Here is a 144,179-nt window from a genome sequence, read left to right as displayed (position 1 = left end):
CACGAGTGTTAATATATCCCCGTTTATTGCAGTAATCTTTACATGTCCCAGAAGAGAAGGCAACCCATTCTCACACCCATTCATGAAATGGAAATTTCACATTTTTGAATGCGCGCATATGCATACACAAAAATCCAAACATAAAAGACTGTTTTGGTGGAGTCGTTTTCCCACCAGTGGACTGTTTTTGTGTCTTCCAGCCTCCTCATCTTGGGTGCGGTGCAAACATTCCCAAATGTTGCATAATTGTAGAATCTCTGAGCAACGGATGCTCAGTCACCTGAGGTCATAGTCAGATGAGGCCTTGTGTCACTCAGACATTGTATTCTATTCTGTATTCTATTTTTTTTCTATTGTGTACCTAAAGATGAAATCCTTTGAGTGCCTTTGTTAATGAATGTGTTTTTTAAACTGAATAATATCATGACCTATTGCTTTGATTGTTGCAGGGTATGACAGTATTGTTCTTGGAATTAAAAGCATGTTCAATGTTTATGCACATTGATTTTCTTTGACAGTGTTATACAACTCTCTAGCCTCTTGAGTGATAGACTTGATTAAAATGATGTACCACTGCTTTCTGTTCTAGTCCCCACTGAATGATGGTAGAACTATGAGGTCATAAATTTTACAGGAGAGCTTTACCAGTGTTACAGGCTTCATTAAAGTCTCACTTTTTGCACTGAAAAACCTTACTGTAGAATACAACTTTGAACTATGTCATCTGATAGCAGTATTTCTTAGTCCCTTCTTTTGCTACAGTTTAATGTTTGAATAATGACTTTCTGGCAAAATGTAACTTCAGGTGTTGTAAATTTTCCCACAAAATATCAGTTAAATTTTCTCATATATTAGCTCTTGAAAAATGTCTACAGCTAAAAGTATGTTTAACTTGTGTGTGCAAAAAAGCAGCATTGTGTCGATTAATTTCTCGTGAAAGAATATAACACAGATGGAGCCTGATACTTTCAAGCAACTCTGTACATAAGCAGCGTCGGCAATGACTATTTATTGTTTTTACTTATGTGTTGTTTTATTTTCAGCAATAAAGGCAAAGTAGTGAAATGAATAATGCTGGAAGGGTATTTTTTATCTTCTTTTTTTTCTATTTATGGGTGGAAAGAAACTGGAGAAAGCATGTGGTGTGGATGTGTGAGATATACTGCAATGTAACATGCTGTGTTGATTTTTGTTGCACATTAGTTACAAAGACAAACTATAATTGGCGTGTTTGTGCATGAGTCTGTATTTTTTACAAATCTGAACTGAAGACAATGAGAAAACATTACGCGCTGTGATAAAATGTGACTCAGTGACCTTGAGTTAAATCAGTAAATGAAAGCCTGTTTCAACCACACAAATAATATGCAACTAAGAAAGATAATTGTTTCCTTCGTGTGCACTTCTGTGCCCATATCGAGGTCACTTAGTCATACCACAGATATGACATGACACTTTGAAAACAAAATGTGCTATCTCTTTGTCCTGAGCTTTTCTCCTACCACACACGCAACCATCTATAGTGTGCGTACAGATTTCCACTGTGTTACTGTATTTCTGCATATCATTGTCGCTCTGCATGTGAATTTCCTGGCACGCCTGTGAGTGCAGGTGTGTGATCGTGTCGGTGTGTGTATTCCCTGAAATGTGATGCTGTTCTAGGCATAAAGCCATCCAGTCAACAGGAGGCCAGTGGGAGGATAGCAAGCATACAAGCTGTCCTGTATTGCTGAAAAAGACTTGTAGTGTTATGATATCCTATACATAAATATTGCTGCTGTCCATCAGGGACAGAACTGACTAAGAAGTTTGAAGGTAATATGGCTCCCATTTACCATGTTGTATCATTTTCAGTAGCTAAAAGTACTTACCAGTTCCTAATGATGCTTACAACGTAGGTACATCATGGGAGTCACAGTTGGCAGTTTATAGCAAAGAATAAACTAATTGTGGGATTTTTTTAATCTCTCCTGGGACATTCTCATACACCAATCTTTATTTTCTGACTAAGTATTTAATTTTCTCTTCTTGTGTTTGCGCCATCATTCAACCTAGCTTTTCTATTTCCATTTCAGTCCCGAATCCAGTTCAAATCCACTATGTAAACATCCATTAATTTTTCTTCAGCTGTGAAGAAAATCATAGTAATGTTTGATTTCCCTTGACCACAACGCAGTGGTCTACACTGCTGATGTGGGTGTTTCATTGTTATTTCTGCCTGTTATGTAATGGATTTCTCACAGTTTCTTCATCACTGATGCAGAATGTCCCTCACTGTATTTTCATACTGTAAAAGACTATAAATAATACCAGATTTTAAGTACATTTAATCCTTATATGCTGTTCAAGTACCAGATTTCAACTTTTAGGTTAAAATGTCATTCTTTTAACCTAAAAGTTGAAATTATGTTTTATTGGACAATGGTGATAAAGTTTAAGGGGAACCTTGACATTGTCATGACGACTGTCTGTGTTTGCCCAGGTTCCTGCAGAGACAGGTACATGGTTTTTGAGGGTTCATGGGAGAATCTCAAAACAGTGAAATAGTAAAATAGCACAGGAGTGACCTGGATATAAGGAACAGATGTTATACAGGGGTCAGAGGCTGTTTTGACACAGACATGAAAGCTGTGCCTGCAGGTGCAAGTGCCTACAATTTATTCTGAGATGTATTCTATGATAACTGAGACGCCGGTGGATCACTGACTTCCTGACGGACAGGAAGCAGCATGTGAGGCTGGGAAAGAATGTCTCGGACTCCCGGACCATCAGCACCGGCTCCCCTCAGGGCTGTGTTCTTTCTCCTCTGCTCTTCTCCCTGTACACCAACTGCTGCACCTCCACCCACCAGTCTGTCAAGCTAATCAAGTTTGCAGATGTCACCACCGTTATTGGACTCATCTCGGACGGGGATGAGTCTGCCTACAGGAGGGAGGTTGAACGTCTGGCGTCCTGGTGCAGCCACAACAACCTGGTGCTGAATGCCCAGAAGACAGTGGAGATTATTGTGGACTTCAGGAAGCACACAGCCCCACTCCCCCCAATCATCCTGACTGACACCCCCATCACCTCTGTGGACTCATTCCGCTTCCTGGGTACCACCATCACCCAGGACCTGAAGTGGGAGCCCACCATCACCTCCGTCATCAAGAAAGCCCAGCAGAGGATGTACTTCCTGAAGCAGCTGAAGAAATTCAACCTGCCAACACGGACGATGATGCAATTCTACACTGCAATCATCGAGTCCATCCTCACCTCCTCCATCACCGTGTGGTACGCTGGAGCCACTATCAGGGACAAACAGAGACTGCAGCGTGTTGTGCGCTCTGCTAAGAAGGTGATTGGCTGCAGACTCCCATCTCTGCAGGACCTGTACACCTCCAGGACACTGGGGCGTGCAGCTCGGATCTCAGCTGACCCTTCTCACCCTGGACACAGTCTGTTAGACCTGCTCCCCTCAGGCAGGAGGCTCCGGTCCATTTGCACCAGAACCTCTCGCCATAAGAACAGTTTCTTCCCCTCTGCTGTCGGACACATGAACAATAACCGTATGACTGTTCCCACCACTAACACATGACCCTACGCTGTGTCACTGCATCATTCCATGTTTGGCACTGATCACCACCTGCACTCATGTATATATCTATCTACTTAGCACTTTTAATTCTTATTCTTATTTTTATTTTCATGTCTATTTTAGCGTAATTTATGACAGTATGTTTGCACTGAAGCACCGCAGCAATTTCCTAATGTGGTAAACCTGCTCAACATTTGGCAATAAAACCCTTTCTGATTCTGATTCTGATTTTGAGAGCTAACTAAAATTAAAACAGATCAAAAGAGGAGTTCAAGGGGGTCATAAATTTATAAATGCACCTGAGCTGCCATTTCAGTCAGTGCAGGAAACACATGTGCAAGGGTTTCCTTCCAGTGCTTTGAATACACAGACTAGTGTGCAATTAGCATGTTTTATGTTTTCTGTTCTGCTAATTATGAGAATTTTTTTTATCATATAGCTGTGAGGGCACTAAAAAAACAGGACAAGTCTATTTTTACATACCAAATACTAGTATTTCAAAACAAATAAAGTCAATCATACTGTGGAAACATGAAATATACACAGTATTGTCTGGGTCCCCCATTGTAGGGGTCCAGCTGTCCTCCTCTGTAGACATGGCAACAGTGAGACATCTTATACTGATGACAAAATGCTAAAACAACAGTTTTATATTTTGAGAAATCAATCCGTATGCCTTTTTAAAATGGTCAATAGAAGTAAATTTGTATCTCATTTCGGTTAAAAATAGAATATAACATAAAATAGCTTGCTTTCTGCATTGCAGCCAAAAACTTTAACTGCATACTTTTGCACAGACATAAGAATTTGTATGTAATAAAAAATAAAAATATATCTATTTTAAATTTTTAGTTTTAGAGGGAAAAGACACGGAAAACATCTGTGTATGCATGTGCATTCACCTAATGTGTGAATAAATGTGCGAATAAACGAGCAAGCCACTGTTTTGTAATTGCAATAACTAACTTTCATTGTTGCATGGAAGCAATATCAACAACTCAGCAAAAACAGTGCACCCAGGAGCAAATTAACCACACATATGGAAGAAACCTTTAAAAAACAAAAATTAAAAACAATTACATTATACAGCTTTGTGCCAAAATATACAGAAGTGAAAAGGAATAAAATCTGCTGTTGCAAGAGAAGCCAATCTCAACAAGTCCAACACACACTGACTGGACGCTTGGCCACAGTGAACACAGAGCACAGGAAGAACATGGCACACCTTTTCCAAGACTAAATAAACAAACAGTAACTGACTTTAAAAGCAACAGAGGCAATCTTTGATTTTGTGTGTAGTTTACCATTTATAGAATCGTATTAAAATAGTTTCTGCGTGTTTTCTCTTATTAGTTATTAGTATTCTTACTCCTAAACCACCTATAGTCGTATTGACGTCTTGAACAACCATTTGAAAAACCTTCAAAGGAAAATATTAACATTTATAAATGAGCCTTTTCATTCTAGAGAGACTATGGCTGTTAAAAATATATTTTAGCAGTTTCTCCCAGGCCTCCTTGTGATTAAACAAAACCACAGACAGTGAAGACTGATAACTCCACCCAACTCTGCTGTGTACACCTTCCCGAGGAGGATCCGTGAATGGGAAACAGCTGTAGAAAAATACCTTTCTTTTAGTTCACTCCTCCTATAGTGTTGTACTTTTCACCGCATCGTGTCGTTGCAGAACAGATGCATCGGATTCTACACTAATACTTTAAATATTAACGAAATACTAGCAAAAATTCAGAAATTATCCTTTATACCAATGACCAAAGTCACTTTAATAAAAGAAAAATCTGTCTGCTTGTGATAAAGTAGCTTATTAGAAGAGAAGAAAAAAATTTAGCTCTGTTTTTTTCTCAGGTCTTCACTCTGAAGAAACTACAGCCTTCTGTACGTGAAAAGTAAACAAACATTGTGGACTTTGGCTTGCAGAGGTTGTGGTTGAGAAGATGGACAAAGAGGAAGTAGGCATATTGTAAGTGCTTGAGGAAGGATGTGAGAAGAGCAACCCACATCAGTGTGTTTGCTACATGTACTCCTTCTTTTTCAAATGGAGTCCTGGTTCTCATACCTGGGCAAGGAGATATCATATATAATATTCCTTTAGCTCTTTCATTTAACATAGTATTGAGTTATAAAGTAAAATTCTGGGTTCCCATCAGAATAGAAAATGCAGCAAAGTGCAACAAATGCACAAAATCATCCTGTAGGATAGTGGTTTTATTTAACCTATTAAATTGTTAAACATTAGTCCTTCCAGAGCAGAGAGGCCAACGTTCCCAGGTATAAGAATTAAGCCTGCATTTGGTTTGGTTTAGTGTTCCATTACAGGTCATTGCGATCAGTCACCGCATGCAAGTACAACATGTATAGTCTGGGCCTCGTGCATGACAGCATGCTACACATTCACCAGACGATCACACTGAGGCGCAGGCGTAGACCACAAACACACATCGCACACACATACAGCACATGCATTCGCACAGTTTTTATACACACACGCAGATCAGATAATATAGAAAGTCGGCTGTACAGTCCAGTGTGAGAGGAATGGCATCGCCTGAATTTACTTTTTTGTTTTGGCTGAGCTATGAATGCAAAGCTGTTGGATTCTTTTGGCTGAGTTAGGAAGTGATCTGAGTGGGTATTTTGGCTCAAAAGTACAAAATGAAAATATGTTTAGATGTGTGCGAGATTTAATGTGCAAATGCTTTTCCAACTGTATCACCTAGAATAATGTTTATATTGGACAATTCTGCAAAACTTTCTATTATTTTTTCCTGTGCCAACCGTAAAAAAACTGCTATAAAATATCAGTTCTTCTAACATCCATGGCTGGAACTTACAGTGTGGTTTAATGTAATATTGTGGTCATAAAATATGATCCCCCCCCCCCCCCCCCCCCCAAGTCAATAACCCAGTCACATTTCCATAAAAGATACTAAAGTCATGACCTTGGCAGACTACATAGGCTTCACACTCAACCGCAACTAAATTCCAACTCCCTAAACTTCCACTTGCCTGCACAGCATACTGCTCCGTGCGCTTGCTACCTGCAGAATCATTCAATATGAACATAAATCCCTGTGTATATGGAGTTGGTATAATCTCTTCAATGGACATCACCAAAGGGCCTGTTGATATAATAATTATTTTAATTTATTTTTTCATTTTTGGTTTGTTTTATTTTTGTTTTCTTGTTTTTTGGAATGTGTATGGTTGTGAGGGGGGCAGAGGTGGGGTGGGGGTATAGCGTGGCATCCTTAGATTTAGTGCATTAGACAAATAAGGCTTCCCTGGAAGGGACTGATGCAGCAACAGGGGCAAAAGGTACAAGTAGGACAATCAGGGCAGACAGCAGCAGCAGCTATATAGAAGAAGCACCCCCCACCTATAAGGGTGGGGGGTGCTTTGGTTGATGCCAAAATCAGTTATAGTGCCATGAATGGATACATTGCACAATCCCTTCAATGTAAAGCACTTTGTATTCTCTTGTTTAAAAGTGTTTTACTCTTAAACATGCTTTGCAGTACATACTAATTATGAAATCCAACCCCTAACCTTGGCTGTAGCTTACTTGTCCTACATGTTAAACCACACTGGCTCATTATCTGATCCAGCTGATTTTCACAAGCTCTTCTGAGTGCACCAGCAATGTAGGTACAATGTGAAGAGTGGGACTTCAGCACAAGCTACATGCTTTAAAAACAAAGTAGGGCCAAATAGTGAGGTTCACTCATACCAGCTTGAGCCTAAGTGGGAGCAGGACCACAGGGAGTGTAGTAAACGCTCCAGTGACAAATCAGAAAAGCGATAGCGGACACCCTTAAGCGAAACAGGAGCTAATAGATCGACAGGCCATGAACAGATTGCTGTTACAAATCCTGACTGAAAACCAATCCTGGCTCTATCACTTGTGGCTTAAAGTGGATGACATGGCCCGATGGATATCAAGCCGAGGGTGAGGTGGCAGCGAGAGGAAGGTAGAGTTGGTTTGGAAGAAGAAAGGAATTGTGGAACCTTATAAAATGCAAAGAAGAAGAAGAAGAAGGAGGAATTGAAGAAAGAAAAGGAAAGGAGGAAGAGGAAGGATTAGATTTCATTTCATTTGGTAAAAAAGAAAGCAAAAAGAACAGATGATCATAAGTCAAAAAACATTCTGAATGAATTTTAAATAAAATCGTAAACTTATCATGCAAAAAAAATCAGGAGAAAACATGACTTTCTTCAGAGTAACCATAGTGGTTACCAGTTAGTATTCAGCTCATTCTCTTTTGCTATCGACTACTCTCTCCTATTTTCCAATATACTGATGAGTTGATTTGTTGCAAGTGAATTCACGCTGAGCTTCATGCTGGGGAAGAGTGGGAAAATATATCTATACATACAGAGTAAAACAATCTGAAGAACACACTTTATACGAACACAAATATAATAACCCATGTAAAGGTGGATTTTGAGTGTACATGCAGTACACCCTCAAATACACACGCAGGCAAAATTAAAGTAGAAAACCGACATAATCAGAAACTCACGTACACATACAGTAGATGAAGGCACTATTGCAAGCAAAGTCCAAGTAATATTTGTGACAGAAAACATCGACACCCTTTCCCACATTCACCTCAGAATCACTTGGGCTAGATGTTTGGGGTCAGGGAAACATTTAAAGCATGAAATAACACTGAGGGTTAACGGTTTTTTATTATTATTTTGAGGGTATGCACAGCACTTTTGCTTTCTGTTGAAAATTCCGAATGAACGGAGAAAACCAGAGCTGTCCACAGGAAGTCATTTGGGCTTGCCGTGCTGTCATCTAACCTTCCTGCCTGTCTGTTAAAACAGGATGGGACATGCTGATTCATCTGCCCCATCTCGTTGCCTTCTCCTCTATTGTATCTCGTAATTCCGAGAAATAAACAGTTAAAAAAATTGCTTAACAGACACTCTCATTTGGTTCAGAGTTCAAAGAGCCACATTGTATTTTATCTCTTGCTACATCTGCACTTTTTCTGTCTGGCCTTTCTTTGTGTGGCATGTGGATTCCAGTAAGTAATAACAAGAAAATGAGTCAAGACACTCACGACCTTGACATCTAAATTTCTGTGGAAGCGGGGGAGCCAGGCACGGTGGAATAAAGTGATAGAAAAGCAGTTCCACTGCCAACAAACAATCTAGCCCAAGAGTTGGACACACAAAAAAACACACATGCTGGCATGAACACGCACACACACACACACACACACACACACACACACACACACACACACACACACACACAGTCATTCGTGCACTCACATATTCTTCCCCACCCATCCCCCAGGCAGCAGACAAGGCAGTACATTCAGGGTAACGCAGAGTCAGTCCCTTAGAAATCCATTGGATCCTCCTCCGCGAGGCCATGATTGGCAATGGTTCTGCCTCCACTTTTCGATGGCATCCCATCATTTTCAGGTTTTGCCACAGGGGGCGAGGTTAGCCCTGATGCCCCGTCTGGCGCACCCCAGGCGTCAGTGGTAGGTGGGTAGAAATCATCTTCGAAGCCGCAGAAGCCTTCGTCAACACCTTGATCGTAGCGCTGGTAGGTGGAAGCATGCACCTCATTCTCTCTGGCTGTGATTTCCAGAGTACTATTCCACATGCCATAGCCAAAGTATATGAGCACACCTACAAGAACAGAACATGTTAATATTTTTCACACATACATAATCCAGTGGATCATATTTATTAGACCTTGGGGCATGATTTTAGTTGCTTAAATAAAAATACAGAAAAAAAGGAAAATCTCCATCAACCTAAAAGCTCTGTTGGACTCTCCTTTTCCTTTCAGCCGTATCCTTTTGGGGGTTGCCACAGCAGATCATTTGCCTCCATCTCACCTTGTCCCTAGAATCATTTTCTGTAACAACAAGCATGTCCTCCTTCACTACAGCCATGAATCTTGTCTTTGGTCTTTCTCCTTTCCTCTTGCCTGGTAGCTTCATCTTCAAAATCCTTTGTCCAGTATACCCACCATGTACTGTGTACATGCCCAAGCTATTTCAGCCTTGCTATTGCGACATGAGCTGTCCCTCTGATGTCCTCATTGTTAATCTTGTCCATCCTGGTCACTCCCAAAGAAAATCTTAGCATCTTCATCCCTGCCACTTTATCTTAGGCTCCTGAAGTTTTGTCAGTGCCACTGTTTACAAACCACATATCAAAGCAGGTCTCACTACCTTCTTGTAAACCTTCCCTTTCACTCTTGCAGCTATAGAGGCAAGTCAAAAATAGGTGCTCAGATAGATACAACTGAGGCAGGAAGGAAAAGGAAAGTTAGATGCCCCAGGTCTTCCACAATAAAACAAACAAGAAGTCACACACAGTCTGTTCTTTATTGGTCACAAAATTTTAATTAAAAAATAGTTATTTTTAATTACTCAGTCGTTACACTAAGTATCAACTGTCATGAGTCATTGCTTACAGTGCAATATTTTGGTTGGCTTTTTGTTTCACTGCTATATTGAGATGGAAGCAGCCAGTTTTCATATAAACCATTGCCAAACATATATACATTACATTCTATAATTATATTGAATTATTTTCATGCATACAACATGGAAATAATTTAGCAACCAACCTGCATAGTGATTAAACACGACAAAACTAAAACAAAAGTCTCATTAAGTTCCTGCTTGTCCTTCTACATGACTGACAGGTGTGGAACTGACTAAATAAAAGCATTATCTTTTCTCTTTCTGTCACGGTCTGGCTGGGGCAGACCGTATGTGTTGCAGAGGAGGACTCAAACGCAGACCAAAACGTAGTGTGGATAAACAAAACAAGCCGTTTATTGAGGCTAGCAATGAGGGTAAAAATAATCGGGCATCGGTGAAAACTAAACAATAACCTAAACTGGGTGAACTAATAACAAAACATGAAAAAGCTTAACCATAGTGAACTGACATGGGTACCTGGGGATGAGACATGGATGAGCAGACGACCTGACAACAAATGACTGAAAGCACACGGACTAAATACACACAGGATGATGAGGGAAGTGGGAACACATGGGGAAACAGCTGGCACACATGAACATAATGACATCACAGTGGGAGAGTAAAACTGAACATGATGAACACAGAACACCAGACCTCTTCACAATAAAACAGGAAACACAGTGAGATATAAACATGACAACCTGGACTGACAACATAAGCCACAGACATAAAATACATGAAAGCAGGGGAGACTTAACATAGTGGAAACACGAGGGGAAAATAACTAGTAACACCTAGGCATGATAATGATAAACTTAGGAAACCTGAAGGCTACATAAACTAAACACAAAACGCTGGGTCAGCAGACCCAGGATCATGACACTTTCCGAATGTTTTAAAGTTAATTTAAAAGCAAACAAATAAAACATCATTTACTTACCCACGAGGCACCAGATTGAAAATCGTATCCAGGTGATTGCAGACAGTTTGAGCATGAGGTAGATATTAACCAGCATGGCTGAAGCAGGTACGAAGGGCACACAGGGTGCCATGTAGGGAAGTCGCTTGGGATTCTCTGGTTGTTGCAGGATGATGATGACTAGTAGGGCAATGATAATGATGAAGACGATCAATAGCAGCAAGGCCCACCAACGACCCTCCCCAATAGTGCTAGCTCCTGAAAGGAAGAAATAATTCATTCAATTCAGTTCAACGCTTTTATTATTTGTTGACCAATCTGTGCCTGAATCATACAAATGTGAGTGTGAGTTTGTTAACTTGTTCTCACCAAAAATTATGAAGGAGCAGAAAGCAAAAATGAAGATGAAGAGCAGCAGAACACACACAGTGACAGTTTTCCCCGTTGCTGGAGTCGGTCTATCCATTTTTCCCGGTAGGCCCAGTCGGATCCTCAAGGTGTAGTAGCGTGGTCCAATCAGCTTCTTTAACCGCCGGGACAGGCCACCTTCTGATTCTTCTGCTTCAATACCAGTAGTCATATCCACTGTACCATAGTTAGGGTGATTGGCCGTGTATGCATTTTTATCTGGTTTGCCAATCAGCATCTCATTGTCACCCAGTGAAGGCAGGTTTTTGGCTCCGCAGGTGTTAGTGGGCGGACCGCCATACTCATCGGCCTCGCTGGTTGGTGAGCAGGCGTCTTTCTCACACTCAGCCAGAACGCCTTCCTTCCTCTTTTCATTCTGCTCCTCAGAGAGAAAGTTCACGAAACCATGGATGTCTCCCTCAGGTTGGTAGCGTAAGAGAAGCACACAGAGACTCACCTGCAAAACACATGTCATTTATAAACAGGAGCTCCATCACAAAACCATTTTTAGTAGTGACATTCCCATTCCACAGGAATTGTGTGGATGTTTTATTTCAAAACAAACAGCTCAATAATTAGTTTTTACAAAAACTGACTGGTTCATAAATCAGTGACTCATTATTATCTTAGTTAACTGCTTACCATCTAACTAGTGTTGTGCAGCCATGGGTAGAAGGTAATCTTTAGAGCCTGATAAACACATGCCCACATGTCTTGTACATACTGGTGACTCTGTTAAGATTTGTTGTCTATGAACACATACAGCTATCCTGTTATCATAGGAAATCATGCACTAGAGAGATTATTTTTCCTAGCAAGGTATCTGTTATTGTGTGCAGTATTTCATAGCTCCTTTAAAGAGCAGTGCTTTTTTGTCAAATCTGAATGTATAGCTACTTAGGAGAAGAAACACCAATCTTTCTGTTTTCAGGCTATAAATTTCTTAGAGTTGAGATGAAAGCTGAGCAACGCATCTTCACTTAGTTCTTATAAAACAATTGTTGCTGGATTATGGATGCCCCCTGGTTACAAAATACTGTGAATTGATCTCTGTAAGGCAGTGTAATACAGTGAGATTGTGGCTTTGTATTGTTCTGCTTAGCAGTTGTTGCTAGTATGTTTGTTTAGACATCCTTAAATACATCTCAAGGGCTTTATCCAGATATATTAAATGCATTCAGTTCAATTCAGTTCAATTCAATTTTATTTATATAGCACCAAATAGCAACAGTTGCCTCAAGGCACTTTATATTGTAAGGTAAAGACAATCAGATGCCCCTCAATGTGGAAGGAAAAACTTCTTTAAAGAAAATTGATCTAAATAATATTGAGAGTAAGCTTCATGATGTACATGTTTCCATTATTATTATCCAACACTCACCAGGGTATAGGCCAAAAGCGTTCCTATGGACATCATCTCTATGAGGTCTCTAAGGCTGACCAGGAGGGACAGCAAGGAAGCCAGAAAGCCTGAAACCACACAGGCTACAACAGGGGTCTCTGTGTAGGAAGACACATGGGCCAGGAACCTATAAAAAAGAGATGAGATGAGACTCATATGCAAACATCATTAAGAATGACATATAAATAAAAATGCAAGTACAGTGTGAACTAACTTAAAGAGCAGGCCATCTCCTGCCATGGCATAGATGACCCTGGGCATGGGGAACAGCGAACCCAAGAGGGATACAGTCAGTCCAGCTATAGAGCCTACCGCCACTATGTACTTTGCGAACATACAACCATGCATGGCAAACATCTCCATCAGTGGTGCATCCTCATCAATTTCATTGTATGGTACCATCAGTGTCAGAATCACAGAAACCTGGAATAAAAAAAACAAACATAGTGTTGATTATTACTAAGAAATCTTTACTGCAGTTCTCACCATAAAATCAAAATCTCATCATGAATCTATTAAAGTACAGAGAAACTTTAATACCAGTGTTAACAAGCAGAAATATTAGATTTTTGCTGCCAGAATTATAGTGTATTAATGCTGCGGGATGATGCTGCAGAAAAGAGACTAATTCGACTTCTTGTGGAGGCTCTTCTCAGAGTAACTCTGTAGAGCCTATAGTCACATCAACATTTAGACCCTAGATACTAAAAAGAGTTGAGCTACATCCTTAGAGCTTAGTTTTGCTTAGCTAATATGCTCAGCACAGAGCATGCTCCATCACATGCAAAGTGGTCATTACTCGTGCCTCACTCAATATGTGTGTCCCTGTGTCTGATGTGTGATATCATGCAGAGCCATCTGTCACAAATGCTGTGCTGCTAATCAGATAGATTTGCATCAACGGATTACAGAAGGGGAGTAATAATAATAAAAAGCACTAACCCCTTACAGAAAGGAAGTTAACATCCATTATTTACTGTATGAAAAGACTGGCTAACACTGTGTGTGAACCAGTCATAAGGGGGTAAAGTAATCTAAAACAAATCTACAACAACATATTTGCTTAGAGCACAAATCCGATCCCAAAATGTATTTTTCAGTGTCCCCTTCAGCTCACAGTCGGCTAAGTTTAGTTGGCAAATTCATATTACCCATCTCCAGAGCAAAGGACTTCCCAGAAAAAATAATCAGCACAATTCTCTCCCCTGCTGCTCATTGCCCCAACCTAAACTGAAGACCACAGTATTGCAAGGCCGTACAAGGATAGATATGTCATCACTAACAGTGAATGAAAAGCTCAGAAACTGACAAACAAGCATAAGTTTGCCTTGCAAACTCTTTGATTTAAATGTACTGCAAAAATCAATGTCACACACACACACACACACACAAAGATGTGACAGGTAATGTGTTTAAGCTGATTTCTGAAGATTGAACAGCAGCAACCACGGGATCCTCACAGCAGCAGAAAAGTTATTCCAAGCAGCCTACAGTGAGTGAGATCAAAGAAAGGTGGAGATTAGAGAGAGGCTGGTGCATAGGAGAGCGATGATGTGGAGGAATAGATGTGACTGTGAAAGAGAGAGACAAGGATTTCAAAAAGAAGCACTCGAGTTTTTGAAGTTGATGCAATCTTTGCCACACAAAATGCTGAAAAACGTCTTATATCTGATAGGCTGCTGTTCCACAGCACCCATAGCAACAACCATCCAGCACACATTATGTAATCAGGAAAGCTGTACGGGCTGTAAAGGTGGAGATCATAGATTAGATATACACCCACAAATTTGAAATACAGCATCTTCATATTTATTCATTCCGTGTATTGGAAACTTGTCAACATTTGGGGGAGAGCAGGCAGCTGAAGCTAAAGCTGAATTTCAGCACATGATAAGTGATCAATATTCTTTAGGTTTATAATTAAATTAAGTCATTTTACAAAATATATCAACGGAAACCACCATAACATGAATGACGCTCTACTTTGTTATACACAAAACTATTAGTGTGAATAACAATAGATTTGTCGATTACTTAACAATAGATATATAAAGAATAGAGTGGTCATGTTTGTTTATGCAATATGTTATAAAGCTAACTCACAGAGACATAGGCAGTGAGGCAGGTGATGAGTGAGGCGGTGATAGCATAGGGGATGGAGGTGTTGGGACTCTTGGCCTCTTCTCCTGTTGTAGCAATGATGTCAAATCCAATAAAGGCATAGAAGCAGGTGGCTGCACCCTGCATCACCTGCAACACAGAGGAAACAGAGCTGATGGATGTCCTAAAGAAAACAACCAAACAGCACAGATACCCTGCTGATGGTAGGGGGGTTTCTGTTTGTTTGTTTGTTATTTATTGTGTGTGTTTATATATACATTCGGATGCATACCCCTGACCAGCCGAAAGGCAGAAATCTCCCCTCGTCCCAGTTCTCCCCATTTACAAAGAACAGGCCAGCGATCATCATGAACACCCACACTATAAGGTTGATGACGTTCAATGCGTTGTTGAAACCAACAGAGTTCTTCACTCCCAAAGCCACTATCACTGTCACCAGCAGTGCTATCAGCAGTGCCAGTAGGTCTGGGTAGGACTGTTCTCCTTTACCTGGAGAGGAAACACGCATGCTTGAATACACAGAAAGACATAAAAGTGCTGTCACCCTGTGGTGCTGAAGATGAATATATCCATTTTCCTGTGTGTTTGGCGTAAAACTGTTTGAGTAAGTGCTTTGTTATTTTTTCAAGAAAATACTAAATTGTCAGAACAAGAACAAGTCCTCTCACAGTTAAGCAGGTTTCTCAGAGAAATGTTTTTCGTTTTCTTATTTTGTCTGATTAACGCCAAATTAAAAAGAAAAGTAGAAAATCCTCACATTATTGGTGCTAGTTCCAAAGCGCTGTCAAATCAGTTTAACTAAATATAGTTTTTTATCAGAAGTACACATAAAGTACAATCATTAATGGGATAAATGTCAATGCAAATTTGGTCTTTTAATAATTTCTCTGAATTTTTCTTTTTCCAGGGTCGAATAATTGTACAACATACATCTAAAATCAAGAACCGGGTTCAACATTTTGAATTCATTTTGGATTTTCTGTAATCCACACAGGGTCAAACATACAACTTCAAATGTACCACTCTTCACCTCAACCCGACACTTTTAGTATCAATCGACAAGCCTCTGGCATAATTCTGGCTGGATATTTAACTACTCTTCTTGGCAGAATTGGTTTCCTGGCACCGGCCCGGCTTTTAAGCATAGCACACACATTTTCAGAAGGGCTGAGACTGGGGCTTTGGGAAGGTCATTCCAGAAGCTTAACATTAGCCTGCTTTATCCATTCCAAAACCAGTTTTGATCTATCTGTTGGAACACCCATTTGTGTCATCTAGCTATTGATCTGAGGTGAAGTTGATGGATTTTGAGGAGAAGCATAAAGAAGCTTCTTCCTTCTGTATCATTCCATCCATTTAGTGCATTGTACCAATACAATAGTGGCAGAGATGCAGAGCATGTTCATAGGTTTGAAAGCCTCATCTTTACTCCTCCAAACATAACTCTTGTCATTGTGGCCAAATAGTTCAATCTTTGTCTCGCCTGACCATCAAACCTTTCTCTATAAGAAATTTAGCTTATCCATGTGGGCAGCTGAAAATTTAAGTTGAGCCTAAAGGTGTCAACTTTGGAAAAGGGTCTTTTCAAGGTCATCACCATTTCAGTCCATGGCGATGTAACTGTTACCCTGGTATTCCAGCAGTTTCCAGTTCATGGCAGGCTTAAGTGGTTAAGGCCTCAGTGGTTCCTGGCTTGCTCCACATGTCTTAACCAATTTTCTCTCATCTGAGGGTGACAGTTTGGACCTTTTTTTCAGACTTTGACAAAGTGGTGGCCCATCTGAATAACTTTACTTATGTACAATTATTTGAAGTGATGATCATGGAATCTGTCACGAAAGATGTTTGACGTACAATTATTCTTACCAAGAGAAAGAACAGTTCAAAGTCTAAAGAGCTAAAAGGAAGGTGACTTGCATTTGTTTTTGTTTTTTAAATGATGTTTCACCTCTCATCTAAGAGATTACTGAGAACCCACATAGACAGAAACTGTTCAAAGTAATCATTAAATGCTCAAACTTTCCACGATATGAAATCATGTCCATGATCACTCTATGTAAACATTTGACCACAACTATTAATCAGAATAAATAATCCCAGACTATTTTGTTGTTTCCAAGAGTTTCAGCCGCTCTCATAGAGTATGTTGGAGTATGTGTAGATAATTATCCAAGGGTATTCCAGTGAATTCATGTGTAATTCACAGGACATTCCCCAATGGTCCAATAAAACACCCAAAGCCATGGTTTAATAAAAAATTGAACTTTCCAACTCTGTTTAATTTCTTGGCAACAGAAAGTTGGAAACACCTTTAGATTTGGCACATCAACTGAGCTATTTTTGTAAGATAAGTCGTCATAGTGAAGTACTGCATTCCTAAATTAGATACACCCCACCCAGTTGACCATTACGGCAACAAATTTTTAGATGCACATGTTCCACAAGAACTCAGCCTGTGTGTATTTGGAAATGAATGAGATATATTTTAGTTAGATTTCACATTTTTTCCCCTTGGGTGTGGAGAAACAATCATTTCTCTCCAACAGGAAAAGGAAACATCAGCTTTCCGTGATCATTTGGAACGGCTGGCCGTGACACTTGTCATGTGATCACTACCATCACTTTTTCAAAGGCTAACAGGAAGCAACTGATGAGGCAGTGTCAGCCAGATAGAAACATAGCTGGCACACACATCAGCTGGAGCATTGCACAAGATAAGCAGGCATCCTCCTCATGGTAAGATTATGGAAAACTGTGTTATATAGAATTCAAGTTGATGTGCCTGCTTTTACTTTCCGTGACAGTATGACTTCCAAGATAAGCTGCATAATATTCTTTGGATGTTCCTGGGAAAAATAAATTGGTATGGTTTGAATGGTTTCTGAGATAATGTAAGCATTTTTATCTTGGTGTTTTTATTAAAATTTGAAAGATGTGTTGTGATTATCAAGGCAATGGGAGATCCTTTGTATGATAGAAATGGCGCTGCGCTTCTATTCCACACTGATAAAGTAAATTATGACTCTTAGGAGCAAGTCGTGTTAGTGTGCAAATACGGAAGCAGAGCAAAGGCTGGATTTATTAAATGTACTTCTCAAAGTCTAAATGTCAAAGTCTGTTCAAGACCTCAAAGAGGAAGTATTTGTCTTAACTACAACTACAGCAAAAGGAACAGAGCTCTGTCTGACCTTCTGAGGAGAGTGGGGAGGGAGAAAAAAGATAACATCTCTCCAAAAGTCACTTGGGTCAATGCATGTTTTTACCATTAAAGCAAACATGTTTGACAGCTGAACCAAAACAACTAACTGTAGCTGATTGCTGATAAGATGTCGATTCTAAATGAATTACCCTGCTTCTTAATGCCTTTAAAAATGTGCCTTCAAGAAAATTATCTCACAGGTGATTTCTAAGAAGCACTTTGGCTTCAGTTCCCTGAAATATTGTAAAGATAACACTGAATAAAGCATTCACAGTAAACCTGCAGTACTTTACACAATACTTGAATGAATTTCAATCCTGAGAAAATTAGAACCAGAGAGAAAATGTATCAAAGCTGTCATAGCACTGCATCTTTGTGCTACTTACCTAAGCCGTTGAGTGTTCCAATGTGTGAAATCATAAAGTTACTGATGGTGTGATTGGCCAGTGAGTCCGCCATGCTGCTGAGAGCTGACGCCCCCGCTGCTGTGCCAATCAGATATTCCAGAATTAAGTTCCAACCGATGAAAAAAGCCACACACTCCCCCACTGTCACATAGCTGTATGTGTAGGCTGAACCTGTGGTCTTAGGCACACGGACACCAAACTCTGCGTAGCATACTCCTGTGGGGGAGACAGGAAGAGGAGTACAATTTAGACACACATAAATTCAGACACATATCAGTGATTTGACTGCATTATCACTAGAGTGAAAGGCTGAATTGAAACTATTGATATGAGCATTAAAGTATATTTTACTATCTCTTGAACCTATTATAGCTGTGCCCCTATAATGTCATTGCCCTTGTAATAATTACATAGGTATTAAAAGGCTTTTCAAATATATCTTACCAGTTTAATGGTAATAAGAAGGACAGCAACCTTTATACTGCGGCTATTGTCCCCTTGGTATTTATGTGATTAGAGAAGCCTTGCATAAATGAGCATGCATAGCTCTAGTCTCACCTGACAGAATGGAGGCAACAGCAGCAATAATAAAGGACACAATGACCCCAGGGCCAGCCATCTCCTTGGCGACCAGTCCAGAGACCACATACATCCCCGTCCCGACGCAGCTGCCCACACCCAGCGACACTAGGTCCACCGTAGACAAAACCCGGGCCAGTCTGGTTCCATGTGAGCTTGTACCCGATATGGCTGAATCTAACATGGACTCCACAGGCTTGGTCCTGAGGACACGGGATGCAAAGGTGTTCCATGTCGACCCCCACTGTATCCTGCGAGGATCCAGCTTCCCTACCAGACCACTCATATTGAAAGCCAATGGGGAGTAGCGAAAGATACTGTTTGACCAGTGTTTTTCCTTAAGTTCTGTGAATGAGTTCTTCAAGAAGATGTGCAGATGTGAGGAATTATTCCTAATCCAAATAAATGAAGAAAATCTGATTTTGTCTTGCAGTCCACGCCTCTGTTTTCAGGCTCAGTAGAATGCCACGTCAGTTTTTCCCCACATAGTGAGAGAGAAAGTAATCTGAAAGACACAAGAGGGATAATTTATTTTTACAGCATTTCACAGCCCATTGCCTACTATTATTCATCTGACACAATGCTTATTTTGGAGTATGCATGCCAAGACATATTAGTTCAAAAGGGGAAATGTATTACAAGTTTGTCCACAAATGAGGTGTACCTGAATGAGGAAACAGCTAATTAGAAATCCTCTCCCCAAAGCCATGTCGCTATAGTAGCAAAGCTCATTAGTGACAGCCCTAATGACATTTTATTTTGTTTGTAAGGGGGAGAGATAGCAATATTAAACCTTGGCAAAACCTCTTCTGTTGTGTTTGCTGATAAATAACTGTAGAATCAGAGGCAATGTACTTCAACTACAACATCTTCGCCATACTTAACGATCACTCCATTAAAATTCAGAATGAAATCTTTAACACGTTTATTTACATTTTACTCTCATGTGAAAATAATACTGGGGTCTTTTTACATAATTATTTTTAATTTATTAGCCTGTGTTTTCACATAAATAAATGCCATATTATATGATGCATTACTTCAAAACAAGCTAAAAAATATTACATGCAAAGCCATGGCAATCATAGGGGCTGAATGTTTTTTTTTCCTTTCAGTATAAGTAGAATTTATCGGAATAATTCAAATGCAACTATGTAAATTCCTAGTGCTGCTGTAATGCAGGTTTTCCTGCCACGTTTAAACAAAGCATTAGCTGAGTCGAGTGAGTAACAGATTAGAGATGCTGTTGAAAAGAGAGCTATTAAAGCCATCAATTGTAGCCGAGTCCACCTCTGTCTCTCTTAACAGCAATGAACTAACACTCACCATTCATCTACTTTAAACAACAAATTCAAGTTACTGAACAAACACACTTACATTCAGCAGACCCACACTGCGCGCCCTCAACTATAACATAAGCCACTCAAATGATGACTGCAATTACTCAGCTGTTTAACCAGATAGAGTGGGGCTGCTATTGTCACTGCACTTAGTGGGTGTATTACATGTGCAGCAGTATAGAAAGCTTAAAAGGTGATTCACTTTGAGCATGGTGGTTAGCTCTGGGTGGGGCGGTACCTCTTAAATTCTGACAAAAGGGATTTTCCTTAATGGAGCTGGTATGAAGCCCTGTAGTTATAAATGACGTGCAGAACCCTTCTGAAATTAAAATTCAGAAATTTCCAGTCATAACCATATATAATAATTTACGTTTAAGAGCATCTGATCAGTAGAGTTCTTACTCCTGGGCATGTAGATGAAATTCTGCTTCTATTCTGTATTTGCACACACATTCTAACAAAAGTTTTTATTGCTCTTCAGACATAAAATGATGACATCTTATTCAATTATCGTAGATTACTGCAATAAAAACTCATTTATTCTAGTGCCATTTATGTTTTATATGAAAATGTACTTAAATGAATGACGCAGTCACAAAATGTGACGCACAAGTGAGCTATGTGTTACAATCACTGGACAAACAACCTGATATTTGTGGAAACAAGATTTTATTTCCGTCATCTCATAGAAGCAATCAATAAGAAATAAGAAAATTTAAATTGAGCGTAATACTGCTCAATACTTGTGCGTGTGTGTGTGTGTGTGTGTGTGTGTGTGTGTGTGTGTGTGTGTGTGTGTGTGTGTGTGTGTGTGTGTGTGTGTGTGTGTGTGTGTGTGTGTACAGAAGACAGAAGAAGATGAACACATTAGGAGAAAAGAATGAGGATGATGAGCAGACTGAAAAACAGCAAATCTGGTTTCGTTAGTGCACTAAGCTTTGATCACCTGGCTCTGCTTTGTCAATCAATGTGTGTGTATGTGCGGGTTCATGAGTGTGTGTGCGCGCGTGTATGGAACATGAGTGTCCAGACAAGCCAGCCAGACCTTAATACCTTAAATTTGAAACAATGATACCTATACATGAATTCAATCACATTCAGCCAGTTTCAAAAATGTCATAAAAGTGGCAGATTAGGAAGACATACGCTCCATTTTGTGTGTACTAGAGTAAGTGCCACACATAAACATACAACCTTTCATCAGTCTATATCTTTAATCAGATCATACAAGTGCTCTGCTTTTCAGAACATCTGCTCACTTAAATATTCTAGGCCAGTTTTCATTGATGATGACCACCACCTGTCCTGCATTGAGTGCGAGCTATTTGAACAGTCGTACTCTAGATCAACAAAACAGAGCCGCACAAAGCCCCGTGGCAGCAGGTGTTCCATCTGCTCTGGAAAAATGACTTCATCTTGCTAATAGTTGTTCCTGGGTTAAAGGTTTATGTGATAAAGTGTCCTGTTGATGTTCTCTGTGTGACCTTTTTATGGTAAAGAAATACACTTTGCTTTCTAGCAGGTGGCATGATGAATGGATCAATGAGAGTCTGTAACCAGGAGGCAAATTTCTGGATCACCCTATATAATGAAAACCAAAACCTCCCTCATTAGTAATGAGTGCATCATCACAGCATCCAAAAGAAAATCTGAGCACCTCTAACAGAGACAGACACTGCTGTTCTTCGGAGTACAGTGCAGAAGCTAAAATGCCAGTGGTGACACTGGCTACTAAATTATTTAATAGAGTGTGGTTGCAGGCAATACATTTTAGATTTTTGCCTATTATTTAAATATCTTTTCATCAGTTGATCTAATTATTTCTGTCACTGAACTGCAGGGGAAGAAATCTTGGAAATTAACACGTACGTATCAAGAAATGTGTAATGTGCACAACACAAAGAGCTAAAAGCATCGCTTTCGTCTCCCAGCATGGGAGGAACTGTTTCACACTCTAATGGATTTTTGAACTAGACACTTCTTTGTTCTTCTTCCATAATTTTACACGCTTAAACAAACACCCATTTGCGCAGATGTATAAAGATCAATAGTTAAATCCCTGTCATCATAATCACCACAGCCACCTCTAGCATCTTAACATTAGTGTGTTTCCTCTCCAGATAAGAGAGCTGTCAGAACATCTATACTTGTGTCTAATCAGCCATGACTAAGCTTGTTTCTGTGTCCGCCCCTGCCTGTGTCTGAATTAACTGGATGAATAACCTGATTGAGCTCTCATTGCCTTTACAGTAAGAGCTGCTGTGGTTTAATAAAGTTGAGAGCACTTCTAATTCACTCAACACTGACGTGGAAACCAGTCTGCAATGCATGGCCCTGGCCTCCACAAAAATTAGACCTGGCATGCTGCCCTGGCCCCATTCTCACATCCTGCAGACAGAACAGGAAGCAGTTCTTGGTAGAGCACCTGAGTCAGGGAAATTACAATTTTTGTGTGAGTTTGTTTTCCGTTTTATCACACACTCGATGTCAGTGTCACTGATGATTTGGATGTTTTTTTGAAAGAGAAATTAATGTAAAATACAAGTGAGCAAGTCTGTCACTTTGCAATTGCTTTTGTTTTAGCACAATTAGCAAATAGCAGTATATAAAAATGCTAAATTATATTTCATTTTAGCTTAACAAACGGACACACAAACAACTTATGTAAAAGAGAAAATATTATTATGCATAATTCATGTGTGTATGTGCATATCTCCATATTAGTGCCTCTCAGTATTAAGAGTTATGAGGCTAGCCTCTGTGGAGTGTTACACATCAGTGCTTAGAGCCCCATCGAGTCTTGAACACAATAATGTATTACTATCAATCACTATGACTAATAGCAAATACCCTCTTATTTAATCACAGCTAATTCCATTTAGTCATACATTATTATTAAATATATTCTGGTCTATATAAACCAGCTCTATTTTTCATGAGTTCCTATAGGTCTCGTACCTGGGAGCAAAGCTATTGTGCTAAAAGCACAATGACCCAGTCAGCAGATCAATAAATATCAGCAGTAACTGAAGGTTTTAACGTGGAAGTGGAAGTCCTAAATTCATTTTCCTCTGCATGGCTGATCTTGGTGGCAGTGTGGCTGATTTAGTGTCTTGGCTCCCCGGCCACAGTGTCCCTGTCTGACAAGCCCAATGAATCTGACATAAAAGAGAAATTGCCACCTGCCAGGTTGATTATGTTGTCTGGCTCATCAGTCACACTGTACCTATCCCTGTACGACCAAAGGCTGTTTTTTACTGTATACATGAACTTTGATTTTCTGGAGTTTCATCGAGCAGGAATATGCTAATATCATACATCATTTGTTTTATTTAATGTCAAACAAAACTAAATGACCACCAGTGCAATAGACACAGCATATCAATATGGTCAGTTCATGAGCAAAGACAAAGAAAACTGCACATGCGTTAAAATAACTAGGTAACACTCAATTCATGCTCCTCTGGTTTATATTGTAAAATAAACTGACTAAAGGTTTAAGAAGAGCAGATAAATATGGTTAATTTAAAGAGATTTAAACTTGGTGGTTCAATGTCCAGCAATGTTGCATCACAGAGAGAAGGTCCTGTGTGTGAATCCATCGGTCAACTGGTTGAAATTATATGGTTTTGGGGCCCGGTAGAGATCATGATCCAACGATGTTTGTTGGATTGATATCTACTAATTAAATTTTCAGTTCATAATAATACAATTGCCGACCCACTGTTTATTTCAGGCAGATGAAGACACATGAAAAATGTTTCTTTGCTTAAACACAGGATGAGACTACCTGGGGAAAAGGCGTCATCATTCATCAAGGGGTAAATAACATATTGTAAAGTAATGGTGCACACACAGTGCACAAGAGCCACTTAAGTACATATCTTTATTTGTTCATGCTGTTATGATATGTTTTATAAGCTATTTCATATGTAGAAGCACATATAAAATGTATATAGCTCTAAATGTAGAGCTATATACATTCTGATCGCCTATATTTGAAGTGTAGACAACAGGACTATCCTAAGACTATCTATATTTTTGCTGTCTTGTTTACTTGGAAAAAACCACAGTAAACATTTAGCTTGACTTTATGGTAATAACTGATAAACTACATTTAGATCAAAACAATTTTTTTGGTGTTTGTTTTTTAGCATGTTGTATTATGTGTTAATATAAGTACGACTCACGCATCAAGATCTGGTTTAAGATCACTAAGAAAAGAGCCACCTACCATGCTTTTCTCATCTGTTACTACAGAAAAACTCTTATTCACGATTTTCTTATCTTTTGATTCTAATCTTGTGATTTTTAATATGTTAATTCATTCATAAAAATGTTATGATTATGGAGCACAAGACAGAATTAAGACAGACCGTGTGGCCTTGGAACTTGAAATGGGCTCGGCTCACAGTGTAAATAAACAGCATGCTCGTAGAAGATGCTGCTGAACCTTAATTAAGATTCAGGAAAACACAAGAAATCTGTGTCCAAGTGTAGATTGGGCAAAGATTTTCTTAAACAAGCCAAAAAAAAAAAAAACACAACTAATGTACTGTATAAACCAATGAGTGGTTAAATGTCTCGAGGTTTCCAGGTTATGTATATAGTATCCACGTTACTGGAATTTCTATTCCTTTAGAGTACTGGAATCAATTTTTTGGCTGTCTCACAGGATTACTCTTTTAATGACTACCTGGACTATAATCGCTGCAAATTTTAACCATTAACCTTAAACCTGTTGAGGCATATTCTAGATTTCTAAGAAACCAGTAAACACAGGGAGGAAATGTTCCATTTCTCAGTCAACTTAAGACATATAATGCCTATCTATCAAAAGTTTACAGTGTGGAATCTCCTGGCACTAGTCCAAAAAGGTACAGACCAATTGCTCTGCATGACTGACCTGTCAGCTGGTCTGCTCCACTCACAGTTTGCAATGCTACATCCTCATCTATCTTCCCCTAATGTAGCACAGTCGGGGCCTGGAGCCTAAAGCAAAATGGATCTGCTTCTACACTGCAAGATAAACAAAAACAGTGCTGTCATTCCCTCTGGCTCTGTGCTTAACCAGCCATATCAATGACATCTCTGTCAATGTGGCCTAAAGCCCTAAAGAAACAACAGGGCCATCTGACACACTCAGGGACTTACCCCAGTTGTGACTCCCTTAATGTTAAAACTTCAACTGAAGACCTGGCCCTAAAACTGGCTTGTTGATTCCGTGGCAGACTTTAGGCGTGCCCTGCTGAGTAATTCTTTGACAAATAACTCCAAAACCATGAAACGCTGGTAACACTCTGAACCAATGGGAAAGGAAATATTGCCTGTGGCAGCCAAATGATGCTTTTTCCTCACAGTATTGTCACTATATGTCCAATTTGCTAATCCCTCTCAAATCAAATCAAATCAAATCAAATCACTTTTATTGTCACATCACATGTGCAGGTACATTGGTACAGTACATGTGAGTGAAATTCTTGTGTGCGAGCTTCACAAGCAACAGAGTTGTGCAAAATATAATAATGTAAACAAGCAAAATACAAGAATGGCTACATCTGAAACTAATAAATATATGTACAATATATAATAGTATATGCATTTCTGGATGTGTATACTAAATATTTTTCTACGTGTGTGTGTGTGTGTGTGTGTGTGTGTGTGTGTGTATACACATATTTTACAAATTAAATAGAGTGAACAATAAATAAAATATACAAAAATATACAAATATACTCCCAACTGTGTCCAGGATTGTCACTCTGTAGTTCCTCAGTCAGAATTCTATATCACTGACAATACATCTATCATAAACCATGCCTTTAACACAACCCTCTCTAATCTCCACATTTCCTTTCTGATATATTCCCATTTCAGCTCCGACAGTGCAGAGAATTGTTTGTCATCTCATACCGCTCAGCACTAAATGAATGTAGCGCCTGTTGTGTGCACTGCTCACCATGTCGAAACAGTCCTCTGCCAGTTGACAGTCTTTTATATTTCGATTCCACTTTCACCCGTTCGACCACTCCGCACTCCCAGGTGTATTTCATCCCCTTCTCTCTCTGGCAGTGTTTCTCTGACTTCTTTCAAAGGAAAGCCTTGGGGTACTTTCCCAAAGAAAGCAAATGGATAAATTGAATTGACCAAATTAGTGGAAAACAACCTTGCATTTTAAAGTTAACACACGAATAAATGCCAGATTCAAAGTTAAACAAGACTGAATGATGTTCTGTGCTTTGTTTTCTTTGACCTTTCTTAATGGTCAGTGGTGACAGTTTTGAACAGACCAATGCAATTTTTGAGGAGTGACTGACTTGATATTGTAAAAAAGCGAGACAAACTGAGTCAAATTAATACATTTATAAGCATTTAACTAATGATCTTTCATTTGTTTTTGGGGTGAACATTTATTTATGAAATACATCATATTGAGGAATACGTTTCTGACAGCATTGTATTAATATCGTTTTATAATATGGAGCTATTTTCAGAGATCTTTTTTACATTCCTGTATTGCGCTACTATTGTCTCTTTGATGTAAAGATGCAAATATTAGGTTAGTTAACTGTTTCTTGTTGCTGTTTTCCAATATACCCTGGGCAACACTGAAATGAAGGGAAAATGAGGGGCAATAGGACTGTTCGGGGTAGAAATAGGACAGAGCCCCAGAGGCATCCAATCATTCCTACACAACCAATTCCACAGATTGAAGCTACTTTGTAAAGTTCCAAAATCATTGACTGCATTTGTCAGTGGAACAGAATGCCTTGGTTCACTATTTTATTGATTTTTTAAATAATGGGAGCCAATTGTTTTTTGAAAGGCAAACCTTGAGTGGAAGAAATGGGTGCTGTGTCTGAAAGTGGCAAATACATCAGTGTGTGAAGACTTTTTTATACAGATTACAAAACTGCATGATCCAGCCATTTATATTCATCAGCTACCTTTTAGCAAAGTGTTTTTCTCCAGCTTAGAAACATATGCTTAAGTGGCAGCTTTTAGCTTTAGTGTGATTCCGTACACCCATTTTTAGGAACGATCTCAAAATTGCAAGTGAAGCCTGTGAAAAGAAAAGTAGAAAAAGCCTATTTTTATGCAAATCTGCTCCTAAATAAGCAGTCACTTTCTCAAATCAGAGATCAGATAACATACTGGCCTTCAAGTCTTTTTTCTGTGTGTGTGTGTGTGTGTGTGTGTGTGTGTGTGTGTGTGTGTGTGTGTGTGTGTGTGTGTGTGTGTGTGTGTGTGTGTGTTCTGATTATATTAGCCTTTATGCGCAAGCAGACTCACTGACGTCAGTGCTGAGCAGCATCTCATAGAGGAAGGGTGATGGAGGCCATAAAATTAAGAGCTGATGTTTACGTGTCTGATTTTCTCTTGGTTAGTCACAGCTATATTTTACAGTATAGAAATTAGTACATCACCTATTCTAAAGAATCAATCTCAATAAATCAATTAACCTCTTATCCAATTCAGGTGTACCTGTACCTGTCATCTGTCTACTGCTGCAAAGAGAGAAAGACACTCACAGCTGCACCTACAGTCAGTTAAGAATTGACTGACCAACTGACTGTGAGTCATAGTACCTGGATACTCAGGCTAGCAAAGTGAGAGCACAGGGACTCCACATAGGCCGCAGCTAGCTCCTGGATTCAAATCCAGAACTCTATTGTTGTGTGCTTAACAGTGCATCACTGTGCTGCTCATATTCTATTCTAAAGTAGTTATTTGCAATATACCAGAAATATTTTGTGTTGAAGGCAAATAAAGATTTTAAAAATAAATATCAATTCCCTTTTTCGTATGTGTCTTGTATCTATCACACGCACACACACACTCACAACTCTTCTGTCAGCGCCTATTATTGCTAATAAAAATGAATGAGAGGCCAGTAGCATTTCATAACCTCTGCAGTAACATAGTTCCTGCCTGCATCTAAAGCCTTGAATAGGAGCAAGACAGTGTGGTTTTGAAATTGAAAATAAAACATATATTATTTATGTGAATGCAATATTTAGATTCAGGGGTTTCATTGCTGAAGCCTTACTACATCTGACACGACCAGCTAGTCTCTAGTTGCTCACTGGGGCAAGAGTCCGAAAGCTTTCGATTAATATTGCTGCCAAGCTGATATTACTAAGTCTGTTCGTTTATTTTGTTATCCCTTTTTTACTTGCACTTCCACACGTTTCAGCATTTGCTAGTTTTATTTAATCGATACTGAAAAAATGACAATTTGTTAGCCTTTGTCGATGCAGGACAAGAATCTTGGGAGAGAGCAGTGGGGAGACATGCAATAAATAGCCTCGGCGCACATATGAACCCACAAGCCTCTGAAGTGGCCTTAAGACATATGTGTCGCCTGCTCAACCCAGCTACAGCACCCGAAAATGGCAGATGAATCAAATATTGCATCGTCTAGGTTAAGAGCGCATTGTTAGTTTATGTATGCTGTTTAAAATTGTTTTAAAGTTGTTTAAAATTTGTAACACGAAGAAATCGTAACACATGAAAAAACCCATATGAGTTTATGAATGGTACCCTAAAGATGTGGCATCAAAAAAGTGTTTTCATTAGATTAGCATTATTACAAGCAGATACATTAAAGGCTGACAAAATAAATAGATAAGTAAACAATAATATACAAAATATTTTAAACACTTATTAAACGTACTACTTTACTGCATTGAAGGAACCATTTTTCTACCCCTTCTTTGCCACATCTCCAATATTGTTATCTAATAAAAGCTATTATCACATGTGCACTGTAGATATCGACTTCTCTAAACATTATCCAACGTATGCATGAGAATGCACATGTACAGAGCAGTCGTATTAGTAATCAAGCAGTCTTTGACATGTCAGCTCGCTAGTACAAATCTGTTTCAAGTTTATTGTGCCAATATGAGATCGATGAAGACAATAGTCCAGTGAAATCAGAGCCAAGTAATAGCCATCTTATATCCTTCTTCCTGCAAGTGCATCCCAACCCTAAACATTTTATTTCCAGTAGTGAGAACACATCTGAAGCAGACAGCCTCCTGCTGTGTCCTGTGATTCTTCTAACACTGTCTGGAGTTAAATTGTGAAGACAGCTAAAGACAGAAATGCTCAATAAACGTCACCAACAAATGAGTTGTGCCTTATCCTCTTCATTCAGCTGCAATTTCAATACATCTCTTCAACATGATAATATTCAGCCAGTGCAAAAGAAATATAAAAGGAGGGGGGTGCAGATGCCCCACTCTTGACCTTTGTTACTGCTAAAGTGCCCTTAAGCAAGGAACGACTGCCCCTCAAGCTTATGGTGTGTCTCTACATGTGACTTCATCCTCCAATGTGAGACCTGGATATCCTGGAGGCTGTTTGACAGAGTGTGTGAGGGATATGCAGACAGACATAGTGCAGTTGCTAAATTGGTCTGTTATATAATATTCTGCTTCTACTTCTTATTGTTGTTTTCACCAACTCAATCATCAGCATCACCATGGTTTTCATTTTCCTATCGGATGTCCATTCAATGGTTTGGATGGACTGCTTTTGACTTAAATGCTAGGAGCTTCTGAACGTTTACTGCCTGTCCAGCATAGATTTTTCTGTTTGAAATAATAAAGTATTAATTATTATTAATACTTTATTATTAAGCATTAATATTGATCAGATATTAATATTTATACATTTTTACTGCTTGATTCTATGGTAATCATCCCAAGATTTTTTGCTTATTGATACATCCTGAAATTCAGAGCAGTATCACAAACCCAAAAATCTGTAAAATAATGTGTGTTAAAAAGCAGTAATTTTGCAATGCCCACTGCCCTTTGAATTGCATAATTCCATGTTGGCAAATTAATTGCTTCTGTGTCAGGAGCATGCCATTTCAGAGAAAAACTCAGAGTGCATGCAATCACAACACCCGTTTTAAATGACAGAGTTACAACTGAAATCAACTTCTCTTATTTCTGTGTAGCTGTAGCAGTAAAAGGCACCTGTTGAGCGATGACAGGGCCATCAAGCTTCAGCGTATTAGCAAGCCATCTGCAGACGACTGCTTTCAGCACCATGGACAGCACGACACCACAAGTGTGTTTTTTAAAGAATTAAGAGCAGAAAAATGAGACAAGGCCTTATGGCAAATGAGAGAGAAAGAATGAGAAAGAGAGAGAGAGAGAGAGAGAGAGAGAGAGAGAGAGAGAGAGAGAGAGAGAGAGAGAGAGAGAGATCTGGCCATGTCATTAGGGATTAGCCTAGTTGAACTGGTTGAAGCTTTAGTCCTCTTGTCCTCACAGACACACACATGAATCAAGTAACATAGTAGTTTGCTTTACTGGACAGACAGACAGACAGACAGACAGACAGACAGACAGACAGACAGACAGACAGATAGATAGATAGATAGATAGATAGATAGATAGATAGATAGATAGATAGATAGATAGATAGATAGATAGATAGATAGATAGATAGATAGATAGATAGATAGATAGATAGATAGATAGATAGATAGAATGTCCACATGTCCAGCTTTATTTTTCCTACCCTGCCCTGATCATAAAGATCAAGTCTAACTCTAATTATGTAATCTTTTCTTTCTCCGACACACCCACTGAGCCAACAGTCTAGGTAATAACCGCATACATACTAAAAACTGCAAATGTTCTCAATTAAAGAACCCACCCTCTTTCATTTGGGTCCAAGTCGCCACTTTGTCTTGCCCTGTCCTCCTCTCGACCCTCCAAGCATAGCCTCCTGCAGCTCTAGTCCGCTGGGAGAAGCGATACCCGCCCTAAACTCTGCCTCCCCCCTTGTTTCTAACGCTCACCGTTAAGGTGACAGGACGGGACCATTGACCGACCATTCCGTCCACTCCGCGAAATCATAAACACACTCCCTATAGGAAAGACGCACGGTTTCCGCCACGTTATAATGCGCCATCACTCGTGAAAAAACTGCACAAAGGAAGACAACAAAAAAGGGTGGGTGAAGAGGAGGGGTGGATAGGTGATAAACGAAGGAGGAGGGTGGAAGGTGATCAAGTTTAAGATAACACGATGGCAAGGAGAACAAAGGGGAGAAAAGCGAAGGAAAAACACTCACTGTGGCACGGCCGGATTAGAGGATACCCATGTCGGATGCTGCAGTCGGTCACCAGCATCAGCAGCAGCATCTCCGGGCTGCGCGGTGCATCAGCGGCAGACAGAGCGGGAGGGAGGGTGAGGCTGATGATGTAAAAAGCTTTAAATCATTCAGGAGCCCGCTGCACGACATGTGACCGTCGACACTGTGTATTATTCATCCGGTTTATTTCCTGACCGGCCAAGACACCAAGCTGACCGGACATCACCGTTGCAGTCCACTACCCCCCCCCCCCCCCGTGACTTAAACTGATCCAGCCATGACACAAGGATTATCACTACAGTACGCCCACAATATGCCTCAAATTAATATTCGTATCTTATTCAAAATGAAATAGAGAAGATTCGTTATTACTGATCATTTATGGTGAACATATGTGCTCAAAGAGTAAAAAAGTTTTGTCAAGGCCAGTAACACAAAACAAGGGTATAAAAGGAGCATCCCAGATTAACAACTGAAGAATAGTTTAGGTATAACATTTTTTTAAGTAAATCGCAAAGGATACAGGGTTTTAATCTACTACAGTACATGATATTAAAACTCTTAGTATGAAAGAAAAAACTTCAACTCACTAAGAAAATATTTGCTTTTAAGACTACAGGAATTACCCTTTTTTAGTTCCAAAATTAGTACAGAGAGCTTAAATAGGTTTAATATTTTCATGCCGGTTTTAGTACTTTATAATTTCATTGAGCGGATTATCAGTATATCATGAAACTACCAAACACATCTGCAGCAATAAATCATCTTCCATAATGTAAAGTAGGTGGTATTCAGGCATGCCTGTAAAATATAATGATATCAGATTTAGACAGCTGTTGAATAGTTTCTAGTCAAGTGGCAGAATTGATTCCTAGTGTGCCAAGTGGACCCAACATTCACTAGCAGTGAGAGTCATGCAAAGGCCTGTTGCTAAATTATTAAGGCTGCGCTGGTCTCTGATCAAATATTCAACAGATGGCTATGTTGTTTGCCATAGATAGCCTGTTTATGTCATTGTGTGTATTTGAGTATGTTGAGGAGAAAGAGAGACAAAGGCTGTGTATTTGACTTCCTGTGCAACATCAACATTGCCAGTGAATAACCTGTTCTCCAACTCACCAATTTCAGCAGCCATTAACCCGACACAGACCTTAACACTTGTTTATCAGCAATATTTCTTTACAGATATGCCAACATATATGTTTTTAGAAAAAACTAACAAACAAAGCTCTCTGTTGCTGCCAGGACATTAAGTAAGGTGGGCAATACTGAGTGGGAAGCAGGTCTTATTAATCTTTACGTTGTATGGATACAACATATACATGTTCAAGACTATTCAAGGCTTGAAAAAAAAACATGATTTTAAGAAATATTTTAGTCTGGAGATTGTTCTCAGCTGAAAAAACTGCTCTTAAAAGAATAACAAGGAAAAATAAATAAATAAAATAAACATATTTTCATAAAATGTATCTTGTAACATCTCGCAACAGTAAAGAATACTTGCAAATATTCCTGGATCCAGATCCAGATAACTTGTAATTTTTTAGCAATTTTGCAAACAGATAGATGTGGTGGTGTAAAGTGGTGTTCGCACCAAACGTCGTAGAGACAAGAGTAAAACAAACTGCAAAACATTACTGTAATTTATTTTTCATTAGTTATTTGCACTGTTGTATTAAAAATGCCTTGTTTAGATTTCAGACAGTAGGTCAGTTTCCTTATTTCAGTTTAGTTTTTGATTTTTAATCATTTTTTTGTTTTTGTATAGCTTATTAGTTTCTATCATAACATGGACGTGAACAGGATCCAATGAAAAGAGTCTTTATTGTGGTTGATTTGGGGGAGTTCAAAATCCCCCAAAAAGAACATCGCCATGAGCCAGGCAAAACAGAAGGGTAGATAACAGACCCTTTGACAAAGGAAGAGTCCGAGCTGATTAGGCTAAGATGTAAAATAATACTCAAACATAAACTAAAACACCCAAAACATAAATTTAAAGTAAAATTGGGTGACTCAATAAAAGGACAAGGATCCAAAACTGAAAAAGAAAAAAAATATCCTTAAAGATTTGATCTGTTTAGAGAACAGCTATTAAAATAGAAAAATATTATGTGCTGGCAATTAACTCACACTCATGTCAACAACCCCATCTCAAAGAATTATACGCACCAGTGCCCCCTGTTGTTTGTGATGTCGATTCATTTGACCTACTTGACTACAAGATTACAGCTGAAGACATTTCCTGTATAATTTTAGCTTCTGCGTGGTCAAGTCTAATCTAGCCATTCATCAATCTTTTTAGTTTCTAAGTGAAAGTAAGTGTTTTCTCACGTTTAGGTTTTAGTTGAAAATATCTAATGTTATTCCTATTTCATTTCAAGATAAAAATGCAGATATATAGCAAGAGACGTGCCACCTAACCTCTAGGCCAAGGGTGGGCAACTCCAGGCCCCGAGGGCCGGTGTCCTGCAGGTTTTAGATCTCACCCTGGGTCAGCACACCTGAATCAAATGATTAGTTCATTACCAGGCCTCTGGAGAACTTCAAGACATGTTGAGGAGGTCATTTAGCCATTTGAATCAGCCGTGTTGGATCAAGGACACATCTAAAACCTGCAGGACAGCTGCACTCGAGGCCTGGAGTTGCCCACCCCTGCTCTAGGCTAAGAGACTGTGTGTAAATCATATCCACCTCAACCTAAAATCTTGTTTTTGAGTGTTTGAATTGATTGAATATGGCTTATCTGTTAGACCTATTGCGTTTTTATCACTTGCTTAGGTCAGTGGAGAAGCAGCTCTTAGTAGGTCTTCAATCCAAACTGGCTTTCAAACTTTCTCTAAAGGCCATCTCAGACATTTCAGCTTCACTACTGATTTTCATATCTCAGGTGAAATCATATTTATTCCCACAGGCATTTCCAGACTGCACTAAAATTCAAGAGTATCTGCAAATAATGGAATGTTGTTTTAATACACCTTAAATGTCGTTTTAAAGTGTAATTGTTTAATTTGCTTTCATTTAGTGTGATGTTTTAATCTCTAAAGCAGATTGAATGACTAAAATTCTTGTAAATGTTTTGAAAATTCACATTAAAAAAACATGCTGTAGCAAAGAGAATAAGTACAGGCCAAAAAGCACACACTCGCTTTAAACACAAGTAGGCCAAATCTATGACTATTCTAGTCTTTGGTGCTCTGATGTGTTTGTTACCATCATGGCTGCAGCTCTGTTTTTTTCCAGCTCCCACTCATTGCTTTTTCCCTCACTTTTAAATGTCAGCGACTCTGCAGTCCAGCTGCTGCTGTGTGTGTGTGTGTGTGTGTGTGTGTGTGTGTGTGTGTGTGTGTGTGTGTGTGTGTGTGTGTGTGTGTGTGTGTGTTTGGGAGAAAGAGAGAGAGGTAGAGAGAGATGACTCACTATCACTGTGCCCAAAGCGGTGAGACAGCTGTGAGACCTAAGTGCCACTACCCATAATTCAACACTGTCTGATGGGGTCACTGGGCTACAGGGCAGGAGTGACCCTTTATGTCTGACAGATCTGACTCTGCAGGAATGGACAGACCACAAACACGTCCTGCTTCCTCAAATCTCAGATAAGAGTCAATATCTTTGCTTATACATATTTGAAGTGAGGTTTAACCATCAACACATTGAACCGGCTGTTAACATGTTTATGAAAAAGTCTGTATGCTCATTAAAAACATCTAAAAAATAAACATGTGCTTTTACACATTTTCACTTTTGCCAGGAAGAACCTAAAAGATTTATCAAATCTTATAATTTCGCCCTGTAATGAACCTGTCTGCTCATTTCTCAACATAATAAATGCTCCATAGTCACACGTTATAAAAACTCTATATCCAGCTCAATAGTCTCTCTTCCATCCATGTCAGCCTCCTCAGCTCTACTGTGCTCGAACAGGCATGTATTATTCAACAAATTCTTAAGAAGTAGTCCTCTTACTCCCTTTGGATGGAGGAGAGCTAAGAAGAGGGAGGATTCAAGAAAAAAAAACTTAAAGAGTGAAAAAGTGATGTGAAAATTAGAGGAACGGAATGTGATGAGTTGAGAAAGCTAAAACAGAAGGAATACGAGATATAAAGGAGAGGATACACCATGAAGAGAGCAACACAGACAGAGCGGGGGAGCTGAAAAGGAGGAAAAGACTAAACAGATATGTTTTTATATATTTTTGAACACTTTGGCTTTGAAGAAGCTTTGAGGACACTGCAGTCCTGTCTTTTTTGGAGTGTTTCTTATCCTCTTCAGTCTGCAGCCAGCCAAGTTTGCCTCATTAAATTTCAATACATGGAGATAAATTTAGTCTTTCATTCTATAATGAAACACAACAAAGCTGATAATATGATAAAAAATCGACCTTCCTAATCTGATGCTGAATAAACATTACTTGAGATCTTTGACAGAAAACAGCAGGCCAAACCAACAATAGGTTGTTGGTGTAAGCTATATGATAAAATTGAGCTTTATGATATTCTAAACTTACATTAATTAAGTTTAGAACTAGGAGGAGTAAACGCTAAATGGTCCTCTTCCTCCAGCTCTATATTTAACATGCAGGCATTTTTTTAAACTAGCTCTTTGAAGAAGGCAAAAGTTTCCAAAGCACAGTGGCCAAAAGTTTAACACTCCATTAAGGGCACTTTCAGTGGCACTTTAAAACAAATGTATTTTTAAGTAGTACCATATGCAGATGGTATTATAGACAAACTGATGAACTCCCCATATTAGTCAGCTTGGTTTTTGATCAGAATATGATAGTAAAAAAGTTTTGCTGCAGAAGTCATTACCAAAAATCTTAACATACCTTTTCCATGACTTCTTAAAGAGTGTGCTTTTCATTGTGTTGTGCCGCATGGTCACCTCCTCTAAACCAACATTTAAACAAACCTTGTTATCTCTGTGCAAATGCAATTTTACACAGACTTGGTCTGCAAAAGGCAAAACCCAGAGGGTTCACACCACTAATTGGCAGCGCTGTCAGTTAATGCCATGGTTTCTGGAGTCTCTTTGAGGCATGGCGGCTCCTGTGCCATGATCCTTTACAGCGCTTTTGAGGTTGGCTGTTCCCACAGGTGTGAGCTCCACACATGGGGTCATTATCGATGGCCTCCCCCGGCTGCTTCGACCCAGCAGCCATGCACTCACAATGCACATGCACCCACAAAAAAGAACACACACTTAATAAACAGCTTCGGCAGCTCAGCAGGAATAGACAAACAACTCTGTGTAGCTGGACTCGAACCAGCCTAATTGTGCAGTGCACCAAGTTTAGATTTATAACTGTGGATGTGTATCGATTGGTGTCTGTGCGCTGTATGCCTATTTGGCTGTGCACGTATTACTTATTTCAGCGATGATTAACAGCATATTGTGGTTTCATTCAGTTGGCTTCCACAGTGCAATTTATTGTGACAAATGTCTCCCAATACAAACAGGAAACTGCTGACCTGTTCACAATTTTCAAGAACACTAGCAAGCATTAAAGTGTAAGGGACAATCTTTTTTGTCCTGATGCATGGATAGCAAGAAAATATAAGGATCCCAGCTAGTGTCCTCTTTTAAAAGAAGCACGCACAGGACATACCTAAAATGCTATCGAATATTTGAAATGGATGATAATTTTATCCCATTGTTTCACTGTATGAAATTCTTCTCAATTCCCTTCCCCTGTCTCCTCATCTTCCACATATCACAGTGTCACTCACACACACATTCACATTATCAATGTGCTTTGTACATCTCCCAGGTGAAGATATCTCACATCTCTTGTCACAGAGGTAGCTCGTGAGTTGCATGTTTCTAAAATGAGCTCAGAGCTGCTGGATTAAAAAAACCTTGTATCTCCATGAAGCCCATGGCCTCATTTTCTAATGCTGATGAGTTCTTGACATTTCGGTTTGGGTGTTATTATCGAGGCAATTATACTAATGTATGCTTGTGTGGTGTTTGGTAACCACGGCAACCGTGTGTGTGTGTGTTTAGCACGAGAAGCTTCTAAACATATGTTAGAAGCAAACATTACTCATTAATCAACTTTAATCATGAAAATGAAGATGACAATTATTACTTGTAATTACTTTAATGCATTTGAATCACCGTCATCTCAAAAATCGATACAAAGATGTTTCGGTTATGTATAATGGGCTGTTTCTACAGCGGTGTTTACTTTTCTGCTTTCCACACAGAAAGGCTGGTCCTCCTACTTCCTTTCATCATTGTTTCCTTAGGTTGCAATCAATGAATGAGCATACAGATAGCAGCTCTCCATGCAGGCTCAGGAAATATAACATTTCAGGATTCAATAAATGATTCAATTACATTCCAGCTTATGAGTGTCCATGGGAGATTGACTGTGAGAGCAATTGTTGCAAGCATATGGGTAAGTATGACTCGCATGTGGAGCATGTCCTGTCACATGTAATCTCACGGAGACCAAGATGTAATTAAGTTGTAAACTGAGCCTTGTAAACGCAGCCAAGTGCGAAAAAACAGAGATGGCTCAGAGGAATATCATTTTTAATATCAGGGTGGGTGAAGCATTCCAACATTTCTCTAGAACTTGTTGTAATTAAATAAAAATGCAGATGATAAGCTATCTCCAGGGTGTGTATGTCTTTGTGTATGGGGTAGACAATATTCAGTGTATCTACTACTGCTATTGTTATAAGTGCTCTGTCAGAGAGGGGAAAAAATAATTTACCACCCCTACCTTGGGGAATTGACCAGTCTGCTCTTCTGCACTCTCTTTATTTCCTTCCGTTAATGGTTTTCCTCAGCTTTGCCCTCTCTCTCCTCAGTGTCTGCCCACACACATAAACACGTCACCATGGGGATGAAAGATGGAAGGAGGGGGTGTTCTGTTTTATGAAAATCTGGACAAAACACCCCTGATGCCAGCTTTTCATTATCTCTTGGATCTTTCCCTTTATCACTTTTTTCATAATGTCTTCATTATGGCGTCTGCACAATTTTCAGTTGCCACGTTGCCGTATTTGATATCATCAGTAAGCCTTGCTTCATTCATCCTTCTTCTTCCTTGTCTCTGCATTTTGTTTTAGAAATTGTTAAGATAAAGATAGATGCTATTCACCCGTTAATGAAATCCACCTGAGGCAAGGCATGACTCATTCAGTGTTTACCCTGGGTGACGACACAATGTCCTCTACATCTATCATGTGCGTATACACATACACCATTGTATAGTAATTAGATGTGTGTGGTAATAAGAAAATTGGGGCTATTTTAGGTGCCTATAGGTTGACACCCTGATCAAACACTGGATTAATCTTATATCTACGTTTACCCTGAAGTGAAAGTCACAAATGCATATATCCCTCGATCAAAACATCCCAGACACATACTTGAGCTCATCTGAGAGCAGTAGACTAAAACACTGCACACATATTCTATGTTTATTCATAAGGTCCACAGTGTTAATAGAAGCAATAGATATTGTTAGACTACACAGCTGCTGTCGCAATTAACCTAAAGCACAGCTGTTTGGTAATATTTATTATAAAACTAAATCCTGCGTTCTGAGAGGCACTGCTCATTGTGACAAATCCACAGAGAATTATCAGTCAACAACAGGCACTATAGAGCTTTTTAGTCTCTGTTAGCTCATAGTTTTGGTGCCGCAGTGTGCAAATCTTGCTAAAATAAGCTCCCAGCTAAGAGCAGATGTTTTCTGTAAATAATAAAGCTCTAAATTATTTAACCATTAAACACTTTAAAGCCAAATAGTAAAATCTGACAACAACCTCATAAGTAAATGTTTTTTATTGGTCTATACCAATAACTTTTGGTAGCTAGATGCAGGTAGCTAGGACTGATGATGCCATTAAAATTTCCCTGTGTAACAACTAATATAGAAATTATATTTGTGATTTAATATTTGTTGATGAACCATATGCTTACTTTTGTCATTAGCCAGAGGGACAGTACCACCTTATCTGTTAAGTCTGCTTATATCAGTTGGTTTCATATCCTGTGTGGAAGCTCTACAATGTGTGCAGGTTGTGTGTCTGTGTCTGAAATCCTATATGACTCATAACCAATGGATTTAAGTGCTTATAATCCATAAATGTGCACTTCTTTGTAGTTTTATTGTAGTAAGAGTACGTCTCTCTTCAGTAATCTCAACACAATGGTGGTATGGGACCTTGATGACAAACTGGCACAGCAAAATAAATGTCTAAGATTTTTTGTCTTTTTTCATTCCGTCCTTCTGTTCGATTAGTGCACAGTAAAGGGCTTCTGCCCTTGATAAGGTTCATTCTTTTCATATTTATTTCTTTGTATAAAAAGTTGTTTCAGCCATCAGAGAGGAATTCATTCTTTTCAGTGTAGCAAATTGTGACATATGTGAAAGACTTTTATTCAGTTCCACAGCAATAACAGAAAAAAATGTAAATATGAGTTTGTTTGTGCATTATGCAATGACCCTGGTGACCATAAGATCAGAATCAGAATCAGAATACTTTATTGATCCCTGGGGGAAATTATTTATGAGGATATGCAGATCTCTACAAATATGTTTGCTTCACAAAGCACCTCTAGCTACTTTAAATATATCAGAAACTGTGCATAACCTGTTTTAAGCTACAGTAAAATGTAAAATGCAAATAAAAGCGGAGTGCAATGTTTTGCAGGTCACATAAATCCAGATTTGCTTCACAATAGAATAGAAAAGATACATTTTACTATTTTATGAAAATTATTAGCTCATTTTGAATTTGAGCTGCACATGTATAAAAAAAAGACAGTTGCTATGGGGGCAACAAAAGAAATGAAACAGCTGGAGGGACATTTTGCAGCTAATTAGGTTAATTGGCAACAGGCCAGTACCATGACTGACTATAAAAAAAGAACATCTGTGGGAGGAAGAATTTCTCAGAAATTAGGACTGTCAGAGGTTCGTCATTCTGCAAAATCGGCATCTACAAACTGTGAAGACTTTGAATATCTTATTATCTTCAATCCAAAAATCATCAAAGGATTCTTGGATTCTGGAGAAACCTCTTTTGACTAGTGAGGTCAGTTCTGCATGTCTATGGTCTTTGGTTCCTCAGGCAGCACTACATTCACCATTTGAAAATATCTGATGCATGGTGACATGAAAAATACAGCAAAGGACTGTTAAGCAACTAAACTCCTATGTCATACAAGAAGAGGACAAGATTCCTCTTCAGTTCCCAGATATTTTTGGACTTTTGTTAAAAGAAAAGGGGACAGTACGCTGTGGTAAACATGGTCCTCTTCTCAACTTTTTTGAGATGTACTCCAGTCATCAAATTCAAACATGTCCTTATTTTTCTTAAAATTGTATATTTTTTTCACTCTAATCTTTTTATATCTTCTTTGTTCTTTTGTGACTAAAGTATAGGTTTATAAGACAAACGGTCATTTAAGTGATTGCTGTTGGTGCCACACAGGTTCTTCTGAGAATGGTCCAAAAAAGAGAAAATATCCAGTTTTTGGACTAACAATTTTTTGGACAAAAATGCCTTTTGATGCCAGAGGTCAGAGGAGTATAGAAAGGCATCGGTGATTTAAATAACCACTTATTAAAACCAGTATATGCAGAAGAGCATAAGACAGCATATCAAAGCTTGAAGCAGATGGCCTGTAGCAACAGAAAACCACACTGGGTGTCATTCCTGTCAGCTAAGAACAGAAACTGAGGCTCCAATTTGCAAGGGCTCATCAAGGTTGAATAATGGAAGACTGGAAAAATATTGTCTGGCATAATGAGTTAGAATCTCTGCTGTGACATTTAGATAGTAGGGTTAGAATTTTGTCTAAATGATATTAAGGCAAGGCTTCATCCTACATCATATTAGGTTTAGGCTGCTGGTGGTGTAATATTATGAATATTGTTTTCTTGGCACAGATTGGACCCCTTAGTACCAATTGAGTGTCTTTTAAATGTCACAGTGTACCTGATTATTGTTGCTTGCCACAGCCATCCCTCCAACCTGGTACTAAAAAAGTGTCCATAATAAAGTGGCTGGCGAGTGTATAATTGTTAGTTTTCCCAACTCTGTATATAAAAGAGCTTCTATGAGGGACTATGTATTCAGTTTGAAGAAATGTGCAGGTGTCATGGGGTTTAGGTTGGGTCAGTGGCCTTTCGTTACCTTCCCATTTTAAATGAGCATTTTAATTTTAAAACGCCTGATTTTAAAAGACCTCTGTTTTCCTAAGAATAACAGTAGTAAATGTTGACCTACTCGCTGCTGTGTGATTTTCATCTGTTCATGTTGCTTATATTTGTTTTTCAAAGCACACAATGGGGAGCTAATGAGAGGTCTAAGACTTGAGCAAACATGCACATCTGCCCTAACACATACTCACTTGCTTTATTAACCCCTGACCTACAATATCAGTATCAGTGTCATTATCATAGGTTTTAAAATACATCACAAACTTGAAGCATCATTTTCAAAGCACTGCTCAATGATTAAACACACACAGACATGTAATAACACAAAGGGATGGACTCATTCAACACATGTCTCTCCGGCCTACTTATAGCCCCCAGCATTAGAACAAAGAGAGCTGTTAGGATCTGATTACAAAGAGAAAGAGCTATATAGCAATCCCCATTTCTCTAGTTCTGTTTTATTTAAGTCCTAGCTTTGGCCATTTCTGATTGATTTTTTTTTTTTCTTTTATTTGCTTTAACTCTGTTTGTTCATAACCAAAATACACAGATACATCACTCCAAAAAGACGTGCACTCAAAGTACAGTAAAGATAGAAAAGAAATGCAGCCCTAGGAAAGAGCTTTAACCACCAGACCCCCAAAATGACAGCAAGCCAATCACCTCCCAGTGCTTCAAGCGGGTCATGAATAAATGATGCCATGAAGTATTTTAACTGGAGCTGGAATGAAGTTAAAGTAAGTCACACACCATAAGTCAGAGAAAAAAGGAAAGGGAAATGAAAGCAGGCATTTACTGCCTAGAAAACGGGAGGTGTCTGTATTTTCTTCTCCAGTATAACAATTTAAAGAAACATGAAGGATAACTGCATTTAACAACAGCTGTGCCATGCAATGTTAAACTATGGCCACATGTCCATGAAGTAGCCTTGAGAGAGGGGTCACCAGAACTACAGGCCTCTACTGTTTGGACAAAGCGAACAGGAGGAAGACATTTAGGGCTGCTCCTGTGGATAAAGGAAGGCGCTTTGGGGGTCAAAAGTTAAATTAGAAGCATCTGAACTTTGATATGAAGGTTTTCATTACTCTGCTGACGTTGGACTCTTTACTCCCCCCATAGCATTTTGCATTGAATTTTGTACTATCAGTATTTTCTTGTTTTTCAGTATTTTGATTGTCTTGTGGGTTACATTCCTTATAAATCCCCAACATTTTTGTCTAGTTTTAGTCTCAATGTTGCTATAAAAAATCCTTTTATGCATTCATTTCCTATGACTAGGGTTTTTCTTTCACTATGACTATACACTTCACTGGGACCATTACCGTTATCTTATATTAATCATGTTGTAATAGAAACACCACCACACCAATAACACCACTTTGGAAAGATTTGAAAACAGTACATCAGAATGCTTAAAGCCAGCAGAAAGAATGCTTTATGTTTTATGAATCATACAAAAAGTCTTTGTAATAAAATCACACTCAGGTGAGTCCAGATCCAGTTATGCTGCTGCTTCTCCAATGTAGAAACCAGTTTGACTAATCTAATAAGTCAGTGGATTCAACCGTTTCATTGGATTATACAGCAGGAAATGATTAACATATTGGAACACAGGGTCAAGTGAGAAGACTGTGCAGGAAATATCGTTTTCTCTCACTACCGGTGCAAGCAATGTGTGTATGGGTGCTTGTGCGTGTGCATGTGTGTGATGTACAGCTAGAAAAGCAATGACTGAATGAGTCACTTGGAAGAACAGAAACACCAGAGGGTGAACTTAGATCAAATCAGTCTCGAAATGGGGTCTATCTAAACCAGAACCAGATGACAAGGATCAGCTTACATTGATTGAGACATGACTTGCAGCCCAGTGTGAATGTGTCCACGTATGAGTGTCTCTCTCTTTGCCCTGTTTGCAAAATATTGCTTTTTCTGGATAAAATTCACAGTATGTGTTTATTTCCCTAAAGAAATAAAGGAGAAAAAAGGGTTCTCCACTGATTTGAATTTATCTCTAAAAGCAAACAGGCGGACCTAGGTCACAGGACTTCATATAACTAATTCTAAATTTTCATGAATATAAGGTATGTTTATTCCTCCTTTAGAAAGCCTGAGGCAGTGAATAAATCCAAAATATGGGCAAGTAAAATCCCCCCCAAGCCTCAAAGCCAGAAATATCTGTGGTGAATACCTTTCCCTGAAATGCCTCCATGAAGTTCAATTCAAACCAATTACTGTTGCTAAGTCAACAATTCAGCCGGTAGAGTACATCTCCTGAGATGTTATCTGACCTCCCAGTTTAAAGGTCAACACAGGCTTAGGAATGCCAGGAAAAGGGGTTGAAAACAGAAGCGACCGCTGGTGTGTACTTGTATGTACACACACACATTTATGTGGGTGTCCGATTGTGAAATAGTATCTCACAGTTGCCATTTTTCTAGACTAACAGCTTTTATTTTTGATCTTTTAGATGCTAGACCAAGCAGTTGCCTGATATACATCGTAAAACCACTGAGCCCAGACTAGCACAGCACACATCCTGCCAACATAACCACACACACTTGATATGCACATACACTCACATGCCAAGGGGGGGGGGGGGCATGAATTATTTATATGCTGTCTCCTGAAGCAAAATGCACACTTAGACTAATATATAAATGGATAAAAATCATTAAACTACACTTGCATGGCAATGACACCAAGAAAGACACTGCCAAGTTTAGATGCTATCACAGCTACTGAGTGCTAGATTCTTCACACACATGCTTCAGACAAAAGGAGCTTTATTAAACTGCAGCAAAGGACTTGATCTCATGATTGCTTATCAGGATCATGGCATCATTTACTGTGTTAAGTTCAAATTGCTCGCTTCGCTATTCCTGAGTCCTAAGACCTTGGCTGCGAATCAAGCTGTCTCAACTTTCAGCACGTTTCACCAGAAGTTTCCCTAAAGAAAGCTTATGAAACCACCCAAAAACATTTACTACGTGATAGTGGAACAAGGAGCTGTAGTCCTTTATTTTAGTTTTGTCGTTGGGTTTAGAGCTAGTAAAGCACAGTTGTGTTTAGGGAACATGCAGAGAACACAAGCACAAGTTAAAGCAGGTACATGTGAACATGGGTGTCTTGCTTTTTTCTTAATTTTTTCATCTGCAGTGAGTGCGTTAACCATATGAAAATGATACGCAGTAGTTATGGGAGAATACGCTTTTACATGTCTTCTCAGATTCACTGCTGTGTTAGCACATACCTGTCTGCCTCAGCGCTATGATTGCTCAGTCTGATTAGAATGTGGTTGGTTTATTTAAACTCGGGTACGAAGTGTAGTATTTATCTGATTAAGAAGAAAAGACATTTCTGCAGCTGCACATGCTGAACTGTGGAGAGGTGCTGGTTATGGAAACTCATATACTGTGTCTCATAGACAAAGTGCACATCCAAGCAAGACAATCTGGTAGCACGTAAGTAAGAATCTGAGCTGCTTTTTGTTGAAAAACACTGCTTTAAAACTATGTACCCATTCTCATAACTTGATTTTATTTGCAATCTTTTGGTTTATATAAAGTATATATCCTCTTTTCATGGTTTTTACATTATACAAATATAGCTTTTAAAATATTTATTTCAGTAGTTATGAGACTAGAATTTTGACTTTTCAGATTTCTGTGCTAAGCCTCACAATGGGAAAACTGGACAAAACATTTCCTGTACAGCACCTTTTGTGCAGTTCAGTGGAATTTAAAGTGGTTCACACATGGATGACATGCTAATAATAAGACAGCACAAATAATAAGAAAATAATAATTTAAGAAAAGCAGGGCTAGATATCAATCTCCTGCTCTGCTATTCACCCTGACTGCACCAGAAGTACCCTGGCTTATGACCTGTAGCAACTTAAAATATTACACTAAATTAGATTAATAGGGCTCAACTAATTTTAGTATTTTAATGTTCCTCCTTTCACATCCATCTATCTATCTATCTATCTATCTATCTATCTATCTATCTATCTATCTATCTATCTATCTATCTATCTATCTATCTATCTATCTAGCTACTCAATAAAACATAACATTTGATCAGTTTTTATGGTGTTTTTCCAAGAAATTCAGCCCCTGTTTCATGTTGCTGCTCACACATTCAGAGCAGTGGATAGCATGTACTTGATGAATGACCACTGAGTAGGTGGGATTTTGTTCTGTGTTAAAACTAAGCTATATAGATCTGCAATGGATTCACTTTCCTGCATACTGCCTGCTCAGGGCAGCAGGTTTTTAATCCTTTCATTGAATCAAGGTGGCTAAGAGCATTTAAGCTGAAACTAATTAAATGGACAAAACGACTCCAAAGTATCAGCTTAAATAGCTTATATTGATTAGAACATTTTAATGCATATATGCATTTAGTGTATATGCAAGGCCTTGTGGACACACTGGAACACAGACTAAGTGTCAGTGTGAACAAAATCCAATGATACATTTTATGCTTTAACTTTGAAGTCTGAATTTTGTGTGTTGTGTGTCAGCCGCTTGGATTAAAAATTATAGCTGCACCAGCAATGTGAGGAACTAAATCATCTTTATATTTCGTCACAGGCCTGCACTGCAGAAAGGACATCCTTAGTTATTGTGCAAGTGTGGTACACTACTTTCATCAAATTACCAGGGATAGTGAAACATGGCAAGGTTGGAAATTTTGAAGGGATTGCAGAACAGATGGTGAGGATTTGACTAGCCAAAAGGTTTTGGTTTCATAGAGTGAGTCGGACATAGGTCTAAGCTCAAGGCTGGCTACTTGGAAAAAAAGACGGACAAAGTACAAAAATTATCATTTGAAGACAACTTTTTACTCTCCAGGGAATCATTACTCTGTCTGCTGATTGAAGCTGTAGAGCTAGACGGTACATTACAAAACATACTCAAAATAAAGGATTGAGTGTTCTATGACTAATTGACTGCAAATGTTTGGTGACAAAATGGTGTGAGAAAATGAGTGTTCTTAGGAAGGAGGTCTGTCTTTGATCATGCAGCAAGACATTGGGTAAAGAGAGAAGATGGACCAAGTGAAGGAATGGAGAGAGAAAAAGACATGGGGGCCAAAGTAAGCAGGACTATTGGTTTATTATCTAACCGACATCCATAGTGTGTGGGTGTGTGTGGGAGTGTGCAAAAGTGTGTGCTTTCTGTCCCTGTCCCTATTGTGTGTCCTGTGCACAGTAGTGGGAAACATGTTTTGGATTGTTACAGTATGTTCATAGTGAGAATGTTAAGATAAGCACACATGCGCATGCACGTACATGCTGTTCCACTAACATACACACACAGCGATAGCTCTGATCCACAAATAAAATCCCTGAAATGGATGCTGTGAGCAGGGCTCCAAATCCTGGTGCAGTGCACTGTTCTTCAAACAAAAACATTTTTTATATTAGTGATGGTCTACAGCCAAATTGCTTTGTTTTGTCCACAGTTTTTATAGTTCTTCTACGTGTCCATTTAAACTTAAAAATCTAATCAGTCTAACATATCTTCTGCTTTTCTGTTAAAGTGTTGATATATTTGACTCTGTGCCAATGCAAATACTTTGAAAAGAAAAAGTATGTATCCCTGCTCAAAATTCTATCATTTAGCATTTAATTGCTACACCTAGTGAAAAATACAACCCCAATTCCAAAAAAGCTGGGATGCACCGTAAAATGAAAAAAGCAACAGAATGCAGTCATTTTCAAATCTCATTAACCCATCATTTATTCATAATATAACATAGAAAACATATCAGATGTTTAAATGTAGATAATAATACCATTCTGAAGTTTAAAAAAAAAAGAAAAAGCTTTGATGGGAGAAACACACCACAAAAAAGGGCCATCTTTAAACTTTGTAGCAGTCTGTAATCATCTATGAACTGAGGAGGCCAGTTGTTGGACTTTTGGAAAAGGAAAGGAAGTTATGTTGTTGTATGTTTGGTTTAGCATCAAATCATGCTGAAATATGCAAACCCTTCCCTGAAAAATATCATCTGGATGAGACATATGCTGCTCTTAAACCTGTGTGTAGTACCTTTGACCATTGATGGTGCCATTGATGGTGCCATTGAAGATGCACAAGCTACCAATTCCATAACCACTAATGTTTCCCCTACGATCGAAGATGAAACCTTTTTATCTAAGCCCTCTCCTCTTTAGTCTCAACGATGTAGCTTTTCCCAAAAAAATTGTAAAATATCAATTTTTCTCATCAGAGAAGATTTTTCCACTTTGCCATTTTAAATGCGCTTTGGCTCAGAGAAGAATGCAGTGTTTCTGAATCATGTGATCAAATAAGGTTTATTCTTTGAATGATAGAGCTTTAAACTGCATTTGTGGATGGCATCATACACTGTGCTCACAATTCTGAGTTCCTGAGTCCATGCAGGGATTTTATGGAAGAATTAGTTTTTTAATGTGTCTTGAGGGCCTGAAGCTCACTGGTATACAGTCTTGATTTTTGACCTTGTCATTTGCACATTTGCGTTTCTCCAGATTCTCAGATTATTTTGATCATATTATGTACTGCAGATGAAGAGATATTAATGCTCATTACACGGAAATTCCTGCTTGTCTAAGATGTTCTTTCTGTGAACGATCATGTTACTGACCTTTTGCCAGTTAACCCAATTAGCTGCAAAATGTTCTTCGAGCTGTTTCTTTTTAGTACCATTTACTTTTTCAGCCTTTCGTTGCCCTTGCCCAACTTTCTTCTTAGACATGTTACTGCTATCAAATTCAAAATGAGGTTTTGAATTTTACATTTTACTATTATGGACTTGTGAGATTTGTAAGTCATCAGATTCTTTCTTTATTTACATTTTGAAGAGTATACTTTGTAAGTACCATCTTTCAAAACTAGAGCAGTCTCGTAACAGAAAGTGAGTGGTGTATTGTCTCTTGCATTTCTACTTCTTATATGTCTGATGTCTATTAACTCAATTAGGTTTCTCACACACCACGAGTCAAGCCCTTTGACATTCTTTCATCCTTCAGACTCCCACTCTCACGTCTCAGCGCTCTCTTTCACCGCCCTACCCATTTTATCTTGGTCATACTAAATCCCTCACATTGTTTGGGATATGGTCTTCTCTCACGCCTCATCTCCAAGTAAAATTCAGTGAGCACTTTGATGATCCAACATTAGAACAGTAGGAGAAAATGCCTCCAAAGCAGAAGATAAAAAAAATTAACTGCAGCCATGAGAGGATCAAGCTCATGAAAGAGCTGTTATAATTCATCCAGTTTCTTCTAGCTGCATTGCATATCTTTCCCACTTTCTATATAAGAAGGAAATGTAAGAGTGAATCTCTGGGCAAAATGTTTTATGATGCAAATTATATTAAAAGCAATATCAACACCAATGATTGGTGCTATTTGATGCTGTTATTTGTGGCCCATGTGGACAAATCGAAAGCCTTGTGGTGAAAAAAGACAAAACTAGAATTTGTTGGTCACATTTATAAGACGTATGTTTTGAGGAGTAAAGTTGCAGCCAGTTGACAGTGGAATTGTACAAAATAGTTGAAATATTGACTGGAGGATGTCTACCTCCGATTCTCAAATCGTGTGGTATGAAATGAATGAATCAGGCCAACATTGTGCTTCTAGAATTGCCTTCCCAAACCCTCGACTAAAATTGAAAATCTGTTGCTTACACTTGCAACTGGCTCCATGCCAGGAAACCAACCCATTTAAATGAAATCTACCAAGTGTGGCAAGACGAATGGTCAAATATCCAGACAGGATTATGTCAGAAGCTTGTTGATTGCTGCCAAAACTGTCTGGTCGAGGCGCAACTTGCTAAGGGACGTTTAACCCAAGTATGTATATATTTACGGCTGTATATACACTTTTATCCCTGTGTGGATTAGAAAAAAATCCAGAATAAACTTGTTTAAGTTGCCAAGGATCATGAACTGATATTTAAGGCCTTATGTGCAGCTGTCCCTCTTTGCAGACAGCATTTCAACCCATATACCTTACTATGAAAAGACTGATTTGGTCTTTTATACATTGTTTGAAAAACTATGGACTAAATAACTGTTTTTCAGTCAGAGAAAAAAAAAAACCACGGCCTTTGTTCTCATCTGTATTTTTACAAGGTTTTTTAAATCTGTCCCTTGTGAGCATCCCAGTTTTATGGAACTACAATATTAAATTAGTTTGGCATCATTGTAACACAGTTCCTGTTTCCCCCTTTGAGCCTTTCCACATCATCGTCTAATAACATCTTGAGGATTGTGAAGATTCATTCAGCATGTCCCATTTTAAGCTTGACACATGGTCAACAAGAGAGCAGAAATCCAGCTCTATACTTTATGTATGCTGTCGGGCCAAAGTTGTTCATAAACGACATCATTTATCCTGAAGGACAAGATACAGTATGAAACTGTTGACATTAGTCATGATGATGTAAGCATGTTTATCCAGTTTGTTCAGTGAGTTCAACCCTGTCCCACACTCAGAAAAATAAAGGTGCCAACTGGAACCAAAAGTGGTTCTTTAGACTGATGCCATAGAAGAACCTTTTTTGGTGCCACAAAGAACCTTTCAAACAATGGTTCTTTGAAGAACCATTTCTTTCAGTGGTTCATTAAAGAACCATTAAAGGTTCCCCAAAGAACCATCAAGAAATGGTTCTTTGGGGCACCTTTAATGGTTTTTCAAAGAACCTTTTAAAAAATGGTTCTTTAAAGAACCATTTTTAAAAAGGTCCTTCAAATGGTTCTTTAAAAGAACCATTTTAAAGAACCTTTTTTCAGTGGTTCTTTAAAAAACCATTTTAAATCTTTCAAAATAAAATGCATCATAAATTGAATTTGAGTAGGGTAAAATAAATACGAGCACAGCATAGACATATATTAATGGTTTATTGTCATTTTGTAGTTACCAAAAGACAAAAAGGCATTTTAACCCTCAGCACAACATCACTACTAATACATGTCACATATTAGTGTTTTAAACAGTAATAATTAAATATATTTGCTATACTATAAATAAATATATATAAATACTATAGCTACAGATAACACAACAAATAATACATGTATTGTTTAATTAATAAAACATCAGAAAGTGATAAAACACAATAGAAATAGCAATGGCTTCATAACAGACCAATAAATCAACACATTTTCATCAGCAGATATTTGCATGTTCAGTAAAAACATTTCAACAACAAGTTTATGATTAAAATGATCAATGAACTTCAGCCTTACGCTATGTAATGTACGTTTCATGTTGTACTCATGGTCCTTTGTTAGTCCAGTTTAGGATAATGTCTCTGACGTATGTATCATATCAAATATATGTCATATCAAAACAAGCCCACACCTGCAGTTGTTTCAGTTTTTCACTGGTGTTTCCTGGTGTTTCCAGTCACTCAGGCGGACATCCATATCAGCCAACCAAACGACAAGCTCCTCCCTTTGTGCTTCAAATCCCTCCCACTCTGAGACAAGGAGCTGAAAGAGAGAGAAAAGAGTCAATTATAAAGAAGAGAGAAAAGTGAAACCCTCCTCAGAAGGTCTGACTCGCATACCTGCAGTTGACCTGTGATGGACTCCAGTTTGGCGTTCACGTCATCCCTTGCTGTTGCCAGTAGCCGAGTCTGCAGGGTGCCCTGGAAGAGCTGAGTTAATGTTCGACTCCTCCTGGTCAGGCTCTCCAGCTGGATGAGCTGAGGTCTCCCCTCTCACCGCTGCCTCTGAACACAGAAACACAAATTGCATCTGAAGCAGGAGGTGCAGATTTTTTTTGCTATTCTTTTCTAAATCCAGGCTAGATCACGTGGAGGTATTTGGAAAACTTTTTTGGCCAGTGGACGACTGTTGTCTTGCAGAAAGTCAAATCAATCAAACATATGCGATACACAATCAATTCACAAGAACACATTGTAAAAAATAAGTCCAGTTCTTGCCTGATTTCAAGTGAAATCTGCATCAAAACAGGGTGACAGAAGTAAAACGAGTGCACAAAGCCTCACTTTGTACAAGCCTGCTATTACAGTTCTCCTCTATGCAGACGACTTTCCTGTTTTGAAGGCACAACTTGGATCTGCTGTACGAATCTTATGGATACACACTAAATGAAACAATAGTGTGCATGACTCCAGATTCTGATCCCTCATCCTAATATGGTCCCAACATAGCAACAGCAATAAAGCAAATGTTGAGGCTTCAAAATACAAAGTCCATAAACCAATGGCTGACATGGGTTTTATCATAAGGGTGATAAATATACAGATTTCCGTCTGTCTTAGAGATTTGATGTTCATTTACCTGCAGATGCACTATACGTACCTGCTCTGTGGTTTTTCACAACATTTTGCACATCACTATTTAATACAGGAAGTAGGTGAACTAAAACAAGTCATCTTTCTTTGTGAGAGGACCATATTAATGAAACAAACCTCAATGACATCATAGGGAGCCCTAAAGATGCTCCTGCTGCTTCTCTTCCTCCTCATCCAAAGCTTCCTTCTCCTTGTCCTCGCCTTCCATCCAATTGTAATTCAACCTAATTGTGTTTCTCCCCCTTCTCTTCCTCATTTTGTTGGAGCTGTGAACACAATTAATGTGAATCTGGATTAATTTGTGCAAACAAGAAAAATCTACAGCTTTTTGGTCAGAGGTGCTCTTGTGATTTAAGCCGGGTAGAGTAGATTTATGTGTTGATGCTGCCTGCTTCAGCTGAGTGATATTTACACCCTGGCTGGATTACAAACTTTAACCATGTGCTGAACTTTGGCCCAGCGTTATAATAATGTATAATGTGTATGTGTTAGTCCCCATAGGGAAATAGTTCCTCTGCATTTAACCCATTCACCCAGTGAAGCAGTGGGCAGCCATCAATGCAGCGCCCGGGGAGCAGTGTGTAGGGACGGTACCTTGCTCAGGGGTACCTCAGGGTAGCCGTTCAGTGGAGTTGAACCCCCGACCTTCCGATCATGGGGCCACCACTCTACCTACTGAGCTATCCCTGCCCGTTAATACCTCTTGTTAGTATAACGACCTCTTCTTAGCTTGCATGTATGATGTATGATGGTGGGTAAATGAAATATACAAAAAAATTAACTATATTACAAAAGAACATCTATCTTGGAAACATCAAATGACCGGAGCATAACTTGTCAACTAGTCCGAAAATAAGTTATACAGGAACAGTCAAAGACACACCTTCTCATGTCACATTTCTATTCATTTCTATATAATTCGATTAGACAATAAAGAGTTATCTAATCTAATTATTCATTCAAAACTCTTATGCATAGCTGTATTTTATACAGCTCATACAGAATTCAAAGTACAGGTTCATGTGAGTATTTAATGTACGGCTCAGATCTACAGAATTTCAGAGTTTCTAGAGCAGACACAGAGCTCACGCCACAACAGGCTTCAGGCGCCATTTTAGTGACTTTAACAACATATTAATTTTAATTTCGGTCTAGCTGACATTAGGTTATGTACGCAGCACGCAATTGAACCACATATTTTAGAAGCCAAAGGTTCAAATTAGCTGGGAGCACCTTCACTTCATTATAACAGTGGTTTTGTTAAGAAAACAGTTGGATACTAAATTGCGCTGACGTCAACGGCTAACGTATCTAGCTAATCGCTACTGTTAGCACAACATTAACAGCAAGCTACAATGACGAGTAACAAAAACAAAACAGTAATAAGGTTTTAATGAAAATGTTTTACCTCTTCCAACAGTCCCAGAATCCACAGCTTCAAAGTCCAGAAGGTACTGAAGACTGTTATCCGTTTCGCTGTCACCGTCCGTGAGAAAGTGTTTTTTTTCCCCCCCGAAAGGTCAAGGCCCGCCGCTCGCGCACTCTGTCTGCGCATGCGCATCCCAACGACTGACCCCCTCCGTCCGCTCCCGGGAGATTATAGTATGACGTGTTCTGACGTCACTCTCTCTCTCCCTGTCATTTATTTGGCTCGAAACACATATTAACAAATTGCTCAGTGATGAACAACTACTCAGATCATTTACCTAAGCTGTGCTTTGTCAAAACGAAGTGTATGTTCATTACACTGACATTCTGTTCTGCAATTGTTATTTACTTGTATTTTATAATTTGACTTTACATACTGCTGGGTGGTTTGTAAAGTTTACAATAACTAGTATTATCATTATGCTATATTTTCAAAAATATATAATAATCTCAAAAGTAATGCCTTGGAGTAGAAAATAGTAATGCTTTATTAAAATTTAAAACTAAAGTACAGTATTTGAATGTGTGTATTGTGTCTACTGCTTGTTAACTCACCATATTCATAATGTGTTTGTGGGGTTAGGGGTGTGTGTCTGTGTGTGTGTGTGTGTGTGTGGGGGGGGGGGGGGGGGGGGGGTTAGGGTCTTTAGGCTTTGGCCCCCACCCCTGCCACCAGTATATTTTTAAGGAAATATTTCTGACTTTTATTTGAATATTCAGTTTCCTACCATCTTCTCTTAAAGGGTAATTGCCAGGTAACCCGCCCTCTCCCTTCGCACACACATGCACACAAAGAAAACACACAGTATAATTCACAGCCTCATTATAGTGAATAAATATTTATGCCATTTACACCATCAAACTTAGATAGCTAAGGATGAAGAACCTTTTGTTCTTTAAAGAACCATTTGTAATAGCTGAAGAACCATTCACAAAATAAAAAGGTTCTTTGACGTATGATGGTTCTTTAAAGAACCATGAAGCCATCTGAAGAACCATTTAAGAACCATAATTTTTCTGAGTGCAGTTCCAGTTTTCCAGCACTGCGAGTGGTGGGAAAATGGCAAAATGGCACAGAACGCTGAACTTTGAACATGTGTCATGTCTTTGTGTCTTGAATTGTTAGAGCACATTCTTTAATGTTTATTATTGAACACTGAGGAGGAGAAGCTGCTTAATGACCTCCAGTTCACCCAGAGACACACACTCTGGTGTTTATTATTAAATGCAGACTGATTGGCAGTTAGACAATAGAGAGGGCAGAGAGCAAATTTTCAATCAATGTGTAACTTCCACCTTTTCCATTGTGATCACAGAGTATTGCTTTTTTTTTTTAAATTAGGACACAGGTGAATGCAAGCACATGCACAAAAACACATGCCCTTACAAACAAACACACACACACACACACAAAGAAAAAATGGACATGGGAGAGTTTGCTCATCAATATGGCATCTTGTGTTGGATCTTTCCTTTCAGAGAACAACGGTCCAATCCTGACTTAATAGAAACAAGTTGTTGCACCTGCCCCTCCCCATTTGACCCACTCTGTTTTCATTGTTCTCAGATTTACAGCATGTTCTGAAGCTATATGCCATGAAATTATTTGAGATGAAAAGAAGTTTGAACTGATAAAGAACACAAACGGTTCTTTATCAGTTCACTGGCACCACTCACACAGTGTAGACATCGTATTTAAGGCTGGTTTCTGAACACATATACGCGCGCGCGCGCGCGCGCACACACACACACAATTACATAGAAAGAGGAGCCATGGGGCAGCTTCCTTTTAAGTGCAGATTTATGTGATCTTGTGTTGGTCAGATCCCTAAGTCTTCTTGCTGCCACGGCAACAGGTTTTGGAAACAATGATTCTGAGCCGCTCTAAGGATGATCCAGCCTAACACACAGAAAGCAGCCAAGTCTCCCATGCACATGCGCTGGAATACATTATAAACACTCACTGCACACCGTGTATCATTTTACCTGATACACAGAAAAAAATACAAAGCCGATAGTAATGATAATGCCATACGGAGGGAAGCATAATGCACACGATTCTGCAGAAATGTACAGCAACAATTATCAATTATACACATGAAAAAAAAATAACCATACTAAGGCTGTATAGTTATAAACCTGAAATTCAGTTTTGCATTCCTAGTTTATGCTTGCTAACAATTTCCTAGTTCCCAGTGTTGTTCACATCTCTTCTCACTTCAACTTGAAGACCACAAGTCTGTGCTGACGGATGTGGGTTACTGACCTGGTAGCCTGTCTGCCCCTGGGTGGGTGTGAGGTTCTAGGGCGCTCCGTCTCTGGGCTGGGGCCCTGGCCGGGCCTCGGGGCCTTGGGTCCTGGTTTGTGTGTTGCTGGGGTTGTGGGCGGGTGGGTGCATCGGGGCCCATCCCTGGCGCAGGGTGCCGCCGGTGCGTCGAGCCACCTGGGGGGTTCTTCAACTGGTGGGGGAGATTGTCACACCTAGCAGGAGCTTTCCTCTCCCCAGGAACTCTCTGCAGGAGGGGGAGATACAGGAGAGGTGGAGGAAGATCTCAGCCTGGGCGTCTATTGTCTCATGTAGTCTGGAAGATGAGTGGATGGTGGGGTGGGTGCAGTTTTCTCTGTGGTGGGGTTGGGTGGACTGTCCCGGGCTCTGTGGGGCCGGGGGGCGCTGCTGCGCTGGGCCCCGGTCTGGATGGGCCTGGGCCCCCTTTCCTTGGCGGGTCGTGGAGTATGGGGGTGCCTACTGGGGTCAGCGGGGGAGCTGGCCCCAGGGAGGGGTTACCTGCCCCTCCCTTCCTTCCCTCCCCATCTCCAGCTGCCTCCCTCCTCCCGCTCCACCACAACCACCCACACATGCAGGGCCTTGGAGTAGGGGTATGTCACCAGGGTGCAGAGGAGGCTACCCCCCCCCCCCCCCCCGTCCCCTTCTGGCTGCCTCTGCCTCAATTTTATCCCACAACTTAGACATTCACATTACTCACACTCTCATTACACATACATATAGGATCTTGGGGGTGGGCACGATACACGGAGTCCAAATTACCATCAGGGTGTACACCTCACCCCTGGCGTCGTTGCCCACCTCTCAATTTTGAATACACGTAGACATTGAGGGCTAGCAGGAGGGCCTATGCGCTTACCTGCTGCTCTCTGGCAGGTAGCTCCATGCCCTCCTGCGTTTTAATTGCACCTTAGAACACACATGCATCAACACTACAATGAGCGGGTGGAGGGAGGTTTGGAGTCTTCTCTCACCCCCGTTCTCTGCGGCCTGCGGGGGAGGCTAGGAGGAGTTGGCCGTCCGACTGCGGTCTGGAGTGTGGGGCCTCCCTGCTGCTGCGGAGTCGGGGCGGTCTGCCTCTCCCCACCGCAGGGAAAAGGGTAACACCACCTGGGTCTGGGTGCAGTTCCCCCCTCCAGGGGCAAGGGTACCTAGACCCGGTTCGTAGAGTACGCTTGGGGAGTGTGATCGTGTGTACAGCGTCTCTTTATGTCTGTCTCCACGTTGGTTGAGTGTGGAGTAAGTGCATATGAGAGCATGAGGGTGGGAATGGATGTTTGTGTCTGTGTGTGCCTGTATGTCTGTGTCTATATGTCAGGTTGGGTATCAGACGCCACCTCTCTGGGGACATCTCAGGCCCTCCAAGGTTTGGAGGCCTATCTCCACCCACCACCACTTCCCCTGCCAGTGGCGGACTCCCTCAGGTGTCGGTGCGTTGGTGGTTCTTTGTGTCTGGGGGTGGGCGTCCGGGTACACACCGGCTCACTCCTTGGCGGCCGCTTATCAGGGCCTGGAGCCTGGGGCTCGCTCGGGCCACTTCGGAGGTGGGGTGCCCCCGGCCTCTCGGCCTGGGGCTCGGTCACTCAGGCACAGCTGGCTGCCGGCGGAGCTCACGGGCGCGTCACTGCAACTCCCCCTGGCTTCTGCTCTGCGGCTGCTGAGTGAGCCCTCATCTGGGACTCTCCTCAGCTCTTTCTGGGACAGTGGAGCGGCTGCCCCTCTGTTGGTCTTCCTTGGTCTCTTGTGTTTTGGGGGCCTCTGGATGTCTGGAGTTTTGATCTCCTCCATACCTGCTTCATACCCTGGAGGACGGGGCTGTGGCTCCCCACACTCCCTAGCAGATCGTTACATGGAGAAACCTTTGGAATGCAAGCATGCTGATCCACACAGGTATGCACACAGGTGTACACACGGGTATTCACAGACGCGGACTACAGCTTTCTTGGCTGCTGCCTCAAAGCACATTGTGCGCTGTCTATCTTGCGTGCTGCACAATATCGTTTATTACTTAGTATCTACTGATATTTACTGCTAGCTAGTTTATTGTGATGGTGCTGTTTTTTTTTATTATGTTGCTCTTTGTTGTTTGCTTTCTCTTCTGTTTTTTTTCTCCATACAGGCGACCCAGGTGTTTTGTTTTTTTTGTTTGTTTGTTTTTCTTTCTTCCCCCCCCCTTCTCACCGTCTCTTCTCCCCTTTGATTTTCTTTCTCTCCCTCTCTTTCTTTCATTCTTTCTCCCTGTCCTATCCCCCAGTCATGTCTGTCCCGTTTGTAGCAACTGAAAATAAAATAAATTCATAATTATAATAAAGGTCAATCAAATGGACCAATATGGCAAGGCCATGATGATCCACTTGGTAAAATAAATCTGCTTGGCATCTTTCTTGGCCTTAAGACAACAATTCTGATGGCTAAAGATCCAAACGGGACACACAAAAAAAAAAAGAAGAAGAAGACCACAAGCTGGTGCCAACCATAAAGTAGCCAGCTGTTTACAGTCACAAATGCAGAAAAGGTCATGTAGTAGGGAGCATGGCTTTGCAAGCCATTGGGCTCTCTTAAATAAGAAGCCCTTAATTCATGGGTGTCAATCATAAGGCCAGATTTGGCGCAACAAGAGAAATGCGAAGGAGGATGAAAACCTTGGACTTTTAACTGTATTTTGCAGCTTCTCTTACACATAAAGACCTCCCCATGCCCATTCATACTACATCAAAGTAAATAAGTAGTAGATAAACAATTTAATGATTCCTATAGAAATGACTGTTTTATATTGGAGATTATGCATCAGAATTTCAGGAGCGGGACCACGCCTCCAAACACGCTCCTTCCGGTTGTCATCTATATAGGTTCCCCCCAGTTCTGCAAGCTGTTCATTCTCGTTTACGCGCCCCACCCTCCCTCCCTCCCCTTTTCAATTCTTTAACTTCTTCACTTCTATTTAGTACATAGGGATCTGCCAGGCCCGGGAGCCGTCGCCAGTCCCATTCGAGGCCTTCCCCAAACCGCAGCTCAGTTCATGTCCAAGCATTCACCTTCACCTACTAAAATGCTGTCTAACCTAAAAAGAGGATGTGGGCCCAGCAAGTGAAAAGTTATTTCTTACAGTTGTGCTGACTGGCATCTTTTGTTTACTACAGCAGCATTTCTTTATCATGGAGAAAAAACGGAGGCATATTGTTTAAATTTTACTTCTTTTTTTTACTTCTTTTTTATTAAACTTGTAGTTAAAGTTCTTTATAAACACAAAAGGGAAAGTTTTACTGGTCTGGCTTCCTTAAGATCAAAGTAGCCTGTATGTGGCCTGCAGTATAAAATGAGCTTGACATCCCTGCCTTAACCGATCTCATCTTACAAATGTTTTATATAGCAGCAGTTGGACTTCTGACAACAGACGCAAAAAAATAAAAAAGCACCACCAATTGGAATTGTGAAGCTTTATATATTTCTGAGACTTACATACTGAATATTTACATTCATGTATCAAAGCCACAAATTCTGCTGAGGGATGGGATAGTAGGGGTTATAGTTTTATTCTTTTGTGCGAAAGGGTTTATTTTTCTTTTTATATCCTTTTAGCAAAATAAAATGTGTCCACACTGTTCTACACCAATTTTTCTCTTCTGGGATAATAAAAACCTAAGACTGAAATGAAACCACAGCTCTAGACCCTAAACATTATAAGTCATCCAAGTAGGCTTGGTAGAATTTTTAACTTCACAAGAACTGGATTCTCATGGGAAAACGGACTTCTCACCGTGACAGGTGCATCCCAGATGTGAGGAACTGTGATACTACTAGAGGTCTTGGAGAAAAAAGAAAAAAAAAACAGAAGACAGGGGAAACAATGAGGCAGAGTACAGTGGATTTATGAAAATAAGGACAAAACGTTTTGTATGGTGAAGAAAAAGAAAAGGGAAACTGCAGGTGGAAGCTCAGTCATAAAGGTCAGTTTGGGGGCATATTGTGGATTTTCTGAGTGAATCACGAACTAAGTAAATTCCACAAAAGTGCAGGGAAAATACATTTCTGTATTGTATTGCAAAGTGTACTTATGACAAAAAATGACCTATTTTTCCTGGTGTTTTCCTATTATTTTCCAATTATGCAGCTTGCTGCATGAATCGGCATATACAGATTGACATTCATAGTTGTTGTGGTGCTTTTTGTGTTTCTTCATGCCGTTAGTATTTCAGAATTTCCCCTTTTAACTTTAAAACAATAACAGATGGGTGGTGTTGTGCTACGTCTTCGCCGGTTTCTTAGACACTTTGGCACCACCTGGTGTATGAAAACAAGACTGCATATCTACCATTTTATAACATTGTAGTTGTATCTACTTGGATAGGACTACTATTCTAAAATTTACAATAGGTGACTTTCACATGCACCTTCTAGGCTTATAGTGTCAACAGAACATTTTTATTATATTTTATTGTGACCTCATGTTGAAAAGCTGTTAAATAAAATGGGACATTTATGGGATACTTAAGATTCTTAAAACTACTACTAATTCTAAATGACATATTTCCAACTACAGCTTTGCCTAGGTATGCATTTCAGTTACATATGGTTTGGTTTGGACACACCACGCTCACTCACGTACCTGCACGTACACATACGACTGTCAGTGGTGAATATAACGTTAAGCTGAAAACAGCTTGTTCTGTTTTAGCATGATGTCACTTACATCAGTCTCCTCGTCCCGCTTTTTGGGGGTTTGAAAAACGCACGGACTCACACACACTGACTCTCTGAGAGGTTTATCCGTTCCCTACAGTGTCCCAGCCTATCCCACAACCCCCTGGGGCTGTAACCTGTGATCCAGGAGAACTGTACTCTGGGTAACACTGTTTTCATAACCACTCCCAGTCAGTCCACAAACACACAGAACCACAGAACATATGTAGCACATTACATACTCATGCACACACACTCACATTGACAGGGTCTACAAACATACAAATGTGGAAAGCTTCACAGACTTTCCTGCTACGTTAGTGTTTTGGGGTCAACCGCTATTAATTCCAGGAAATTTAAGCTAATAAGCCAGACATTTAATAGTGCACTGTATAACAGACCCATGTGCATGTGTGTGTCTGTATAGCATTATCAAGTTTCTTCATCAGTATCAAGTCGGTTCAGCAACAGTGCAATGCACAGCTGCTGTGGATGTGTGCATATGTGGATCACTATATAGTGCTAGTCACTTCAATGAAAAGAGATAGGACATCTGCACCGGCAGCATGCCTTTTTCTCATGCCTTTCTCCTCAGAGGCGAGACAAAATATGACTGAGCTGTTTCACAAACAGCCTGCGGGAACAGGGAACACAACATACTGGCAAAGTGGCTCTGTCTGCATGTCCTTGAGATTGTTTCCAGGGCACTGTGAACAGATAACGTTCTTACATTCAGACAGAAGTTGGAGCAATTTAAGGACACAAAGTTCACTTTATTTTTGGTTCAAACAAATATTACACACATCTTAAGCCCCTTATCTCTCCACATGAGAGCTTTGAAGCACATAGCTGACAATGCACTTTAAATATCAATCTTTGCTTTCTTTGGATCATTATTTTTTCTTTTTTTCTAGATACCAGTATAATGGTACCCCTCTCAAAATCTCAACCTTGGCATTTTTATGCCAAACATAAGCCTCGTTGGTCACTTGACAATCTCTGAAACCACTTTATAGCCAGACATCCACTCCAATTGATGTCACCATGGTGCTGTGTTAGTTTCATCTTATATAACATACTCAATGAGCAGCTGTGTGGTGGCTCTAGCTATGGCCTGGGGATTGATAAGAGTTTGAGGAGAGTGAATGGACATCTGTTTATTAGTATGATAGCATTGCCTAATTTCTTTTCCGCCTCCCATAATATCCCTTTACTCCATCTCCCTTAGTAATTGAGAATGAGTAATAGCACAAACAGAAACATTTAAGACAGAAGTTGCTGACAGTCAGTATTATTTTCACCTTGACACGTGTTGTGTACCAGCTTTTATTTTCCATAAATTCAGCTGATTCCAGTAATCTGAAACCAGAACCTTTAAAGGGGAAAATAAATCAGAGATTTTGCAGGAAAGAACAGCCGGTGTGTCTTTGGTGCTATGTTATGTAACCCTGTTAGTGGTAGGACAAATAAAACTAGAAGACAAACATCTTGTTCTTTAACAAAAATACATTATACATACAGTAACAAATCAGCAACTTTGAATAATGTAATATCAATACATTGCTGCTGTTTTTTATCTAAAAAAACAGTCACAGACAGATTATGAGACTTCCGTCCCTGGACACAGACACAGATGTCCCCTACCCTAAAACTTTTCATACTAGGTTATGAAAAAACAAGACGTAAGTTTTGATATTGAAAAGGTGGTTTAATGCTCTTACTGATTTACATTTCTGTGTGTTAGACTCTTCAAAGTATATAATTGAGTAAAATGATCCCTGGATACAAAGTACTGCAAGGTAAAGATGCAAACTTATGTAAAAACAATCTTGAAAATGAATTATCTGGTAATAAAGTAAATGGTGTCAAAATGAAAATAAATATACTTAAAATAAATTCAACCTAATGTACAGAAAGGCAGTGTTTTTATTCTTCGGCTATGAAAAGCTACTCTCATCTGGTTTGAATAATGACGCACCCAACCCACATACTCTTCTTTGCTGCAGGAGTCAACCTCCAGATGTTGGACGAAACCTTTCAACATTCCTACTACTAGTCTGCTAACTGCCCTTACAAATATACACACATACTTTGTAGGTTGCACACACACAAGGAAGTTCAAAGCTGTGCCAGAGGGGAGCAGGTGGCCAGAAACAACACACTGCATCTAAACAGTTCTAAAGCCTGCAGTCTGAATATTCAAAGTCTAATCGTCCATAGAAAGGAATTGCAGAAAACAGAAATTCTATTGTTATTTTGAAGTAACCCCATGTAATTGTAAAATTGTTGCACATAAATCCATATATGCTTTTATTTTGTTATTGTTGTTATTGATGGATACAGGGTCAGGTTTGCAGAAGCAATTATTGGTACGAACTTGTCCATCATTCATGACTAGCGCAAAGACAATCAGGAAACAAGAAGAGAAAATCATTGCAGACCACCACACACACACACCAAAACACCAAAGGAAATCTGTTTTTCCTCTCACAGCTACCCTAACAGCAAACTTTCCTGTCACTTTCAAATGCATGTCAATGCCAAATATCTGTTCATGCAGGCAAGCATGTATATATACTAAAACTACTGACTATATGTACTGTACATTAGGTTAGTTATTTTGTACATAATAAATATTTATTTCAGTGCTCACAGACATCTTCGCACTGCTTGTATAAATTCTCAAAACTTAAAAAGTTAAAAGCATTAAAAGCATTTATTTAGCAATTTAACATAGTATGTGTATATCTGTTTCCATATGGATACTGTGTCTCTCCTAATAAATGTAGAAACATTGTAAACACACTGAGAGACACCAGACCTGAATATACTTTGCCAAAAGTTGAAGGCCAGAGGCTCTTTTTTGTTAGCATTTACTATACTTATGCATTTCCTAATGTTAAGATGTGCCAATGTAATGAAAGTAATGCTATTTAGTGTAATTTCATTTTCTATCTTGAAATTGTTGGATGCATGTTTGTTTTTACACTTGTGAATATGTGCGAGTTTTGTCAGGTGAGAGTTGTGTTATAGTTGAGAAACAGCTTGTGAGCTGCCTACTAAGTCCTGGAAGTTCAATCACAGTTTGAGCATAAGAAGAACAATAAAATAGTTTGTGTTTAGTCATTTATTTGTTTTGGTGGTTTGTGAACAGCATGTGCTTGTAGTCCATTGATGAGAAGAAACACAAAGATTCAATCTTTCATTCCATAAAAACAAGACTACTGTGAATATTTTGCCTGTGAAGTCACTGACTAATTCTTCCATGGAAGTTGTTCTTTTTCAAAAACAGATGGGTCTTCTCAGCAGTATGAGTGTACAGAAGGGTGTCAGCTAAAATAGAAGGTACATGCTGTGAGCTTGATTCTCAGATGAACACATCTGTTAGCATAACTATTCCTGAAGAAAAAACACTCCCTTGCCCTTCTGGTATTAATCGCAGCTCCTTACAAATGTGGAAAGGCTCACTGCAGAGCTCAAAATCACAGATTTTCCCCCACAAACATCTGACACCAAATAGCACATAAGAGATGAAGTCTCGAATTGAAAGCTGACGCCTCTGCCTCCTACGTGTGTGTGTGTGTGTGGTGTGTGTGTGTATGCACATTTTTACAAATTAAATAGTTAAAAAAAAAATTAAAAAAATAAATAAATAATAATAATAATAATAATAATAATAATAATAATAATAATAAAATATATAAAATATACAGAGTTGAATATGTGCAAAACAAGTGGCATTTATATACAGTGTGGAGTGCATAATGTTGAAGTTCCAGTAGTGAAGCTGAGGTGTCTATGACGTGTTCAGCAGTCTGATGGCCTGATGGAAAAAGCTGTCTCTCAGTCTGCTGGTACGGGACCGGATGCTGCAGAACCTCCTTCCTGATGGAAGCAGTCTGAACAGTTTATGGCTGGGGTGACTGGAGTCCTTGATGATCCTCCCCGCTTTCCTCAGGCACCGCTTCCTGTAGATGTCTTGGAGGGAGGGAAGCTCACCTCCAATTATCCGTTCAGAGCACCGCACTACTCGCTGGAGAGCTTTGCGGTTGTAGGCGGTGCTGTTGCCATACCAGGTGGTGATGCATCCAGTGAGGATGCTCTCAATGGCACAGTGATAGAAGGTCCTGAGGATGCGGGGGCTCATGCTGAATCTTTTCAGTCTCCTGAGAAAGAAGAGGCGCTGCTGCGCCTTCTTCACTGTTTGCAATCCATCCAAGACTTGCTGAGAAATATGGGAGGCCAACGGATGTACATTACCATCTCCGCAGTCACTGCTTTTCCTAACAAAAGAAAATACTCTATTAATTTAAGAAGAGATGGTCACTTCATTATATTGCAGTACTTTTAACTGTATTTTTGCAAAGATGGCTGCACACACAAACTCAGACACCACAGCTGTACAGAAACCTTACCTGGTGTTTCTCACGTTTTAGGACTGAGGAACTAAAAGGAGAACAAATACCTTCTTATGGACTTCAGATCCTTAGATAAAGCGTTCCTTCACTCAGTTCTTTCCTTACTTCATAATCTGGAGCCTGCAGTAAAACTTTCCTTATTTTCAAAAACACTTCACCACTACCACATGCTAAAAACATAAAAAGTAATATATAACACACTTTAAAACAAGTCACATTATCTGTAAATGAATAAATACAAAATATAAAGTTATTAATACTAATTAATTATGCTAAACCTTTACTGTTTTTACATGTTTAAGTTGGAGAAGTCATATTTATCTGCAGTAGTTTAAAAAACTTCAGGTGTTATTTCTTTTCCAGATACGAAGATGAGATGGTGTTTGGGAAGTGATTTTCAACTTATTAATGTTGCGTAGCACTTTTTCACCTCCTAGATTATTTATTGATACATTTTAATAAAGAGATTTTTGCTCTTTGATCTTTTCATGCCTGCCTGCCTCCGTGCCATGTTTAATATTCCTGTAAGGACTTCCAGCAGTGTTTATGTGATCTTCTATGAATAAAAGAACCAGTGCAACGTAACTTCAACTTGACTTTTCAGCTTTAATGGATGAAACACACTTTAAAATCTAAGGTAAGCATCTCACCTGACACTACCATGTGTCTCTGTGATTTTGATTTATTCATTTATTCATTGGTTAGATGCAAATCTGTGTCGGCTCAACTGAAATGGTCTGTTGCATAGACTAGGTAGTTTTTTGAACTTGAAAGCCTGTTTCAGCATAGTGATGGCCTTGTATGATAAGATTAGTGGTAACTGGGTAGTTTTTAATCTAACATGAACATTTACACCCACTAGTGCTCCTTTAGACTTTGTTTTGTACCAGGGTGATGCAGCTCTGATTCACTTTTATAAACATTTTTGTGTTTTTACAGTGTGATATCGCTCTTACCCTATGTGTGGCACTAAAAGCTGAAGATAGCTCTATATTTTTACTCAGCTTTTTCGCACACAGGCACAGTTAATCCCATGCAGTTTCAATAAAAGCACATGCTTTGATCTCTTCTCTCCCCATCTCATGCTGTTTTGAGAAATGGGTCCCAAAGTTACATAAACGTACTTTCTGTGTTTGACCATACCCCACTGCTGATGTATGTACCCTATGTGTGTGTGAGTACTGTTTACCCTGACTTACAAGGCAAGCCCTCTATCCCAGAACTCTATCAAATCTCTAATAATTTGAAACTGGTTCATCTCCACTCAAAGTCAACCAGGAATCCAGCTGCTTCACTGTCTGGATAAACAGGTTCGGAGCACTGTGGAATGGCTCATAAAACCTTTGCCAATCCCCTCTACAATCCCTGCTTTGCTCCCCACATGAGTTTTGAAAGAGTTTGGCATTTCCCTGTAAAGAATTCTTGAAGATCACAGAAGACTTCTCTGTGTCGATTTTTGTTTTTGTATAAAACAGTATAAAATCTGTACAGTGATACGGATGTAGTTTCTACAAAATCTATTTACCAAGGCTACTGCATTTTTCAAGAATAGGGCTGAGACACGTTGGGGTGACTTCGATTGAATAGGTTCAGTTTGGCTATTCACACTGTTCATCCTGAATTAAAGAACTTAGACATCAGAGAATACGTAAAACACAGAGTGAATTCTTCATCTGTGGGGGAAAAGGTATAATTTCTGGATAACTTGAATAAACTTGAAAAAAAAAAGTACTTTCCCTTGTTGTCCCTGTGCTATCATGCACACAGTTCAAAAGCAATACGAACATCTCTGATGTTGGACTGCCATCTGCTGAGCAGTTTAGGTAAAAACCTTTAACCCCATTGTTTCTGTCTGACTTTTTAAATGTTCGTTGATCTTTTACAATGAAAAACAAACATTACTGGAACTAGCCGTTGAATATGAAGATTTTAACTGCCGTGAATTTAAATTTACTTACAACTAAACACTTTAGATTCATAACTCTGAGCTTTCAAATTTACATGTAACGTTACATGATGAAAGGATTACAGCGCCATCTCATACATCCCCATCAACACACTGCTGTCTTGAAAATTAGCCTCTGTACACCACCACACTGGATTTTAAAGGAAACAATCAAGATAGGATTAAAGTGCAGACATGAAACCACTTCAGCTGCATTCAGTAATCTTTTAGGCTCTTTGGTGTTTACTGGCCAGTGCATTTCTTCTTTGTAAGAATGCACATATCTTAGATATGACTGTTCCTGAAGTTTAGGGGTTTTTTCTGTCTTTGTGACAAGTTTATTTTAGTTTTTCCTTCATGTGCGCCAACATATCTTTGGACCCTATACTGAGAGTTCCAGTGAACTCCTACCAAATAAATGTTCAGCATTTAGAATCAACTCCATATCCTTCATCTGCTTAATTCATCAAGCGAACAGGTTTCATCTGGCTATGAAACATGTCAATGACATTTTATTCTGAATTTCAGTCACATCTGGAATAGTGAAATTGTGACATTGCCCAAATGAACACTGCTCCCACCTCCAATTCAAAAACATATAAGATATTAGAGATTGCAATACATGTTCAAACTTAGCCACACCTCTGAGATGTCAATCATGAATATTTAAATAGCCAAAATAATACTGTACATTAAGGATATAACTTATGGTTATAGTAATGAGGTTTTATAGCCAGTAACATCTTAATGAGCTGTTATTTCAGAAACAAAACAGTAGCCAGACATTAGCAAGTACATGCATCTCATTTCCAGTTTTAAGATGCTACAATGTACCTTTGGTCCATATACAAATGAAGATACACCAGAAGAGTCAAAATTATATAGTAAAGTGCATACTTTTGATGGAGAAAAAGATAGATTCCCCCAGAATAATACATGATGAAGAAAGATTATTCGCAATAGAAGACATGCTAATTAAAGTCATTTATTATCCTCACTGATGACACAGTCTTATCAGTGCTCATTTACAAGCACAGCACAGGGCCATCTCATATACAGCGTAAACATTTCCTTGAACAGAATCGGATTAATACTGCTACCTAAGTCTCTGTGAGAGACACATCCAAGACTGCTAAACAGAGGATAAATGGCATGATGTGAAATACCAATTTGTGTAGCTCATCAGCTGTAGGATGTTTGGAGTCCATTATCCTGGGTTCAACTTTAGAAACAAATGTAACAGAGGGGCTTAAGGAATGCACATCTTCTGTTTGGGCCATGATGGTAGTGTAGCCATCTCTTCATAGGTGCAATGACAATTTAACCCACCAAAAAAATGAAAAGAAAAAAGAAGCAGCACAATACTACGGTGTATTCTAGTTTAACATTTATAGTTTTATTTCTGCAAAAGAATGTTTACTGTGGTTTGTAATGGACAGGTTACATTTTCACCACATTTTTTCAGTTTATTGCTTTTAAAGTAGAGTAAAAATCAGGTTAAGGTTCTGCAGGCTTTAGCTGTGAGCAGATTTGTGTGCTTGAGAAGGCAAGCAGGGGCTTCAAGCTGTCGAGCATGGGCCCTTGTTTGTCAAAGTCTGCCTAATAACTTCATTACACAGGCTCCTCCTGCTTTTTGAGCTTTCATCTGCTAGTTCTTCCACCTCCATGAAGAAGTTACTTCTCACTTTGAAATGTAGCATTAGTCTATTTAGTAAGGTCTTAAGGCAGTAGCCTTTGCTTTTTGCATTCCAGGGTACTGCTGTTACGGTGTTTCAGATCACACACACACACACCAAAAAAAAAAAAAAAAAGGGGGGGGGGGGGGGGGGGGTAGTTGGAAGCCACTGTTATAATGCCAAAGCTCCACGAGGAGAGACAAATCCCTTTGGGGTTGTGTCAGGAAGGAAATCTGGCATAAAACTCTGCCAAAGCATCACACAATATGGTTTTGGCTCCTGAAATTATGTTCCCATACAAGTAAAATTAATTTGCAATTGCATTTTGTAAAGCCTTTGAAAACATCTTTTCATTTTCAGACCATCAATCAAAATCAGTTGTAAAGCAAAACATCTCTTTTTTGTAAACAAAACCAAGTAGTATTTGCACCTACAACCAACCACTGAATAACAACAAATCTTAATAGGTAACTAAGTGGAAAGACCCTGTTTTCACTGACTAACTCCTGGATATAATTTTCCCACTTGCCAGCCTGCCTCCTTATGCCAACTTTGAACATCTTGCAAAACTGCACAGTGTCTTGTTGGAGAAATTTTAAGTTGTCCATTCCAGTTTAGCTGTAAGGGAACAAAGGTTTTTAGAAGACCAGGTTGCACACTGAATAGGTACAGTATGAATACAATTATTACAAAACACACAATTTGCTGACAGATGTAATGGAATATTAAGCTTAGATTCAAGTCCAAGCAACAAAAACACAAAACAATAATAAAATAATAACATTACAGAGCAGCTGTTGTTGTGCAAAGGAAAAAGAATATCTTCCAATGTTTATTACAACCTGTGTTCACATAAATGTAAGAAGTCTGGTTGTTGTAGATTTTTAGCAATGACCTAACGTCATAACCATCATGTAAACATTTTCTCTACATGGTGTAAGGGACTGGGGGACTTCGGCTACAGAAAGCTACAGTTTTAAATGCATTTGCTTAACTGAGGTTTGAACAGGGTTTGTACAACAACAAAGATTCATGACTAAAAATGAATAGCTAGTGTTAGAATGTATACACACATGGACACTTGTAACCAAAAACCAAAAGGCAGACTAAAACCTCTAACCAGTCTGATTAATTCATCTACACAAGCTAAACAGGAGGGTTTTTGTACACTCTTGAAACAGTATCCAAATGCTCAGCTCAAAAAACAAAACAAGAAAAAAGAAAAAACTGACTGCAATGCTTTAAATTTAGTTAGCAATGCTAATACTCTCAAAACACTACATTCAGTTTTTATTTTCCATTAGGAGGTAGGGGAGAAAACCAACAATACCAGCATATAAATGCAGGTTCTCCAGCAACATTGATGCAGTGCATGTAAACACATTCTGATTTCCTGCCATTACCTGATGTCTCCAAGGAACAGTTTGTGAATGGAGAAGTAATTAACCTAAGCAATATGTAATAAAACTCCTTGTGAGGCATTTTAGACTAGAAAATAGACCTGCTTACTCAACTACTCTGTAACTACCATTTTCCCACTTTTCTAATTTCTGCTCGTCATGAATGTCACAACAAGAATTGGATAACTCAAAGTATAACTTCCACAGATTTTGCTACATCATACAATATTTTGACAATTTCTGCCAAAAAAAGAAAAAAAAAAAAGAAAAATGATATCAGTAGCATTCTGAGAATGCGAAATGTACTTGTCAATAGAGACAAAACTGTTGGAATTAAAATAAAGAGTTTAAGACTAAATAGCACATGTTTTTAAGTGTTTTGTTCTTTTAAAATCAGTTTCTATACATCTGACAGCTTGTAAAGGCCTCAAGTGAAAGGAAAGTTTTATAGCATAGAGGAGAATATGGCCCCACCCAATCACCCCATTATGGCCTGTTCAGCTTCATAACAGCTGAGACTGCAAAAAAAAAAAAAATTTAAAAAAAAAAAAAAAAAAAAAAAAAAGGCCCATCTTGAGTCCTGGCTATGAGCTATAGAAATCCTGCCATGAGTAAGTAAAATTCTCATTTACATAAATTCATAGCTGCTAAGGCATGAGTATACTAGTCATGAATGTGCATGCAGATGACTGTGCGTCACTTGTAAAGGCAGGCAGATATAGTCAAGCTACTAATAACGTTAATGCTTTAGGGTCTCTTAACTGTGCAATGATTATAGCTGGAGCAAATATCAGCCAGCTGAATTTGAATTATTTTACGGGAAACATTAAAGAGAATAAATCAGGTACAGCATCTAACCCTGTAAACATAAGCCATGTTTACAGGCATCTGAAAATGTTTAACTTTTTTAAAAATAAAACGTAATTTAAAAGCAAATACACGTAACGAGTACTCAAACAGGAATGTTATGGAGTGCTGAAATATTTGTAGGAAATACTGGAATAATATCAGCACCCACTGCAAAGTTATGCTGTGATGGCAAGGGGAAGATGACTGTTTAGAGAGAATGCCAGTCATGTCTGAGCTTTAGATAGAGAAGAAGCTGACCACGTCCAGTTTCTGGATTTTAGCTGACAGCAGCAAATCTGGTGGCGGTGTGGGGCAAAGGCCAGTAGCTTTGGTGAGGCTCCAAAACCATAATGGAGGATAGGATTGTGAGGTCTCCAGCGTTGTCCTTGACTTATTAGGAAGTCATGGTCTTCGTGCCCACTACATGCTCTTCATCTATAGCTTTTAACACAGAGACCTGAAAATGGAAAGGAATTAAGATCTGGGTCCAGTATTCTCACATCACCTTGATTTTTATGTATATATTTTATGCAAATATGTTTGATCCAGTATGGCATGATGACTTCTCAAATTGATAGGCCAGGACATTTCTACCACTAAAACATGTTAAAGTACACTAGTACACTTTAAAATAGCACATAAGAATACAAGTGTTCTAGACTAACGTAAGGAATTTTTCTTAATTATTACATTATTAAAATGGACACTAAGTAAATATAGTGAAGACAGCAGAGTTCATTTATGACTAAATGAAATGCAATATATCAGAAAATATCCAAATAAATTTGCTTCTAAAATTTATTTGGATTTTAGAACTTTTTTTTTTTCAGGACACAGGAACTCACCATAAACTGGTCCCCGTTAGTGAACCTCCTCTCAATCTCTTTTCCCAGGTCATTGTCTGGCAATTTAAGGTCCTCTCTGGTTTCTCCGTTGTCATCCATCAGAGCCAAGAAACCATCAGCCACATCAATTACCTAAATTTGCCATTGTAAACAGAATGGAAGAGGTTAATAGTTTAGGAAATCATAAGAGTGATTCAAGTACTTTTTCCTATTGCAATTGCTGTAAACATTAATTTTAATGCTTTCTTCATAACACTGTGGTGATTCACACCAACAGAAAGCATTTACTGTGAAGCAGCAATACACAGAACATTGTGGTTTAGATCAATAACAAAGCCCTAAAAACAAGAAAACGTTTATAAAAATAAAATTAAAAGGAGGCAGTATATATTGTAACTTGACTTTAGGTTAAGACTGGCAATATGACCTCAAATCAAAAATCACAAATTAATTGAACATTTTACCCTCATTCTAATTCATGAATGATTATTTTATATGTAAATATGTTGAACTACTAAAGCTGGGAGATTTCTTTACACTATTATAACTGTGCCTCTAAGTGTTGTAGCTGTATATTGCAGTGGTTTCACCTAAAATATTAAAAGAATGTCTTTTGTCACTATACACATGAGATTCTCCTACCCAGTGCAGACATGTGGGAAAAGAAGAAGGGGGGGGGGGGCACTATATACATATGAACAGTCCTAATTCAAAAAAATATCCATTATACAAATATACAAATTAGGGCTGTGCAATATGTCCCAAAATCTCATATCCCGATATAAGACATTTCTCATCCCGATAGCGACATACCACAAAATAGTGCATTTTCTGTAAATTCTGCGAATCTCGGGGAATTCTATTTGTGTGAAGTGTTTTCAGTTGGCCGTCGTGTACCTGGAGTCGAGTGTTTTGACTGATCCATGAAACTGCTGCGGGGAAAAGCCTTTTCTCAAGTTTGAGTCTAAGGTTTATTTTGAGCACCTAATGACTCTTTTTTTTTTTGCTTCTCATCTGTAAACTCTCCACACTCTTACACATGAGTCTTGCGTAGCTAGTAGAAGTGGTTTGTCATGTTTGAGTCTGTGGTGGGGACTGGTTTGCGGCATAATTTGCATAGTACAGTTTTCTGGTTCGTGTCAGACTTTTCATAACCAAACTATATCCATGCTACAGAGGTAGCCCCTCGTTTAGGAATAAGATCCGTGATTTGTTTTGACTGGTTTTTCTGTTTGGACCTACCTGGTTCTCCCTCATCTCCACTGGCTATGTTGGTATTCTCTGTGGTGACCATCCAAACAAGGAAAAGATCTTGCCGTAAACATTGTACTTTGCAACATCACGAAACTAACGACAGCGTATAATATGAAACGATAGACATTTTAATTTCAACATCTGATATATTTCGTCATATCGCACAGCCCTAATACAAATATTGGGAAAAAATAACACTTCATTTCTAATTTTTATGCATTTACCGTGTGGGTTATATATTGCACAGTGGTATTCTGGGCTAGAGGAAAAACCCTATTATTTTATACATACTACAACCAGAAGGAACTAGTACCTGATGCCAATTACATGGAATTTACGAGATTATTAAGTTAGTGACACCAAATTAAGGTAGAGCTGGGCGATAGAACGATAACGATATGTATTGCGAAATAACTTTTTCTCGATAGAAAAATTAAACTATTGCGATAGGCCTCGCCGCTCTTGTCCTCTTTAAAAAAAAAAAAAAAAAAAAAAAAAAAAAAAAAAAAAAACAGCCAATCCAAATTAAGTAGCGCAGAACCGAACCAATCACAGCCTCAGCATCACGTCGCGTGACTTGTTACGTATAGCACAAGTGCCAAGCCGCACATGTGTATTTGTTTGGGAAGCAGCCAGCCGCTTTGCCGCCCGGGTAATGGAGGAAATGAGTGTGCCGACTAGAGAAAAATCAACCGAGAGCGTGACCGAAGGTTACTGAAGAGAACACAGATGATGGTTCCAATGCCGGAGAGATTGTCGAACGGAAGAGCCATAGAAGTTCCGTAGTGTGAAGGTATTTTGGCCATTTCAAGTCTGAGAAAAAAAAAACAGTAGCGCGCACTGTAAATTGTGCCGAAAGCAAGTCTGGAAATACAATAAACCGGTGCATGCTCAATCTCTGACTGGAAGCGCTAATTCGTCATTCGGCTTTTGTCAGACTAAAGTAACTGTTAAAACTGTTTGAAAAGCTAAGCTATACAACAAGGAGAGATTGAGAATTTCCTTTTAGTTCTCAGTTTATTTGATATTGACAAAAGTTAGTCAATTTTGTCTGTTCTTCTGTAAAACAAACTAAGATTTATTTTTAGAATTAATATTTTGTTTCTAAGTGGAATTGACAATTTAGTAGTCTGTTTTGTTTGTTCTATTTTGAAACTTAAACGCTTTAGCAGCTGCCTTTTGTGTAGTTTGCAAGATTTGCCTTTATTTATCTGAAAAAGTCTCATGTTCCTTAAGTACATCTACCCTGTTGAACTTATTATGGGAAATAAATATTTAAATCAAAACAAGCTGCTGATTATTTCACATTTTACTTGTGAGCAACGGCACATTTAAATCTTACAAATATAGTTATTTGGCTTATATCGTGATAGATATCGTTATCGCCTGAAATGAAAAAACATATCATGATATGAAAAAATCTTATATCGCCCAGCTCTAATTTAAGGTAACAGTAGTATAATTTTTACATCTGTGTATCATTTGATGTTGCTACAAGATCCAGATGATGCAATTCCCAAACAGTGCAAGATGGCTGATTACTCACTTTGAACTCAGTATAGATCAAGCCCCCGTCTTAGGTTTTGGGTCTCACATAACTATTGTTTAACATCCCCAGTATCTGCTGCATTTGCAGTTACAGCAATTATCATTTCTCATTCAAATTTAAACTTAGCAGTCTAGCAATGTGCTCTGTCATTCTTTGTTGTGCATGTGCCTATCAGGGACAGTGTCATGTACAGTCTTTAATTCTAAACCATTACCAAAAAAAAAAAGTGCACACTACGTGGAAAAGCACCTAGACAACCGCAGACACCAAAGAAGTTGTGAAGTGTATGGTCTGGGTGGCACATCTATACAAAGCCTGAAATCTGTCACGTGGGCCTCTATACATCCATAGGTAGAACGTAACATAATAAACCACCACCAGGAAAATGCAAATTATAAGACTCATTTGCTACATAGAAGATTTCATTATACGAAGAAAAAGATGCATTTTCTGAAAACTACGGCCTCTAAATAGCCCAACAGTTAGAGAAGACTGCTTATTGGTCAATCCAAAACCTGACCGACCAGTCTGATGCCTGTATATATTTTTTTAAAACATACTGAAGCAACACTTCAGCTCTGATAAATGAGACACACCCCTTCAGCAGTCAAACCATTCATTCCTTTCACGCTTTAAACAAATTTCCAAACAGTTACTACTCTTTAGTACTAAATTGTTTAACCTGCACAGCAAGCAATATTGCAAGATATGTCCAAAAGAAACATTCACCTGATAGTCTTTCCTTGTTATATTTGGAACATCCATGTTGTGGGTAGATGGGCAGATATCTTCATACTTTTTCTGTGTAAAGATGTCAAGTCCAGTAAGGTGAACCTGGGAACAATGAACTGATTAGAGCTTACCTTGTGCCAAAGAAGCATTCTGTATTACTTGTACAACTGAGACCCATCAGGCTAAAGTTCCTTAAGCGCTGAATTCTAAAGTATAGACAAAGTGGTTTTACCTTTGCATGTCCATGCTTGCCAGTCTTGGAGGTAGACATGTCAACTATCTTACAGGGACGTCCTTTCAGCATGACATAGCCATTCTTCCTCAGTGCAGAGCACTGCATTGGGTATGTTGTAGAGGCCCCAGCATCAGCAGTGGAGAAATCATCATCTGCCATAGTGGATCCACAGGTTGTACTGTATCACCAGGATACATTTTTTTAAATTAAAAAAAATATATACAATAAAAAAATAATGATAATAAGATGATGATTTAACAAAGAATTTGGTTAATATGATTTGTATAGTGTCAAAAACCAATGGCCCATTGCAAGTTTACAAGAGGAATTATATAAGTGACATTAAAAAGTGAGTAATCAGCACAGATTTCCAGATTATAAACATGACAACTTAGCTCAATCTATCACAATTCAATACTTGATCTAATGTCAGCCATCCCTTTCGAATTACTTTGAGTTTGTTTACTTTGCATTTGTTTTAAAATAATTATTGCATTATTCTAAAAGTTCAATAAAGCTATAATTTTAACATGCATTCCCCAAACTAGTGTAAACATTTCTAGGCGTTGCACCCATACACGGTATCCAAGCTGCCTGCTATCCACCCGAAAAGCTAACGGCTAACGTCATATGTGAATGTGCTAAATCTATTTGGACACCAAGCTGTTGGGTTCCCAAATGTTCCCATAAACACTACTAAGTGGAAAAAAAATAATACTCCAACACGGTAACTTGTCAGCCACCCTTTTCGTTCACTGGGTCAAAACAAAAGGTCGCGTTTTTCTCACACTGGCTAGGCTGCTAAGGTTAGACAAGCCCCATTAACGACCTAGCAGGTTACGTGGCAGCTGGGCCAGATGATCATCCGCCACTACAGCTTTAAAACAGTACGCTAACCGCACCTTCATCCTGTCCCTTTTCTGTCATAGTTAGCCACGTTAGCTCGCTAACCCAACCTACATCCACTGACACTGGATAACGATACTGCTGCTAATGTTAGCTTGACAACAGTGCTAAATAAAAACCTCAACGAGCGCCCACTAATTCCAAGTTACCGACAAACTGTCGAGATAACGAATGCATCACAGTGTTAGAGATGAGGTGAGTTTTCATTACACCGCAAACAAGCGCTGCACATAACGTCAGCGCTACTGTCAAAAATATTAAACTTGAGCCTGAACATTTAGCTTACCTTATATCTTAAAGAGAAAAGGGAGAGTCACTTCGCATGCGTGGAGCTTTTGTACCGCATGAGAAGCGGAGAGGGCAGGTACGGGCTCCGGTGGCATGTGTGACGTGTTAGTAGGAGGAGGGTGGGGGCGCTCATATAAACGTTGCAACGTTATGCGCTGGAGCGCAGTGGCTTCCTGGAGGTAACTTCCGCCCTGCCTTGCACACCTGTACAGACCTATCCAAAAAAGCCTTTTTTTTTTTAAAGTCCCCCTGCATCAACAGTAGGCTATATGAAAACTAGTGAAGTGTTTTAAAGCATTTATGAGCTCATTTAATTCGAATCTTCAAATCAAATCATGTAAAACAGGGACCCCTACATAATAAGTACACCCAGGTCCACATTTTTGGGCAAAGCACAGTTTTTGTAGTTTTGATTCTGTACACCATCAGAATGGTTTTTAAATCAAACAGTCAAGACATGCTGTGCTTGAAGTTCAGACCTTCAGGTTTAATTCACTGGGTTTAATGAAAATAGTGCATTACTGTTTAGAAATTACAGCTATTTTTATGCATGGTCCACTAGAGGCTCAAAATTAATTTGATAAACTTTTTTAAAATAAATATTTTTAAATATACTTTGCATGCAGTGTATGAAGTCTAGAGGGCATGGACATCACTAAATGTTGCATTTCCTCCTTTGAAATGCTCTGATAGGCCTTTATTACAGCCACCTTACTGCTTGTTTATGGGTATCTCTGTCTTTAATTTTCTTTTCCCTAATTGAAAAGCATGCTCTACTGGAGAGATTAGGAAAAGAGATTGATAAGAGATTGCTTTTTCAGAGCTGTTCAGGCTTTTTGAGATGTTTTCTGTCTAATCTGGCCTTCTTGTTTTGTGTTTTGTACACCCTCTGTATTTCTGTTCATGAAGACATCTCTTGAATGTAGACCTTGACAATTATATACCTCCTTGAGAGTGTTCTTGACATGGTTAGATGTTGTGAAGTTGTTTTTTTTTTATTCCAAAGATAGAATTTATGATGATCCATGTTATTTGACCCCTTTTCGGGTCTTTTGGTGTTGCTGAGCTAATCAGTGCAGGCAGATAAATTCAGTCCAGAGTTTCCATGATGTCTTCATTTGCCGTTTGTCCATCAGTGAAATGTAATAAAACAGCGAAATGAAAATTGTGATTTAAAATACTTCTTTTATTTTTTCTTGTACAAAGAAAATCAGACAAAATATTTTCTTAAAAGCATAACATATATGGCCTGTTAACTTGTAATGTGAACATTAAAATTTATATATATTTCTCTAGGGCAAAGGTTGTTATTGTTGTGGTTAAAGATAAACATAGATAGAGAAAGCACCATCCTGTGTTTCCATGTGTGCATTAACCCATGATGATTTTAATTTACAACACAACAGTGGTGCTTATACAGTGAAGTGATGACACTGACAACTGCAAATTGGTCTTGAATTATTCCCTGGGTGTTGCTGGGGGCTGCGTAAAACAGATTGTGTTTCAGGGTAAGCAGATGTGTCTGAAAGCAAAGTAAATTTCTTCTATTATCAGTTAAACACCCATCTCCAACCATCTGTTCTCTGAACTCCTTGACTCTTTGCATGGAATTTCCAAAGTGAATGGTCTTTTTTGTGTGTTGCTACATACTGTAAACACACAAAGTTCCTCCATTTTTCCGTTTTTCTTTTTTTTTTTTTTTTACAGGTGCACTTTGTAAGATGATGCAGAAATTAATAATAATAATTATAATATAAATCTTTATCAGTCTTTAAAATCACATCTAATACGTCACTTCAATCTAAACTGAGTATAAATAAATGTTCTTTCAAATTCACGTAATTTAACATCACAACAGGGACTACACCATGATTAGCTTTCAAAGCACTGATCAGTTTTACAAAGTAAACAAAGGCTTGCACTCACTATTAATATAATCACTGGGTAACTTCATTTGTGTAAGACACATACATGGATATACATACATTATTCTGCAGATTAAAGGTGACATATTAAACAACCAGTAACAATAGACATAATAAGTTTCTGAATGGCAGCTAAACATTCATACAGCATAGTCATACACTTTAATAGTTTGTTGTCTCTTGTGTTTCAAGTTATAACTTCAGTGCTGTTTCATTAGCTCATTCATTAAGTTTTAAGTTTTTTCATGCTTTAATGCCAATAGCCAGCACTATTTTTTATAACCACTTGGGGGCAGAAGATGAAAGCTGATAAGCTGAGTATTTTACACACTAGCACAAAGAGCAAAATTAGTATTAATTTGAAACCAAGGATGAATTCAAATCCAATATTCATTCTCCTTTTTGCTCTATTTTTTGCTCTCCCCTTGTTCATATGCCGACATCTAGCTCTTTAGCTCCTAAATATGTCAGTATTCATAAGCCAGTCTCTATTCAGTTTTGGTCTTGAGTAGGTAGTTTACATTTAGTTTATATACTTAAAAATAATAATGTGCAGTGGCTGTAAATATCATTATGAGGATGATAAAAGAGAACCAAAACAGTAGTAAGTATCCTGGAAACTAACGATGCTACACATATAAACTAAGTTTTGTAGAGCTGAGGTGAACTGCAGAGTTGGGTTGTAATTTTCTGTAGTCAGTCATGTCATGTTATTTGTTGTCAGTGTAAAATGATTGTAGCTTCTCTGAAAGTTTCCCTCATATTTTGATAAAATGTAAACCTTTCTCCATGCATAACGGAAACATGACACTTTCCAACATTTCAGCGTTGGTTTTTGTGTAGTTCACAAGCCTTAAAAAATTTCTCTTTAACAAATCAGGTGGTCGTTATAACGCTAAATTGATAAGTGTGTGATAAACGAGCATCTAGGAAATAATATCGAATATACACTTGTATATCATAGAATAAGACTTCAAAAGCAAACAGCTTTTGTTTTAGGCATTTGTGGATGATTTAAGCTCTTGCAGTTCACTATTATCTGTAGGGATCCAACGTCCCTTGTGGAAGATAGCAGCAATCTCTTCAAAGGATTTGCCCTTGGTTTCCGGCACCCGAAAATAAATAAATAGTACGAAGCCAAGAAGCAGCACGGCAAACAGGATGAACACGTAAGAACCCAACCAATCCTGATGAGAAATATTAAAAACACAAATCAGGAATTATTAGTGAAGCTGAGATATGTCAACCTATTTGGGTTCACGAGAAGCACAAGTTTACATTGCCTATGTGTGTCTTTTCCCCCTCACCTGTATATACTGAAAGGTCATGCCTATGATGAAGTTGCAGGTCCAGTTACAGCAGCCAGCTAGAGCAATAGCAGCAGGTCGAGGTCCCTGGCTGAACAGTTCAGCCACTATGAACCACGGAATGGGACCAGGCCCAATCTCAAAGAAACTTACAAAGAGGAAGATAGCTGACATGCTGACGTAGCTCATCCACGAATATTCATTCTGGAGGAAAGAGCACATCAATCAAGAAAAACATTTTTATTCAAATTTATGGACATTAAAAAGGAAAAAATGCGCTTTGAGCACTTTTTGTTACTTTCTGTTCATAGGCGTGTCTCACTGAGTATGCACAAGAAATGTAGGAGCTCTCTCTGCAGAACCCAACCTTCCAGCTATTTTTTCTGGCTTTATTCCCGACTCAAAATGACATCTGAACTTAACACATAATAATATTCTATAATTATCTTTAAATGTAATTATGCAATTGCCTGTTTTATACAGTCTTTTTGTTTGCTTTACTTTTAAAATACAGACTGATAAACAAGTTGATCAAGATATCAACAGTGATGTAACTTTTCTGCACTACATAATATGATCAAAGCATTGCAAAAAGACTGAAGGTGTGAATCTGAAGTGACAAACCTGCAATTTGAGGCCCACTGTCATGGCAACAGCACAGCAACACATTCCCCCAAGACCAACCAGAGTTAGGGTGCGTCTGCCAGCCCTGTCCACCAGTGCCACCTGGAACACATATATACATATAAATGTGTGTGTGTGTGTGTGTGTGTGTGTGTGTGTGTGTGTGTGTGTGTGTGTGTGTGTGTGTGTGTGTGTGTGTGTGTGTTTACATGTATGTAACAGTGTGTAGATTGAAGAAACAATACTATGCCAGTACATGGTTCCTGTTTTACATTTTTTGCAAGTTTATGTGTGTTTTGTATTCATATTGCTACTCACAGACACCATAGTGAAGATCATGTTGATGACCCCGACTCCTATAGTGGCATAAACTGGATGACTGACACCAGCTCGAGAGAAGATAGCCGTAGAGTAGTAAAAGATCTTAAAGAGAAAACAAGCAAAGGTTTTCTTGACACTCTGAGTGGTTGCATACTCAGGAAAAGTCACAGGTCTGTAGTCAATTAACTCAGACAGAGTTAAAACTGCTTTTTCCACTCACAGCATTGATGCCAGACAACTGCTGGGAGAGGTGCATCATGAGGGCAACAACCAGCTGTTTTCTGTATACAGAAGAGCAGATCTGGGAGAGAACAGACAAAAGTGAAATATTGTTTTAAAAAAAAAAACAACTTTTTTTTTTTGATAAATTTGTGTGAATGGTGTTTTTTTTCTCCCTATCTTTGGGGAATTCAGTGGAAATACCAGAATGCTGTATTATACACTCAGAAATATTCTGGTTGCAATATTATTTCTAGTGGCTCAGGCTATTTGAAATACAAAAATAACTGTTTTAAAGCCATAAAACCTGAACTTTTCTTTTGAGGTGCTGCTGAAATATTGACATTTTGTGAAAATGAATGGTAAACGGTGTATAAACAATAAAACTGCACAGACACCTACCAAAGAAAAGATAGAGACTCTGGCCTCTTTGTTTGCCTCTTCTTTTTCCCTTCTCATCTCTTCCAGATCCATAGTTGGATCATACGGCCCCTTTAGACGACACAGACCTGAAACAAATCATAAAATTTTCCAATTCCTTACTTAAATAACTGTTGTAGGACTATAATTTAAAATGTCCTGTACAGTTAAAAACATGCTTTTAAAAATGGCTTTAATATGGGAGGCAAAATGCTGGCGTTAATTGTTTGAGTGTTCCTGGAGAGCAGAAAAGCACTATAAAAGAATCAGTAAATGTGCCAAAAAGTATTGCCAGAGAAAAGTAAAAGCTATTTAGGAATCTTGGAAATTCAGTTATTCGCCATATTGCCAGGAGTTGCCAGGAGTGCCTATCAAGGTCTCCAAAAATAATAAAAACACTTCCCCGGTGTCCTGTTTTTTGGTCTTTTTGTTTTTGTTATCCTCTATTTTTACTCTTTGTTCTAAGCTAAACAAACCAGCTGCCAACAGTGTGTCTAATACCTCTCATGTGCAATAATTTACCCAAGCGTACTGCCAAAATATACATTTGAAAGTTCCACGATGAGGAGTAAGTTTCTGTACTTACTTTGTCGAGCCTCTTGCTCCTTGCCCAATAGGATGTAAAGGTATCGTGGACTCTCAGGACAAAGAGGCAGCAGAAGGGATTGTAATATTGCTGGAGCTCCAGACAGACCAAGCAACAGGGGCCACATTTTATCATTACCAAGCGCAAAATCCAAACCTATTACCTGCATCAACATATACATTTCAGATTATATCCTCCATGTGCTCTTGAGCAAAGATGATGTGCATGTACATGTGCGTGGATGACTGTAGCTCACCTGGCTGATTAGAATGCCAATGACAACAGCGAGCTGGTGTAATGCTCCCAGAGCCCCTCTGTAAGCTTTTGGTGCAATCTCCCCAATGTACATAGGGACTAGCCCAGATGCCAGACCTTAAATATGCATTATAAGTGAAACCATTTAAATTAATACATTTGCAGTTACAGATACGACAGTATAACAAGACTGTTGTTTAATGTCCATGTGCAATTTAGGAACTCTTGTTCATTTAGAAATCCCAGCGCAGTGTTTCCATAAAACCCTTAAACACTGTGATTTCATTATGTGAGTGTTGATTCAAGACTGTAAGATGTTCGTTAATGTACCACAATAGAAACCCATAACAGCGCGGCCTGAGATGACCATGATGTGTGGCTTCCACATCTTACAAAGACCCATCAGCAGTCCAGCTGCTACAGCCAGAACATTGACCATTAACATCCCTTTTACCCTGCAAAACAAGAGAAAGTAAACTGACAGTTTAATACAAAAAATGTTCCTCCCTAAACTTGCTACATCACTCCTGTCGTTAGTCTAATCATTTTCCATACTCTAGCTTTTAGTTTTTTAACCAAATTTGTTTCACTTGTGCCATTTTAATTCATTTTTCTTTTCTTACCTCCCTTTCAGATCACCCACAAATCCAACCAAGAAGGAGGATACCATGCCACCGATGGAGAAGATTGCCACTGACAATGACCAATACATGATCACAGAAGGGTGGTGACCTGGGTCTTCTTCTGTGATGTTTTCTGATGAACCAGCAGCCCTTTCTGTCCACACACCCAGGGACTGGCCATAACTCTTTTCAATGATCTACAATACAGACACAGACATGTTATGAAACAGTACGAGGAAGGCTGCAAACATAGAGATAGACTTGACTCAAAATTTGCTTGCACAAATAAATACAAATATGTTGCATCCAAACGTGAAGTCCTATAGGGAGAAAATCCACCATGAACATCCCTCAGTATACACAGTTTATACAAATGTATAGACAGATTTTGTTTTTTCACCACATTTCATAACAGTGTACAAAGAAGTTTCATCAAAGCACAGACAGTACATTAGTTAATTTTTTCTTCATTCATTTAATCATTTTCTTAACTTTTTGATGTTCATTACAAAGTTGCAATATTGATGATATACTGATATATATAAAAGTTTTTAAATTTCAAATCTTCTGTAGTGAGGTGGTAGTGGAACCTGGCAGATTCTGGTTCACTATTCGGTGATGTTTTACCTGCTAAAACTATTCAGTTAGATTTAGGAAAAGATTATTATTCGGTTTCAAATACGCCCACTCAAGCACTAACACTACACTGAAAGTTAAATGTACTGAGCGTGTAGAGGATCTTCCCAAGTGTGTATATGTGTGCTATAGTAATCAGAAGGTCATTTTTATCATCTCTTACAGTCCATGACTAAATTGGACAGAATGTAAACTTGCAACAATGGACAATAAGATTATTTTCAAACTTCACTGTCATTTCATTATTTAAAAATCCTATATCAGTCAATCTCTACTTCCCAGTCATCCAGTCTAGTGCTAAATATAAACCTTACCTTACCTAACAATGTAATCAAAAAGCACCAAATTGCTACAGAATTTTACATCCCTCTTGTTCACCCTGGCTGGCAGGGACAATTGGGTAGCTTAGTAAGGGTGAAGTAGTCTACCTTTTGGGGTGCGTTGATGACTCCAAGACTGTATCCAAACTGTAGGGATCCCAGAGTGGCTGTGAACACAGCCAGAGCTAGAGTGCCTGTTAGCTGCTGCAGAAGTGAACAGTAATGATGAGTCCACAGAAATTAATAGACGAACAAACACAAGCTGCTTTATTTATAATAAACTCAGTGTTATTTCACAGTAGAAATAAAAATACAGTGCTGTGCGAAGGTCTGGAGCCACCTCTCAGTTCTTTATACAACACTATGGCTAACCCAATAACAGCCAGTTATTGAAACATGCAAATATACATGGAAATACAATCTATAAAGCAAAAATAAAGTTTATACAACTCCAATAAACTTGAAAGTGAATATTTGGTATGACCACCCTTATATAACCCATGTCATAAGCTGTGGTGGACCTCCCCGGAAATGTAATTACATGTCACACTGACAACTACTGTGATTAGCCTATTACGTAGCATCTCAACAGGAGTAACTATCAAGATATAAATTCCCTGATGTCAGGAAATTGCTGAAGGAGATTGTAGAAACTACTGGAATGGATTCAAGAAGAAGGGGGTGGGGGACAAGTGGGGACCCAGGAGGGAAAATGCCCCACCCTTTTATATATTTTTTTATTGTGGCTGGCACCAAGACACAACCACAGGTCAATTAATATACAGATAAGCATGAATGCCAGTGAGAGCACTGGCCACTTACATTGGTTACATAGCAGTCTTTACAAAGATTCACTGCAATCTCAGTCAGCCAAAATATATAATCTCTCCAGCATGTCCTGAGCTTGTAGGTCATACCCAAAAAAGAGGCATTTGGGAGGCATCCTGGTCTGATGCCAATGCCACCTCAGCAGCCGCCTTTCAGTGAAGAGGAATAGCAACTCTACTCTGAGCCTCTCCCACATGACCAAGCTCGACACCCTATGGCTAAGGCTAAGCAAAGACACCCTTCAGAGAAGAGAAAACTCATTCCTGCTGCTTGTATCCACAATTTTATTTTGTTGGTCACTGGCCACAGCTCATGGCCACAGGTGGGAGTAGGACCCTAGATCAACCTATAAAGCTTGAGATTTGCTTTTAAGCTCAGCTCCTTTAACTCAGCTCTCTGTCGAACTCCTGCTCCATTCTCCCCTCACTTGTGAACAAGACTCAGAGATCTTTAAACTACTCAATTTGGGGCAGGAACTCATCTCTGACCCAAAGTGGGCAGTCTACCATTAACCGAGAGCCATGGCTTTGCACTTGGAGGTGCTAATTCCCATTTCCTGCCAGTCACTTCACATTCAGCTCCAAACTGCTCTAACACAAGCTGGATGTAACTTCCTGAATGTTCAAGTTCAAGTTCAATTCAGATTGATGTATATAGCACCACAACACAACAGCAGGCACTTCAAGGCCCTTTGCATTGTAAGGTAAAGAGTGTACAGTAGCAGAGAAAATCTCAAAAACAAATGACCTCCTGTGAAAAAGATGGCAACAGTGGGAATGGAAAATTCAAATTTAAAAGGAAGAAAACTCTGGCAGAACCAGGCTTAGGAAGGGGCAGTCATCTGCCATGACTGGCCAGCACCTCAAAAGAAAAGTTCAGGTTTTATGGCTTTAAAACAGTAATTTTTGTATTTCAAATAGCCTGAGCCACTAGAAATAATATTGCAACAAAAGACACATTGTGAAAGAGACCCAGAGAATAATAATTACTAATCTCAGACAGAGTGGTGTTTGAACACCCAGTGATTAAAAAAGGGGAGCGAATGAGAAACATTCAGGCCCCAGCAGCTCAGGCTTTTTGCAGCATAACTAAGGGAGTATTCATGGTCACCTAATCTATATCTTTTATCAAAAAAGAAAATTTTATGCCTAATCTTACAAGTAAATATCTGTCTCCCATAAACAAACTGGGAGCTGGTTCCAAAGAAGAGGGCCCCAAAAACCTGCATCCCACAAAACAGTAAGAGAACCAACTAATCTGGAAAAAGCAGAGCTAATATCCAGAGTCCATGAAATCTGACCCCCTCTACGGGAACAGAAGCAACTAAAAACAACAGAAGCTGAACACAGTACAGACAGTTATAGCGCAAACATTTGCCTAATGATAAGCTCAGGGCATGCTGGCATGGGACAGGAGGAGTAAACAATTGCTGCTTTCCTACCTTTTGGGGGAGGAAAGGTAACATTTTTTTTTTCAAGTACATTTTCCAGCTGAGCGTTAGACAGTCAGATCAACAGGTAGAGCATTATTCGCTCTACCTGCTTAGGCTGTTACTGCTACATTGCTCCATGACACCCAAATGGCTCTCTCTAGTAGGCAGGACATCTCCAAATTTCAGATAACCTCCAGTCTGGGATGAATGCAGCAGTGGAGTCCTTCTTCTTTAAAATGACAGACAGATATTGATACCCTTTGATCCCATTACAATTTATATAATACTGATCATTGATAACTGACTTTATGACCCATTGTACATTAACGGTGCTAGTTTCAATCATTATGCAAATGTACAAGGTTGGGAAACTTGCAGTCAGCTGAGACTGAAGAAGTCACTTGGATGAGTGAAAATGCTACACCCACATGTACAGTGAATAACAAAATAAATAAAAACATGAATACTGTCATGTATTCCTGAAGAAGAAGAATAAAATTGAAGAAGGTCTAGCTCCTGAGGTATCCAGGCAGCAGGAATAAACACCAAACAGCAGAAATATATACAGACAAGAGGAGGACATACAAAAAAAGAGAAAGGCACACAAAAGAGGCAAAATGTAAAGAAATGAGGGGTGGCTCAAAGAGTTACTCCTTTATTCACCATTTCTGTAAATAAATGCTTTCACACAAAAGTAATTAAACAAGTTTAAGGTCTCTTTGAAGCAGACACATAATTTTAATCACGAGAGGAGTGTCTTAAGCAAGGTAATAATGCAAGCAGGACGCCCTGATGATTAAAAGCCAGTGTCCTCTCGTTTAACAGTCTCTAAGCTTTAAGCATCTTTACGCCAACGACACCTGCTTTCAAACACTGCTTTCCATGAACCAGTAAAAGGAGATAGATATGTAGCCATTTATAAAGCGCAAAGAATGTAAAGAATGTACATGTCCAAATACGCTTACCTTTCCCGTCTTCATGCTGGGTCCAAAGTGTCAGGAGTTTAGCAATGATCAAGCAGCATGCCTGATTACACTGTGTCCACTGACTAAAGACAAAACACACACATGGCACATGCACATAGATGCACACACATCCCAGGAAGACCTTTTACAAATAAATGAAGCAATAATATTCCTGATTTCAATGCACAAACCTACATACTACTATAGTATATCATATTTATGGCAAGTATAATGAGACAACGAAGAATTTACGTTGAAAAGTTCTGATCTAAAGATCTTCTGTGTGGTGCTTCCACTTGATTATTATGAAACATGACGTTTATATTGCAATTAAATATGGAATCCAAAGTTAGCATATTGTTGCTAAAAAATGCTTTTCTTGATAGGAGCAATGACATTATCTTTCTCTTCCTCTCACTCTTACACACACACACACACACACACACACACACACACACACACACACACACACACACATTTGCTGTTAATGATATACTTGAGTGCTGGACTGGACAAAGTCTGAGGATCAGACGTGATACGAATGTGCAAACTTGCAAAAAACAACTGACTCTCTCATAAACATGTTTAGAAAGCACACAACTCGAGAAGAGTAATGCTAGTTTCATTTATTTCTCTCTTACAGCATCTCTTTTACAAAACAAATAAATCCCAAAACAGGACATTAGTAATGCTCTTTTAAAATAAAGAAAACAAGAATTAAATTGAATAAAGAATAAAGTGGTTTCGTCTTTGAAAGGAGAAACCTCAGTGTAATGACAGTCAGCATTTTCCAATGAGGGGAGCGAATTAAATGATTAACAAACACCTCAATAATGCCCCATTCCCACATGATCATTAATCAGACACAGAAATGCATGTGTGCACACATACACACACACACACACGGAAGACACTGGTTTCTGCAGCTAAGCTCTTTATTGCTATAATGTTAGAGCCTGCTCCCCCTAACAGAGATCGGTAACCCTAAGTTACAGGTGCACAGTAACAGCTACTACTGTATATGGATGTGTAAAAAATCCTTGAAAATACAACAGAAAACATTCAACAATTTAACAGAAAATAAGAACTTCAATCAGAGGATCATTACTTTGAGAAACATGTCCATTTTTTGTGAACCAGAGAACCAATTTACTGAGAAATCTAAGAGCAAAGTTATTACAAAACAGGAGTCCATCTTTTTAAGCTCTGACTTTAAATTTAAACCATCACCAGGACTATTATATGTGGCAGGTGTGCCAGCTGGTTGCATTTCTGTTAAAGGTGTGAGTTTTATGTCTTTAGTGGTTTTAATTTACTGCTCATGCAAAGTCTTCATATTTTCATAGTTACAGTAACTGAGTTCTACATGAGCTTCCCGAAGCTTATCTCCAGGTGGTGGGATGATGACGGTTTTAATGTAAAGCCAAAATCGCCTCAATTTTGACAAGTAAAATCGATTTCATAATTTTGATGATTGAGCTGTGCAAAGTATTTGGACATATATGGCAAAGTTTCGTCATAATTAGTTGCTCCTTTCAAAGAATAATCAAACTCTTAAATTTGTTAATGTACATCTCCATAAGTGGAGAAAAATAACATCGCCAGTCAGTTACGTTAGATAATAACCTTCACAGAGATTAAAAAAAGAACAACCAAAAACAAACCTGTAATGTAACCATATCGGCCAAAAAAAAAGCAGTAATCTTTTGGCCTCTGATTAAGTTTTGCTTACATCATGCTAGGCACTGTACAAACAGTTAGGAGCCAAAAATCAGAAGAACCAACCAAGGAGGAGCATGATTCAAGACGACCCCACAGTTGTTAACAACGAGTGCTTTCACATGCACACAGTATTTGGGATAGTAGCTCATATCCTGTTGAGGCTATGAGCTCTTTATATGCATTGTCATATTTCTGCAGCTAAGCGGCTGTAAGAGTGAACAGCCAAGACACTACTGTGTTCATGGAAACACACAAAACACCCCCCTCCCACCCCAAAATCAGCCATTAATATTGCCTATTTTAAACGTATGGTGTTCAGACACCAACTCATAAACTTCATACTACGAAGATAAAATTATAAATCTGCATGTAAACACACTCAGTGTTGCTTTGATCAGATTAAGGTAAGTTTACACACAAAGACATGAATTACTTTATTCTCGCCGGACATTGATTTCAATGTCCAACTTTGATTGAGATACACAAATTCACACGCACGCATACGTACACACTAAAATACACTCCTGATTTCAGAGACACAGATGTGCTGTACATTTCATCAAACTTCAAAGACTGTCTGACTCAAAACTGTCCCACAGAAAAATAAAAGAACAGAAATAAACAAAAAAAAAAAAACCCCACTCCCATTGCTCGTTTAATATTACAGTATATCTGATGCAGCACCTTCAGAGTTTAAAGACGTAAAAGTGAAGAGATCATCATCACGATGTTGGCGGAAAGGGGTGAGGTGAGGAATGAAAGGAAAACAAAGAAGGGAAGAGGACAGGATGGACCAGTGATTTTCATTTTAAAGGGACACAGATATCATCTTTGCATACTGTTAAGACCCACCTGACGGCAGAATGTCTCACCGCATCTCTATCGGTGGCATGCGATCGAACGTTAAATCACAACTCGGTTTTCTCAGAAACCAAAAGATAGTGAGGGGAGGAAGTGGAGGAGGAAGGGAGTGTCAAAGGAGAAAGAAAATCAATCAGGCTGTCTGCTTTCATCGCTGACATTCAAAGAGGATTTGTCATCTCTCAGCTGCACTCCCTGCACTGTTCTATTAGAAGTATATTTAAATTTAGATTAAATTGTATTCATATATTGCTTCTCCAATCTCTGAGGTGTAGTAGTATTCCACACACAGTGGGTAGGAAGTAAAGAAATTGATGAATATGGGTCTCAAAGGACTGAAAATGAGTTTGAGCTACCAAGATGGACAGGAGTGAAGGGAGGGGGGTTAAGAAAGGTCAAAAGTGTATTTCTACATTTGTCAAACACTTGGATGCACTGGTCAGTTTTGAGGGAATAAAGAGAAAAATTGAGCTACATAAAAAGAAGAGTTGCAGAGAAACAGGGAAGAAGAGATTGTTTGGAAAGTCGGTGGCACCAGTTTGCCAGTCAGCTGGATGGCTTCTGAATGACCCGGTTTAATCTAGAATAACTTCTGTCTTTATTTAGAATTTTTTTTTTTCCACTAAAATAACTTCTTTTTCTCTCTCTCTACACTTTGTTAGCCTCTCCAGTGTTGCAACAGTTCATTTGTGGCATCTCGGTGAGTCGGGTTCACTTGTGAGATGTGTGGTGGGTCAAGGTCGGCTGCCACCAGTGGGAGAGTGAGGCAGAGTGAGTAAGGGGAGACATCACCAGTTCATCATAGAGTTTCTGTTGAGCGTCATGAAGAAAACTTGGCTGCTACCTCCTGAGCGCACGGATGCAAAGAATACCTGGATAAAAAAAAACATGAAAAGCATGTGTTCTCAAAAAGCACAATTATTATTAGCAATGATGCAATTGAATTTACTTTTATCAAATAATATGTTAAGTGTACTCGAGACATCACCACCTACAAACTGTGACATATGTATAGGTATGTCCAACCTGCATCTAAAACTCTTTTTCACTAGAAGGGACCACATCCGGAGTTAGGCTAGGCGACATTTATTGAAAGATAAGCATATATCCATATAGCCTGAAGAAGGCATTAATGAGGACTGGCAGCAGCTCCTGGGCTGAGCAGATCCACAGTACTAATGAGAAGTGTGGGAAATTAGAAAGGACAAGGAGATAATAAACTGCCTGGAGTGCAGGGAGGCATATATAAACCATGGGACTGAAAGGGGAGTGTATGAGATATGGTCCCACTCTTGAAATACAGCAGTATTATTCCCAAAACGCTAAAATTATGCGTGGCAGTTCATTCAAACTTTGTTGTTTGGTTATGTTTCGGGTGCACCGTATAATAAACTTAGTTCTTAGAATTCATGTTTTAAAAGCTTCCATATGCAAATGTGGGCTCTGCTCTATCCATACAGAAAAGCACTGCAACCGCAAAACACTCGAGATAGGTCAAAACTAGAGCAAGCAATGTTAGGTAATTTTACAGTATGTGACTAGTGCCACACTAGTCCAAAGCAGTAAGTCAGCATATTACCTTGTCATTCCGCTCACACAGGAATTTTAGTCTCTGGGCTCTCTTGTGCATAAAAACTCCATCCAGGTGACCCGTTTCTACAGAACGAATCTCTATGGCTTTCTCACCCCAGCCCATAATCTGATTAGAATGAATATAGGCTGAAAAATAGAAAAACATTAAAAAAATATGTAAAACAGTGTATAATCAGATTTACATACAGTTCATTTCCTTGTATATATAAAAACTCAACAGACCACAGTGTAGAAAGACTTTATAACTTTATTACTCGCATATTTTCTTTTCTTGAAAACTTAACTAGCAAGTTATGCAGTGATGCAATGTTTTACATGTGCTGACCTATTCTTTGTACTTTTTCCACACTGCACAGAAGTAAGAGGTCAGAGGCGACTATTGAGCAGTTCAACTGAAATAAAATATATTTCATGAACAATTCCTCGCCAACATGGCAGTTCTTAAACCTTGCCAGTTGAGCTCACGGGACAGATTTTAATAATCCAGGTAGAACTAGCATTATTGTACTAATGTAACACTACTAGCCACCCCATGATAATACTTTCTACAACACAAGAAAGAAACAGTATTTTTAGAGTCTTTTCTGGAGTTCTCAAACATACAGATGCATGGCAAACACAGCAAGCAACATTAAGTGTCTTATTAGGGTTCTGGGACACCACATACTGTCACAACAGTTTCAATGGGCCTTGACATCAATTCTCCAAGTGGGAAGGAGCATCATGTGGAATATAGGGATGGAACAACTAGCTTGCAAAAATATATATCAACCTTTTGTGTTCAGATGATGGTGGTTAAGAGCTATGTTAAACCGCATAGGTCTACTCAAAACTCAGAACAAGTTTGCATTGGTTTACAGTGGACCTGCCTACTATTACAATTTAACGCAAACCATATCAGTGAACTGCTTCACTATAAGAGCTAGTGGTTCCTATTTATGATTCCTCATTTTTGACAGCCTCTTTCATGGTTGTACTAATGAGTTTTTATGTTTTTAGCACAGTTCTGAGAGACCTCATATCACAACACACACGCATGCACACACATGTAGGAGCTGAAATGCATATTAATATTTCTTTATTTCATATTTTGCTAATTTAATTTAGATCTTTGATCTGGCTATTTCTCTGTGCTGCTTTAAGGTCTGGACTGAATTACTCTATAATTACATCAATTTTAACAGAAATCTATTTTAATCAAAAGCATTAATAAATCCATATGTAGGTGGGGCTTACCAACAGAGGTAGGCATCTCTCCCCACTGTAGCACCACGTCCTTGGTGATTCGACCATAGGTATTGACATAGACACCCTCGTCCTCGTAACACAGCAGCATCTCCATTCCATCAGTCTTTGGCAGCACCACGATGGCATGGGGTGTCACCTGGCTCTGGATCTAATACAGATAAACACACGCAAGCATTTCAGAGGGTTTAATCAAATCTGTCAACTTTAATCATAATCTACATTAGATTAAAATATTATAGAGCTTTCATCACTAGAATTTAAGCTGTGGACTGGCGTGGGTTCATTTTTTTTATTTTATTTTATTTATTTATTTTTTTTTGGGGGGGGGGGGGGGGGGGGGGGGGTTGGACTATATTCTATAATCCTCAAACAACCTGCTCAAGTATCTGGAGCCTCAGACCATGAAAGTCTTTGGGTTGCTTGAACCTGTATACTTTCCATTTGTGGTGCCTCAGAATACAGTAAGTGTTGTTACTTGTGTCAGCATGCTATTTCATGGTAGTTACCTGAAAGCAGTTTGTGGCAGCCAGATGAACTCTAAGACAACAATTCAGGAGAAAGGCAAGCAGTGAAAAAACTCATCTTACCCCCACAGGAATATGCACATACATTTACAAAGGCACTCAAAACACAAACTAGCTTTCATGTATTAATGAATTCAATTACTGTACACAAGCTATCAAATTGTGGTGGTACTGATCTGTGAAAGTCAAGTGCATACCATCAGGTATGCCCAAAACCTGACTGCAATACAGTCAATGGAAACGCTGTTTGACTGTAATACAAATTATTTTCTTGCATGTCAGCTTTTTTATTTTTTAAGTTTAAATTGTGTGTTTTTGTTCTTGTTGGAAGTAAGTACATGTTTCGAGAGCCTTGTGCTGTCTGCTGTGGGTAAGACAAATTTGTTCACCAGTTTCTGGTTATCTAATATCTACACTAGTGAACTGCATATAGGCACATGTAGCTGCTGTGTATCCACTACAGGGGTTTTACTAAAGAACTATTGATCTAATCTAAAAGGTGGATAGCAGGATGTCACCTTCATCTGTTTGGCACACTGGAGGAGGAAGTTGTCAGGGAAGGAGAGAAAAAAGAAGCATGGGTGAAAGGTTGAAACAGCAAAACATGCCAGTGATTAAGAATATTCGGGTATTTATCCCCATGTACAGTATGCATTACTGCACGGTACAACAGCTCAAGAATAACATGTCTCATCTGTGGTTCATCATGTCTACTAAAATATTGCCAAGAAGTTAAGATTTGGGCTGAACTGTCTTTGACCTGGATTTGCATTAAAGCCTGAGATTTGCATCCACTATGGAACAAACTAATCTGCATGCAAGAACCAGATTTAATTTTTCACTCAAGCATACAAGAGGAAAATTAGTGACTGTCTCCCAACCTTCAAAGAGTGGAGTGGTTAAAATGAACAAGCTGATTTTTGATAGCAATTCTAAAGTCACATTTGGAAGTAGGTGTTCCTTCTTTATGCTCTGTGATAAAAGCAAGCAGTTTACATGAACAACCTGATTTCTTAACAAAGATAATCCAAGTACTATACACCAAGTGAAGCAAACTACAAAAAATGACATTCAATCATCCAAGTAAATTGTATTGCCAGAACCAACATGAGTCAATCCTCATGAAACAACAGATGAGTCAGCGTTGTCTCAAGCGGCAATAAGCAGGTAACGGTTGAAAAAACTTAGGAGTGAGATGTGGATGGTTACAGAAAGAGTCCCATTGATAAAACATGTTTAGACATATTTAGAAAGTAGTCTTGTACTTACATGTGAGGGAATGTATATGTCGTAAGGGTTGCCTGAGTCCACATCAATGACATGGAAGCCCACGCTGGAGCCATAGATGACCTTTAACCTCTGACCTTCTTCTACCGTCAGGTCAACCAGCTGGGGACGATGCTGTAGGTCTGTAAATGACTGAAAGAGAATGACACATAGTCAAGGGAGGCGCGATCAAAGAAACAGAAATAAAATCATAAAGTCAATCCATGAAACTGTAATTTACAAGGCCAGCAGTCATATATAGTATATAAACTTCATATAAATTTATACACATGCTGTGCACGCAGTAGACATGCATTCTACTTATGCGTGTGTCCAGTATGTTTTTGAGCACTGATGTCATTTCAGTTTTTACTTCTTTACCTTAAAGGCCATGAACTTGTGGTAGGGTTTTGGAGCCCAGGCATAGATTTCCACGGAATTTTTCAGAGCAATCACCAGGAACTTGATCCTCTCATATTTGACTGCAAACATGACAAAGACACATTTAAGACAACAAGAAATTAGAAGTGGCCTTACATTGGCCCAGTGTATATAATGAACACTCAGTTTTATTTATTTAGTATCAAGGAACTCTTTATTTAGGTTCGTGCTCCCACAGCATTTGCTGGTTGGGATTTCTTAAGAGACTTATGTTGTTAGATTTTACCTTCTAAGTATTGCTTAATCCTTGTCCCAGCTATTTGCATGGCAGATCTCCCAAATATCTCCTATGCACACCTTTTCTTGGCCATCTGATATGATTCCTGCCAGGTTTCTTGAGAAGATTCTGGCTAAGATCGCACCCTTTGCTTTGGTCTGTTATCAAATTGACTCTTTCATGTAGTTCATAACTTCTTAAAACTCTCACCATAGATACAATGGATTCATTTCCAAGCACTGACTAATTTCTAAAATTCTCAAGAAAGCTCTTGCACATCAGCTCCTTCACCAAGTTGGGGTTTGAGAAAATTCCAAGGTATTCGTCAAAATCAGCAGCAAATTATATTACCCATTTTAATTTCGGTTTATAAATTTCACAACAGGTTAGATAATACCACTTTAACTACAATGGCCCTTCAAATTAAACTTTATTTTTATTCATACAAACAGACACTTACCAACTTTATAATGCACACAGCCTTCCAGTTCTCCTACGGTAATCCAACCCTGCTTTTTCTCTACTTCTGGGTCATTATGTAATATTCTGTTCCTCAGCCAGGATAAATAGTAGACACGCAACTTATTCTTTTTCCCTGTGAAGGTAGGGGCAAACAGGAAAATGAAATCGATCAAATTAGTATTAAAATGATAATAATCAAATTTTTTGTAAAACAAAAAATAAATTAATGAAAGAATCAAAAACAAATGACCTCTTTCTGTAAAAAATGAGATAAAAAGCTACTTACGAAACAGATTTTGTCAACATGTCTTTTACTACCTTAATGTCTGTTACAGAAAGTGTAACTTAAGGTACAGGTATGAGCGAGTTGTGCATACTGTATGCATATTAAACCTACCAGATATGGTGACCAACACATTGAGGCCCTCTAGTACATCCATCTGTAGGAAACGCCTTCTGGTGATCAGGTTATAAACTTTTCCCTGTCCACTTCGGTCGAGCAGCATGAGACCATTTTCTGTCCCCACTAGTAGATTCACACCTAAACGTGTACGGATAAGAGTTGGAGTCAGAGAAAAGCAAACAAAAGCACACAAATAGAATATTTTGCTTTCTGTAGTGGGTAAGATAAAGGCTACACCGTCCTACCCCAGAGTGCAGCACAAAGGATCTCGGAGTTAAAGCGTTTCTTGTATTTGCGGATCTCTGGCGTGTCACTGTGGGGTCTGATGTTGGTGGGGTTGACATTTACCACAGAGATCTTCCTGGCTTCATTTAGTCGTGCCTGCTCCTGCCTCAGCAGCTCATTGGCAAACATGGCTGCCAAGACAAAGACGAACAAAGACAGAAGGGAATATGTGATTTTGGCAACAATGATGACAGATAAGAAATGCCTTTTTCCACTAACAGCTGATTTCAAAGATGGAGTTCACTGACTGACATTTAACTAAAACTCTACACTATCCAACTACCTGCTGCTGAGTTCTCATTGTCATCACTTGGGGAGGTCTGATAGACCCGTGGATCAACGAATGGAGTAAATGATGCTTTGGACCCACCAACACCAAACTGTAAGACACAAAACAATCAGTAAGTCCAACAACAGTCTACCTAGTGTGACATAAACACACAGGAATCATTGTTAAAGTGTGCAATTTGTGCCCGTGTCTCACCTCAGCCATGTCGCTGAGCTCCTGCAGGGCTGTGGTGGGTGTCGCTGACGGGGAGTTGCTCTGTTGCACCAGGTCAGGGAGGTTACCATGGTTACCATGATTTCCAAACCCATTGCTCTCACTATGACCTCCTCTCCTCCTCTCCTCTGCCTGTGTGACAAATAAAGACATATAAATATCAAGAGAAGTTAGGAGAACAGAAAGATGAGCACAAAAAAATATATTGCTCTACAGCAATAACAGTTTTGTAAGTGTGTAAGCATGTTTGAGTGTGTGCATGCATATTCGTCACCTCTCTCATTACTAGAGTACTGTCCTTCGAGCTGTTATAGGCATCTCCCAGAGAGTCTTCTGTCAACCCTCCATATGACTCTCCACTACTCTGCACTGCTGGCCTGCAAGAAAAATACAGAGACTTAAATATTTACATTTAAAATTAAACCAACTACTATGCTACTGGCATTGTGCTAATCCCAAACCTACGAACACTAGCATGTCAGAGCAAAAGAGAGGAAACATGAAGGCGAAAACGTACATTATGCGGGGAATATCGCTCACAGCAACAGTTCCATCTGTCTCCCCATCTTCATCGCTGCTCTCTGATTCTTCACTGGAAGACGAGTAGTCTGTCACCTGTGTCAATGAACAAGACGTAGAGAGAAAAATTTACTTTCGAACCACTGAGAAGAAACACTGATGAGAGAAGATTTACGGTTGTATCTGATTCCCTCTAGAAGTCATTTAGACTGCACCAGATATATACGGTTTGGTTTATATTGTGCGATCAGTGAAGAATGTGGGAAAGAGAACACAGATCTTTCATGCTGTTCTGCTAATGTGCAGTTGGTGGCACTATTGCACAAATGCATCATCAATTTTGGCAACAACAGCAAAAATGAAATAGACTGCAAAATAGCAGATATGGATGCAAGTGTGGTAGTGGGGTATGGTTTCTGCTCAGCCGTGTAAAGAGAAGTGGGGCAGAGTGGTGCAGTCAGCAGTGTCAGTGAAGGCTGAAGAAAGTCATTATAGGTCAGTTATTATTATAAGTTGTTTTGCCTAGCAAGATCTTTTTTCCCCTTTTTTAATAGAAACAAATTAAGGATTTTTGTGAAGAAGAAATTGCACTGCAAACACAATTGTTAGATCTCATAGATACACATATTCTGTTCTTTTTAATATATATAAAAACATTTTTAACACAAAATAACAGTCACTTTTAAGTTAGGTGGAACCTAAAAAAAATGTTAAGCAATTCAAACAACTTGTAGCTTTACGATTAACCTGAGATTACTATAAATAAGCAAAAATATATTTAAAGCAATGTTTCTTTTAGACTGAATCCCATCGGCTAATTACAATTTAAAATTGTATTGTAGCAGTGGTCAGAGATATCTAACATGACAGAGTCTAATTTAAATTTGCACTGTTTAATAACGAACGAGAACTTTGTTTTGCCCGTTATCTCTACATGAAGATTTGTCACTACCATTCTACCTGATTAACGTCACAACATAAACAGGCTTTTAGCTTTGTCTATTTTCCATCCTCAACTTTTTATTTATGTTTGAATTTAGAGAATTTACCTTCACTGGAGGTCTGCTTCCCTCCTCTACCCTTAGTTCTCTGAGTTCCTTAGCTAATGCACTTAAGTCCTGTGAACAAAGGCAAAAGAGGAGAGAAAAGGTGATTTCATTCAGTCTCAGAACCTCAAGACTGAGAGACCAAATCACACACAACGGGCAAAGGAAACGGAGAGGGTCAAAGATTCAGACAAATAATGACCATCAAGACTAAAGGCCAACTTAATTGTTGTCACATAGCAATCCGAGCCTGTACACAAGAGCCGTGGAACAAGAGTGCTGATCTGGCAGTACACTTTAAAAAAATCTTAACAGTTAAATTCTAACTTTCAACATGAGGATTGATCAAAATCAGCACTTTCATTCACTCACAAGCAAGTACGACCCTTGAGAACACAAGTCATAAGAACAGAGAAAGACATATAATCAAGCTTTATAAACTACTGGAGTGCAGAATTACTCCACTCTACCAATCGCCCCCATGCCAACTGGCCCATGGTTCCTCCCCTCCCTCGCCTCCCCATCACCCAAGCAGATGGATCAGACCAAATCATGCAGACAGGGGGAGGATTATTACACACGGTGCGCTTACCAGCTCCTCCTGACCAGTAACCGTGATAATGGAGAAACAGGAAAAGAAATTCAAAGACTGTTCAGGTGCTTTGCAGTACACACATATTCACACACGCCCCCACCCAACACATGCAAACCCACACAGGCACGCATCCAAATATACACTCTCTCAGGTATGTGTGTAGAAGCACACATGCACTGCTATTGCCATTACACCCTGATATGTCAGCGTAAAAAGGAAACATCATCTTCTTGTGAAACCCACTAACTCCATCATGCCAGGGGAAGAAAAGGGCCTCTGAAGATCAAAGGAAAACCAGAATAAAGGAAACGGGAGGGGGGGCGCAATATTCACTAACCTCATCTATGGCTTTCTTATAGCTCTGAAGAATAGAAGAAGAAAGAGATGGGAAGAGAAAGAAAGATCAAGTGAATAGTAGAAAAAGAGAGGAGGAGGCCTGTAAAAGATTCCCAGAGAGGAGATGCCTGTGACAGAAAGAGGTTCTTTGTGTGTCTGTGTTGTTTGACTCACGGCAGGTCTGCTGGGTCTTGTTGACTCACGTCCCTCCTCCTGCTTGAGCTTTGCTTCTTGATTGGCTCCTAGAGGGGATCCCTCCTGCTTGCTTTGACCTACCAAAACAAAAAATGGCGATTAAAAGAAAATTAGCAGTTTAACTCAAATCTAGATATTAATTCACTGCGAAACTCGTTCATTAGAATTTTTTTTATTTTTCTCCATCTGTATTTATTCCATCTTTAAGACTGTTTTCTGTCAACAGAGTTGAAAAATAAATCCAACTAATATCAAGGTACTTCAACCTTTCTATGTGTTTGTCAGAGGGAAATCCATGCATATCTTAGATATCCCTCTGGCCTGTTGTTTGACACCTCGCTCTGCGCTTCTCTCTATCTCCCTCTCTCATTTCCTCTCTTCAACCTCTCCAGAGGCCCAGAGTAACAGGGCACATCAGACAGGTTGATCGGTGCAGAACTGCAATGTCCTGCTGATAGACTCGAAATCCATGTCAATGTATGTGGAGGTACGCATACACAGTATGTGTGATCCTCTGCCTACACATTGGTTTTTTTCTGGTTTACTTACAAGCATTCACTTGATGTTGATGTTTGCCAGATTAGGTTTTGTATGTGTCTTATGAGCCTGTATTATGTGTTTAAGAGCTTGAGGTTTTATACCTCTCCTCTCAGCTGAACCCCCCTGAGATGAAGGGGACGAGGAAGATGATGAGTTGGAAGAGGTTCTTTGCAGCATAGCGTCCAAAGAGAGTTCAGAGCGCCGCAGGTCAGGGTTGCTGAAAAAGGATGAAAGCAGACCTTTTAAATACGCAGTATCCTCATACAAAAGTACAAATAAATACAAGTTTTTATTTCTGTTTAAACACACTAAGGAATAACACATGGGAAATGTTACAGAAAGTAATTCAAAATCAGTTTGCTACTTTGTCCTTTACCTTGCCCTTATAAGCTGAGAACCTGTCCGAGGACCCAGACCTACTCCTCCATTAGGAGAGTTTTTCCTGACCAAGGCTGGGGAGATGGAAGTGGTCCGTTGGGGTACCTGGACAAACACAGAAACAAGATAAAACTTTGCTTTTTCTCCTGGAAAAACGTTCAAAACATGTATCCTCGTCTTTGTAAAGTACACTACCGATCCATGGCAAAGAGGGAAATGGTAAAACACCATGATGTACAGTATAGCATGAATTTTGTCAAGCAGCTGGAGAGGCCAACATTCATTTAAAACAGGATTATTAATAAAATTGCAAGTATACTACACTATGCAATATTTAAACACAGAGTTCAAAAAATGCTGAAACAATAAATAAAAAGCATAAACACAGGTTAATAAAAGATACCAAATATTCTTAGCCTTCATTTCTGATTATGAATCTCAACCTTGGGTGGGATGTCCTCCTCTCTCAGCCAAGCGGTTCTGTCCCGATCCCGATCTCGATCCCTGTCACGGTCCCGTTCCTCCCTGCCAGCATTGCGCTGTGGAGGTCCCGGGGTGTCAGAAGTGGGGTCTGAGTTCTGACGAGGCATCTCAGGCCTGGGGGAGCCCACACTCACACTCTCACTGAGAGCTGAGTCTTTCTGGTCCTGCAGAGACTGAGAGCCAGACATGGAGCTAGTGTGGGTTTTCACAGGAACCAGGTGAGCCATCTGTGGGGATAAACACATTGATGAAGTCAGAGTTTAACAGTGTGAGTGAAATGGACAAAGGATGGTTAAGGGTGAGGTGGACAACAATATGTGAGAGAAGGCACGAAAGGTGAAAGTGCCTCTTTTTGCGCGCGCGCACACACACACACACCTGTGGTTCGTTGGAACGGTGGATGGGTGGGGTGCGGGCAGGCTGCATGCCCCCACTGCTGAAGGACTCGGAGCGGGGTGGGAGGGAGGGGTCGGAGATGCGGTTGGACACTTTGTGCTGCAGTGCTGGAGAGCTCTGCCTGTTCAGCTTAGATCGCTCCTCCACCTGAGGCAGGTCACATACGACTGTTACTCACAGTGAAGCACACAACACAGCCAGTCACCATGTATGATCCACAATGGGCACCACCCACACACCCATGCACCTCTACAAGCCACTAGACAATCTTAAACATCACTCTTCTCTGCGGTGACAACAACCGCAATGTAGAAGTGTGCGACTGATGGATTGATGGATATTACATAAGAAATTTACGAGAGCCTCTCTTTATATTGCACATTGTTTTAATGACATGATAGGACTCTGCGTGACTAAGTGAAGTCTTGTTTTTCGAGTTAAAACCAGTCTTAACCGTCTCTTCTATGCAATAATAACACAGGTGAGCCATGCCAGACTTCCACAGAAGCCCTTATCAGGGTAAACCAGCAGGCCAACAATAACACAAAGATTTTGTTTTGCACAAAGAATAGGTTTTTTATTCACAAACAGATTGGGCGTCTGACTAATTTATGTCTCAATTAAGTTGTTTGTGGTGTCGTTTCTCCATGTTGAGGAGTAAGAGTGTCTGATGGCTGTAGTGAAAGTTTAAGTATAGCTTCTAATCTGCTTTATCAGATGCCACATTCAAAACAGAATAAAAGAACCACGTAAGCACAACGCAATGTTGAAGTGTTTGTGTAATTCCAGTCCGTTTCCACTGAACTGTGCTCACGTGTGTCAAAGTAAATACATCTGTGTGTGAAAGGGGCAGGAAGCTCCTCTTGCCAGTGTAATCTGATTATCAGATTATCTGCTGTGCAATAGGAGAATGTTCCAAGGGATACGCCCAGCTGCCAAAATCACACTTTTCCACTCTAAACACTCTACCCATCTGTAGTTTCAGGGTTGAGTGATGGCTCAGCGGGTTCTAGTTTCAACAGCCCCAAGGTAAACAAGAGTGCCTTTCTCTTTAAAAGCTTTCTCTAAATCCACAGGAGCTCACATAATCTAGCAGGATTATTTCAGATTATGACCTGGTTCAAAACAACTATGCGATACCGAGCCATTCCTCAAATCTGTTAGGTGCCTGCTACAAGGTCAACTACAACGTTGCAACTTTGACATCTACAGCATCAAACAGCTTTTGTTAGTTCCTTGAATGAAATGCAACTACGGATGATGGAATCAGATTTAGACAAACAGTCTGCAAATAACTGAAAGAAAAACATTCAGTGGTTTAGGCGAAGTACTGCTGAGATCGAAGTTTGATCTGTGGAGTGTAATCAAGGTTAGTATATTGACTAAACAACAAGAAAAGAGAGATTAGAAAAAGATGAAGAAAAACCTTTTGGGTAGTGCATATTTCATTTTTTTGTGTTTGTCATAAGTTTACCACCCAAAAACTCTTTCTATTACAGAGAGAAGAGAATATTGGAGGTTAGCTGTTGGCAATGTTGCATCTACATACAGAAAAAAATACTGTATGAGATGAGGAAGAAGAATAGGTCGCCAGAAAGGCATCTCGGGTTTATTAAAAGGATCCCACCACCACTTGGCCAGCACCCATCACCAGGCTAGGATATGATTTACTGGTTGACTGACCTAACTGGAAGATGAGATGGGTGGGTTTTCCCTGATGCCATCAAATCCAAGATATCTAGAAGTAGGCTCATCACGGTGCCCTCTGGGAAACTGGGTGGCAGGGGCATTGAGGGGGCAGGCAGGGGGGAATGAGTGGTCTAGCTAACTAGGCTACTGTATCTACAAAGTGGTATTAAACTATAACTGAACACAGGCACCTCTCCCCTTGATCTTAAGCCCATAAATAATACGAGCTATATAAAATGAATAATTAAATGTGTTACTAACAGTAAGAAGAATATATATATAAGCTTTATAGGGACAAAAGTGGAAATGTACCTTTTACTGTCTGTATGCTTGAGTATGAACATTCTGCATGTATCCAATTGTACCTCTGTCTTTGTGGGAAATTTGGTACTTTTGACTGTTATGTCAAGCAGTGTTTTAGAAATTTATCAAGGTCATATCTGAGCCATAGAAGTAATACAAAAACTTGATATGCTCCAGTAGTTAAAATGAGTAGAGTGGAGCATTTATGTAATCACAAATATAGAAGTACAAGTGCGCGTGCGTGTGTGTGCGTGTGTGTGTGTGTGGTCTTATATACATGTGCTGGAGCAGAGTCTAGCACTCTGTTGCTCCAACAGACCTGGCGATCTGGGATTGGGATCCAAAGGGAGAGCCTTGTGGGGAGCAGTGAGGTGAACTGTTAGGAAATGACGTTTGGTTAGGCAAGACTAAGGTGGGGTAATAAGGAGATTCTGTGTTGAACCCAGGGCTCTCAGGGGAGAATGGAGGAGAGAAGAAACTGCTGGATGGCGATACTGGGGATGTGGACGGCGACACTAAGGATGTGGAGGACTGTGTGCGGAAAATTTGAGAAGAGCTGCGAGGAGAAAGGCACAACCAAGGGGATGGAGAGTTTGAACTCATTGAAATAATATTATTCATGCTTCTTTTTAGTAACCCTGCAGGGGCAGAAGCACTAAGATCACACATAGAGGAACTACCTCTAATTGCATGTTCCCTCCATGTCTCAGAGGTCATGCCCCTATCGGAAAGAGGGGAAAGTAAGTGATTGTTATCAGGGACTTGGAGAAGATTGCTACTGCTGGGAGCAGGTGAGTAGGAGTTCCTGTGTTTAGATAGGGCAGAACAGAGAGCATTTGCAGGGAAGGACTGAGAGAGTAGGTCAGTTTGGTCAACTGCCTTTGAGTCCAAGTGCATTGTAAGGCTGTCATGGCTCACGCTTTGCCTCAACGATTTGTGCCATCCTCCCGGATTATAAAGCTCTATGTCTACATCTATTCTATTGCAGGGTGAGTGTGACCTGCCACGTCGATGGGCACTAACCATTAAGGACACGGGTTTGGAAGGCGTGGGATTCTGGGTCTGTCCTGGAGATATCGGATGAGGTCGAGCCTTAAGCTGTGACTCTTGAGACATTAGCTCCTTAATGGTTGGCTGACTTGTGACAGATAGACATCTATCTCTATGCTTCCCATTTTGACTGCTAGGCTCTGGTAGATAACACGAGCCTTGTTTGGGGCTCTTGACAGGACCTTTATTGAGCCCTTGGTCAACAGACTTACTGTGCTCTAGGACATACCCTGGGCTACGCCCCCTTCGATTGTGTTTCTGAGCTCTAAGTTCTTTGACCTGCTGGCTTATCTCCAGCTTCAACTCTGGATCTAGGGGTTCACCAGGGTCTACTGAAATACATATATGGGGAAGCTGGCTGGAGAGAAGCTGGGGAGAATGAGACAGAGTACGCTTAGGCGCTTGAGGTCTAGATTGGCCGTGAGAGCTAGAAGTTTGAGGCTGGTTGAATGACTGATGATGTCGAAGGCGGGAACGAGGTGGGTTACCATGAGCATGCTGCTGCTGCTTCGGGACCTAGGGGTCACAGTCAGAGGACATTAAGCAACACAGACACACACAAAGCACACTTCACAGCGTAATTATTAAAGAAACAGAATTCATTTTAAAAGGGTGTTTCGATTAAAAAAAGCAAAGTTTCTCCACTACTCTCCTCACAAAGTTCCTGCTTCTAGTACAACCTGCTAAATAAGATAACCACAATGCAAGAAGGCAACTGGTTGAGGTTCACTTTAAATACATTATTGACATCAGCATAAAAACATTTAGTACACAGACCTGGTGCTCAGAACCTTTCTTCATGGAAGACAAGCAAGTTCAAAAGACCATGCATAGCTTTGCATGCCATGTATATTACCTCTTTAGCCCAGGCAGGCTTGTCGTTAGGATTAACGACATCCTTATAGTGGTAAAGCGGTTTCTTCTCTGCTTGTCTTCCCTCCTGCTGCTGCTGCTGCTGTTGTTGCTGCTGCTGCTGTAAAGACACCAGGTAGGCTCTCTCCTGCTGGAGCTGCCTCTGTAGCCGCTCTGCCTGCCGCTGCTCCTCAATCTGCTTGCGCTTGTACTCCTGAAGAAAGAAAGGTAGAGGGTGAATGGCAAGAAGGAAAGAGATGAGAAACAAAAAAGAGGAAACTATTTTATATGGGAGCAAAGACACAAAGACAAATTAGCACAAGGGAAAACGGCTGAGGCAGATGAGGTACCAGTAGATATCGACACAAAATTTAGGTCAATAGGTATTACGGAACTTTCAGTGCATTTATAAAGTCAGGTAGAAAAACAGTGGATGCGTATTCTAATGATCATTATCCCTCCCTACATGTGCAGAATTTAAGGGTTCAGAATGGCTTGAATAAATGGGAGGAAAGTCCATACACAATATTTCCCTTTTGATTGTATTTGAAAATACTTTTTGTGTGACACAGTCTTCCACATAGTGTCAGATTTGAGTCATGCATTCACATAACAGACCTGACAAACATACAAACTGACCATTGGATTAACCCAATATGGAACACAAACAGACTTTCTACATATAGCTCTGGCAAAAAACCAAACAAAATCTGCAGGAAAAACAGGGAAGAGGAATGTAAGTATTGGAGCGATGGGCACAAGAATAATGACATAGCACAGCACTGGATTTTGGCACTAGGGTCATTTTTGTGGCCTTTGGATCTCAAAAGGTTTCCTTTCAAACTTGTCAGTCTTCAATTTTTAGCTCTAAAGTGCATGAGTGATGCAGTATACAAATACTAAAAGGAAATACTCTTAAAAAAAGAGCAGGGCACTGAGGAAAACAACAGTGTCCTACATTTTCTTTGCATGACATAACAGGGCAGTCAAAACAGAAGTCTTTTTTTCTGTAAAATCCTTTGAGATCCAGCCAACTAAATGATACTGCACATGCGTTCAGTGATCCGAATCAATTTCAGAGGAAAATGTTTTTGCTCAAATCCGTAGCTAATAGGCCAAAGAATATATATTCCATTCAGGTGCATGCAGTGGGGACAGGGATCACACAGCACAGTTGGGGAGCAGTTGTAGCACGTGGGAGGGCTGTGGTTACCAGCAGTAATGCCTGTTCCTGCAGTAGCTGCTGCTGGAGAATCTCTAACTGCCTCTGTTCCTCTTCCAGCTGTCTACGGATATACTCCTGAGCAGCACGACGGCACAAGGAGATAGAAATAGATTGAGAGAAAAATCTGGAGATCTGAACATTTATATACAGGCAGAGAAGAAAGCTAAAGACAGAAAGGGGGAACAGAATAGAATAGAGAATATAATCTCCTGTGGTTCTTTTCAATGAGGAGAAAAGATAATAATAAAAGATATTATATCCTCAAACAATTTTAATGTGTTACAAAGGGAAAATGAGAAAAAAAAGAGATTGAAGTTATCTTTTCAAAAGACTTGAGAAGCGTGGCGGGAGAGCAGCAGAGCGATAAACATTGAGTAGGATAGACAAAAAATACAAGGCTGAACTGCAGTTCAGGTTCACAGAGAGGACAAGAGAAAAAGATGTTAAAAGAGAGAAAGAGACAAGTAAGAGGAAAGATACAGAACAATCAAACTGCATGCATCTATAAAAAACTCTAAAATTGTCCATCCCTATAACGCTGCAAAAATTTCTATGCTGAAAATGCCGCAACAGCTTTCTTTGCATTCTAAAAAAAAAGGTGCAAAGTAATATCTCATGGGAGGGGCTCTACAATTTTGTTATGTAATATTTATATTTTTGCCACACAAACAAGCCGTGGATTTAGAGTTTCCACCAAGGTTTTTGGCACCTCTATCCAATGTAACAACTTTTAGTGCTTTTATGTTCTATACTTTTACTTTTTGAGGTTTTTTATCAAAACAATGGCATGCAGCTGATGAAGCTAGAAAAAAATAAATATTAATTTTGACATAACAAATACTGAAGAAAAACAAAACACTGAGGGACAAGCTGTGGATTTAGAGAAAGAAACTCCGGGGATGAGTTTCCACCAAGGCTTTAAGCAACCTCTGTGTAATGTAACAGTGCTTTTAGTTCTGCACTTTTAATTTTGATTCATGACTCAAACATTGAGCTTCTATATATAATTATATAATTTTATATTAGCAAGTGATGAAGCCAGATTAAAAATAAAGATTAATTTAAAACAGCATTACAAATGTACAAATAAAGAAAGAAATGTCCTTTCCTATTATGTAACTGTATTATACCAATGTGTAATTAGTTTGAGGAATTCTAGGCTAACTCCCAACATCGTGGTTCACATATCTGTTGCATTACATTGTCGCACGACAAATACATGTTTTGCAGTACAAGTATGGACCTGTTCTCTTTCTGCATGCCTCCTCTCCTCTTCTCTACGGAGCTGCTCCATTTCCTCATAACGTCTTCTCTGTTCCCTCTCTTGCTGTTTCCTCAGCTCACGCTCACGCTGCTGTTGCTGTTGTCAGGAAAGCAGGAACGCACAAAGATTAAGGATCATCACAGTGAACACAAATCAGGAAATCATGTTTGTTTGGCACACTTTTTTTGGGTACGTGTTACAACTTCTAGGATAATAACACAGGAAATGAGTATACAAACATATGCGGGCTCAAATTCTAACTAATGTGTGTATTTGGTCACGCGTACAAAGACACAGACACCATTGAAGTGGTGGGTTCATGTAAGTTAAGTCTAGTCATGGTGCTTAGAGGTGCATTGGAAGGCAAATCCTTGGAGAAACCCACAGAGAGCACACAGATTATGGGCTAAGGATTTCCTTCTGTAAGCCTGCTCTCTGGAACTAAGAAAGGGACATTGGGGAACAAGCTCTGACTGTGTCTGTGTAAGTGTGTGTATAAATGTCATTCTTTCTCTACCAAAATTGTGTTTTGCAAATTTAAATATGTGGAACCAAATATTCTTTCCTATAGATAATAAACTATTTGACAGAGGACACAAACATTATTGAAAATGGTTCAATTAGAAACATTATTTACATAGTAGTGATGTTAATTTGTGGTGACTGTTAATTTAGAAAAAAATACCTGAATTTGTCAGATGTATTGCTAATAAGTAAACTAGGTTATTGATGGTAACATGCTTACATATTTTCTGTAGATAAATGTAATTCAGCTGAGGTGGGGCCCAAAGGTTGTAATTAAACCAACTACTCTATTTGCACCACTTCCAAGTAGTTCTATATTCACGTTTGATTTAATGAATAGCATTTTTGCCATTTTTGTGTACTCATTCAGTTTGTAGCATATCTTCAAAATTTCAATATTTGCACGCATGCCCCAGCAATACATTCATAAAACCGCTCCAAGTGGCACACCCAGAGCCACACTATTTAAACCTGTCACGACTGACTTCATAAAGCTCGCTCCCAGTGTTGGTAAGAAATATTGTCTTATTATGGCTGAGACGTTATATCTGGGTGGAGGCCTTCGCAACATGAAACAAAGATGTCATAGCAAAAGCACTGTTGATAGAGGTCGTTCCCAGATGGGTAACTCCCACAAAAGTTGATAATTGTTCACAATTTGTAAGTATAGCTGTCAGACAGCTAGGCTTGGACTTAACACATCATTGTTCTTTCATCCAGCTAGTGGAGGAGCCATGAAACAAGAGAAGCATCCATTGAAACAGAAGCCATTAAATATTACGAAGAGACTGGCCTTCAATCATTTTCAGTCCCTTTGAAATCCTGTTTTGGAAAACTTCAGTGATGGTGATGGGTATTGATAAGCATTGATTATTACCATTTATATGCAAATATCCAAACAAGTTTTTGCATTCTGTTTGTAATTAAACTGGACACTGACTAACAGTGTCTGATTAACAGATGCTGCAAAACAAGAACAATTAAAAGCTGACATTCCTTAGACTTTCCAATGAATTTTGGATCGTTTTTTTTCTTCTTCTCCTTCTTTTTTTGTTGGTTTATGACCTACTATATTTTGTAGTTTAAAATTTTTATGCATGTGTATCTTTGTAGCTTTTGTTGTTTGAAAAGCTACAGTATACTTTCAAAGCCTTGCCTTCACTTCATTCTCTCTTACTTCTTCCAGTCGCCTCCTCTGCTCCTTTTGCTCTTCGATGCGTTTCTGTCTCTCAGCCAACAGTAAGCGCTTGTGCTCCTCATTCTGCTGTTGCTCCAGCTGTTGCCGCCGTTGGGCCTCTGAACGCTCCTTATTGGCGAGCTGTAGGCGCAGGAAGTCTCGCCTCAGGGTTGACTCCCCGGGGATGTTGATGATGGAGCTGGAAAGGTGGACAGTGAAAAAGACCAAGTCTATGTTGGGTGAAGTTGGGCAGAACATGTTAATGTTCATATCTGCGCATTTGTAAAAACACTGACCTCGGGTCACAACTGTCTCTGTCTTCATCCTCCTCTTCACTGCCACTATACTCATATTCTGTTTCATCTGGTAGGCAGGGAGATAGAGTGAGGCAAGTAAGAATGAATAAAAAAGAAGCAGGAAAGAGTAAAAACAATAAAACCTTAGTAAGGTAATAAGCAGCACAGAGCAAAGGCACTTCACGTTCTGAATTTTTCACTTTAACTACCTCTGTTCGTAACAAATTGCTCACGTTTTTGCCATTCCCAGATCATCGTCACTTCAAGGCACATTCTCTTAGCCACTGAATAAGAGTATAAATTGTCATTTTACTGTGTGCGGTGGGGTGGAGAACATTAGCTCAGAGCTCCTTCAGTCAAAAAGGGCCTTAAAAAACAGCAGTCATATAAAAGGCCCAGCTCTTCCTCAGACGCATGCACATGGACTGGTCCTCTGAATGTGACAAAGTGACAGCTGGAGAAGTCACAGCCTCTACAATGGCAAGATATTTCGATACATCATCCCGACGTCCGCTCTGCAGTGTGTTGTTTCCTGAAGCGGTTAATGTCGTTCTTTCTGGTGCAGTACTTTATGCGAGTGCCAGTCTATCACTCCGACACTCGCCAGTGTGTGTTTGTGTCATAATGGAGTTTAATGGAAGTCTGTCACTTTTATTTTCTGCCTTGTTGAAAACCATGAAATCAACGGCATAAGTGAGAATTTGTGCATTTGTCTGAAAGTGTTTAACAGCTCATCCTTAAAGTGAAACATTATTCATAATGTGACTGCGTATCTCTGAGAAAGTATCTCAGTCATACACTAAATCTGTGTGCTTGCTGTTTTTCAGCTGGAAAGATTTAATATGCTTAAATCTTGCTGTTACTGGTCTATATTAGTGGCGGTGTTCATTGTGCTGCAGTCAAATGAGCCTGATTTCTTTTTACTTACTAGGCATAATAGACATGTAATAAGTCCATGTGAATGCACTATACTGCTGCTTCACATTTCACTTACAACAACTTTGGTCAAAGAAAGATTGCTATTTCCATCTCTAGTAGTTTATTTTTGATACTAATAACTTGAAGCCACCCCACCCTTCCCACATATATGGAAACCAGTAGTGAGACTCGCTTAAGCAGGGCTGTCAGTTTCAACCAACATGTGGTTCACTGCATTTATTAAAATGTAGAATCAGAGGGAGGCCAGGCTGAAAAGCAGCTTGTAGTGGCAAACATGACTGTATCCAGGCTAAAACAAGTTAAATAGTGTGTTATTTAAAAGATTTGCCAATAGGATGATAGGATGTATCAGCTAACCTATCAGCGTATGTGTGCTGGCACTGACATGTTGTCATCAGCTAAGGAACCAAGATGGCAGGTTAAGTCTGACGTTTAGTTACGCCTGAAGTAATGCTACGCTCAATTAAAAATAAAGCAAGATAACCAAATCTTTATTGATCTTAACTACTTGTGCCAAAATATATTTGGAGCATGTGCCAAGAATTACACTTTGAAAATACTAGAAAGCACAGGTGTGTCCAAATGAATAGAAACTACAGCTTGGAGGGATGAGTCACAGTGGGGCATAATTCAGAGAAAACATTTTAATATCCTAGTATGTCACTCCAATTAGTGTAAGCATAACTTTCACTTTGTTGTCTGCATGCAGAATCCAAACATGCACACATCTACAACACAGTTTGTCGCTCACCCCTCTCTCCTCTCTTCTTCTTGGTGCGGTCGATGTGATCCTTCAGCTGGATGCGAATTTGCCTCTCATTGGGCAGGTCCTTGATGAATGGGTGTTTGAGGAGCTGCTCTGTGCTGGGTCTCTGGCTGTGGCTCTTTACTAGACAGCTCTCTATGAATGACTGGAACTTCTTTGACCTGAACACACGTACACACACGTCTCAGCAAAAATGAAAAAAAAAAAACCTTTCGCTGTTTCTCTGCTACTGGCACTGCTGCTCTGAAGTATCTGCAAACACGAACTGCAATTATGTGATACACACTCACCACTTCTTTGACTTGAGTCTGGGGGCAGGGTTGCGTGGAATGAGGAAGAGGGCTCTCATTGGATGCATGTCACAGAGTGCTAAAGGTTCAAAATAAGAGAGATGCGAATGCTTTTAGGTATTTGTATTAAGCATTATCATGGCATATAGTCAGAGCCAGCATGCTAATAATCGCTCAACTATATCAAAACAAAATTAGGTCCTTTCTGCAGATTGTGATCAGTTATAAACTGTAGCTTGAAAATAAGTTATTTTTTACTGAACCAAAATTAACTGAAGGGTGGATACAAGGCCTGTCACCTTAATGATGACAACTGTGTTCAAATACCTCAAAGAGGAAAATAACGCATAACAGACCAAACTCTGGGCAGCGGCCCAACAATGTGACACATGATTTTATATCCACTCCTTTGCCTTCGTTAAAATTATGACTTAAAATGGGTTGGAGTATCCTGGACTGAATAATGATCTGACTCCTGATTACAGTGATCTACTGTGGAAGCACTAAGAAATGATGTGTAACAGAGACATAGGTTATTCTTTGGGTACGTACGTGGTGCTCCCTCAGCCATCTCTATTGCGGTGATTCCCAGTGACCATAAATCACTCTGCAAAAGAAACACAAATAGCACAAGTCATCGAAATCCTTAGTGGGTTTACGAATCTTTAGAGGAAAGGTGATTGAAAAATCACCTTGAAGTCATATGTGGCCTCAGGGTTCTCGTCACAGGCAATAACCTCTGGCGCCATCCAATATGGTGTCCCAATAAATGTGTTTCTCCTTCCTACTGTTCTGTCCAACTGGGCTGAAACCCCAAAGTCCACTAGAAAGTCATGACACAAATACACACACAGACAAAACCAGTGAGCTTTACTGAATTCCATGAGAGAGAACATACCCTACAATAGATAGCCCAGTTTACAAATGCACACATACAGATCCCATCTTGGTTTTAATAAGAGAGAGAGCAAGTCATGTCTTCAGCAGTTTGCATCATGGACAGTGGCAGAGCTACAAACGGTTTTGTAATTTGGCATCCAGCATAAAAGAAGCAGGAAAGACAAAGACACACACACACACACACACATCTGAACCATCTGAAACTTTATACTCCATACTGCCCTCCCAATCCTGAAGCAGTTTTGTGAAGTGGAGTTAGATGACAGACTGACCTAGCTTGACCTCTGCATTCTCAGTCAGCAGGACATTCTGTCCCTTGATGTCTCTGTGGATGACCTTGTGCTGATGGAGATGAGTCAGACCCTGCAGACAATGACAGAGACACAAAGTGAAGGAAAGCTCTGTAACAATGAGCCAAATCGTGACAATTATTACATAAAACACTCATTTCCAAAAGGAAGTGTCCTTGAGCAAGACTATCAGCTCTTGGGTTAGAGCTGTGGAACTAAACGTGATCTGTACTTTTAAAAAGTTGCATTGTTGCATTGATTTGAAATCAAGCTGTAAGATGGAGAAATTGGTAGAAACTGCGGGGAAAAAATGTTAAAAGCACTGAGGGATGAAAGAAGAAGAAATAGAAAAAAATGTGACGGGGCAGAGGCAGCAGAAAGAGCGAAAACAGAAAACACAACATGAGGCGAGAAATGAGGGTTGGGAAAAAAAAGAAAGAAAAAAAGTGAATAAAAAGAAATCATTGTTCAGAGCAGCACTGTGCTTAACTGACAAGATGCAGTGATACTGCTGTTTTCTGTTGGAGACATCAGCCCTCGGCAGCTAAAACGTACCATAACAGATAGCAGAGACAAGATGTGGTAGAATGGGTACAATTTCCCAAGAAGAACAGTTCATAACAGAGACATCATAGAAACCAATCAGCGTCTGATTGCTCTCAAATAACAGGCTGGGCATCGATAATTTAACACACAGTCATTTAAAAGAAGTATAAAGGTTTTGAACCAAGAATTGTCGCATATAACTATCCCCGTGCGTACTTTATGAGTTTAAGACAATGTGGGGTTTTTTCAGTTTGGATTATGCCCTTTCAAGAATCAGCCCTTTTGAAATTACTCTCTGATTTTCCACTATAGTGACAGATTGATGCGGTTTTCAATGACTGTCGGCAGGCTCACTTGCTCTTGCATCAGTCTTTGAGAACAAAGAAAACAAACAGAATCAGAGAATCCAGAAAAAAAATATTTCATTTCTCTGAAAGAGAAAGCTGCCAACAAGGTTACTTACCCTGAGAATCTCTCTGCAGATGTAAGCAGTCCATTCCTCTTTCAGAGAGTTGCCCTTGGTGTTCTTGATCAAGTCTGTCACTGAGCCAGCTCCACAGAACTCCATGACCAGCTACATGCACACATGCACACATATGCAGATACAAGGTCAATTACTGACTGGAAGCAAGCGACCTTGTCTTTATCTTTTCTAACCCAGTAACTCTCATAAAGCAACCTCCAATACCAATTGTTTACTTATGAATGTAATCTTTTCTTCTGTATTCTGCTTAACTGACCAATAACACTTTTCTTTTTTCCTTATTATCAAAGTACGAGAGAGCCAATATTATACAGTCAGGTCATTAATAAATGTGCATCAATAGTTCCAAGCCTGTTGGGAGGAAACTGTAGCAAAGCCAAGTAATTCTGTGCATGTGGAGATTAAGGAATCACATTTTTGGCTGGAAAGTAAGAAAACCTTGGCGACACTCTCTTTGATGTGTTCATATAACATTTATAGTCCAGTACTAACACATGTGCATACAATCAAAGAGCCATGTCCCACTTTACCAGCTCTAGTAATAGAGCAGTACACGTGTAGCTCACACACACTGACACAAACAGCCAACAGTGTTGCAGACTTTCTGTCTCTGTCACTCCTTACAAACACACACCCCACACAGACTGCAGAAACTACAGGCATAAACTGACTCGATGGGGTCATGAGATCACAGGAATGAATCAAGTCCATCTCTTGACCCAAACACAATGTGTCTATTCTCTCCTCTCCTCTCTACATCTGTGGAGAGTAGCAGGCAAAAGTTCAGTTGGTCAGTTCTGGCTGCGCTTCAAGCCTCATCGTCATCATCATCATGCTGGACTGAACAGACAACAGAACTCCTCTCTTCATGGCTGTCCCCATGTATTCAGACACACAAAGGAACACACTCAGGAATGCATGAGGATGACACATGTGAAAGCCCACTAAGATACTGTTATGATCACTAACATACTCGAGGAAAAACGGGCCGATGTTGAGTCAGGGAGAATTATGGAGGCAATACATTTGGCTGCTTTGTGTATCTACATATGTTTGTGTGTGTCTGCTCCAACTGTTGTGTGATGAATGCTGAGGGATTAGAGATGAGAGAGCTCCCTTAGATGGCGTTAACAGATGATTTATCGCAGCAGCAGCCAGCCAGCCTCACATTGATTTAGCTACTTATAGCTTATAGCTTTCACTGATACATTAAGTATATATACCATATATGCATTTCCAATTCACACAAACCCACGTTCACTGCACGCATGAGTGCATGCATTCATATAGCAGAAAAGCAAGAAATGGACCGCGACTTTTTCCAGACCTGTCATCCTCTCCTCCTGTGATGCACACATGAATGACCATCCAAACACACAGAAAAAACAAAACACACTCAAATAATGCCGTACCCATAGCTGGTCATCTATGCCAGGGGGATTTTTCTTGATGAAAGCTCCGTAGTAGGTAGCGATGTTCCGATGGTGACTGTACTTCTTCAGCATGTTAATTTCTGCCTTAATCTCCTCTTCCTCATCCTTTTACCACACAGAAAAATTAAAAGCAATTAGACCACAGTCTCCATTTGCGACCCATCAAATAGCTCAATGTGATATGGACAGAGAGTGAAGCTGCTGATGGATTTTCATTTTGAATCCATTAAAAGTCTGAAAAGTGTTGTTGCAAAGCACACAGCTGGGCCCTAAATTATCCACAATAACAGCATTAACTTTTAATTACTTTCATTTCAGGGAGCTACTGCCACAAAGCCAGTTGTTTATAAGAATGTGTCACTTATTGACTTGCTTATTTACAACGTCAGAAAATTGTGCCTTGATTAATTCCTTTTAGTGCTCACTGGTGAAAAAACAAAGACATTTGTTTCACCAAGCGGATTTTTTTCTACAACAGCAGATCATTAAGTTATCAATTTGGTTTTTGCTTCCATTTAATTGTCATTAGTAATTAACACGGTCATTCATTTATTGCCACAGATTTACACATATGCAGCCATTCATATAGTTTTAGTCATGTCTTCATGCTTTATTTTTAACATCTGTTCTTTTCCCCTTTTTACTCTTTTGTTCATCCTTCATATACCTTGCACCCTTTTCCCTTAATCATTCATTCAGGATTTTATTGACTGATTCATTCATTTATCACTTCCATTGTTGCTTAATTCCTGCAGTGCTTTATTGTTTTGCTGGCAGCTAAGTGCTGACAGGGAGGCTCTCTAAATATAGCTGAGATTCCCTCCTGCTTTACAGACACGCCTGAGACCACACTGCTGTCCTAATACTTCCAGCTAATATTACCATGGCAATAGGCCTGTCCTCATTTCCTCTCTGCCACATCAGACAAACACACGTGCACGTACACACACACACACTAGCACTGACTCATCGCTCATAATTAGATGACATGCCCAACACTGGTATAATCACTTGAGATGATATTCTGTGTGTGGGTACGTGTGGGTGTGTGAGCAAATGCCAAAGTGCATGTATGTGTGTCTTACCCCTGTGACATCCATGACCTTGATTGCTGCCAACTGCCCCGTCTTAACATGGCAGCCCTGGTGGAAGAAGCAAAGGAAGTAAGTACAAGAAAAAAGGCAGAAATGTGAATGTTCATTTAATGCAACTTTTTCCAAGAACGCAGCACATTAGCACATTTGCTTCCTCCTTTGCTTTCAGTCATCACACTGAACTTAAAACATTTAGATTAAACAAGAAATAGCATTGTTTAAAAGGAAAATCTGTAATTTCTGTAAAGATACAATCCGCGCGTTATCTTGATGAAATCTGTGACAAACAATTCCATATAATAGGAAGAAATTTGCTCGTTATAATTTGCAGGTCTAGCATATTTATTATCTTTTAACAGTGGAGTCTGGGAAGTTGAAGCGACAGAAATGGAAAGACATATCAGAAATCATCCTTGCTGTCACTCTAGCCAAGGGAATTGCAAATAATGGTCAACAACACAAATCTGTTTCTGAGAGAAATAAAGACTGCCAATCAGCAGACCTTGAATGTTGCCGAATATCAAGGCTAGGCAGAGGCCTGGGGGAGCTACGAGGCATGAAAACAGGAGATTGGAAGCTGAGGGGCAAATGAAAGGCCCAAGTGGTTTGTTTGCAACAGAGCATCTGTGGCTGTGATTAACTAATGAAGCTAACAGGGCTAAAGATGCTAAAACCACTGATGGCTATTACTTTCACCTATCTTAACTCAGCTGATTAGAATGTTATTGTCTGCCCAAATGCCTAGCAGCGCTAGCCCAAACACACACACACACACACACACACATACACACACACACACAAAACAAGGGCAGGACTGTTCTGCTGGTAGAATTGTTATAAACCAGATGGCATTCAGGGCCTGGCTCTAAAGCACCTCCTGAGGGCTTTAATCGAAGGGTCATTCTGATAACAAGCTGTAGCAAATACACAGGCTAGCAATGCTTTGGTAAGAGTAGTGCCAAATTATAGCTTAAAGTTAGTGCTTGCATTGCTTTGCAGTTCATTTGCAGGAGTGATTTTACAGTCTCTGCACCCTGTTATTGGTCATTAGTCACTCTCACTGCCTCACATTGTATTTTCGTGTTGTTTTAGCAGATCAGTTGCATCCACTGGCTCGCCAAAACTCACTTTACCTGATTAAAATCTTGAGAGCTTTCACTGTTTGAATGAGATTTGGATGTTATTCAACAGTGAAATAATGTTGATGGTCAACAAAAGGCGTATAAATAAAGTTGTGTTACTCAATAGGTCAACTGATGTTTAGGTGGATTCCAAATAAACTTCTGCTAAAGACTGATCTAAGGATGAAAGTATGATATCAGTGTTATATAATATAATATATAATCATTCACAGATCATTTCTGTCACCACTTCAAAGGGCACCGCAGTATGTTTCCATTTGAGAAAGTGATATTAAGAGCTATATGTGGCAACAAAACGCTGGTACATTTTATGGGATCCCACAAGATGACAGCCAATATTGTTAACATTATTATATGCTATCAGCTGAGGTCCCTGAACGAGGGAATATTAATTCCAGGAGTTGAATTTTTTATTACACAACTATTCTGGGACTGGAAAAAACTCTTTTAAACTTGCTGATTTATTGCTGAAAAGAAAGTTGGGATTTGAATATGATAATTCATTGTGTCACAATTCAGCACCACACAATGCAAACTAAGCACCACTGGATGGTTGAACACTGTGATCGGCCTCTTTTTCTCGCTTTCACACACACACACACACACACACACACACACACACACACACACACACACACACACACACACACACACACACACACACACACACACACTCATACATAAATATGCAGTTCAGATTCTGTGAGAGTAAAAGAGCTGGAAAGATTGACCAGGGATTTCTCATTAGGATCAGACTGCCCCAATTCCACAAGCACAAGGTCTGGCTTTGTTGAAGACCAACAAAGGAATTACAGCCACTTACAAACCAGAAACCCTCTCTCACACGCTCACACACGCGCACTTCGACACACACAGAAAGCATAATAAGAGCTCCCTTTTTTCTACTACTCACACTGACAGAAAAACTCTTGCAAACACCCACACATGTGCACACAAAGACATGGTGAGTGCGGGAGAGAGAATGATTGAGGGAGTTACGAAGTGGCTGAGAGGGCAAGAGAGAGAACGTGTCAAATACATAGTGGACATGGATATCATCAGAGCTGGATAAAGATTCATTACTCCGAGCCACCTTGACAGCCTCCCTCCCTCCACTTCTCCTTTTTCCTGCAGCAGTAATGCCATCCAGCCTTATTAAATGACCTAGTGTGAAAGGAGCAACAGAAAAGAATTAGCACGGCCTGTTCATCTTCATCTCCTGCTCTGTCTTTGTCCTCTCCCGTTCATTTATTTGCCAATTCAGAAATAGGCTGGGGCTGGGCTATAATAATATTACCAAATTAGGTAACATGACGATGTGTGAATAACATTATCTAAAGAATAAGGAAAGACAAAGGTAAAGTAATAAAACCATTAGTTAATTGGCTGTTTCATCAACAACATGCCAGGCATATAAATAGTTGCCGATTCCTTTTTTTCTCCTCTTTTCTGTTTTATATAATTTGGGTTTTGAACTGCTAGTTGCACCACGTGCAATTAAAGTATCTTAAGTTCTGGGAACTTCCGAGAGAGACGGGTTAAAGCAGTATTTGAACATTATGATATATTACTTATTTGCTTTCTTGCCAAGAATTTGATGAGAAGATGTGTGCCATTCTCATGCCTGTACATTAAATTTAGAATCAAAGCTAGGAGCCAGGCTAACTTAATTTAACAACTTGAAATGGAGGGAACAGTTAGCTTGGCTATTAGACCTAAAATATATTTATAAGCTGTGTAAAAATTAATAATCAGTCCAACATGTCTGTGCGTTAATTACTTAGTAGAATATTAGCGACATATTAGCCAGTACAATGTAAAACCACAGATTATTGGTTTCGCATTTCTGGTTGCGTGCATAAAACACAGAAGACACAAAAATTTAATTATCGAGTATTTGATGTGTTGTTCTCGAAGCTGTCATGTGAATGTTGGTTATGCAAGATATCCTTTCATTATGTACTGTGAAGCATAGCATTCATTTAAGCAGGCCACTACTTCAAGCTCAAATGTAATTCCAGGGCATCAGTTGATCTTGATGCAAGCCCGCCTCAGTTGATGTTTCAGATGATACCAACATATCCACCTAGCAAATCTCTTAAATGGCACGCATACATGCTTTAGTCTGCCTACGGTTGCTGCACATCTGCAAACCATTATGCAACCCACCTCCACCCCAGCTCCTCTTTTTTATGTGGTGTCTGACTTCACTGTCACTGATGTCGTCGGAGCAACATTCTGTTTACAATGCTTGGTTTGGGGTGCTGGTGCATCCAATGGATGTCACATTGGAGATTAAGCTTTTTTGAGCTTTGATAATCAGCAGCTGCAGCCCTTACGATGATAAATATTGGAAAAAGAATTTCACACAGTATTAAAATGATGTTTTTATCCTTCTTCCTCTTTCTTTCTCAGAGGGATGGCCCACTCTCTCTCTGATCTGTCCCATTCAGAAAGACAAGCGCTGAGCCCGAGAGGCTTGTTCATCCCTTCCTCCACTCATGTGTTGACTGCTTTTCTTTTCTGACCTAGATCTACAGTTTCTCGCTCTATCTACCTCACTCTGTTTTATCCCTGTGGCTCTCTCTCTCTCATTATCTTACCCGCTTAACTTCTCACAATCTCCTCTTTATGCCTTTCATTATTTTTCACTTCCTTCCTGTAAATTTGTCGCTTATTTTTCCTTTGTATGTTTCTTGGATTTTGTTCTCTTTCATGCCTCACAGCTCAGCCTAGTGACCTATGAAAAGCAGGTTGAACATGAGCATGACTGAGCTGAACGGTAATGGGAACAAAATACCATTCAGTTTTGAATCTGACAGGCAAATATGACAAGAGCAGAACCTTGCTAATGCATATAGAACCTTCTTCAAACCACAGGAGGTAGTTCACTGAGGTGGGCCTGGGTGTGCATGTAAAATGAGGATATACCGCTGCTTCTGCACACAAACACTTTCATCTAGTTGATCTATTCAGTCATAATACAGAGAATACTGGATAATGAACTTAAACTGAATACATTATTCATCTAAATTAGACAGGAAAGTATCTTTACTTTGCTCAGTATGTCCATAACACATTTTTCTTCCTTTTTCAATCCTGTGGAGCTATTTTGACCACATATGAAAGCAAAACATCTGTCACTCACACACAAATCCACATGGAGCTGTGATGCCGCTAGGCCAGGTGTGTTTGAGCGATAACAGCCTAAATCGACTACGTTTATTCCGCTTGGATGACCGCGCTGTGATGGAGACAGCAAACTGATACCAAACTGATCTCCAATCAGCCTTTAGGTGGTCACATGATGAAGGACTTGGCATCATCCCTCCAGGTCAGGAGTTGATGAACTATTGTATAAGCTGGAAATTCAAAATGGGGTGACTGTTCTTTTTGACGGATCGACCAAACAAACTGAGGGAATAATTTTAAAAATCAAAGCCTCTTACTCTTAATTTGTGTCAATTTGTAAAACTGTTTGTCATCTCCTATGACAGCAGCACAGATCATGATTCATTTTGGCGAAAAAGTTGGAAAATGCCTCTAGAACAACTGAGAGACGAGGTAAATTTAAGTAAATTATGCTGCAAACAATAATGATTTTTCAAATGATTGATTTGGCTTTTTTTTTTTAAATGCCAACCACAACAACTGCAGCCCAAGACTAAACTAAACTGCATGCTTACTCAGACTAGGAAAATTCTTTGTTAACCCATCCATCCCTCCATCCATCCCTCCCTTCAACCATCTTCTTCCATTCGTAGTGGAAAATGCACCTCATAAGGAAAAGCTTCTTGTTTTTCAGCAACTTGGTTTTCAATATCAGGACTAGTATAATCCGGTGTACATAAAAGCATCTTATCCTTATATGTTTTAGCATCTTTACTTAACAACACTGTTATTTTCTTTAATGTGAATTTTTCAAATTTAATCTGTTGTCCCAAATAGACAAGATGCAACCACATAACTAAAAAACTCATAAAACATAAAACAGTGCAGTACTTAAAATTCCATCAGCATGACATTATGAACCACATCAATATGTCAAATACAATACATACAAGACAATTACTGGTGGTAAACGGTGATGCTGACTTAGCCCAGGCAGGTTTAAGCACTCCAAAAGATCCTCCCATGTTTCTGGGAATGAAATTCCACTTCCACTACTTTACCTGAGAACACTCTTTGTCTGTGTCCTAATTTTTTGTAGCTGCTGAGAATTATAATGGACTGATTTGGCTAACCATTCACCATGCTGTCTTTAAGTTCATACTGTCACAAAAAAGGAAAAAACTCCCAACCAATCATACGTCTGATAACTCATCGCTTTCTCATCTCTTGGGCTTTATTTTCCATGTTCATGTGCAGCACCGGGGAGGTGTCAGCCTGACAGAGCACACCAATTCCAGTAATTATCATCAACACATAATTATAATTACTTACTGCTGCCAAGTAATGGTAAAACGTAGTGAAGGACTTGCAGCGTATGGAGAAAGATCTTATGTGTATGTTTGTGTGTTAGGATTCTCTTTATATTTTTTTGCTGTTATAAGTAGCTGAATGTTGACAAGCACAAATGCAGATACTGCAAAAGGAAGTATTTCTTCACCGGTTTTAGTTTGCAGCCTCAGCGAGGGGACACAAACCTGCTAGCTAATGCCAAAACACAGCCCGATACTGAATCTTGTGATGCCCAAGACATGTGTGTTTGAGACTGTGTGTGCACGTGTATATTTTATTTCTTTGTGTGTGCATCTCTGCCCTTGCCAAGTCAATCACACAGACGAGACTCACACACACACACACACACACACACACACATACACAAACACCTCTACAACTCAGGACACATTTACTATGCAGGACACTTCCTGTCGTAGCCTAGCAACGGTCTAAGTTGGCACAAATAAAGTGAACACGATACTAAAATATACGGAGACACTCGCATGCTCAAATACAAAGACAGTCCTGTTCCGGGAGATTGATTTTTTAGAAGAAGAGTTCAGGTGGGATAAAGCGTGAGGGAGAGAGAGTGGAAGAGGACGTGCTGAAGACACGTTCGGTGAGAGAGCGACATTTCATGCTGCCTCTGTCCCTGTGGCCAAGCTGCAAGGTCAGGAGAAGGCATCCAGATTTTCTTTTTGATGACAAAATGAGCTATGTGATATTTTTAAAAAATAAGGCTATATTTTTCCAAATGATTATTATTTAACATTTATATTAATACTTTCAATGCAGTTGCAAACTTTCATTTATTTCAGAAAAAATAAAAATCAACTTGGACACTTGACAGCTACTTAAGGAGGCTGTTGGCACGTTTAATATTGTGACTATAGAGTGTAGCCTTTGGATGTGAAAAGTGAAGCCAATATTCCTTAAAGCTCCATTCCTTCTGGTTGCAAAAAGAAATCCACTTGTGCAGATGTTTTCTGAATGAGAGCATGAAAAAACAACCGTCCTGTTCACGCCATCTATGACCCGAGAAAACAGTTTTCTAATGAGCTTACAGTACGGACCAAACTGCTAGTTCTAATTTTTAATGAATACAAAACTGTTTATTTTGTATACTTTGGTCCTGTGTACACTAAAACCACATAGGAACAGACAGTTAGTGACCATCCAGCAACCACGGGTCAGAGGGAAAAATGTGTATTTTCTGAGTGGTTGCTGGAGGTTGCTGTCTGTCGCTGGGTGAAATTGGTAAAAGAAAAAAGGTGCTAGATGAAAAAGTTTGCTTGAAAGACATTAACTTCTCTGCAAACATTCATCATCTGAGTCTTCACTTCCTCTTTAACTTGAAAAATGCAACGCAAATGAGAAATGGAGAATGTTCACCTTCAAAGTAAAAGTTATGCCTTACCACTGCATTGCCCACATTTCAAAAACCTTTACTTGGAAGACAAACTGTCTCTGTTTTTGTTCTGCATTACACTTTTCACAGTTTCACTACAGGTTGGTGGGTAGTTTGTGAGCGTTGACATTACAGATAACCGCAGCAACCTTCCAGGAACCAAAGATTTCCCAAAGAAGTTTTATGTGCAGCACCATGTACCTCTTTGTGATCAATTCCACAACAGCGAATGCAATCAACCTCCAAAACCCCCCAGCCAACCACTCACAGAATATACATATTTCAACCAGTGGTTACCAGATGGATATTAACCAATCTTTATGCCTGTTTTGTTTGTTTTTTACTTTGCTCACTGATATTTCACACAACTTAACACATTTTTTGAAAGACTGAGTAATAAAAGGTGAGGCCGCCATGGTTCTACAACCTGGATCTGTCATTTTCTTCCAAGGTATATAAATAAGTAAACATTCTGCATATGCTAAAGCATTCGAATGCATGCACACTAAACAGGAAACAGACTGCCAGATTGTGTTGCCGTCTCTTTGTAACAAGGAAATGGGTCAGGCCATAATCCTAATCTGTGCCATTATAGTAATCCACACAAATAAACACAGACTTTAGGAATTGCTTCAGCTTCAGCAATGCATTGTGTCATAGCGCAGGGCCTGTTTGCATAGTAACAACATCTTAGGGGAGAAGGTCTGAATGGTGTGCACCAGGACTATCACCGTGTGCATGTTTTTTTGTGCTTGTTTTGTCTGACGTAGAGGTGCCCCCCACTTCACACGCGCACACACACATACCAAAGTGAGGCAGTCTCAGGGTTGAAGGATTTCAGATAACCAGTGTTTCAGTCTGTACCTCTATATCAACGCCCACCGGTTTTATTACAAACCCATCCTGTTCAGCAGAAGGTGCTGGAGCTATGAGGCAGACTAAAAGCCACTTTTGGCTAACGAACACTACAAACACAGTTCTGCTGGAAGGCTCCCAAAGAAATAAAGGGGCAATACTCCCAGACACACCTCATTGCAGTTCAAACACCTGCAATCATTCCGCATTCACACGTGATCACACAGAAACACACACACAGAAGCATCTCGCATACACACAACTCGCAGAAGACGGTGTCGTGAAATCAGTGAGGCAGTAAATAAAAGTGACAAAGGCCTCCATTCCAATCTACTCCTGCACTAGCCAGGAAATACAGAAGCACCCCGAGGCTGTGCTCACGCTCAGGCATGAGAAAGAAAAAGAGGAAGACAGACTGAGATGAAAGAAGATTTAAAGAGAAGCCATAACAAGAGCCAGCAAATGTGAGGAAAACATACACCAGCACAGATTTTGTAGAGAACAATTATTAAAGGAACTAAGGTGAAGGTGATGAGGGAAAAGAAAGATGAGCGCAGCGATCTGTAGAATAGTTTAGAAGCTATTATTGATGGGTGGTGGAATACAGCTAATTTGAATTTTGCGTTAGAAATCCTGCAAGTGTTGATTTCATTCTGAATGAACCACTGTTAACATCTAAAGCCTACTGAAGCAATAATTTATCAGTAGTCTGAAATATAGCCGCTTATTAACCTGCCTGCTCACAGTACAGCCAGCTAATTAACAAGCTAGTAGAAACAAACACACAAAAAAACAACCTAATCTGGGTTCAGGGAAAGGATTCATACTGCCTCATAATGACAAATACAATCACACTAAATAGTTTAAAATGATCGCAAACATATCTGACACTGCCTATGACCTGTGAGTGTGTATATTTATTTTGGTATCTGTGCATACATGTCAGAAAATAGTCAAAGCTTAGCCTTATCATAATACCTGCTTTGATGTGACGAACTAGGTAAACACTAACAGAATAATCTGTTACTGGAGCTTGTTTATGGTAGACAGACTCAAATTGACTGAAACACAATCTCCCACATACACAAATGTAATGTACACAAATGCTTTATTTAGCTTTCTGTTGTTAAAATCCAACCAAATAACTGCTTGACCTTGTCTCTGAAACGGATCTAAAACGATCCGATCTTAATCAAACATGAATTCATTGATCCATTTGCTCATTACTTTGACCTTATCTCTCATTTCAAATAAAACTGCTGAAATTTTTTTTAAATTTGGAAGGAAACACTTCTCCCTCTAAATGCAACTGCTGTCAAACAGGCAAGAAAAGAGAGAGTAAGTGATTCGCAATGTGCCCAAGCGAGGGAGAAGGGCTGCTGTGAAGAGGAAAAGCGGCAGGTTCAGCACTTCGGCATCACGCTCCAGCAGCTCTGGAGGTCAAACGAACAGCCAAGCTGATTTACTGTGCGGGATGAAGGTGAAAGAGAGATAGGAAGAAACAGATGAGCGAGGGTATGGAGGACAGAACACATGAAGAGAAAAAGCATTTTAGATGAAAAGCAGTTAGAGTGGAAAAACAAAGAAAATGCAGCTAAAGGCCATAAAAAAAGAGAAGACACAGCAAATGAAGGATAATAGAGAGTGAGGGCTGGTATAGCTTATTGAATTACCTATTGATGAACATTTCAAGTGGCGAAAAAGTTGTTTTAAGCTCAATGACAGTATCAGTGAAAAAGAGGCTGCTCTATAACTGGGAAATATACAGTAGAAAGAGACAGACTGGGAAAGAAAAGCAAAGACAGAACGAGAGATTGTTATTGACATCAGCTATGGCTAATTGACTCTGGTCTGGGCGGCAGGAGTGCATTGTGGGTAAGTGGGACGTGTGGCCTTGGGGAAGATAGAGAGAGGATGTAGGCTAATGAAAACACTGCCAGGTGTGAGTTTGTGTGTGCGTGAGTGTATCACTGTATATGGTAAAAACAAGCACATCTGCTGGCCCCACAGTAACATCCACCTCAGTCACGGTTCACAGTTCATTCATAATGACTCCAGAGACTGAAGCACGTGTGTGTGTGTGTGTGTGTGTGTGTGTGTGTGAGAGAGAGAGAGAGTGTGTGTGTGTGTGTGGAAAAACAGCAGAAATTACAGTAGAACAGTTATATTGAAACAGAGTGACAATGGAAACCACAACAACACCACCACCAGGGACATGTGTTATATATGGCAACAGGCAGACACAAACACACACATATTCAAGTAGTGTACACTAAAAAAAAAAAACAAATTACACCTGAGCTGCATGTGCTTCCAGCTGCGACCCTCTGCGAGCAGTATGGACACTAATCCTGCCATTCAGCACGACATTCTTTTACATTTACATGTCACTCTGTAGTTGCACATGTCAGCCTGTTATCACACTACCAGCAGCTTATAAAACATGACTGTAGCCTATACATCTTTTAGGGGAGTCAGAGAATGATTATAATTTCTCATTACCACTGTGCTTATGGTGGATGCTAAATCTATGAACATCTACAGTGTGATTTGCAAAAGAATTACATTTATACCCAAATAAAACACTCACATTACAAAAATATTGTATTATACTAAGCTGCCTGGCATCTAGTCAAACTAGAACATGTCACGGTAAAGTGTAATTATTGATCAATCATTCAGTTTTTACATATTCCTTTAGATAAAATAAAATGAATTTAAATCTTGTAAGAATACACTGTCACAATGGTGAAAACAAACATGGAAATAGGTTTTCCTGATTCAGCAACAAGGCTGGTTCCAGCTTCTTAAAGGGGATTTGTGCTTTTTCTTTGTTTTTATGATTTGGGCTTGGCAAAACAAGCTCTAGACATTATCTTGAGCTCTCTGACGTTACTTACCATTATACCCCAAAACCAAAAAAAATCACCATTTGCAGAATGTGCAAAATAAAAAAAAAAATTAAAAAAAAGGCCATATATTTTAGACTTCATTCTATCTCCAACCGCGCCAGTGAAAGTGTTTTCGATGTGACTAGTATTAGAAGGAAATCCATAAATCTTCAATTAACCCAAATATTTGGCATTCAAATTACAAACCTGTTAACTTAACAATCAATACTTGATAGTTAACCTTTGTTAAAAATCAACTGAAATGGAGCGGAAGGCACATTCCTCACAACACGTAATGCCAACCACTCATATGTCGTGTTGCCAATTTTAGCACGATCCAAGAATGATCGTTTCAAAGAGATACAAACTGTATGTGTATATGCTTGCTTTTGCTTGATCTTCTTTCCTGCTGTGAAACACTAGCTGGCGGAGTTTAGAACATCAAACAAGAGGAGTAAATGAAGTCACTCTATCTATCATACTGTTTTGAAGTCTTTTATGCCAGACTTTCTTACTTCATGCTGCTTCTCTGAGATATGTGTGTTCGTGTGTTCCGTGTCTGCGTGTGTGTGTGTTAAAAAGGAGTCTGTGGCAAGCGTGCAGAGGGAAAAATCTCCCATGGTCCTTTGCTGCGTGACTTCCAGCAGATAAGGAAGATAAAAAAGAAACACCTTTGAAGTTTTATTCAGTTCCTTAAGAGGGCAGGGAGGGAGGAGGAGGAGGAGAAGAACTGGGGAGGGGAGCAAGACAGGCAGAGCACTGCAGGTAAAAAAACAACAACAACAAAAAAACACAACAAAAACAAAAACACAACTATGGACAGAGGAGGAGGGAGAGAGAAAGTGATTAATCCTAATCTACGTTCTTTTTGTCTCTTTACATGCCAAGATAACAAGATTAGCTGTGAAGACTTCACTGATGTCTGACCTGAATCTGTGCATCATTTTCAGGATAAGTGAAACCCATGACATTTTCAGAAGAATACACACGACCTTGACTGCTGAACACATGAAAGGAGCATACACAGTGACAAGAGGAAATGTCAGACACTGCACGATCCTTGTATACACATTGATTTAGACACACGTACACCAGTGCAATAACCGGAAACCATGCAGGTGCTCTCTTTACAGCATCACTGTCACAGTGGGTGAGCATACACTAGAAAAGCCCACACGGCCCAGGTCCTCAACTGTCACGTCTTCTTCACTGTGTGTGTGTGTGTGTGTGTGTGTGTGTGTGTGTGTGTGTGTGTGTGTGTGTGTGTGTGTGTGTGTGTGTGTGTGTGTGTGTGTGTGTCTTTCAGACTGACTAGTGAATATTTAAAGAGGGTGCAGTAAGCAGCAGCAGCAGCAGAGTGGATGTGTTCTGCCACCAGAGAGAAAAAGACTGGTCGCCTTCTTTCCACTTATTTTTACTGCTTCCTCACTGTGTGAAGACAGCAAAGTCACAGAGAGGGGAGGGGCCGATATGTGCAAACAACACACACACAAACACACGCAAAAGTATAAAATGGTTTATTGCTGTGAAGGCCAAGGAGACAGTTGATGAGATGATGTATATGGGTGTCACACATCCATCCATGTGTGTGAATGCGTGTATCAGTTTGCACTCCTGTGACCATGATATGATTAGTTGCCATCTCTAGTTGTCTTTTTGCCCATCAAGCTGAAAAATCACTTCTCCCACGGGAATGGCAAGAAACTGTGATTAATCAATTAGCAGATCAATAACCCTGTCAGTCAATAAGGCAACCTGTCAGTTTCTTCCTATATCCTATAGTGCCAAAAGAGGTGAGGAGTCTTTCCTCATTTGGAGAAGTACAGCTGACATAAAATATTCACAGGCATCAGGAAGAAAGAAAGGAAGACGGACATAACAGAAGTATTATAAGTATAACAAGAGAGTGAGTGGAGGTGATGGCTAAATAAAGGGAATAAAAGTGGGGAATACAGATGAGGCACAGGGACAACAGTGAAATCTAAAGGAGGAAGCCGAGAGAGTGGAAGATGAAGAGAGAGGGAAGTGGAGAGAGAAGGTATTTAATTATTCAGCATTACCCATGTTCTCTATTTATGGCCCTTTTAAACCTGGCAGTAGAAGCTATATATATATATGCACATACTGTAGGCACACTGTCCCCCCTTAAGTAGAGTTCACTGGGGATGTTTCAATACAGAAAACAGAGGAAACAAAAGAATGAACGTGATTATATATTGATAAGAGAAATCCACAAAAGCAAAAGGATGAAAAGTAAGAGGATGTGCAGGCAGAGGAGGAAGAACTAGCAACATAACCACCATGGATCTCTCATGTGAGAGGAGTGAAGGCAGGGTAAAAATATTTTCTATCATTGGCTACGTCTCTGAACTATTTCTGCTGTCAAAGAAACTACAACAAAAATGATAATGTGGATAGATAGTTTTTTATTGTGATAAGATTTTAGGCATATATAAGAAGGAAAGGAGTGAAAGAGAGATGGTGGAAAGAGAACTGAGAGCCAGATCTGTATCATTTAACTAGATGGAGTAATGGAATTGCTGATAAACCTGTTATCTCTTGCTCACAGGCACACAAACGTGGAACTATGTGGCACATTAGTGCCCTTCTTTAACCAATAATATAAAACAATGCTGCTATCACACACAAATGGATGCACAAAACCATGCATGCATAGTAAACCTATAGCTTCACTATACACATAGTTCACCGAGTGCAATTTACTACAGCAGAATAAGGCAAACTCATTTTGTGTTTTTCCTGCTGTAGGAATAGAATTGAGAAAACACTTTTTTTTTTTACTTTTTCTTATAATCTTTCTATTCAGTTAAAGTGTAGATGTAAAAATGCCTTAAAACTTATTAAAAATTAAAACTTATTAAAGTTTTAATAACCTCAAAGCTAGCTTTAATTTTTTTTTTCATCCATATGATTTTTTTTACTTGTTATTTATGGTTTATTTGAAACTGTAGCACACCACAAATCAAGGCATAACTTGTTAACTTGTACTCTGTGATCACATAAACATCAGAAAAACTGGCCCCTGAGCAACTTGAATATATTTTGGGAATCAAAACAAAGAGTCAAATCATTTTTGCAGTCTGTCTGACTCTTATCTCCTTCTGCTCTTTTCATCTGAGCGAAAAAAGGCAAACTGCACAGCACGCTGACAAGGATTCACTGATGCAGAACAGAGATACCACAGCTCTAAAGAATGATATTGTCCTGTGTTATTTTTCTCATATAACAAGTGTTTAAAATGATTCAGAACGAGCCAGAGCAATTCCACTTCACTAATACCCGCCAGGCTGAAGGTCAGTTTATCATCTCAGTGAGTCAGAGGTTCACCTGCTCAAAAAACGTTGATCCTCTTCAGGCAGCCTGCCTGAAAGAGGAACCTCAGCTGTGTGAGAAATTTAAAATAGATGACATTTTTGCTCAAGTGACTCTGCTGCTTATCTCTGTGTCTGAGACTGATCTTTCCTAGTTTAAGCTGTATTTATAGAGCACTGAACAGGATGATATTTGAAGTTTAATCTTTTTTTCTGCTATGTTTGTCCCTTTCATACAGCTATTATGACAGATAGGCCTTCATTTTTTTCATTAAAATTAAACTGGCAGTCCAAAATCTAAATATATGAGGATTCATATCACATATGAAAAAAGAAACCGGAAAACCCAACAGCCAATTACCATTCTGAGAAGAGAAACAACACTTCAAACCTCATTATCATCCTAAATTTGATCCCATTGTTACAGTTTTCAACACGCAGCACAGTTTGCTTTGTAAGCATTTCCAGGCACATACTTGTACCACCAAGAGTAACCATTATTCTCAAGCCATTTGTCATTAAATTTGCATTCCCCCACTTCCATACAGTAACAAAGAGGAATGACTAGCAAGCCCTTTTTCCTAATCATCATATTCCAGTCTGGCACTGAGCCTATGATTCTTTTTTTAGCCACAAAAATAAGCTAATTTATCAAATCAGCTTAATTGTTAAATAAATACGGGTGAGTGGGACTGTAAAGTATAGCCTTAACAAAGCACTCACATTGTGTGAGGTAAATGTGTATCAGAGGGGAGAAAGCGGCATGTGTGTGTGTGTGTGTCATGGAAAATTTCTTGGTCAAGTGACTGAAAAAGTTTAAGACCAACCTGGGCCTGAAGTTTCAAACAATATTTTTTATTATTATTATTTATTTATTTGTAGACTAAAAAAATAAAGATTCTACTGGTTATTATTATTTCTGTTTTTCGTCCTTTCTGGATCTTACAAACAACCACACACACACATATTTTTAGAAGTGTGGATAAGTATGTCTGACCTTTGTCTGACCTTTCATTTGGTTAAATAGGCTCCTCTCCATCACCACCTGACCGTAAGTCTCTGGTTCATTAGACACATCCTCAAGCATGCAAAATACATGCACTGAAGGCTTTCAGAGTCAGAGGCTGTCCACATATTTTATCGGTCCATATATTTAAACATATTTATTCCAACTAGGGGTCATTAAACAGAGTGACACAGGCTGCTTCCCTATCCTGCAGAGAGGCAAAATAAAGCAGCAGAATCAGGAAAAGGAAGCAAGGAACAGAGAACGACAGGCTGTCATGAAGAGAAGAGGAAGCTCAGACAGTGACATGGACTGAGAGATTCTGTTTAAATAACTGTGGGAAACAGCTGAGCCCATCTGACAACAAAAAGCACAAACCACAGTGATGTCACAAATGCAGACCGACTTAGCACGAGTACTTCCTGTGTCCCAGAAAAACCTCAAAAGGTTAAAGCATTGCTGAGATAAGAGAGGTCTAAAAACAGTAAAGAGAGTAAAGTGTTATTTAAAGGGACAAGAAAAATTAGCAGGTTATCGTACTTTTACACATCTACAGTTTCACCACAGCTGTGGGGTTTCTTTTATCTCCTGTATTATTTCCTATGCTCCTTCATTTACATTGTCTTTCTTTGTTTCACGCGGGCTACTTGCAGAGGCTAAATAAAAAACTGATAAGAATGAGGAGCATGCTATCAGAACGACATTCTTAGTGTATATAAGTCTCACCTTGTACACCTGCCCATATGTGCCATTTCCCACCAGCTCAACCAGCTCAAAGATGCCGACGGGATCCTGTAAATTCAAAGAAAAGACAGTGGAATGGTTAGAATACAGACACTCAGCTCTACATAACCTTAAAACAAACTCAGATTGTTTGAATGCAATAAGGTATGGCATATGTTTGCACAGAAAAGCCTTCAGCTGGTCTAAGTCTTAGGTACAGGAAGAGACAGCTTCACAGCTGCCAGATGAATTGTCTAGAAATTTTAATCAGATGGTGATCAGAGATGAGTCTAAAGAGAAGCAAATGAGCGGTGATATGGGGGTTTAAGTAACTTTACATCCAGCGCCATCATCAAAAAAAGGATTACATTCCCTCCAGCCTTAGCTTCATCTTATGTTTATTGCTCAGTGATAAATGTTAGCATGTTAACAGACAAATTATATCTACTTAACATCAACACACTGTAATTCTGAGCATGCTAGCATGTTGATGTTGCATGCAGCGTTGAGTCTTTTAATCCATATTACAACAGTGGGCATGTATTCTAAACAGTGCAGGTAGTTTAAATGAGCAGTAATGTCTCAGTAAAGCTCCCAGAGTGTTGATACACTATTCTGAAATGCAGTGCTGGATTGCTTTAGGCATGCATCCAGACTAGCTAATAATTTAAGCCCACGGTCGCTAGGTTGCCAACACAACTCAACGCATCTTTGAAAAGGAGCAGCTTGAACTGAGCATAAAACCCACTGACCCTGTGCACACACACACACACACACACACACACACACACACACCTCCCCCTTCCTTTCTGCTGCACGTTGCTACGGCATTCCAACAATAGCTGGCATTTACCCTCTCCTTCCTTCTCTCTCTCTTTCTTTCTCCCTGTCTCTTTCACACTCTCTCTGCTCCTCCAGCTTCTGTTTTCCAACCAGCTGAAGTCCATCTATGTCTGTCTCACTCTTTTATCTGCACTTTGCTCTCATTCCAACAGTGAATGAGGTTCAGAGTTCCAGAAACACTGAGGTCCTTTTACCAGCTTTACCAGCTTTTCTCCCCGCCGCTGTCATTCACAAGTTTGATAAATGTGGCCATCATTCATCAATACATCAACTGTCCTCAACCAGAACGCTGGAGCTATTCTTGAGGTTTTATTCACTCAACATGTTCATGATGACAACACAATAAAGCATGTAATCTTACAATGATAGTTCAGACTTTTGAAAATGTCATTACCAGCTCACTGGAATGTGGATTACAGTATGTTACAGCCAACTCTACTGGGTATTCAAATAAATCTTTGATCCGTTTTTTATATTCCATTCTTCTTTTAGAGCAAAAGAAGATGTTTAAAAATGTGATTCTTCAACTGGGGGCAAAGCTAAAGGCTTATTTCATTGCTGATTCACCAAAAATAAACTGCACTATTATGTAGATCTACACTGGGACTCATACAAACCTAAAGAACAGAGAGTTTTACACAATACTCCTTTCTCACAGACAATTCCCCTCTCAATAATACATCTTTTTTTTAATTTCTATTCTGAACAGCCACACATGTATTCTATTTGCATCCTTGTCCCTCTTTTCTAACCTTATCACTTTCCTCCCGTCTTGCATTCGCAGTTCATCTATTTTTTTTTTTTATCACGTACTTTCTCTTTCTCACTGTTTGCACTTCACATTCATATCATGTCTGTGAATTTTCAATTGAACTTGCAGCTAACTTTGCTGGCATGACACGTGCGCTACCACAGTGCTAGTGAACCACATACCACAGATGAAAAAAGATTTTCCTCTGATGTTAAACAGGTAACGCTATAGCCTATTTTAAGGGGTTTGCATAAATGTTAAGACTTCTAAAATGCATTTTCTCCTTCTTCTGTTCTTCTGTCTCAACTTCCCCCTCTTCCTTCTCAGTGTCTCTGCCTTTCCCCATCCCTCCCTTTGTCTCTCTCACTCTGTCTCCATATGTTTGTTTCTGTTGGTCTCAGCAGACCTGTCAACCTGTCAGCTGTTTCTGAAGACAGGGCCTTGCGCTTTTCTTGTTCCCTTCTTCCTGTTTTCTGTCGTTTTTCACCCCTCCGTTGTGTTCTGCAGACGCCAGCACACACATGCGCTTTTCCTCGTACACAAACGCACGCACACACATCGCAAAACTCATTCTCTCACTTTCTGTCTCAAGTACATCCTCCCGCTGTCTAGCTCTCTCACACTCTCAAAACTACATGCACACAAAAACACACACACTGTGCCAATAACACACTCCTACACAGGGATAGTGTTCAAATGTTCTAACAAGTATGAGTGGGCACAAAATGATGAGTGTATGTCTAAGTAAATGCTTGTGCACGTGAAAGAGAGAAAGTTAGAGAGAGACTGCTAGTTGCTTTTAACAGTGCTAACATGGGCATTCTGAGTGTGCATGTGACCGGTGTTGCCAGCTTATAGAGGTAGATTATTTCACCGTTTACTTTCTTTATCTCTCACTACTTCTGTGTGTGCATCTCCATGTGTGTGCTTGACAGCTGTGTGAATCAACTCTCAGAGCCGCAAACAAAGTTCTGACAGTCTGTCTCGAGATTCATCGAAGGATGCCTTCTCGTTTCCTTTTTTGTTTACACACAACAGAAACGTTCACGTGCAAAAAAAAGAAAAGAAAATACATATAGGTACAAAGGCAATGCTTCAGTTCATACATATTTTTAGGCTTACCCACAAAAATATAGTACAATATCATTCATATTTTAGAGGCCACTTGCAGAATCAGCTCTCGGCACGTGGCCACCTCTAAGACTGCATCTGCGTCTGTGCGTCTGTGGGTTGGAGTTCCCTGTAACTGAAACAATTCGGCCTACTTCCTTGTTTTGTTTTGGGGTTTTTTTTTTCATTTTGTTTTCCTGCTGAGTCTTTGCCAGGGTCACATGACAGCCATATGACCCCATTGGTGGCCAATTAATCATGCTGTGCGTCTCTATAAAGCTGCTGAATAACAGTACATTAAAAATAGCTTGTGATACATTAAAAAAAGTGCTCAGAGAAAGAAGAATGAGGATCCACCAACAGATGTAAAGACACCCACAGACAACTTTTGAGCAGAGGCTTCTGTCTGATGACGGTGCAGTTTTTTTTCTTACTTAGCTTTATTCCAGTTCAGACGCTTCTCTAAGAATTTTTCAAAGCCACAAAAGAACACGACTTCCTTTATTTTCTATAAGCCGTTGCAACATGATAGAAGCATGACACTGACTGGTCACCGATAACCTTTATTGTACTTCATACAGCTTTTCTAATAAGTTAATGTAGGTAACAGCTAATTGACCAATTGTCAGCGATGATTTTATTGGCCAATAGCTATCTGCAAATCTATCACTATCAGTATTTATAACAGCTGACAAATTAAAATGTAAAAAGTAATGAGCAATTCAATAACTACACATAACAAAAGTTACAGAAAAAAAACATATCGGTCGTTATATGTAATAGCAGATTTTTAAAGCACCAAATATCGGTAGCAGTATCAGTCTTAAAAATCCTATATCAGTCAGGCTCTAGTCACAAGTACATTGTATTAACTTTTGGTACATGAGATGAATACAGTAATGGCTTGTCTCTTTTGCTCCAGACAGAGAATATTGGCCCATGAGCAGCAGAGTCCATTAATAATGGATTTTTAAGAGCAGGCCTGCAGCCCTTGTGAAAGCCACTTTACGACATGTGTGAGGACTTTTACTGACTGCATTCATTCTTTCATTCTACAGCCTAACCTTAATTCTCTCCACTACATTCCTAACTTTAACTCCTATCTAACCAAAAGCTAATCCTAGCTTTAACCTTAAAACTAATGTTAAAACCAGAGCAAATTACTCACATAAAATCGCTATCAGGTGATCTAAGCATGGCTGAATACACATGGAAACATAATCAATCTGATCAGAACAAGTTGCATGCAAAGGCCATAAGAAATGCAGCTGACTCTTAAATATATATTGCTTGCTCCAGCGGATTACAAGGCTGAGAGGGCCATGTGTAAACAAGGTAATTAAAGATTTTCAGTAGAGCTATTAACAACGAATCAACTGTTACTTACAAAGTAGACTCACCCTTCTTGAGAAGTAATGTATCACTCAATGCTTTGTTGCCTGACACATTTTGATGCATTCGAGGTATGTGAATTCCTTTGACAAAACCACACCTCGATGCCATTGTGTAAAGTCTAACCAAAGCCACTTTTACTCTCTAATGCTGTGTCTGTTTGTTCATTGTATCAGCCATATATCAGCTGTGTTATGAATTAAACCAATACTAAATCTAAAGATCACATTGCACTAGAGAGTAGTCACTAAGGTCTTTGTATGAGATTTTACTTAGTTCTGATTTCTCTTATGAGTTCAGCTCCAAACATTAGTATTCATATCAATCACACAACACAGTTACATACTTTAAAAATATGCTCAAGTGACATGTGACTTCAAATTAAAAGTGGAGAGGAAAAATGAAAAATAAAATTAAGACAGAGGCAACACATTTAACACACAAAAACAGCAGTACAATAAGTGAACATTAGAGTCCCGATGAAATTGAAAATAATCACTGCAGATGCTGGAAATCTAATCTATGACAGTACATTTACATGGTGACACAAACAATTATTCTTCCGGTTTAGTGAATCAGTTTGCAGCTACATCCCAATCACGCTACATTTTACCAGCTATCTTTATCTTTGTGAATGACAGACCAACAGCAGATAGCTTATTCAATGCAAAGTTTAGAGTCATATATTTATAATATAGCAGAGAAAGACAGAAGGTCTATTAAGGTTAAATCATCACATCTGAGAAGATAAGCTATGAGTATTCTGATTAAGATGACGATTTACAAAACCACTTCTCAAATTATTTGTTTAAAAAAAATTGGCTTATCAGAAAATAACAAATTCTTTCAGGTCTTTTAGCGTATTTTTATTGTACATTCCTGCTGCTAAAAAGTAAGACTTTGAAGTGTCTTTATAGTCATAACAGTCATGATTATTTCAACCAGACCCAGCAGTGAGTTGTGCAAGCTTTGCAACGAAAGCTGAGGAAATAAAATTAAAACTGCACAAATCTCTATTTTCACATAGACAATTGCTAAACTTGTATAACGTTACGCGTAATGTGATGTGGGTCAAACTAACAAACCACATGACTAAGACAACTGGCAGTTGATGTGAATACTATTGATCATCCTGTTGCAATGCTGTGTTTTGAACTTTTGGATTCTGGCAATTATTTGAATCTTTCATGATACAACTGTAAACTAAAAAAAAAAACCCACATGGCAATACTACTGGCCCAATATACAGCCCACACCCCTATACCGCAAAATTGCTCTAGAAAGTCTTAAGGATTGCGACAAAGAGCTCAAGAGGTTGACTCCAGATGGCCAAAATGTGTATACCATATAAGCTGACAGTACATCCATCTTGTGCTTAAAACTTATCAAATAATCCCAATGCACCCTGAGTTACTATAACATGGCTTATGTATAGTTTTGTATCGCACAACAGTACTTTAGCATTATATCACCAGCCTTTATGCAGTAAAAGTTAAACTCAAAATGTTACTTTTTACACTCACCAAGATCAAGATTTTTGCCAAGCTCATATTTACCTATTGTATATCTGTAGTATATCTTTCTGTGCATTAGCCAGTGACCAGGTGAGTGCAGTTAATTTTTGTAGAAAGTGATTTTCAGAGATGTGAGGTGGATTGAATTAGGGACTCTAAGAGGATGATAGGAGTCATGCTGGGGCCAGCTTTGCCTCTTATAAAACCACTTACACTTAACAACACAGCTCAACACTGCTTGTTTTTACAAGGAGATGTCGTTGTAGCCCAATTCCCAGTACATCTCACCCAGACATGTACAGTACATTAGCAGGAGTCCACTTCTAATCACAGATTAACAGGCCACTGAAGAGGGTCCACGCTGCAGGGTTTGTTCTGCAATGCAACAGAACCTCTCGCCACCCGATTCTGCCAACTTGCAATCTCACACCTTTCCCTATCCCCATTTGCCCATCACTCCTCCCCTTCTGCATGAATTGCTTTTCTACATCCCTCTGTCATTTCAATACATTTTTCTTTCCTTGCTGCCCTGCACAATGTGAGTGTGACACAATGGAGGGATCACTCCTATTATGGACTTGTCTGCATGCACATGATTCCTTCAAACACTTCAGATCAAGTGTAAGTGTGCACTTGTGCGTCACTGAATGAGAGGGGTGAAAAAGGAAGCTAGTATGTGGTGCAGTGCATACTTTCAAACATGCTGGAATAGAACGCATTCGATATGTTGCACTTTGACTGTTTTAAGTCATGGAACTGGAGCTCTTGATGTTTTTCATGATGTTTGCCATGCATAATGCAAACCAGGAGTTTACAAACTCACGGAGGACATCAAGGTGGCTACGTGCATCTTTTTTATACAGTCTACATTTGGTTTTTGTCAAGCACTTCTAAGAAGTCGTTTAGAAAGCAGACAGTGCGGTCAGTGCTTACACACAACAAACTACTCATGTGAGGTTTGCCAAGGAATCCTTTCCTACATCTTTTCTTGGCTCACTTACTTTTTTCCTGAAATGAGCTAGCAAGTTGCAAGAAGCAAAATACCAGCATTTATTAATTTGATATCATAGTTTTATATACTGATTATTACATTTTTAAAGGATTTTAATCATTCATAAACACACACAAAATGTGTAATACATAGTTTACAACACTAAAATAGTTAAAGGCACATAACTGTTTACAACAACTCTTTCAGGTACCATATCAAGTGATGGTTTTTATAGATCTAATAAAGTACAATAATTAAAATGTGCCCATCAATCCTTATAGATGCTTACAAATATATTATGGTATGTTATAAATAATTAATTAACTATAATAATAATAAAAGCTACACTGGAGGGCTTAAATAAGTAAAACATGCATGCAGACCACAACTACTTATACATTTTAATACTTGTGGCAGGGAATTAAAGCTTTAATCTAACTCCATTAGTGACTTGAGGGGGAAAAAATAGGTCAACTAGAAGCAGGCAGGCACAGTGGAAGGGAGGGTGGGAGGGAGAGGGGCATTTCTCAGCGACAGTCTGCCATACAGTATATAGACTATTCATGAATAAGCTCTGTGTAAGCCTTGGGCACTGCTGTGGCCCCGTTACTATGGAGTCCATAGTGAGGGGCAGAGGAATGTGGCCTTACTGGGCAACAGGGATTGAGAGGGAGAGGCTCTAGAGATGGGTCTTTGCCTTGAACTACTTTAGTCACTGGTCACATCTCCACCTTTACCCCGAGCTCAGCCCTCTTGTCATTTTCTTCTTCCCTTCTTGGGTTCTCTCACTGTCTCTCAATGTTCCTGTAAATCTCTCTAAGCTGCCTTCATCTTCAATCCAGCTTTCTCCCTCTGCGTTTTCTCTTAGTCTTTCTCTGACCATGTCACTATCCCTTCATCCTTTCACCTTTTCTCGCTTTCATCTCAGCTTTCACACCTGACTCCCAGCACAGCACATTAGTCTACTGCCAGTATTAGTGTGTGGTGTGTGTGTCTGTGTGTGTATTACTCTGGCTGGACTTCCTGCTGGTTTGCCATCTGTTGCTCTAGTCAGCTGACTAGATGAGCTTGTGCTCCTGACGCCTCTGACCTGTGTGTGTTCGCATCACTTTGCATAAAAACCACTGTCTGTATTTAAAGAATTTTTAAAGTATTCAACCTTGTATGATATTTTTTTATGGTTATTGCGGGTCATGGTAGGATGGACCAGAGCAGCAACATTTCTGTGAATGCCTCTAGTAAGTCTGGCCTTCCCCACTAAAATAAAACATGATGCATCTATGCAGGTGCCGCAGGGTTGATGTGTCACACCAGCAGATGTTGCAGAGACCTGACAAGGCATATGAAAACAAAGCAAGAGAGGAAAAAATGCAGAGGCAGCAAACATGAAAAACCACTTCTTTTTCCACTTTACTTCCCACTCAATTCTGTCTGTCTCTTGTAAGTGTGTGTGTCTGTGTGATGCTCATTGTGCCTATAAGGAAGCTCTAGCCCTGGAACAGCCCCACACCCCCCCAACCATACACTCATATAGACTAAAACACAATGCCCCACCATCTTCACCAAGCCCAGTATTTATAAGCCCCCACTCAACCCTCCTCACCTCGTCAGAGCCAGCTGACCTACTTCCTGTCTAGCCAGTCCAGCAGTGGATGACTGTAACTTCATCTTAGACCATGTGTGTGTCTGTCTATGTGTGTGTGCGCGCACGTATGTATTGCTCGGGAAGATAGGTATTGTTCGTACATGTTGAATGGACAAACCTTGGTTTGTTTAAGACTTCTCTGGAAATCATTGTTTATTTCAGCTTGTAAAACATGTTGTTCAGGTTGTGTAACTTGGTTACGGAGGAAATCACAGAAGACATTCACAACATAATATTACAAGGAAATAGCTGGAGTATAGTGTTGGGGAAAAATATTAAAATAAAAGTTTTGGCTTCCCTTAATGTAGCATTATGGTGGTAGGAAATCTCTATTCTATTTTTTCTGTTCTATTTTGTCCACTTCCATCTTTTGACTCAAGTACTATTTTTATGAAAAATATGAAAACTTTTTTTAGAGCTGCACCACTTCATCAAATGAAATATGTAACATAGGATTCTGCTCTTGCCAAAAACCTTTAAGCCTCTTAGTGTTTTGAAATCATCACTACTTTTAAGATAGTAGTAATCATTTGACATAATTACATATTCCGATACTCCTAAATGCACTTCTATGTAAAGGCAAACATGCGCATCTGCACATCAATGTAAGCTGCCTCTAAGTCACAGTGACAGACACTTGAAATCCTGCCTCCTAAAGAATAAGGCATCCATGGCTGAACTCCCACTCGCCTCCTCATTCCTCTTTCAGTGTTTCTCTGTCTGTTTTGTTCTACTCCTCTTCTTCTTTCAGATTTCTCTTTCCATTCTGTCTTTAATAGAGCTTGTCCCGCTGATGAAATTTTGCTAGGCGTAAACCTGAAAAGTAGCACTTATTTTCCTAAACACTTGATTCACAATTCCTTGGAAATGTTATTCTTCTTTCAAGCAGTGCAAGGAGGTGGGCGCAGAGACATAATGCTAGGAGACAGAGCGACTGGCAGAGAGACAGGGAGGTACATTCACTCAGTCAGATAGTCAAGGTGATAGAAAAACAGGTGATGAAATTGATAGAAAAGAAATGGAATGGAGGTAGATGGATGAGTTGGTGTTAGTGGAGCAGAAACAAGTAGGCGAGAAACCATGAAGCAAGCAAGAGACCAGCAAAGACAGAACCGGAGACAAAAATGGCATGTGGGCACAAACAGACGACAACTGCGCTGTGTGAGAGAGACAAAGCAAGAGGGATGTGGTTTTGTTTCTCAAAGCGGCAAACGGGTCTTTAGCTGAAGCATCCCTTACTGCTTTATGCAGTTGACTATCAGCTTGGCAGACACCTACACATTAGAAACACACGTACTGCCCAATGAAGTGAAAATACGGGTCTGCACACATAAACACAGGCTGTTTGTGTATGCCTGTCTGTTTGTGTGCACATGTGTGTGTGCGTGTTTGTGTGTATTATGGCTTACAGCACATACTGGATGAACAAAAGAACTGGCTATTGCAGCATGCAAGGCTTCAGTTGTGACTTTGAGTAGGTTACAGTGACTACAGGTAGGTTGGCACACTTCCCTCTCTCTCTTGCACACACACGCGCACACATACACTGAGTAAATACCATGATGAACAGCAAAAGAGAGGAAATCTGGATGAATATGAGTTTGACTTAAAAGCAGTTTCTGTCGTGTTCTTACAATACACAAGCCAAGAGAATCAGCAGCGTGTGGTTGAAATAGGTTAAATTCCACTCTGAATCAATTCTGATGAGGCTATAATAGGCTGGCCCACTGAAAGAAGATACACAACACCCCCTATCCAGGTCAGCAAAATCACAGCCTCAACCTCAATTCAGCATCACACACAACACCGACCTTCCTGTAACTGACTTGAATGAAGATAAGCCTTCAGATGTGCGAGCCAGCTGTAATGTTAGTTAATGTCTATATATAATTTGATCTATAATTTGACACACTGTGGCGGCCCGTCTCCCGCACATCCGCCTTTTGCAGCCTCCTCTGCTCTGTGCCGGTTGTTATTCAGGGAGCACTGTCAGGTGCAAGAGAAGGAGGAACGCGCGAGTGCACACATCAATTTTCTTACACACAGACACGCACACACACACTTTTTCTTTTTTTTCTTTAACAGAAATTAAACGTAAATTAATCTTACTCTCAAAGTAGATAGGTCGATTTCGTCCAGGCTCCGTGCTGGAGAGTCACTCGCCATGATGGAGGACACAAAAAAGCGACTGTCTGTTGTCCGATATCCAGAAACGGTCTTAGCTGTCACGACTGTGTGGTCTCCTCTGCTGCTAGGTCTCTACTATTCCCCCTCTCTCTTGCACAGTGATGTGTCAATGGATGAGAAAATAATATCAGTCCCTTTCTCGTCAGCAGCTGGACGCTCCTCGGGCCTGGAGCGCACAGCTAGAGCGCAAACGCGTGGATGATAGAAAGCGATAGCACCGTGTACATCAACACTTGGAAGTCCATGTCTGCGGGATGTAGACCATACAGAGTAAGGTGAAGCAATACGGAGACTGATTTGTTTCTGGTACAGAAGCTGCTGTGACAGCCAGCCAGTAAATATAGAGAAGGAGGGAGGTGGGAGCCGCTTTCCCTCAGCAAACCACGCCTGTTACCGGGCGGGGTTTACTGAGGCAGCGAGGACTTCCAAACTTTTTTCTTCCTCATGTTTAATAGCAATGTCCTTGTACAAAAGAAAAGAAAAGAAAGGAAAAGAAAAGAAACTGAGTGAAGATATACTTTCTGATTTTTGCTTATATTTCCCTGTGTACTTTTGATTAAATAGAACAACTATGTATATTTTCTTTCTTTATTTATTTTTTTTCAAAAAATCGGTATATTTTAATCACAAGGTATAAGAAGACTAAATGTAACCCGGCACAACACACACACAAACACAGATAATTATTGAATCCATCAAATGTAAACACACACACAGCAAGTGAACTGCTGTCTGTTTATCAGGTTTCCTGTTACCTTGCAACCGCTTTCCCGAAATGCCTGAAGCGTTTTCATAAATCTGTGGAAACATGATAAACAACGAATAACATTCTCATTCCACCAAAGACAATACGAAACCTCTCTGGTCTCTGTATCCAACTCTAGGTTCCCCTGAATTTGCCTGAGGGCAAGCAAGAGACAAGAAAAACACAGTAAATGATTTATTTATTAATCAATTATTTAAAAAACAACGACAACAACAACGATGCTACTACTACTACTGATAATAATAATAATAATAATAATAATAATAATAATAATAATAATAATAATAATAATTCTTATTATTATTATTATTATTTTATTTGTATAGTACTTTTCTACAAAGTGCTTCACAGTGTCAATAGAAGCCACAGATTAAAATTAAGTATGCCTGTTCAAACATACAGACACATTAATGGACACTAAATCAACAGTACGGTCAGACATTCATTCCAACATACACACTTCCATACACGCAAATAGTTGTAAAGTATAGCCCAAAGCAAAGAGGGGAATTAAGGGAAAGCTTATAAAAATGTGTATTCAGCAGTTGTTTTAAACAAATATCAGAATAGGTCACCTGATAGAGGCTAAGCGAGGCTGTCCCAAAGTGGACTCTGCTGATTCTGTCAAACAAGAACCTTGGATTTTGTTTATCATTATTAACCAAACCAGCAACATAAGATGTGCCAAGATATTTTATGAGTTAGTTTAGTGTGGAGGAAGTAAAAAAGTTTCCAAGTATTTACGTTACAGAACATCGTAAAAATAGCATTGACTTCCATCCAAGTTCAGTCAGTGTAGAGTTTAATATTATTAGCACTAGGCGAGGCAAGCAAAGCCATGCCAGTAGAAAACAGATGGAAACATCAAGACATCAAAACACAAAATTCCACACTGACATACCTGTGAAAGGAACTTCCTTTTCAGGGGTTTTCATCATGCCCTTAACTGAAGAGATTTCTAAGGAAGAAAGTTTATTTGGGTTTGACATGTTTTTTTTTTTTTTCCATAAAGTGCCAAACAAAAATAAG

The 144,179-nt window shown here is 39.4% G+C and overlaps 5 protein-coding genes and 1 long non-coding RNA gene across 15 annotated transcripts in view; 1 reads left to right on the top strand and 5 right to left on the bottom strand.

The window, feature by feature from the left end:
- cldn11a (claudin 11a) overlaps nucleotides 1-1,055 on the top strand; it is a 3,075-nt gene extending 2,020 nt beyond the window's left edge. Inside the window, exon 3 of the mRNA XM_085391296.1 lies at nucleotides 1-1,055. This exon is cut by the window's left edge and continues 323 nt beyond it. The gene's annotated coding sequence lies outside the window, so the exon portion shown is untranslated.
- Nucleotides 1,056-6,732: 5,677 nt separating this feature from the next.
- Nucleotides 6,733-31,663, bottom strand: slc7a14a (solute carrier family 7 member 14a). Of its 2 annotated transcripts, none has more exons than XM_085391859.1 (10): nucleotides 31,538-31,663; nucleotides 19,077-19,602; nucleotides 18,498-18,734; nucleotides 15,184-15,401; nucleotides 14,895-15,041; nucleotides 13,006-13,214; nucleotides 12,771-12,918; nucleotides 11,351-11,846; nucleotides 11,003-11,239; nucleotides 6,733-9,250 (listed from the first exon to the last, which is right to left on the bottom strand). In XM_085391859.1, the coding sequence occupies exons 2-10, from the start codon at nucleotides 19,381-19,383 to the stop codon at nucleotides 8,952-8,954; spliced, it is 2,298 nt and encodes a 765-aa protein (XP_085247985.1). In that variant the 5' UTR covers nucleotides 19,384-19,602; nucleotides 31,538-31,663; the 3' UTR covers nucleotides 6,733-8,951. The 2 variants fall into 2 exon arrangements, with proteins under 2 accessions (XP_085247985.1, XP_085247986.1); XM_085391860.1 differs by lacking the exon at nucleotides 31,538-31,663 and adding an exon at nucleotides 25,344-25,455.
- Nucleotides 31,664-50,984: 19,321 nt separating this feature from the next.
- On the bottom strand, nucleotides 50,985-53,894 carry LOC146646713 (uncharacterized). 2 transcript variants are annotated; one of them, XR_014908864.1, is made up of 4 exons: nucleotides 53,475-53,894; nucleotides 52,184-52,332; nucleotides 51,314-51,478; nucleotides 50,985-51,236 (listed from the first exon to the last, which is right to left on the bottom strand). It is a non-coding gene; the product is annotated as an uncharacterized LOC146646713 (long non-coding RNA). The 2 variants fall into 2 exon arrangements; XR_014908863.1 differs by lacking the exon at nucleotides 53,475-53,894 and having other exon boundaries at nucleotides 52,184-52,519.
- A 14,233-nt stretch (nucleotides 53,895-68,127) lies between these two features.
- LOC146646712 (eukaryotic translation initiation factor 5A-1-like) lies at nucleotides 68,128-76,694 on the bottom strand. The gene is made up of 5 exons (XM_085391501.1): nucleotides 76,554-76,694; nucleotides 75,359-75,539; nucleotides 75,124-75,228; nucleotides 71,592-71,723; nucleotides 68,128-71,203 (listed from the first exon to the last, which is right to left on the bottom strand). The coding sequence occupies exons 2-5, from the start codon at nucleotides 75,518-75,520 to the stop codon at nucleotides 71,141-71,143; spliced, it is 462 nt and encodes a 153-aa protein (XP_085247627.1). The 5' UTR covers nucleotides 75,521-75,539; nucleotides 76,554-76,694; the 3' UTR covers nucleotides 68,128-71,140.
- Nucleotides 76,695-77,559: 865 nt separating this feature from the next.
- On the bottom strand, nucleotides 77,560-87,046 carry slc2a2 (solute carrier family 2 member 2). Its single transcript, XM_085391162.1, has 12 exons — nucleotides 87,017-87,046; nucleotides 83,900-83,995; nucleotides 82,836-83,032; nucleotides 82,543-82,667; nucleotides 82,214-82,329; nucleotides 81,958-82,120; nucleotides 81,354-81,460; nucleotides 80,953-81,033; nucleotides 80,730-80,834; nucleotides 80,412-80,513; nucleotides 79,788-79,991; nucleotides 77,560-79,667 (listed from the first exon to the last, which is right to left on the bottom strand). Exons 1-12 carry the CDS (start codon nucleotides 87,029-87,031, stop codon nucleotides 79,476-79,478), a joined length of 1,503 nt encoding a protein of 500 aa, XP_085247288.1. The 5' UTR covers nucleotides 87,032-87,046; the 3' UTR covers nucleotides 77,560-79,475.
- Nucleotides 87,047-87,636: 590 nt separating this feature from the next.
- LOC146646710 (traf2 and NCK-interacting protein kinase-like) lies at nucleotides 87,637-142,728 on the bottom strand. Of its 8 annotated transcripts, XM_085390580.1 has the most exons (35): nucleotides 142,307-142,728; nucleotides 131,955-132,020; nucleotides 116,143-116,199; nucleotides 115,037-115,162; nucleotides 113,604-113,714; nucleotides 112,577-112,667; nucleotides 112,097-112,227; nucleotides 111,957-112,011; nucleotides 111,405-111,483; nucleotides 111,100-111,275; nucleotides 109,410-109,476; nucleotides 109,114-109,312; nucleotides 107,391-107,507; nucleotides 106,136-106,222; nucleotides 104,927-105,136; nucleotides 104,044-104,586; nucleotides 101,011-101,175; nucleotides 100,593-100,859; nucleotides 100,148-100,254; nucleotides 99,873-99,988; nucleotides 99,211-99,308; nucleotides 98,109-98,177; nucleotides 97,058-97,155; nucleotides 96,815-96,917; nucleotides 96,523-96,672; nucleotides 96,322-96,418; nucleotides 95,999-96,169; nucleotides 95,748-95,891; nucleotides 95,349-95,483; nucleotides 94,612-94,712; nucleotides 94,234-94,383; nucleotides 93,483-93,500; nucleotides 92,429-92,588; nucleotides 91,179-91,318; nucleotides 87,637-90,471 (listed from the first exon to the last, which is right to left on the bottom strand). In XM_085390580.1, the coding sequence occupies exons 1-35, from the start codon at nucleotides 142,361-142,363 to the stop codon at nucleotides 90,388-90,390; spliced, it is 4,545 nt and encodes a 1,514-aa protein (XP_085246706.1). In that variant the 5' UTR covers nucleotides 142,364-142,728; the 3' UTR covers nucleotides 87,637-90,387. The 8 variants fall into 8 exon arrangements, 7 of the variants coding, with proteins under 7 accessions (XP_085246706.1, XP_085246707.1, XP_085246710.1 ...); XM_085390581.1 differs by lacking the exon at nucleotides 93,483-93,500; XM_085390584.1 differs by lacking the exon at nucleotides 104,044-104,586.
- Between the last annotated feature and the right edge of the window lie 1,451 nt (nucleotides 142,729-144,179).

Source organism: Rhamphochromis longiceps, linkage group LG19, assembly GCF_057381845.1.
Source record: "Rhamphochromis longiceps isolate RC_006_pf linkage group LG19, R_longiceps_female_GT1.1, whole genome shotgun sequence".
Classification (NCBI taxonomy): Eukaryota; Metazoa; Chordata; class Actinopteri; order Cichliformes; family Cichlidae; genus Rhamphochromis; species Rhamphochromis longiceps.
This window is presented reverse-complemented; position numbering and strand designations above follow the sequence as displayed.

Excerpts from the sequence above, each read along its gene's own strand:
- LOC146646710 (XM_085390580.1), bottom strand. The coding sequence starts at position 142,363 with ATGGCGAGTGACTCTCCAGCACGGAGCCTGGACGAAATCGACCTATCT. Across the intron at positions 96,673-96,814 it reads GTACTCTAGTAATGAGAGAG|GCAGAGGAGAGGAGGAGAGG; the intron begins GTGACGAATATG and ends TTTGTCACACAG. Across the intron at positions 96,419-96,522 it reads AGCTCAGCGACATGGCTGAG|TTTGGTGTTGGTGGGTCCAA; the intron begins GTGAGACACGGG and ends TGTGTCTTACAG.
- slc2a2 (XM_085391162.1), bottom strand. Across the intron at positions 81,461-81,957 it reads GGAGCAAGAGGCTCGACAAA|GTCTGTGTCGTCTAAAGGGG; the intron begins GTAAGTACAGAA and ends GATTTGTTTCAG. Across the intron at positions 80,835-80,952 it reads AGTTGTCTGGCATCAATGCT|ATCTTTTACTACTCTACGGC; the intron begins GTGAGTGGAAAA and ends TTTCTCTTTAAG.
- LOC146646712 (XM_085391501.1), bottom strand. The coding sequence starts at position 75,520 with ATGGCAGATGATGATTTCTCCACTGCTGATGCTGGGGCCTCTACAACA. Across the intron at positions 75,229-75,358 it reads GCAAGCATGGACATGCAAAG|GTTCACCTTACTGGACTTGA; the intron begins GTAAAACCACTT and ends CATTGTTCCCAG. Across the intron at positions 71,724-75,123 it reads TAACAAGGAAAGACTATCAG|GTAATTGATGTGGCTGATGG; the intron begins GTGAATGTTTCT and ends TGGCAAATTTAG.
- slc7a14a (XM_085391859.1), bottom strand. The coding sequence starts at position 19,383 with ATGAGTGGTCTGGTAGGGAAGCTGGATCCTCGCAGGATACAGTGGGGG. Across the intron at positions 13,215-14,894 it reads GCCTCACTGCCTATGTCTCT|GTTTCTGTGATTCTGACACT; the intron begins GTGAGTTAGCTT and ends TTTTTATTCCAG. Across the intron at positions 9,251-11,002 it reads TTCAATCTGGTGCCTCGTGG|GTGTGCTCATATACTTTGGC; the intron begins GTAAGTAAATGA and ends CTGTTCTTGTAG.